This window comes from Pimephales promelas, chromosome 4, assembly GCF_988280905.1.
Source record: "Pimephales promelas chromosome 4, fPimPro1.hap1.1, whole genome shotgun sequence".
NCBI lineage: Eukaryota > Metazoa > Chordata > Actinopteri > Cypriniformes > Leuciscidae > Pimephales > Pimephales promelas.
This window is the reverse complement of record NC_142772.1, coordinates 27,767,474-27,883,787: the sequence shown is the minus strand read 5'-3', so window position 1 is coordinate 27,883,787 and position 116,314 is coordinate 27,767,474. Positions and strand designations below refer to the sequence as shown.

The 116,314-nt window shown below is 38.3% G+C and overlaps 3 protein-coding genes and 1 long non-coding RNA gene across 4 annotated transcripts; 3 read left to right on the top strand and 1 right to left on the bottom strand.

Moving 5' to 3' along the window:
- The first annotated feature begins 24,659 nt into the window (after positions 1–24,659).
- On the top strand, positions 24,660–29,562 carry prdm8b (PR domain containing 8b). The gene is made up of 4 exons (XM_039650148.2): positions 24,660–24,837; positions 26,706–26,930; positions 27,166–27,397; positions 27,701–29,562. Exons 1-4 carry the CDS (start codon positions 24,835–24,837, stop codon positions 28,951–28,953), a joined length of 1,713 nt encoding a protein of 570 aa, XP_039506082.2. The 5' UTR covers positions 24,660–24,834; the 3' UTR covers positions 28,954–29,562.
- A 3,427-nt stretch (positions 29,563–32,989) lies between these two features.
- LOC148981716 (uncharacterized) lies at positions 32,990–51,806 on the bottom strand. The gene is made up of 3 exons (XR_016168187.1): positions 51,722–51,806; positions 50,687–50,778; positions 32,990–33,899 (listed from the first exon to the last, which is right to left on the bottom strand). It is a non-coding gene; the product is annotated as an uncharacterized LOC148981716 (long non-coding RNA).
- On the top strand, positions 40,512–50,466 carry fgf5 (fibroblast growth factor 5). The gene is made up of 3 exons (XM_039650147.2): positions 40,512–40,830; positions 42,443–42,546; positions 49,251–50,466. The coding sequence occupies exons 1-3, from the start codon at positions 40,614–40,616 to the stop codon at positions 49,611–49,613; spliced, it is 684 nt and encodes a 227-aa protein (XP_039506081.1). The 5' UTR covers positions 40,512–40,613; the 3' UTR covers positions 49,614–50,466.
- A 67-nt stretch (positions 51,807–51,873) lies between the features above and the next one.
- cfap299 (cilia and flagella associated protein 299) lies at positions 51,874–115,559 on the top strand. Its single transcript, XM_039650155.2, has 6 exons — positions 51,874–52,012; positions 54,433–54,557; positions 80,851–80,941; positions 108,402–108,544; positions 113,757–113,886; positions 115,422–115,559. Exons 1-6 carry the CDS (start codon positions 51,905–51,907, stop codon positions 115,542–115,544), a joined length of 720 nt encoding a protein of 239 aa, XP_039506089.2. The 5' UTR covers positions 51,874–51,904; the 3' UTR covers positions 115,545–115,559.
- The last annotated feature ends 755 nt before the right edge of the window (positions 115,560–116,314 follow it).

Sequence of the window (116,314 nt, the reverse complement as noted above, 5' to 3'; positions counted from 1 at the left end):
CCCTACCGTTTTCAGAGATTTCCTGGTCTCGACACTGCCGTCGATCATCAGGTTTTTAAGAGTGCACAGGTCTGCAAACCTCTCACCATTGATCCTTGGGCAGTGGGTTTCCCATCCAGTGAGTGCTCGTAGTGCTGTTCTTGACAACATCAGCACTACTCCTTGTGTGTGGGTGGCGTCATCCTCCTCATGTCCCAAATACAGCAGCATCTTGCCAGTAATCAGCCTCTTCTGACCTGAATTTCGCTGATTCCAAAGAGGGTAAGGTTGTAGCTCTGCATCTTTACTGCCACTTGCGCGGTTGTAATAAAGTTCAGTTAGGGGTGAAGAAGGAGACAGGATCGGCGAATAGAGGAGCTTGTGTGTTTTTATTTTTTTTTGATATCTCTTCCCACGGCGCCTCAGCGCTCTTTACAACCACAACTCAGAAATAAAACAAACAGCAAATCATAAAACTCTTTCCCGCTGTATACAGCTTTTTCAAGTCTCTCGGACACAGTCTCTTCCCGCTGCTCAGACTGCCACACAAGCTCCCAGGTCTCTCTCCCCCTCCTCTCTCCCAGTCTTGCGCCTTTACGGTCTCCCCGCTCCAATCACTGCAAATAGACACAGCTGTTCATCATTTGCACTTGACCGACTTACTCTCCGCGCAGCTCATTGACTCGTCTCTCACTACAGACGCCGCGAAAACCACGCCCCCCTACCACATACCCCCACCGCCCGACTCAGGCCGGGGAACCGTCCGGCCTGCAGCCTCCCCCCCCCTCCTGGAGAGGAAGTCGGCCAGCGCCATCTGCGTCCCCGGCCTGTGGACCACCTGAAACTTAAAAGGTTGTAACGCCAAATACCACCGGGTGATCCGCGCGTTGGTATCTTTCATGCGGTGGAGCCATTGGAGGGGCGCGTGGTCCGAACACAGGGTGAACTCCCGGCCCAGGAGGTAGTAGCGGAGGGTGAGGACAGCCCACCGTATGGCCAAACACTCATTCTCAATGGTGCTGTACATCGTATCTCTCTTCGAAAGCTTCCGACTGATGTACAGCACCGGCCGTTCCTCCCCCCCCCACCTCCTGGGACAGGACCGCGCCCAAACCCCTGTCCGACGCGTCCGTCTGTAGGATGAAAGGGAGAGAAAAGTCAGGAGCATGCAAAAGCGGGCCGCCGCACAGAGCAGCCTTTATCTGGGTAAAAGCCCGCTGGCACTGCTCCGTCCACTGAATCGTATCTGGAGCACCCTTTTTAGTTAGGTCAGTCAGCGGGCTAGCGAGGTCCGAATAGTTAGGTACAAACCGTCTATAATATCCCGCTAGCCCCAGGAACTGCCTAACCTCCTTTTTGGTCTTCGGACTTGGACAGGTTGCAACTGCAGCTGTCTTATCAATTTGGGGACGCACCTGTCCATGTCCCAAGTGGAACCCCAGATACTTTACTTCCACCCGCCCAATTGCACACTTCTTCGGGTTGGCCGTGAGCCCAGCTCTTCTCAGCGTTTTCAGGACAGCACGCAAATACTGCATATGACGCTGCCAATCATTACTATAGATGATGATGTCATCCAAGTAAGCAGCGGCATATGCAGCATGCGGCCGGAGAATTCTGTCCATCAAACGCTGAAAAGTCGCCGGTGCCCCGAACAACCCGAACGGAAGCGTGACAAATTGGTGTAATCCAAACGGCGTGGTAAAAGCTGTTTTTTCTTTGGACATTGGAGATAAGGGGATCTGCCAATATCCCTTTGTTAAATCCAGTGTCGAATAAAATCGAGCGGAACCAAGCCGATCAAGCAATTCGTCAATCCTCGGCATTGGATAAGCATCAAACTTAGACACCGCGTTCACCTTTCTATAATCCACACAGAACCGAACCGAGCCGTCAGGTTTCGGGACTAAAACTATCGGGCTTGCCCAGTCACTGTTGGATTCTTCTATTACCCCCAGGTCCAGCATTGTCTCTAATTCGTCTTGAACCACTTTTTTTTGTGTTCCGGTAAACGATACGGGCGGCAACGTACTACGGCCCCCGGATCAGTCTCAACGTGGTGCTGAATGAGATTCGTTCGGCCAGGTAGGGGCGAGAACACATCCGCAAACTCTGCTTGTAAATTCTTAATGTCAGTGAGCTGCGAGGGTGAGAGGTGGTCGCCAGAGGGAGCCAGAGCGAAGGAATGGTGTTTGATATTCGCTTCTGGCCCGAGGTCCTCCTCTCCTCCTACCACCGTCGCCAGCATCACTGCCTCAGCCTCAACCCATTTTTTAAGCAGGTTGAGGTGGTAAATCTGACGTCCCCCGCCCCTATCTGTTCGCACTACCTCATAGTTGAGATCCCCAACCCGCCGTGTGACCTCAAAGGGCCCTTGCCACTTTGCGAGTAATTTCGAACTGGACGTGGGAAGTAATACAAGGACCTTATCTCCCGGTGCAAATTGACGAAGTCTAGCCCCCCTATTATATTGCTGCCTCTGTCTGTCCTGGGCCTGTAACAAATTCTCCAAAGATAGCCGCCCCAAAGTGTGAAGTTTCGTTCTCAGGTCCAGGACATACTGAATTTCGTTTTTGCTAGCGGATGGTCCGTCCTCCCAAGTCTCCTTCAGTACATCCAACACCCCACGGGGTTGACGACCGAAAAGAAGCTCGAAAGGGGAAAACCCCGTGGAGGCTTGGGGGACCTCGCGTATAGCAAACAACAGGGGTTCTAGCCACTTATCCCAATTTTTGGCGTCTTCGTGAACGAACTTACGAATCATGGCTTTTAACGTCCGATTAAATCGTTCGACCAGACCATCCGTTTGTGGGTGATAGACGCTGGTGCGAATCGATTTAATGCCTAACAACTCGTAAAGTTCGCGTATTGTCTTTGACATAAACGCCGTGCCCTGATCGGTGAGGATCTCTTTCGGGACCCCCACACGGGAGATTAATGAAAACAGCGCGCTTGCGACACTCTTCGCTGAGATATTGCGAAGCGGAACTGCCTCCGGGTATCGTGTTGCGTAGTCCACTAAGACTAACGCAAAACGATGCCCTCGTGCTGACCGTTCTAATGGCCCGATGAGGTCCATGCCAATTCGCTCGAAGGGGACCTGCATCAGTGGAAGGGGGCACAAGGGTGCTTTTGGAGTGGCCGGTGGATTAACCAACTGACATTCGCGACAAGACGCGCACCACCTGCGCATGTTCTCGTGAATGCCCGGCCAAAAGAATCGGGCCATGAGACGGTTTAGTGTCGCCGTTTGCCCTAAATGACCGGCCATCGGATTACAGTGAGCCGCCTGGAAAAGCATTTCCCGACGGCTCTTTGGTACCAATAACTGGGTTGTATCCTCATTTGTCTGGGCGTCTCGGGCCACCCGATACAACCTATCTTTAATTATGCAAAAATAGGGGTAAGAGAGCGGTTGGTGCGGGTGGAGCAGCCGTCCGTCGATGGACTGGACCTTATCAAATGCATGTTTGAGCGTCTCATCCTGGGACTGCTCCAAGGGAAAATCATCGCGCTCAGAGAGAATATTTCCCTCTGACGCGCTCTGTTCCCCCGCTACAGTGTCCCGGTACAGTGTCTCCCACCTGCACCATCGCTGTCTTCCCCCGCTGCTTTTTCCCCCGAGCGGCACCCGCACATAAAAATTTCAACAAATTCGTAAAGCCCGGCCAATCCGTACCCAAAATTAGCGGATGCCGGAGGTGCGGGTTAACTGCCACCTCCACACTATGCTTTTGACCTCTGAATAAAATTTTTACCGGCATTAAGGGATAACTCACCACGACCCCGTGCACACACCGTACCTTAACCATGCGGCTGTTATCCAATGCCCCAGATCGAATCAGGCTTTGATGAATCGAGGTTTGGTTACATCCTGAATCCACCAAAGCCTGATAAGTACCCCCCTTGATACTCACGGGTATCTGGTACAAGCCAGCTTGATCGGGGGCGGCCCTTGGCGCGTCGGGGACCCGGACCAGCGTCCCCACCTCCATCACCGGACAGCGATCGATAAAGTGTCCCGGATCCCCACAGCGCCAACAGGCCGGCCCGGGCTTTCCCGCTGTCCCAGCGGCGGGAAGTGGGGCAAGGGATTGGTGTGGGGAGAGCGCAACGACCGGAGCCGGGGAGGGGAATCCCCCGCCAGGTGTCCCCCCCTCCGTCATCCTCCCGGCCGACGGGGAGTCCCTCTGGCCGCCGGATCTCCATCGCGGCGCGAGCCTGGGCGCCGGCCCACCCCGAGACCTGGGAGAAGGGATAGTTTTTCCAGAGGGGGACGAGAGAGAGACTGGGGAGGGGGAGAAAAAAGAGTGGGAGAGAGAGGCAGATGGGAGGGGTTCGCCGACCCCCGTGCACGCCACCATGTGATCTTCCGCCAGTTGGATGGCCTGGTCCAGCGACGTCGGACGGTGGCACTGGACCCATTGAGCTGTTTTCTTGGGAAGTCTCGTGATGAACTGCTCCAGAACCACCAGGTCGACGATTGTCCCGACGTCCCTTCCCTCGGCCACCAGCCATTTACGGCAGGAGTCCCGGAGCTGTTGCGCCATCACGAAGGGCCGACCGGCCTCCTCCAGAGTCAGGGAACGGAACCGCTGACGATGTTGTTCCGCCGACCGGCCGACCCGCTGCAGAATGGCGCGCCGTAGATCTTGGTAGACCAGGAGACTGGAGACTGGCAGTTGGTGGGCGGTGAGCTGCGACTCCCCTGATAGGAGTGGGATGAGTCGCAGCGGCCAGTCTGTTTTGGGCCACCCCCGGGCCTCAGCTGTCCTCTCGAACAGGTCCAGGAACGCCTCCGGTTCATCCTGGGGACCCATCCTTGACACCGAGAGTGCCGCGGCCGATGTTGTAGCGGGGGTGGCCGCAGCCCCCTGGTCGAAACAGCTCCGGAACAACTCGCGGTCCTCCTGCTGTCCTTGAAGCAGCGCCTGGAAGCGCTGCTCGTGTTCTTCCTTAAAGGACAGCAGGGCTTGATGTTGTTCCCTCTGCATGGCCGCGAGTGATTGAATAATCTCCGTAAACGGCGAACCTGACGGGCTCGACATGGCGACGGCAGTCTCCTTCTTCCCGGGTTTTCGGCACCAGTGTAATAAAGTTCAGTTAGGGGTGAAGAAGGAGACAGGATCGGCGAATAGAGGAGCTTGTGTGTTTTTATTTTTTTTGATATCTCTTCCCACGGCGCCTCAGCGCTCTTCACAACCACAACTCAGAAATAAAACAAACAGCAAATCATAAAACTCTTTCCCGCTGTATACAGCTTTTTCAAGTCTCTCGGACACAGTCTCTTCCCGCTGCTCAGACTGCCACACAAGCTCCCAGGTCTCTCTCCCCCTCCTCTCTCCCAGTCTGCGGCCTTTACGGTCTCCCCGCTCCAATCACCGCAAATAGACACAGCTGTTCATCATTTGCACTTGACCGACTTACTCTCCGCGCAGCTCATTGACTCGTCTCTCACTACAGACGCCGCGAAAACCACGCCCCCCTACCACAGCGGTCTTCCCTGCTTTGTACATGGTCCTCACGTTCCACGTACCAATGTTGGTTGCCCTGGCTTAGAAATGGGAAATCGGCCCTGCAGCTTCCAATTTAAGCTTTCAGCTTCAAATTTTGCACAGGTCAAGGAATGCCTCAGGGTTCAGCCCAGACTCGTCCAGCACTTGTTCAGGCTGATGGTGAGGAATTACAGTTGCAACATCTCATAATGTATCTCAAACTAAGTAGCACATCACTGAGAAATGTCCTGCTCGAGTTGTCCTTGTGATGGAGGATCAGGTTGAACGACTAATTCTTCCAATGTTTCATCATCACGCTCACTGCAATGGGTGTTTTTGTTTTCGACGCGCTCGCTGTACAACAGACTGAGCTGTCTGTCCAATCAGAGCAGAGTAGCTCGCAAAAAGAAGGGATTTAGAGAGATTGATTCATCTGATGAGTTGTTTGAGAATCATTGAAAATTTGGTGGTGCAAATGTATATTATGAGGAAATGAAACCGTTTCTTAACATTTGATGCATGTTAACCTCTTGTGGGAGACTCCAAAACAACATTAGGAAACTTTAAAATAGCATAATAGAGGCACTTTAAGTTTCATTCACTTTTTTAATTGCCATAATTACCAGCGTCGATGGATTCTTTATTTTAGTTACTTTGTCTTCAAGATTACAACTAATACAATTTAATGATGGAGTTATGAAAAGTGCATATCATACATATCATATCATGCTTTGAGTTCCAGAAACCATCATAAACCACGCATTTTTAACAAGGCCATGAATCAAACACGGTCAAATCTTCATAATTAATTTGGATTATATTGATAATTGTAATTTATCCAGATGATGGATCTGAAGTGGTATGGTAGTGTAAACACTGTTTGTGTTTTACATGCTTGATTATGGTGATGTACAGAACATTTCATAAAAGTTCTATTCCGTTGGTTTGTCATGGACATTTTAGTGGTAAGAATAATTGGAAATGACAGGGAAAACAATTCAACTAATTGTGAAATGCACTGAGGTGTTGAAACTCATTATCACAGGAGTCCATAACACACACACACAAAAAAAACAGTATCCAAAATTTCAGGCAATTTTCTTCTCTCCTGAAAAAGTAAACAACAGCCAAAAACGATAGGTAAATATGCACACACACACAAAAGAAACATCTTTTTGGTATGAACCCCTGTTTCTTTGCTATGAGCATGATGGATATGTATTTATTAATATTAATATTTAGTCATTTAAATGTAATTTAACAATTTTAAACAGTTGTGCAAGAGTTGTGCAATGTATAGTGCAATATGATCATATACGTTTAAATAATTCATAATTAGGATTTTCAATAAATAGGTATTGAGAGTACATTTTAATTATTCACTTTGACCCGTACAGTATGGGACTGCACTGATGAGATCTTTATCTTCCCTTAAAATCTTTAAAATCTATCATTTGTACTTTGTATATAATTTGTTTTGGCAACACCTAAGTTGAACGGACCACCAGGAAGTCCCAGTGCACCCCATGGGCAGTTCATCCCAGAAACGGGATATCCTGTTGGATATGCTCCAGACAGACCTCCATTGTCATTCATACCGTCAGTACCTCTCAGATAATCTTTCCCAGAGTGAGTCTAACACTCAGCCAAGTCTGGCCTGCATGTCTCCTCTCATCTCTTCTCTGCACCCTGAAAAGAGGGATGAATTGTGGCTGAATGGAGTTAATTGTTACCATGGTTGGGCCTGTCATCTTAATGAGAGGATTCTGCAGAGTGCCTGCTTGTCCTTCCTCTTCTACGTGGAGCAGGCGTCCATGAACGTGCCCAAGTAGGACTGAACAGGGGAAAATCAAAGCAGACAGGGCTGGGTTCATGAGGATTGACCTGTAAAAAAGACTCAATCAGAGCAGGTAAAAGATGTCGGAAGAGGAGAACGCTCGGACGTGAATGACAAGAGTGAGATACCACAACACATTCTGATCTGGCTATAGCATTTTATTGATTTTCTCTGTTAAAATGCTGGATAAATTGCAGTGTAAACAAATTATTTACATGATGTAGGTAGAGGGTGTTGTTTACAATGTCCTGTAGTAATGGGAGAGGGTAGCAAATGATGTTCTGTGCTGTGTCTAAGACTCTCTGTGTTTTTGTCATTGCCTGAGCAGCCCCCATACCACACTGTGAGGCAGTATATTAAGACACTCTCTATGGAAGAGCATTAGAAGGCCACCAGTAGCTTTGAACACAGGAGGTTTTTCTTTAGGACTTGCAGGAAGTGTCCGCTGCTATGCCTTTTTAACAGCAGCTGTTGTGTTTGTGGACCAGGAGAGACTAGATAAATGGATTTTCATGAATTTAAAACTGTAAACTCTTTCCACAGTCTCCATTTACACAGATGGAAAGGTGTGGGGGGGGGGGGGCTGTTCACTTCCTGAAGTCCAAGATGAGTTCAGAGCACCACAACATCAGCTTTCTGACCACGTCATGATAGCCAGTCTCATCGCCTCCAGAAATGAGTCCAATCACTTTTCTACTCATTTTATAATGTGATTGGAGGAGTGTGTGGGGATACACTCATATGAATAGAGGCAGTAGAGTAGTGGATTTTGCACACATCCCTGTGGAGAAACCGGTGCTGAGAGTGAGGGTGAATGAGAGTTGGAGATTGAGCCTGACAAACTGAGGGCGGTTAGTGAGAAAATCCATAATCCAGGTGCATAGGTGAGAGGAGAAACCCAGGTGGAGGAGTTTGCTGATGACTATGTCCAGTATGATGGTATTGAATGCAGAACTATAAACAATGAAGAGTATCCGGACATATGTCCCAATGTGTTCAAGGTGATCCAGAGCCTTGTGGACGGCAGTGGCAATTGCATCCTCTGTAGACCCGTTGGCCCAGAAAGTGGTGGGGGTCAAAAGTGGGAGGAAGGCTCGCTTTAATGTGCCTCAATACTAGTCTATTTAGACACTTTGAGACAACGTGAGGGAAGTTGGTCTGTAGTCATTTAAACCATCTACAACAGGCTTCTTTGGGACGGGGATGATAACTACACATTCTCATCCTAGGGCGTCATATAGGTGACGCTTTTTTTTTGACATTGCGTCTAAATCCGACGCACATGGCACCCTTTAGCATCAATATAACACACTTCGGTTATTTATATTTACATTTATTCATTTAGCTGACGCTTTTATCCAAAGCGACTTACAATAGCTATATATGTCAGAGGTCGCACGCCTCTGGAGCAACTGGGTTTAAGTGTCTTGCTCAGGGATACATTGGTGTCTCACAGCGGATTCGAACCCGGGTCTCTCACACCCAAGGCATGTGTCTTATCCACTGCGCATCACTGCGCCATCACCACCTCTTGTGGTTATGGGTAGGTTTAGGTCTGGGATAGTGTTAGGGTTAGACCACTAGGAGGCGCCTTCTGGCCCATATATATATCTGCATCTCATATTGATGCTAAAGTGTGCCATGTGCGTCGGATGTAGAAGCAATGTCAAAAACCTATATGAGGCCATGGGGATGAGACCGGGCTGATGATAATGGCTAATTTAAGGCATGGGTGGAATAATTGCTTGTGACAGGGACAGATTAAAAATGTTTGTAAAGACAGCAGTAAGTTCATAGGCACAAGCCCTGAGTACCTTTCCACACACTCCATCAGGGTCTGCACAGTCTTCCTCGGACTCACTGACATGAACACCCATCTCACATCGTGCATGTTCCTGTACAGTCGGTGTCTTGGTGCCTGCATCAGGAGGAGATGTATGTTTGAGTGGAGACATTCAAAACGAGCAAAGAAACAGTTTAGCTCTTCTGCCAGTGGTGGCGCTTCCCTTGAAGTTTGTAATATGCTGAACTCCATGCCACATCCACCTTGTGTTGTTGCCAGTAAAGAGTTCCTCTATCTTCCTCTTGTAGACCAGTTTATCTTTGATGGTTCTTTTTAGGATTGCTCTCGTGGTACTTTAAAGAGCCCTGCCACCTGATTTGAAGGCCATTTCACAAGCTTCAAGGAGAGTATTTTGACGTCATCCAGGGTTTCTGGTTTGGAAAGACCCAGTGAAAACCTAGTCTGGAGCTTTCAGAACTTCAGACAGGGCAGAAGGTTCAAAGTGGCTTATGACCAACTCTTTTGAATGTCCTTGAGTGGCCCAGCCAGAACTCAAACCCAATCAAACATCTAAGAAGCAAAGCTGGTTGCATCACACAATACTTTGGATGTAAAGGTGCTTCAATTAAGTAGTTATGTGTACAAATACTTATGTAGTACAGAAATGTACTTATGAAATAATTTGGTGAACCATACCAACACCAGATTTGTCACCTCTCTCCACACCAACACAAGATTTGTCACCAGGAGTCAGGAACAAGCGAATTAAAATCTGTCTCTCAGCACAATTTGAATATGTCATCTCTTCTTTCTCTGTCTCTCTCTTTGTTTACTCTCTTGACATGCAGCCTGTGCTGACAGCTTTGTCCATCAAATGACACCTGCTACTCTCAATATTAGTGAGGATACATCAATAAAGATAGAGAGAATTCAGTAATTTCCTGATGCACAAAGATGTGTATTATACAAACACCCAGAATAAATATACATCTTTCTTCACATGAACAAAGTCCATCTTATCATAACTTAAGAGTTCCTATAGTCTTTGCACAAACAGATGAACCACATATCTCTTACCGCTCATTTAGTTAGTCCCAGCCCCCAATGTACCCCAATACTTCATCATTACATCAAAAAGTCCAATCAGTCATGAAACACTCCAAAAAGACACAAGTAAATCATGACAGTAGGTGTTTCTCAATGTCAAGGATACTTCCTTGGCAGGACGGGTCCTTCCAAGTCATTTCCTTCAGAGGCTAGGCAAGGGTCCTCTTTAGCGTTCGGAGAACATGTAAATGGAACAGGCTAGCAAGTGCACGTCATTGCGTCATTACATCAGTGAAAGGTCCGCTTCGGCGCTGCAAAAATCATTGTGCTGGTGTACTGCACTGTTTAAATACACTTGACAGTCCTTATTTTGTCTTGTCAGTCCTTATAGAAATAAATAAATAAAGGGATAATGTATAACCAGGCGGTTGTTATAGAATACAACCCCGCAAACTCTAAAGCAGAGGGGTCTTGATCAGCCGGTTGTATTCGCTGTAACAACCGCCTCGCTATACATTTTCCCACTTATAACATGGCTAACGTTACCTACCAAATAAATCAATAATTTGACACAAAATATTGATTTAAAAAGGAGTTTATTCATTCAAAAACGATTATATTACCGGAGTTAACAGAACAACATGATCTAGCTGTTAAAACACATGCAATTGTAAAATATGTGACCAACAAAAAAGGCTATGAAGTAAAAATTAAAAAGTTAATCACCAGTAAAAGGGAACAGCTTTAAATCCCCTCAGCAAATTTGAGCCGATATGTTAAATAGTTTAACAAACATTAAATAAATGGCTAAACTGAAATTATACTTGCTTACATTTGAAAGCATATTTGCCGTTATCACTCCGACTCCGCTAACGGTCGACATTTTTTATTTTTTGAACAAGATAGCAAAGCTGCGCATAGGATTGTGGGTGATTTAAGAGCGCGAAGGCTACACATATGCATCCTTTCCTGTGTATGGGATATTTTCCGAACGAAGGACTCAGTCCTTGGTTGAAATTCTGAGGATCCTCGACATTGGAACAGTCCTTCGACGGACGTCGATGACGTAGCATCCTCGAAATTCCGGCTTCCGAGGATCCTTCCTTGACATTGAGAAACGCCTAGTGAGGCATTTGCTGCAACAAGGATATCCACCTGGTAACTAAGAGAGCCGTTAATTGGAAATGTTCCCGGGAAACAACTACCACAACACATTGGTTCCTACCGCTTATACATCTGAAATCGTCATTCCTGAAAAAAAAAGAAAAGAAAAAGAAAACAGGACATAATACAAGAGTCCAGCACAGCATTATCAAAAGAACTTCATAGTATTAGAAATCAAGATATACCACTTGACAACCTTAATACAATTTCCACCCATACAAACTGACATAAATTAAGCATATACATATGTAGAAGTGCTACAAGCTCATACAGTAGATAAAAGTCAGTGTTTTACTCCAGCTATATCTTTACTTTTTCGGTAACACTTTACAATAAGGTTAATTTGTTAACATTAGTTGGTTACCTTAGTTAACATAACTAAGAATGAACAATTCTTCTACAGCATTTATTAATCTTAGTTGATATTAATTTCAACATTTACTAATAACGTTGATTCACGGTGTTCCGGGCGGCTGAAAATTTCTACTCACTTTGTTTCAGACAGGTACAAAAGGAGTCATTTCTAATATATAACGCATACATTGTAACAACTATAAACTGGGTTGGTCGGAAGTGAAAGAGGATGAGGCAAAGATGACACAGATATATATAGATGCAATGACCGTGAAGTGTTTATTTATAGAATTTGCAGGAAATGGTCTATTGTCCAGAATACCGTAATGTCCGGAATACTGTGAGTATACGTTACATTATTAAAATCAAAGGTTGTGTTAGTTAATATATATAACTATATATATATATATATATAACTATATATATATATATATATATATATATATATATATATATATATACTGTATATATATTATAATAATTAAGGAACCTTATTGTAAATTGTCACCACTTTTTCCATCTCCATCACAACAGGCACTAGTGGATAAACAACAGCAATGAAAACAATTTCTTTTTACTTCCTTTCCTTCACAAGGCACTTGAATATAAATCTGTTCTTGCAAAAAATATAGCCTGCATGATTAAATATGTAACACTATATCCTTTGGATGGCCAATCAATAAACAATAAATAAAATCCAATTAATAATTCAGCTTCAGTCACACCAATAAGTCATTTGAAGGGGGTTAAAAAGGGTGAAAAAGAGAATTCTCTGTCATATGTAAATGGCAATATATTGATATGTCCCTTTATGGAAATACACTTGCAAAGAAATAAGTTTGTGACAGACTTCCTGACGTAATACAAAAACAAACTGCCATTTAATTGTATTCTTACAGTACATGTTCCAGTTACATTTGCCCTGGGCACTTTTCCACATTCTGAAATGTATAGTGCTGTCAGGTCTTTGCAATCAGTTGTGTTAAATGGTATAGTATTAAAGCCTCGTTTGAGTGCATAAATAGCAATGTACTGTTCGTTGCTATCAGTTTTCAACTGATTAAGCAATCAAGCATTTTTGGTACACTGCGAGACACTTTTGTCCCTAATTCAACTCCATTCATTTGTAAGTTCTACAGGGCATCTGAACTTCTATGTAATACACATACACGAATATACTGTATATAATATGTATAACAGTATATAAATGCAATTTTAAAAACACTGCAAAACAATGCAAACAAAGATTCCCTTAACAATAGCACAAACAAGAAAATAAATTCCTCCTTTAAATGCAATTACTTAGGTGGTCACACATGAGTTCACATGTTGGAGAAATATCTCCATAATAAATATGACAAGCTTGCCACCTCACATCTCCTCTAAACTCTTTGAGGTTTCTACTGCAATGTGACAAAGTCTTCAGACAGCAAGGGCCTGCGCTAGTTCCTCTCCCTGTCAGCTTGCCTTGACAGCTGCCATTTTCAGTGGCCCAGCTTTGCTCCCACCGCCTGCACAATCACACGCGGCGTTTGTTATTTTTTTCCCACCTCATCCTTCTCAGGAGTGCAGAACAGAGATTACAACAGCCAGAAAAACAGCAGCGTCACTTTCGATTAGTGGAAAGTTGAAAGAGAGTTTCTGAAAGCCGCATCTAACTTTATGACATGCTTGAGATGGTACATTTTCTGTTGTGAATGTTGGGACCTCCCAGTCGGATCACAGGGAAGGCCTTCTTTATCTTCTTTTAAGCTCATCTCTCAGATGATTTGTGGATGGAAAAAGGCAAGCTTTTTTAGCTTTGAACTTGTGGATATTAGGAAATAAAAACAGGCAAACAAAATGTTCTGCTTTCATTTAGCACACCTAGACAACCTGAGTGATTCTGAACCAGCATGAGCAACTCATCACCTGCCATTATGGCTCGACGCGAGGCTCTCTCATTCTCTCATTCATTGGAGAGAGCTGTCTGCCATGTCAGTGCACATCGCAGATGATTATATCAGTCATTTCAGCCAAGCAGAACACAAATGGCCAAAACAAGTGAGAGGCAGTCGCAGCTGCAATGGTCACTGTTCTAGCACATCCTTCTATGTGGAGTCTGGACTGACACCCAGTGCAGCACATTTTCAGACAGATGGATATGCACACCTTTTTGTTTTCCCTTTTTTGAAATGCCAATGAGATACTGGATATATTTGTATGCACACGCAACCTCTTGTGTTCCATCAATACACAAGAAAGGCATCAAAACACAAACAATTGTTGCCTTGCCAGATGTGCATGTAAACATGAGGCTGGTGTTTTTTAAGCAACAAACTATGTTAGCAATGTACAATGCTTTAATTTTAAACATGTCAACATAAATATTTCTATAAATATTATAGAAGTAACTTCTATTTTAGGGATGCACCTATATTGAAATTCTGGCTGAAAATTAATAAGATTCTCACCAATGCTGCATTTAATAGATTTTTTTAAACCTGAGTGAGTATATATATATATATATATATATACTGTATATACACACACTCACCTAAAGGATTATTAGGAACACCATACTAATACTACTGTGTTTGACCCCCTTTCGCCTTCAGAACTGCCTTAATTCTATCTGGCATTGATTCAACAAGGGGCTAAAAGCATTCTTTAGAAATGTTGGCCCATATTGATAGGATAGCATCTTGCAGTTGATGGAGATTTGTGGGATGCACATCCAGGGCACCAAGCTCCTGTTCCACCACATCCCAGATACTCTATTGGGTAGAGATCTGGTGACTGTGGGGGCCACTTTAGTACAGTGAACTTATTGTCATGTTCAAGCTTTGTGACATGGTGTATTATCCTGCCATAAAGCCATAAAGGGATGGACATGGTCAGAAACAATGCTCAGGTAGCCCGTGGCATTTAAACGAGGCCCAATTGGCACTAAGAGCCCTAAAGTGTGTCCCTTAAACATCCCCCACACCATTAAACCACCACCACCACCAGCCAGCACAGTGGTAATAAGGCATGATGAATCCATGTTCTCAATCTATTTACGCCAAATTCTGACTCTACCATCTGAATGTCTCAACAGAAATCGAGACACATCAGACCAGATAAAACATTTTTCCATTATTAACTGTCCAATTTCGGTGAGCTCTTGCAAATTGTTGTCTCTTTCTCCTATACCACACCCCTAAATGCATTGAAGCAACTGTCATGTGATTGGTTGATTAGATAATTGCATTAATGAGAAATTGAACACGTGTTCCTAATATACACACACACACACACACACACACACACACACACACACACACAATTTCTGTGATGCAAACAAAGCTGAATTTTCAGCAGCCATATTCTTCAGTCTTCAGTCTCACATCATTTAGAGATCATTATAGTATGCTAATTTGATGGTCAAGAAACAATTATTATCAGAAATCAAATGGTTGTGGAATGGTGATACATAGTTTTTGTGGTAACTGTGATGCATGTTTTCAGGGAAAAAAAGAAAACATGATTAAACTGCATGACATCCTACAATTATCAAATTCTGGATTATTATTTGTCTTTAAGTCATAAGTATAATGACTTAAGTATATTAAGTATAATGTCAGTCATCCTGTTTCTATGGCAGAACACCAAAAAGAGAGGTTGTTTTAAAATTATTTCACAAAGAGCCAAAAAACAAAGCATTGAACATCTAAATTCCAAAGCAAGCAGAGATAGACTACATACTGTAGATATTGTCTATCTAAAGGTCTAATTTTAAACCAGCTTTTTAGAACACGTGTCTCCCCTCTATGAGGTCACTTATCATTCATTAAACGACTGACTAATAGACACCACAGATGTGTGTTCCAGAGTACCTAAACAAGATTAAATATGAACACTTATGATACCAGTATAAGCTCAGGCCAATCTCTGCAATATTTAGCAGGACATTGAGCTACACAGCCTCAACCCAAATTAACCTAATATAAAGCGCCACACTCTCTTCCTCCCTCTCATAGATGGATGTCATGCTTCAGTTGAACTTTTATAAGGCTCAAGACCAATCATTGACAAACACTGCAGTCGGTTACAGCTCAAGGAGTCTGGCAAGACTGTGCCCCATAATTGTTAAATCAAGCTTCTTCTCTCAGGCTAAATTCATAGGAATAATTATTAGAGGTTGAGAGTTGGATATGCAAAAGATTCTACATGTTCTGGCCCTTAAACCTAAAATAAAAATTGGGAGGGTTTTTTATAATGTGTGTGTGTGTGTATATATATATATATATATATATATATATATATATAACCCCCCTTGCATGTCCTCTGCTCTTTGATATTTCGCCAGTTTTATTAACTTGTTTAATAAAACTGGAAATACATAAATACTGAACACTGCCTCAGTGCTGTAAAACTCCCTCATAAACAATGGTGATCTGGGAGCCAGCCCATAGAGACCCACCATTCTGTGGGTTTGCTGATGGTCTTTGATTCACTCTGCCACGGTCGGCTCAGGCCACCAGGGTTTCAGAGGTAACCGGCTGTGCTGACAGCTTCTCCTCAAGGCATTTGCCATCAACTTACCATCTCACCCCTCTTCTGCAACATCAAACACACCTTCCTAAAATACACACACACACACACACACACACACTCAACAACAACAACAACATCAAATGTCAATGCTCGTGAGTGCGCTGCTGTTATCATGGCAGAGTTTAATTTATGGAGAACAACAGCTGCATTCTAGCCTTTAGGAAAATAGAAAAACAGTCCAAAATCACACAGCAATTAAGTAATATCACATGAGCTATAGTACTATTGTTTTAAATACACCTCCCTGAAAATGTCTTCGATATAGGAACATGCTATACATGATATAGGCCCATATGTGTGTGTGTATATGTATGTGTGGATGAATGGATGTCTCACACACACCATTAAAGGAACCATGTAAGAAATGTATTTCAGTTAATTATAAAAAGGCCCTGATATGTCACTTGATATTAAAGCTACACTGTGTAACTCTTTTAGTTTATTCTTAGCTAAAAACACGTAGTTCTTTCAAAAATATGCATGCTCATTAATGTATATTTACTTTGTTCAAGTAATAAAGTATTCTCGTGAGTGTATAATATGCCATTGAACATACATATGGGTAAGGGTTTCTAATGTCGGTCGCCATGTTGCCCCTCCATCTTAAAAGTACATTAGCCAAAGAGGAACATACCCGTTCATTCAAGCTTCGCCTTTCGCGTTTATGTTTGAGTTAACACTCATGGACAAGGTCGAACTGGAAGCCATGTTAATCTTGGACTACATTGGCCACGGTAGGAGTTAAAACGAAATCGGAATTGAGAGAAACAGAAACTAATATTCACTGGATGGTCATATACCTTTTCACCGCTAGATGGGGATAAAAATCACACAGTGTAGCTTTAAGAAATCATGTTAATTTCAAATACTTATTAACAACAGTAGTCCGGCCAGGATATTGTCATTTAAAAAGTGAAGTTGCAGCCCTGCTGTGTTTGTGTTTTGGTCTGATGCGCCACCCTCCAACTATCTACCAATCACAAAGTCAGTAGTGTTGTAGCATCCGGGTTGCCAGCTACAGCTACAAACGTGTAGGCTAAAAACTAAATGTGCATAGTTTATTCTTTTGATATTTCATTAAATGTAACCTTTCATTGAAGTAAAAGAATTGAAAGTTTTACATTGATTTTTTTTTTTTTTTTTTTTAGGAGAAGGCCAAATTCCCTTATTCATCCATCTCAATGAATATAGAATAAGAATATAGTTCTGATGTGCAGCAAAAGATGGTTGAACTCAAAATACAAAGTGACTGTAGGAGTTGAAAATCCTAATTTGAACCATCAGGGCAATAATTAAGAAGGTCCAATCAACTAAAGATGAATCTGCCTGGAGGAGGACAGGAGGAATACACGGTGAGGAGAACAGTGAAACAGAGAACAGTTTGGCCAAAGACTCTCCAAAGATCACAGATGGAGAATTGCAGAGATTAGTTGAGTCTTGAAAAAAAAAAAAGAAAAAAGAACCCCTACATCACCACATGTTTGGGAGGGTTTCAAGAAAAATCCTCCTCGCTTGTCCAAACCCAAGCATATTCAGTTGTCAGACACGACTGGATCTTCAAAAGGAACCTGGTTCTATGGTGAAACTTTAAAGTCGGCGTGAAATGGAAGTTGAGATTGTCATTGTTTTCCTTGTCGTGACGTATATGCGAGGGAAACGGCTTCTGAAATTAGAAAAAATTTAGATTTTTGATTTCATTCTTCGGGAATTGATTGGATCTTTGGAGGTTGGGCGTTGCAAACAAAATGGAGGCAGATTTGAATACGATTCTCTGAGAGGCGGTGCACCGATAGCAGCACCCTTTCGCCATTCCACGTGACCGAAATATAAGAGAGGTCGTTTTGATGGGGGAGGGAAGGGTAATATATTTGATTATAGATTATAAGGGTACATGGTTTTTTTTTTAAATAATGAAGTGCACAGATAAATCGTTTATATTAAACACTACAATATTACATATAAAAAGAAAATTTGTCAAATTTGATTTCATGCCAACTTTAAAAAAGAGCTTTTTGGCAGCAAACCCACCAGGTGGGTTTGGAGTGAGCAGGGATAAAAAGTACCCCATACCAATGGTTAAATATGCCGTTGGATTTCTTTGCTGGAGGTCCTGGATTTTCTTGTCCAGATACATGGTATCATGGATTCTATCAAATACCAACAGATAAAAAAACATCAAAACCTGACTGCCTGTGCTGGAAATCTTATAATGGGTTGTGGTTGGATCTTCCATCTGGACCCTGATCCAAAAACAAACATCAAAATCAACACAAACATGTGTCACTGAGCACAAAATGAAGCTTCTGCCATGGCTGTCCCAGTCCCTGACCTGATGAGCTGAGTTGAGTGAACTTAACTGAAAAAGCGCCAACATGGAGCTGTGAATCTGAAGGATCTGGAGAGATTCTGTATGGAAGAATGGTCTCTGATCTCTTGTCAGGTGTTCTCCAAACTCATCAGGCATTATAGGAGAAAGCTCAGAGCTGTAATCTTGGCAAAAGGTTTTTAATAAAAGGGTGCCTGCCAATAATTATAGCCAGCGTGTTTTGGAGAAAACATTTATTTCATGATGTAATTCCCCACAAAGCCACAACTGTGTTCCTGAATTAATTAGTGTATTTGAATGAATCGTGTAACTGAATGATTCAATAGCTAACTCAAGAAGGCACTTTCCTACTGTACTAACCTGCGGAAAGAAAGAGTCTTTAAAAAGTCTGTACTGCTGACAATGAAAAAACATTGAAAACTTCTAGCGCTGTTGGAGAACTCTTGGAACACAATATGCTAGTACATTTTTGAGGAATATATATGCTGATCACTCTGTTATCCTGTCCCATGATGGAGTGGCATGTGAAAGGCCTGAGTAAAAGAGAATCTGAAGGAGTGCTGGGGCCAGGCCCAGTCCTTCGTTGCCAGACGTGAGCTTTCCTCTTAGCGAAGGAAGGGTGAGCATATGCCCTGGGGCCGTCCAAAACCTGGAACATTAAAACTTGCCATGGTGGCTCAGCTCAGCCGTGAACCCTGAGCTAGTCTGGCAGCTTGGCTGCAAGGAAGGATCTGAGGACGACTGGGCCTGCAGTCAGAGCCAGGGCTGGACTCACTGTCTTCTTGCACTATGAGCAGGTATCATGGATTACAAAAAGAATGTCCAAATCTCTATGAATTCTGAAGTGGCTATAGACAAAGGTTTTTAACAGGGGCCACGGTGCAGATAATTTCAGCATGCGAACACACACATTAGAGGGACATAGTAAACTAATTTCTTTTTTTTTTTTTATTGAGAAAATAGAAAAAAAATTTAAAATAGAAAGAATATTTTAAGAATATTAAAAATATGGATATAAAAAAAAAATTATTGATGTCAAAATTTCATGTTCAATTGTGCATGTTCATTTTCATTATTTTTCTGTATCAGCATCATCAACAGTAACTCAGCAAGATACATTTTAAAAACACTAATTTTAATAACAGTTAAATGTAATCTTTAGCAGATCTTAAAAAAAAGTATTTTTCAAACTTTTTCAAAATTGTGATGCATAAATGCACTTGTAGCATTTCAAACAATCGATTTCAGTCGTTTGTCATTGTCAATTTATGTTGACAAAAAAACAACAACAACAAAAATTACTGTCTGCGTGCCATTTATCAGTTATGGACATAAAAAAAATATTGGTTTATCAATTTCTGAAAGTATTTAATTGTCAATAAATCTTTATTTTTAATTGAAATAATTCCAACTTTCTGTACATGGAAAAGCTCAACCCGATCCCACGACCAAGTCGTACGAATTTGACGAATGATTAGTGTTGCAATCATAATTTATATGCACATTTCTCCTTTGATTATCAGAGCAAAACAGTCTAAAGTCATAAAAAAAAGTAATTTGTTCAAGCCATATGATTTTGCCATCTCATACAAATTATTACAAGTAGTAACAAGAGTGTTGGACTACATACTATAACAAATGTCATGCTCTGAATGCCAAAGCAATGTTTTCCCCTCAATTTCTCCTCCACTTCACAGCGAAGTTGAATGAACAAACAGCCAGAGCGGTCTAAACATTGAAAGGGAGGGTGAGTAAAAATATGATTCCCCACTAGTTTCTCCTCTTGCCCAAATCTTCTCTCCTCTAACACTTGCTAACTCACTCTTGATTGTGCTGTTGGAGATGCAGGAGGACATCAGTGCACTTGTCTGAGGAAATGAAGCCCCCCCTCCCCTCCCCTCCCCCTCTTCATCTCGCTCTCTCTGCACAGCCCTCGCTGTGTTTTTGGCAGTCACAACTGACCATCATGAGCTGTGGTGCCAATTTCAGTGAAAACTGGCACATATGGCAGCTGAAGTGCCATATGCCATAACAGAATATTTTTGGCGGTTTCCTCCATTTGTACAATCACTGGATCCGATATAAAAGTGGCTCATTATTAATTATTCCTTTTACCATTTTGTACCCCTTTAAAAGAACCATTTTATGCAAGTGCAGCTCTGAGAGGTCATATAAATTGGAGTATTTGGTCATTTACAAAGAGATTAAAGAAGATGGGTTTGGGATTGTACATGTGAGTCTTCTGTAAGCCCTGGAAAAGCACCTGTGTGAGCATGATAATGAGAAAGTGCTCAGATCTTTTTTCTCCACACTGCTCTAAACACTCAGAGTACCAAGACCACTGTTTTGACTTCCTCTTTGCAGGGTTTAGACTCCTTCCTTTTCCTCTTCTGCCCTCCATTGGAAATACCATGTTAAGTCTTCAGCTCAGTGCACTGGCCCAATAAACTTTCTTTACTTACCTACCCATCTATGTTTTGATCTATATGTTTCCATCCATCTATGTATGTATATGTATGTATGTATGTATGTATGTATGTATGTATGTATGTATGTATGTATGTATGTATGTATGTATGTATGTATGTATGTATCTATCTATCTATCTATCTATCTATCTATCTATCTATCTATCTATCTATCTATCTATCTATCTATCTATCTATCTATCTATCTATCTATCTATCTATCTATCTATCTGTAAGTAACAACCCCCAATTTTTGCATTCATTTTTGATAATACCTGCATTAAACATACTTTCACTGCTGCAGAAATGAACAGTCGGGAGCTTTGTGTTGTAAAATATTATGTAATATAGTTTAAATCCATGTCCTCTTGCCAATATGACAGTGTCACTAGATAAATATGAGTATTGTCCTTCAATCAGCTGATTGTTACCATGATGCATACAGTATGTTGTCATCCTTAATCTTCTGCACGAAAGGCAGCACAGCAGTTGAATTGTTAAATAAAAAACAGACCCCTGTACATTTTAATTATGCTCTGACTTACATCTGTTTGTATGTTAATATTTCTCCTTCTAATAAAATCATATCGTTCTAGCGTACGGCTTGTCTGAATGTCCAGAATAGAGTTTTTCTTTATCCCTCAGGAGCTTATAGTTCAAGACCACAATCTTTCCTTTCTCCTTCTTAAACACTGGATTATTTTCTTATAATCAGATTGACTGTTAATACAAAAGAATATCTGAAACTCTTTCAAGTCCCTGTTAATATTTAATATAAAGTCTTTGTGACAAAAACCTTTTTTTAACATCAGGGTCATGTTGTGCTGACAAATGGCATCAAAGTGCTACAATGAGCCTCCGTACGAGCACACCACAGAGAAATCTGCGGCACGTTGTACTTATGTTGAGACGGTAAAGCAACTAAAGCTATGCTGTTAACAAGGGCTATATGTTTTAGGACAATAAAGGATGAGAAGGGGAGATTAATTTTGTCCACCAAACAGCCCCAGCCAGCCTCCATGAACCTGCAGTTCATGAACTAAGCAGATGGCTACTGATTGTGCAAGCTTTCAGAACAATCTATGGGAAAAAAAAGTCCTTATCATGCTTGGCTGGACAAGTGTTTGGGGCAAGAACAGATTTAAGGTTAATACTGTGTAAATCTCTATATGTCAAAGGCCTCCGCATAAAATACAATTTGCACAGGGAAGGGTGGGACAAAGTCCCATCATTTGAAATGTATAATGTAAATTGCTCTAAATATCTAATCTGTGGTAGAGCCGGGAAAAGAATCATATATGTGGAAGAAATACAAAGTAATTATTATGGGGAAAAAAACATTTACAAGAATAACTGCTTTGTGCAATGCAAAACAATTTACCATATCAATCTGAATTGGATACACTTGATGCACTGTTGATATTTGAGTTATTCTTTTGTAATTTACCATGAAGATCTCTAAATTGGGAGAGAATGGTGTTACAATAACATTTTATTTCAGTTTAGTCCTCTCTTTATCAGTGAAAAGGACAAAATATGTTAAAAAGAATAATAACAATAATAATAATAATTCACGCAGTTGTACGAGATTTATTTGAAATAACTTACTTGTTCTTTCAAGTAAACAAAACAATATTTGTTGATGGGCCAAAAACAGATAGACATCTTCAGTTAAAGATGTTAAATGCTAATGCATTGAGATTATTTAAAGCTCCAGCCTTCTGGACCCAAAACAAGCTGAAGAATCAGTTAAATCAGTTACACTTTCTTGATTCTGTCATGCACTTCAGCAGCCCACAACTGAAAGATTGTATGTTAATTATTAGTAATTGCACTTTAGTGGTTATTTGCCATTGTATTTCACAAAGACCTCCAAAAGGGTCTTCCATGTGGCAGCAACACATGCATTTATCTTCTGATACAGAGATTTAGAGGTAGGCTACAAACCACAAGAATGATGAATAAGTCAGCAGGAAGTAGTTCAAATCTGTTTTACGTGACAATTTATTAATTCTCTCAATCAATGTTTTAAGCTGGACGCCATCCAATGTCAAAAATAAGACAAATCTATTGATTCGTTGAGCTTTTTAAATCTTCAGACTGATTAATGTTATATCGCCATATCGGTTAAAAACATCGTGTCTGTACAGCATACCGACTCAATGTGTTGACAGAAACTCTAGTGTGTGCACTTGGCTGGCTGAAATACTCACTGCTGTCTCCCACAGATGTTAATACAGACATCAGAATCCAGTCGTGCTGGGGTCAGGTTGAGCACGCGGAGCTCTCGCGCTGCTCGCCTTCAGATGGAGCGCCACAGCAGGTGTGCACGCGACAAGCCTCCGCGCTCATGAGCCGTATCTATCTCGGGTTGCAGCCGCAAAGCGTGAGCACCACAGATGCCGTTGAGTATCATCACCGAGAATCATCACTGAGAAAAGTAATAGTAGTTAGCCTAAAACAACGGCATAATTTAGAGCTGGATCACGTTGCAAGTGGTGACATGCTGCATGGCTGTCCCAGCATATTAAGGAAGCTATGTGACAAAATAGGCTACTCAATGAACATCAACAGCAACGCAGAGTTACACGGAGAAACTTTTTCTTGGCCATTTTGATATTGGCATGTTCATGAAATCAGTAAAGCAGAGCAAACGAATTTAGGCTATTTATTCTAACCTTCTTTAAAAAGTATTTTAACAGAAAAAAAAATGCAACATAAAGTGTTAATAGGATAAGTTAAGATATAATGTTTTCCAAGAAATACACTTTTTGACAATATAAAAGACAAAGGCTACATTTACAATGACATTTGGGGCTAATGTTACTAAAATACAATTGTATTTTGCTTAGGAGACAAATTATATTTATTAAAGCAATGCATAGCCTATATTTTTAAAGTAAAATTTGGTTTAAACTGTATCTTATAATTTATGGAAAGTTCTCGAACCATAACATTTGTTTTGGATTTTATTTGAAAACTTACTGGAGTTGAAGCGTTTTATCTGTTGTTTAGTTAATCTGCTTTATTTTACCCTGATGGTGTTTGTGTGGGTATAGTCCAATTGGGCTCTGTCTTTGTTATTAGTGGCTAGCCTAGAAGTCATCATGTGACCTTCCTTAACAGTAAGAGAAAGATAGCCCACATAGGTTGGTATATCATTTAATTTAACGACTTATAGCTACTGTTGACTCTAGGCTCAATTACAATCATCGAAATGCCATCAGCGTACTGCACTAGCCTACTGTACTTTTACAGGAAAGGTCTGAAACAACAACTTCCATTTTTTACCATAAATTAGGCTAAGCAACATTTTACAATGTATGCCTACATGTAAAAACAGCATAATAAACATTATCTATTGAATATTATTCTTACATTAAAATTCATTTTAAATATGTGAGTGTTCTTTGCTTGAAAATCTAACAGAATTATGAAGAATTCGGCAAATTTGCATCTGACAGTAGTGCACTTGACAACGTTAAAGCGTTTAAGCTCTCTGCATCTACTAACTGTCGGCGACCGAAGAGTTAAAGGGAGGAGACGAAGCGTGTCACGCCTCATTGGGCAGATTATGTGCAGCAAACAAAAAGTGTGTATGTGGGTGCCACTCAGTCAGTCTATCGGCCCCATCTGCACGCCTCTCTGCGCTCGCGAATCATAAGACGGTCGGCAACACTGTCACTTTCACCCGACGGGGAAATGTACTGACTGCACGGACTTCACTGGACACGCCGAATAGCCGATTTGAAGATATATTGACGGCAATTTCAAAACCTTGTGGATTATTTTACCCTAGAACCATGGTGAGTAATGACAGTTTTACAATAAAAACAACCGGAGGCTAGCAGCTTAATACATGGGGGCTATGCAGAGCCCAGACAGCATCCTCGCAACCGAAAGCTCGCAGATGGTAGACGGAAAGTCATTGAATCGGGGAAACTGGTTACACATCATAAAGTCGTAAAGTTGGAATAACAACAAGACCGTAGATAAAAAGCGCAATAAATTTCAGCCTGAAACATGAGGTCAATGGGTTCCGTCTCCTCTATTTTAGAAATGCGCATATATTCGTGGGTCTATTATAGCTAGTATTTAGTTGAAATGCATATTCAGTGGATCCTTTGTGTGATTCTCAGGAGTGAGAGTGGGACCTCACAGCTACAAAAGGAGAGAATCGTGAAAGGAAGGGCAAAATTCACACTAAGGCTTTTTATGGATGAAGGGAACTTTTAGCAATTGTGTCCTGATAATACAATCGAGCTGGACGTGACCGTTTTAAAAAGCCTAGCATCTTCATAATAAATAAAAAATGGTAATTTAAACGTTTTACAGAAATATAGCGTATAGGCTACACATTTCATATTGGCTAACGTTTTTATACTATTTTTGTATTACGCGCGCCATGATCGGCTTATTTGCGCTATAGACTCAAATGTAGCCTATATGTAAAATAAAAGAAAAAGAAACCCGGCACCCTGTACCTCTCAGCTGAAAATCTGTATACGAATTTGTAAATTGTGAATTATAAAGATGTTTTGTTTTTTTTAATAAACGTGTCTGGAATAGTTTACATAATATTTGACACATTTCGGGCTCACAGTAGTTATTTTACCTTCAGCTTTACCGCAGCAACAACATTTTCCTTCACATGTCGTTATAAATAATTTTTTATTGTATTTTAAAATATATATTTTTAATGAATCATTGAAAATCACAGAAATATGCCGCAATGTTAAAATTATAATAAACGATTCAAAAAGACACGAACAATATAGAAATGGAATATAGACTACAATATTTACAAACTTAAAAAAATACTCCCTAAAAACAATTCACGAGTAAAATACTGTATGATTTACCTCATTTGTAAATGTGCATTAAGGGTTTGGAGAAGAAAAATAATTAATTCCGCGTGCTGCCTTAATTAAAGCCTCAGAAGGAAAGTGGTGGATTATGGTAATAAGGAGACATACGTTCCTTCTTGTAAAAAGGAGCTAAAGGTTAGCTGACATGAAAACAGTGATTTTGAAAGTGCTACTGAATCCATTCGATATGGTCCCCGATTGTTCATTGACCAACCGGTCTCATAAGGCCAGATTTTCCTTGTCAAGGCAATGCAAAATATTTTCGAATACGCATTGAGAGTTATTAATGTAGGCTAATACGGTCACATGCGTTTGAATCGAATTAATGCATTTTAAAAAATATACACATCCTCTCCATTTTCTTGGATTAGCTATTTTCTGTCTTCAGAATTAATTAAAACTCCTTTAATTTTACATACTTACATTTTATAAAATAGATTAGGCTAAATAACACAATGTATCATATCAACAAAATATAGGCCTATACTTTATTATATTTTTTTTCCAGACATACAGGTCCATATCAGACACATTTATACTTATTTATCAATCGAATAGAATTGTTAGCTTTTTTTTTTTTTTTTTTTTTAAAGAAAGTAAAAAGACACTGGCTTAAATGTAAAGTAAAGCCTACTGCGTGTTGAAAGGTTTTGTTATTCACTTTCTGTTTGGATTCACTTGGGACTCCAAATCAGAAATGGAAAATAAAATAGGCCTATTTAAAACATTTCACTTAACTTATATAATACAAATATTATATCTGTTGTATTTATTCCCATTTAATTCACTGACATTGTGTCTTACAGCAAATGATGGAGGAATCCAGTTCGCACAGACTGGCCTGGGATGGAGACGCGAAAGCGATGCAGCAGTGTTTAACGGATATATTTACCAGCGTCTACACAACCTGTGACATTCCGGAAAATGCCATTTTTGGCCCATGTGTTCTGAGTCACACTTCACTGTATGACAGCATCGCCTTTATCGCTCTGAAGTCCACAGACAAACGAACGGCGCCTTACATCTTCAGGGTATAGTCACTGTTTATATCAATTCTAACAAGTCAAGTGTTTGAAATCACAATTTATTGAAGCCATATATATAGTAGGTTTAATAACTTTCGCTATATTACTACTACAAAATTTCTTTTGACTTTACAAAATTGGGAAAGAAGAATTGTATTCTTTGTAATGAATTACTGATTGGCTATAGCCTATTTGAACGATTGGTCCGATGTTCTAAGCGTTTTACTGGTACCGGACACAGGTTGACACGTCAGCTGCCAACAGCTCCTCAGAAGGCCTGATGTGGCTGAGGCTGGTCCAGTCGGCGAGAGACAGAGATGAACAAAACCTAGAGGCCTATGTGAAGAACGGCCAACTATTCTACAGGTCACTGAGGAGAATAGAGAAAGATGAAGAGCTGCTGGTGTGGTATGGCAAGGATCTCATTGAGCTGCTCCTCCTGAGCTCAGGCAGAAATCAAGTGAAAAATAAAGGTACACTTTGAAGATCAATATGTGCTATATTTTGGTCAAAAGTTGGTTGTGTTTCGTAAATTAATATAGTTTGCTGTGTTCGGATAATTAATATAGAGTTATTAAAGGTTTTTAAACAATGTATAAATTCCAATCATTTATACATAAATAAAAACATACAATAAAATATGAGATTTTTTTTTTCTAAATTATGTCTTAATAAAATGATGCATTACAAAATTCATATAATCATTATGTACCTTTTTCTAAAGATGTCTCTTTTCTCTTTTTCTCTTCTCCTCCCACCAATTATGTGTGTTTCAGGAACGTCACCCTTTTTGTGCCCAGACTGTAGCCAGCGTTTCCAGTTCGAATTTCCCTTTTTGGCTCATCTGAGATTCCGCTGCACTAAGAGACTACAAGGCACGGCCAGCCCAGAAGAGGAGGCCAAGGATGCCAGTGACCAGGCTAGTCTACCCCCTGCCAGGTCCAGTCCCAAACTGGGCCGTTCTGAGGGCTTCTCAAATCCACAGGACGGAAAGCCATCCACAGACTTCCATAATCTGGCCCGGGACATGGAGAAAAACAGAACCAGTCCGCCGAGTGACAAAGAGGCCGAGATCCTGAGTGAGAACTCTGGAAAGCGCAAGTTCTCTGACATGGAGGACAGCAGGAAAAGTGGATTATCTCAGCCTCTCAAATCCAAAGAGGAGTTGGCCAACTCGGCTCAGCAGTACCGTGGAGCGTACGGTCTAGACGAGAGCAGACGGGCTTTTTCTCCCTCGGTTTCAGAGTCAACGGAAACCAAGAGGAGCGCCTTTACAGAGGTCAAGAAGTCACCTCAGGGCTTGAAGCACAACGGCAAAAACTCCAGCTCCAACTCCGAGAACAAGGAGGCTGGAAGGCCCAGCAGCAACCCGGCTGAAAAGCACCTGAACATCAGACAGGTTCTCAGCGAGACTCAGCCCCCACAGTCCCGAATGGAGACCACGTCAATTGGCAGTGCTTTCACTTCGGTGCCCCAGCAGGGTGGTGGAGGCGCGGAGAGAAAGAGTGCCTTTAGCCAGCCGTCTCGCACCTTCTCGCAGATATCACCTCTTGTCATGGCACCCAAGCTTCTGCCGGCAGTGGACTGCCATCCTGTAGTGGGCGACACCGTCTCCTCCAGTAGACTCTACCAGGCGGACCACCTTGCCGCGAAGCTCCATGGCTCAGAACTAGGCAGCAACTGCCCCGTGCCGGGTGGCATTGCAAAACAGAACCCTTTCCTGTACACCACAGCTTTCTGGCCCAAGACCTCAGGCCCCATCCAGCTGCAAATGCCCTCTGCTCTCACACTCCTGCCCCCTTCATTCACTTCCCTTTGTCTGCCTGCCCAGAACTGGTGTGCCAAATGCAATGCCTCCTTCCGCATGACCTCTGACCTGGTCTACCACATGCGCTCGCACCACAAAAAGGAGTTTGCCATGGAACCTCTTATTAAAAGAAGGAGAGAAGAGAAGTTAAAGTGCCCAATCTGTAATGAGTCTTTCAGGGAGCGGCACCACCTTTCCCGGCACATGACCTCTCACAACTGAATTTGAGGATTTATTATTTTCTTTCTTTCTTTCCTCTATTTATTTTTTCCTTGCAACTTTGAAATCAAAATGGGAATATGGTTAATCTGGAGGAATAATGCCAACACGTTTGCTCTCATTTAAAAAAAAGACATTACTGTTTTGATTTCTCCAAATGTCATGTTTTTGTGTATGACGATGCATTTTCACTTAAAAACCTAAAATCTATTTATTATATGAAGCACTTATTTGAAAAAAGGGACCGTAATAATGTAAGTGTACTTTGAATTTTGTATATATTTAATGTATAATGTATATAAATTAATTAAGATGCAGATCATTTCATTGAGATTTATTCAATGACATGTTATGTCTATATGCATAAGGATATTGAACATTGGGAACATGATGTTGAAGTATTTAAGAGTGCATGTAAATTATAGTTATTGGTTTAAGATGCAGTCTATTCGAAACTATGTAAATACTTGTTTTGTTTGAATACAAAGTGTAATATTTTGTGTCTGTGAGGAATAGATTCAGTGTTTCTTCCTTTTGCTGAAATTTACTATTTGATAGTTTATCTAATCATGTTGAATGCTTTGACAATAAAATAGCTTTATTTTCACCTGACTATGTGATCAATTCTGCCTGTCTGTAAAATAACAAAAAAAAAAACAAAAAAAAAAATATGTTAAACATTGCAAATACATAAAAGAATAGGCTGACCGTGTAAAAAAAGAGTGCAAAGGGATGCTGTTTACATTTGTGGGTTTCCTTTCAAACCAGCCATAATTCACACAGACACACACGCACACAAGCCAATAATATCGCGTATATATATATATATATATATATATATATATATATATATATATATATATATATATATATATATATATATATATATATATATGTCATAGGCTTCTACTGTTTCGACACTCATCCTAGAGAGTTGGGATAACTTTGTAGAATAGGCGGAATTATAATGTTTAAATCGTGGGCCTATCACCTGTAATACGTGCTAAAGGAATTAGTGTAGGCCGCCTATTTGATTCGACACTCAAAATATTTGTGAGGAAATCTCCCCATAATATATTAGCCCATGTTGTATAAAACATAAAATAGGCCTACATTAAAAAAAAAAAACACTGCGAGTAGCCTATAAGGTAGGCTAAACCAAACTTTGATAGTTTATTAAAATAATACCACAACAGTGATGATGATATTGCTGAAATAATAATAATTATTATTAGGCATGTTGTTGTTATTATAATTTAAAACAAGTAATATAACGCATTGAATTAAAATCTAAAATAGTGACACCTCCGAGAAACTCGATCTTCGTGTTATTATAATTCTTATACAATAGGCTACATAGCAAACTAAATAAATAAACAAACAAACAAATAAACGAAAACCGGCGCGCTCTTTGTTTTCAAACGACTTGCGGTTTGTGACCGCGACAATAGCAGAAATATGTTAATTGTTTCGCAATTCATCAAGTGCGCGCTTCGGGAAATTACAGTAAGATAGGCTAAACAGTACTTGATTACATTAGCTCATATTTCAAGGAAGAACTAGTCTTAAGAAACTACAGAAATACACTCAGCTCAACAAATAGCAATTAAACAATAGCCTGAATGCAATTTTACATAGGCCTAATGTATAAAAGAAAAAAATACAAACGCCCTCTAATGAAAACATAATCTCGATTTAGAAATGTATAAGGCCATCTATCAAATGGGCCATTAGTATGACAATTTAAAACATAAGAATTACAAAGCAATGGCAATTTATAGTCTACCTGTTACAATCAACTTGATTTGCAATTATTGTTTTCCTTAATAGACAACAAAAACACCATGTGATTGATTCTTAGCCTTATAAGTAGGCTATATATGTCTTTGTCAAATATATATTAATACCAGAACTTGTGTTGTGGGGCTTAAAACCAAGGAGCTAAGAGGGAAATACAAGCTTTTAAAATAGCTCAACAGTGACACCAAGCTCTTATAATGAAAAATTCAACCAAATCAGGATTTTTTACAAATGAATTGTGCATTGCAGAGTCTTAGTCTGCCACCTAATGGTCGACATAGTTCAATCATGTCCAAATCAAACTTATTTTAAAATAGCAAATTATATAATATGACATAAACTTTATGTAAATAAAGAGAGACCTTCAGATTAAACAAAGAAACACACACAAATAAATAAACTATTAGCAGGCTCTGAACTTTGATTCAGTGTGATTGCAATTTAATAGGTGGACCTAAAAAAAACAACCTTACCCAATCATAAAACAAAATCAAATAATAAAGTCCAGGAGATGAGGTAATGGCCTGGGAGATGATGATAGTCACTTATATTTGGTGAAGATATTTATTGCCTGACCCATGTTTTGTGACTGGAGTCATCCGTACCATCATAATCTCCAGTTACATTTGTCACGGTGTCACTCAGCACCTCTCGGTCAGGCTCAGTTTATACCCCTCTCACATGTGGCCAATGTGGTCACCCTTGGCTAACCTAGCTGGCCCGCTTCTCATACTTGACGTGTGATTGTGTCCTATGCTGAACTGCTCTTTTCTGCATCTGTCTCTTCCCTTCATCTTCCTGTTGTTCTGTAACATCTTGGCAAAGGGGCCCTTGCATCAAAATAGATCTGTGTGAAACACCAATCTCAAACAGTATGTACGAGTGATGTATTTATAGATTATTCACACTAACGATGCAGTGATATCTGAGATCATGACGAGAAAACAAAATGCATGCTTTGGAACTGTTGATTTACTGTTTGCATTCCTCCAAAGAATAACCGATAAGCCACCCTGTGTAATTTTGCTAATCTTACCAAATAAATATCTTTTTATATAAAATTATCTTACCGCAAAAAAGATTAGTCTACAAAATAATCAGCCTAACAACAAGAACACTGCAACAATATTAAAGTCACTATGAAATAAAAACAATACAAACAATTGCTAGTAAATTTCACAAATAATTAGAAAGAAAGAAAAAGAAATAGCAAGTATCTAATTAAATTAACCTTGAAAAGTAGAAAGACTTAAACAGTATGTTTGTTTAATTTACATATAGCTAGTTTACTCGGATGTATAGGCCAAAATAGCGAAGCAAGGTTGATTGCATCATCTGTTTCATGCAGACTTTTAATACTTTCATAAATAAGTCAGTGGTTTGACACGAGAAGTATGAAAGTTCACGAGTGATCTGATACTGAATGTTGCCATAGAAGACTGAATATTAGGAAATATTAAACTGTAGAATGCCACGATAAATGCAAGAGTAAAATATTCCATATACATATATTTGTTTGTTTGAACATCTAATTTGTCTTTAACAGTTTATTCTATTTTATAAAATAGTCCATGGATTAGCTATTGTGTCATAGGCCTACACCGTTGTTGAATCTATCTATATGAACAAGCACAGCAAAACAACCTGCTTAAGTTATTTTGAAGCAGCACACATTCAATCTTCCTCCGCGTCGACATGGACAAATTTACACTTAGCGTTCACTTCAAAGATGAACGGATTCATTTTATAGACATGCTTTTGCACTTAGCAGGATCTCTGTCCTCCTCAACTGTTTGTACCTGTCTTCTGTGTGTCTGCCTTAAAAATTCTATGCATTGCTGAGAATATTAGACAGATCTGAGAGCTGGCGAGTATTTAAACTACACCTGTCTCTCCTTTTCAAATTTCTGTCCTTCATGGGTCATAATAAATCTACAAGTAAAGAGAAACAGATTATCAATTGATTTAAGGCATCTCGAGATTTTCTGCTGATTCTTTTTTCTCGCTTATATAGCTTAAATATTTTGTTTTAAGGTATTTTAACCAACAATCGTACAATATCAAACACAGGTTTTGGTATTTATGGATGATTCGCTCACAAATATAATTCATGAAAAAAAAAAATCATTGTAATACTTTTCAATAAAGTTAAATGGGATTAGTGCATGCATTAACTAGGATTAGGATTAGGACAAATTCATTTCATTTGTCACACTTTAGATTCAGATTCTCACTATTAACTATGACTTTTTCCTCAATAAACCCCTAATTACTGCTGGTTAATAGTTAGTAAGGTAGTTGTTAAGTTTAGGTAATGGGTAAGGTTAAGGGATAACATGGTCATTCAGATAAAGGCATTATTATGCGTTTTATAAGTACTAATAAACAGCCAATATCCTAGTAATATAATATGCATGTTAATAAGCAACTTTATTAGCGAAAATTGGACTCTAATATAAAGTGTCACCCATTTTTGCCTTGCTCAGAAAAAGAAAGTCATACAAGTGGTAGTTTACATGTCTTGTAAAATAGTGATTGTAATGTGCTGAAAAATTCCGCGAATGCATTGCTTATGTCATGGGCCATAAACTTTTTTTTTAGAAGTAGATTTTGCATGCATATGAAATCAAAGCAAACCGCTCTTGTTCACATTCCATACACAGGTGTCAGTAGCCCAGTCGCTAACAATGTCAGACACAGCTGTTGTTCACTTTGCTAAGGCTTCGGGGTGAACCGCAATTGAACATAAATTATGCAACCGGACAAAAGATGTACCAGTCATTCATGCACTGTTAATACAGACACCAGGACAATCACGTTGTCATTGTTGGGTCATGCCAGGTCATTAACTGGAACAGGCTGTATGCTTTACTAAAGCAGTGTACAGGTCACACATTTTATCTTGACTACCACCAGGTTTGTTGTTGTTTCTTGCTCTGGACCATTCGTCACAATGAGTGCACATGGACGCTGTTCTCAGAGAGGTAAAACATACGCCTTCGGAAAGCCACTGTAAAACTATACGGAACTAATCTTTCAACGCTGTGCAGACATTTTGAGTGTCCAGCTCTGATTACTGTGCCTTGAGCCCGAGCAGTCAGGTAGGCCTGAAGGTGGATTGATGCCACGGGAAGTGCACAGGAAACTCCCTGTTGATTGGTGAGAGAGAGAAAATGGTTACTGTTTGTTGGTTTTACTAGATAGGAATAAGAACGACAGAGAGAAAAGAAGGGGGGAGTATGGGAAGACTTCAAAAGATGCATTTCTCTAGTCCACAAGAGGGATATGAAGCTACATCAGAGACTCCAGCAATTTCCGTAGCCCCAACTATGACCTGCGGAATGGAGGCAGGAGAAAAAGCCTGGCACTCAAAGGTAGACGCAGAGTCCAAAGAGAAGCAAATTGTATTAGTAAGTGTAATATACACACATATATATATATATATATATATATATATATATATATATATATATATATATATATATATATATACATACAGTCTGATACTGCATCAACAAAAGACACTTAAATCTCTAAGAGAAAGCTATAATTCAGTTCTATGCAGAGATGCTGCCAAGTTCTCTGTGCCCAAGCTCATCTCAGATGGTCTAAAAGACAGTGTAAATGTGTAATGTGGCCTAGTCACAATGGCCATGTTTCAGTTTTTTTGGGGGAAAAACAGACATCGAGGTCTAGGTCCCAAAGACTAAAGGGACCATGCAGAATTTTATCTGCAACAGGTGCAAAAGCAAACATCTGCCCTGGTATTGCAGTGCATCAGTGCCAAACGGCATGGGTGACTTGCATATGTGTAAAGGTGCCATCGATGTGGAGGCATATATTGGGATTCTACTGAGAGAGCAGACTGATCTTATGAAATGGTGTATGTATGACACGCCAATTCATATTTCCATTTTTGGCGTGCGATCAACACGCATAATCACTTTTCAGCGTGTTTATGAACGCCGTTGACTTGAACGTTACATTACATATATAAATATAGGACCTACCCCAACCCCATCCCTAAACCTACCCATCACTGGGGTTAATAACATTTATGAGTCTTCCCTATACCATCTTAGAAAATCTCAGACATTTAACGGCGTAGACATACATAGCTCAAAATGCGTATAGATAGCACGCCACTTGACTTGAAAGTGGCGTGTATGTTTAAGCAAAAGTCATGATGTCATGTTGGAGAGAGACTGACATCAAAATTATCTTTTCTGAAAAGCAAGACAATGCCAGGCTTTATTCTGCACATGCTACAAGGTTTCTCTACACCAGAGTGGATGTCCTTGACTGCCGGCCTGTAGTCCAGATCTGTCTCTTATTGAAAATGTGGCCCATCAGGAAAAAGGAGAATCAGAAAACTATACTACAGACTGTTGAGATGTTGTCTTATATCAGGTGAGATTGGGTAAAAAAATTCCACTTGCAAAACTGCAAAAATTAGCATCCTCAATTCCCAAATGATTAAAAAAGTGTAATTAAAAGGAAAGGTGATGTGCACAGTGGTACACATGCCTCTGTCCTAACTTTTTTGGAGTGTGTTACATTTGTCAGATAAATAAAGGTTCAAGAGAATTAACATATAGGGGGGATTACCCTGCTAGCTTTTATCTTGCCAAATCTGTCAGTAGTCACTGATCGCTCTCCACTGACAGCGTCACGTCAGCAATTTCAGTGCACTGACAAGCAGCTCTGTCTGTAACAAGTGAACAGGTGCTTCTTTGTTCCACACCAAATGCCCTCGGACAGTTTGCAAAAACACAGCGCTGGCTTTCTCATAAATGAATGAGGACATACTTTGTCCAAAGCAAATGTTTAGATCTATTACAGATTAAATGATTGGCTGATCTGTGTATGTTTTAAAAGGATGTGTTTGAAATGTGTGGCCATTTTCACGTCACCTCATGCTCCAAGTCTCAGGAATGGGAGTAGGGGAAAGGGTGAAAATCTTTGACCCTTAGTGTGCAGCTTAAAAATATGTCTTTGGTTTGAGGAAACCTCAAGACGGAGAGTAAAAACCTTCTCCCCTGTTCTGCCTTGCTGAGGTGGAATGTTTCAGCAGACTGTGGGGATGTTTAAGGACTAAGGTTGAGAAAGTGGTTCTGAGGTCACAACACATACTCAACTTGATTGTTATTTCAATAGAAATCTCCATAAATCATCAGAGAAACAACCTCAAGCAAATGGAAATTCCCTTGTCACATTTTGACTTAAAAATAATAGTAATTCCCAAATCAGCGGGCAGTCAAAGAGCTTGTAAAACACAAATCACACATAGCAGGAAATTAGGAAACAACTTTCTCTTTTAGGAAGTTTTCATCTCTAAACGTTAATACTGTTAATGCATTATAAAAAAGATGTTCCCTTTCAGTCGAGAACATCAGATGTAGAGGGCGTCGACTAAATGGGATCATGCAGGAAGCCAAACATCTGAGTACCATTGAACGAGCCAATGGAATTGCCGTGCGTGGCTCGAATCACACACTCCGCCCCTGCGGCACATTATCGCTCAACGCCTACTATTTTCAAGATGTCATTCCACCCGTGCGTTTCTGTATGCAGTCGTTCCCTGTTCCTCTCTGATGATCACAATTGTTGCATCACGTGTTAGGACACAGCTTTTGTAGACGGTTTATGTTCCCATTGCGGGAATATGACTGTTGCGGTGTTGAGATCGAGACTCGCCTTTGTCTGCTAAGCGCAAGTACCCATTACCATGCCCCACCTTCAGGGTGCCGCATGGGGTGGGAGATAGGAGGATACCGTTGGATGTCTCGTCTGGTAACCATTCCCTGTGGGCTCCTCACTCCTCCCTTCCACCATAGGGGGATCCTCGTGGGGGAGCCTTGTCTCTCCTCGCAGGCCTGTGAGATCGGTCAGAGCTTACGGGCAAGCTGCCGCCTCTTTGCATGCCATGGTTGCAGGTCTATTAGGCCAAGACACTCATGGACATGCATGAGGGTAGTCTAGACCTGACTGAGCTCCACACTGCTGCTGACCTCACCCTCACGGGCATGAGCATCGCAGCATGCGCGGTCGGTCTAGCGATGTCCATCCTAGTGGTCCAGGAGCGCCCTTGTTGGCTCAGCCTGGTCGAGATGGCGGATGCGGACAAGGTTCGGTTCCCGGTCTCCCCAATTTCCCTGGTTGGATTGTTCGGCGATGTTGGGTGCAGCTCTCCACTGCCCAGGAGCAGCAGCAGCATGCAGGCCGCCCGGTCTGTCTCAGGCACTGCCAAGACAGGGGGCAAGTGTCAGATGTAGTGTCCCTGAGACAGGACACCCAGGGATGGGGGGACGAGCTCTTCAGATGGTTACTGTTGCGCCACTGGCTCCCCAAAGTTTAGTGGTACCTCAATTGTCAAGAGAACTAATTCCATACATAATACATGCCTGCGCACATATATTCAAACGCGCATACCTATAGAATGTATGTTTATACCTATAAACTCTTAATGCGCATGTGACCCGGTCATCCGCCTTCACACACATCTCCTGTTGCCCCGTGGAGACAGGTAAGTGTTGCACTTCACACTCAGGCCACCCCAACTCCACTTCGCTGCCCTCCCTCGGATACGTCTGTGGTCTTCTGGACCTGGGCCTGATTCGTAGAAGCAGACAGAGCTTTCCAACCGGTCCGTACCAGACTGTGACCAACAGACCATCATCGGCTATTTGATTCGTTATCGCTCAACGCCAACTCAAGTTCAGTGATATTCATCCCACCTAGTGTTGAGCAGTGCTCCTGTCTTGTGCGCGCATGTCGCTGTCTTACTGGCGAAGGACGCGATATAGCTGCCCTTCAGCCGATTTGAAGGTTAGCTTTTATAAACTCGTTCTTTGTGTACCTAGTATGTGGTGGGTCCTGACCATCTTGGCCCTGTGTCATTTGAAATGGGCTCTTTCCTGCTACACAGACATATCAGTTGGCATATCAGTCAAGATCAAGAAAATAAGAGATTCAGTGGGGCTCTCTATATAACCCTAGAGACCCCACTGAATCTCTTATTTTCTAGTGTACAACCAACATTGAAACATGTGACCTAACCACCATCAGCCAACATACAAAATCATTGAGTATCAATCTTTAAATGGGTCAGACAGTCTTAATATTGTCCAGATGCTGTCATTTGTGGCAGTACCTGAAAACGAATTTCCTCCCCTGTTACTCAAAAGCTTAATTCACAGATAATGATCGCTTGTGTCAAAACAATAACAAATGACAGGACAAAAAACCTGCATGATACTACAAAGTTTTTAAAAGCCAGGATCATTGATGAATCAATCAGGATCATTGGTGTTTATACTCATCTGGGGTAATTCCTCATTCCAGTTACTGGAGGGTCCAACACAAACAAATGGCCTTTACAATTTGGGAGGTAAACAGTTCTGCGCTGTTTACATTAAAGTGATCAATCCATGTTGTGCAGCAAGTGAAACAAAGAGGAGACTACATTACAGACCTCCATGTCTCAGTCATTTATCTAGTGATTAAGTTTGTAATGTTTTCAGAACACATTCCTTTCAAATTACTGAAGACTGCCATCACATATTAAAGGTAACTTAAGATTCTGTGAGCAAAATCTACAAATGCTCTAGGCCTAGGGAATTTATAAGAGAACAAGATCATATATCATGCATATTTATATGAGCCTTGCTGTCTGCAACAAATTGCTCGACTAGTTCAGAACAAACTGCAAGTATAATATCTCAATAGCTTCAATTGCCACGATATTAATAAAAAATGCAACATTTTACCATATAACAGTATTTGAATGAGTAATTCTATACCTTAAAACCTCAGTGATCTTGTATTTTGATGGTTTGCTCTCACTTTTAAATAGGCATAAGGGGCCACATTTTGAATTGTGCTATTTATAGTGCTTCATTAAAGGTGCAAACATTTTGTTTGTTTTTTTTAGGTTGGAATGTGAATCTTGGAATTATACTAATGCCTACCAGCAGAAATGAAGAATCATGAAAACCAAATGTTTTTGGTTACTGATAAAACTGCAAAGACGAACTTTCCAGGTTTTGAACAGGCATGTCTGTTGAAATTAAACTCATATTTAACTATCTAACACAATATTGTATATAGATGATTACAATGCATTTTTTCAGACATGAACAATAAAATTCCCACTGTGTGGTACTTTAAACAGAAAATGTCTGCTGCTTTTCTCTCAGCAGGTATAGCAGTATTAAAACAACTGGCCTCGACATCACTATTGTTTAATTATTAGAGGGCCAATGAAAAGAAACTGAGAGGCTTTCAAAGGCTCCAATGAATTTGTAACATACTGTTAATTTAAATAATACATTTTGATTAATTCTGAGTTGTCATTAACATGTGCTACATGAAATTAATCCATGTAACAGCTTGGCATTGTGCCAATTAGCAAAGAGCACAAACATACAGAGATTCTGAAAAATCTATTTCTTTATATGAATTTTAAGAGATGCTGACAATTTTACCTGCCATTCATTTTTAAAATATCAAGATTTTCACTTTGAAAACGAATTGCCCAAGTTTACGATGACAGGCCTGAGGTCCTCTCTACATATTTCACCTGCACTTACTAGGCTACAGCATGAATTTCATAGTTTTATATTTTAAGTTTTGTTGCTTGCTTGTCTTAGTAAGAATCAGTGCTCAGAATTTCCAAATTATAATAATAATAATAATAATGTGTGTGACATGTCTGTGTGACAGACACGTTCACGTGGCTTGTGTGCAAAATTACGGAGCTGTAAACATTCTGGATAGACAGCTTCGACAATTGCTTCTCATCCAGTAATAAATGAGTTGCTTGTACACCCAAATACATGTTCCCTTGTTCTTAAAATGCAGGAGTAGGCTGCATATATATATATATATATATATATATGTGAAGAGTTCAGATGCAAAAGCCTCTAAATGCCATTTGAAATTTTCTTCTTTAATGATGATTTTTATCAAAGTTATATATTTAAGTTCAGTAATTTCACTTAAATAACAATTAATAGGTAATTATTATTGCCATTTAAGTGAAATCACTGAACTTAAATATACAAGCTTGATAAAAATGATCATTCTAGAAGAAAATTTCAAATGGCACTTAGAGGCTTTTGCATCTGATCTCTTCATATATATATATATATATATATATATATATATATATATATATATTATGAGGTTAAATGAAGAAACCTTGTAAAAAAAAAAACTGAAAAAAAAAAACAACTATTTGTATATATAAATTCTTACCTTGAAAAAAATATGTGAAAAAGCTTGCTTGAAAAGTTATATAGTACACTCATGTGTATACTGTGGTTGGCTAATTTTTACTTCATGGTTACACCACTTGACATTAAATACATTTATGTGGAGCTATAAACTATATTTCAAAATCATAAATAATTACAAAACACGAACACACATTTCTCAAAACTTGTCAAGTATTTTAAACAAGATTTCTAACAGATGTAGCTTATATTTTTTATCATCGCGAATAAATTTCATTTTCATTGAAACACTAATTAAAGTATAGTATGTATGTCAATATCCTGTTCTTGGTCACAGACGCGCTATTGAATCTACATCTCCAACAAACAATGTAAAGATTTCAGGGCGGTTTGAATGTTTCGTCCGATATAAATTGAGGATGAGAGAGAGCGTCCCGCACATCTCAGGCACGCATCAAGCAGTGAGATCATTTGTGATATAAATATCTCTTTGCCAGCAGATCTGCTCCAGCTCCTGCAGCCGAGGGTAATGCCCACCAGTGAAACAGCGAGTTACCTCAGAGCGCAGGAACAACAGCAAAATGCTGGAAGTGGCCTAGCACTCGCACAGACAGCTCTCTGGAAAGAATGAACGTTCCTCTCCTGCTTTTACTCCTCTTTCAGTTGCCTCGCTCTGCAGTGCTGAAGGGATCTGAACGCGCGTATTTGGAGAACCAACTTGTCGAGGAAGGGCGCGTATCAGGGCGCAGGACTGGCAGACTGTACTGTAGAGTTGGAATAGGTTTCCACCTTCAGATTCACCTCGACGGAAGAGTCAACGGGAGTCACGAGCCTAATCCGTTAAGTATGTTTTCATTTACCATATCTTTACAGACTTATAAACGTTATTTGGTTATATATGGAGAGCAAAGTTCAAATTAGTGGCTGATTTATTTAATTCAGATATAAATAAACTTACCAATATTCAATGCTAATGACAAAACACTGACGCATTATTACAATGACCCAATGTAATTATAGGCTTGCAATGTTTAAACAGTTTTGCATACAGCCAGACTCATAGCAGGTTATTTTGATGAGCTGTTCAAAAATACTTTTTAGGCACATCAGGACACAAGTACAGTAACTGTTATTGCAGATTGATCTGGCTGAATGGATGATACACTCTAGTGCTTCCTCTTTGGAGTATCTTGTTTTGGAGCGGCTTGTTTATTTACAGGTATGGGGAACAGGTGCAGTGGCTGAGATCAGAATGCTAGTGAGTTGAAAGCTGGAGTGAGTGGCATCATTAACATGCCATGCACTAGATTTCTGTTAATGGTTGAATACCTTGGTGCACATGCCATAGTATGGTCTATTTAGAGGGTCTACTGTAAAACAGATGATGAAAATTAGATTAAAGCAAAATTGTTATAAAGTTTGGCGGTGGGTGTTAAGCCCATATGGCAGACAGAATATTATGAAAGCAAACATCATTGACCTGAAACATCTCTCTGAATCTATCAATCTAGTTTCCAATAAGGACTGGAAGTCACATCTTTTGGGTGCTTGTTTTTATGATGTCAGTGTGTTTTACAGTGTTGTGTTTTTTTCTATTCTTTACTTACTCTATAAAGACGCAATATCCTTTCAAAATAAAACATATAAATCTTAATTGAATTAAAATGGAACTGACTTGAGCTGAATAATGACACTATAATCTTGCTAACAGTTGCTTTAAAGCAGAACTTGTAGTTTGCATGATTGATTCTGTTACTTTCCTGTTTATTATTGTGAAGCATTAGTGAAGAATTTCCATTGTATAAAGGGCTACATGAGTAAATGTGACTTGACCTCACACAGTCAGTGTTTGGAATTAAATGCATTTACTAACTGATGTGACTCAATTTGTTGTGTACATCCAGCAGCAGACAGGAGTGTATAGAATAATGTCTGTGTATGAACCCTCAATCCTCTTCTTTAACCTGTGATAGCCTTGAATGATGACATAATACAGTATAAACAGTTCATATTGTCTTTAAGATTTTAGAAATTTTCTTGCTTTTGTCTTTCCAGATATACAGCTAAAACCTGTAGTTAATTATTTTCTTTCTTCTCTGCTCAAAAATGTATCAAGACTTAACTTTGCCATTTTTTATTGCATGAGAGAGGTTGATAGACCTAACGTAGTGATGACAGCAAATAATAACAGTGCTCGCCTTATGCCATTCAATGACACAACAACCTGCACATATCACATCAACTCATGACACTTGAGAATTGGTTATGACACTTGATAATTGAAGGGAGGCAGTTTGGTTATAACGCGTTTGTCACTCTTTCATAATTATAAACTGTGTATGAACGGAGCATGTATTCTGCTGCTGTGTGAACATGGCTATTGTTTGACCTTTGACTTTTAGGACATAAAGGTCATCAGTCATCACTGCAATCAATGTGTTTTTCTCAATCTGTAGGTGTGCTGGAGCTTTTTGCCGTGTCTCAAGGGGTTATAGGGATCCGAGGGGTTTCCAGCAACCGATTTCTAGCCATGAACAAGAGGGGGAGGCTTCATGCAACTGTGAGTCTTATCCAACACTATATTAACACAGTATAAACTCCTACATCCATACAAATAAATAAAGTGGATGTAAACCAACCAAAATGGGCTGAACAAACTCCCCATACACGCTTTTGAGAGAAATCTCGGCTTACTGTGATGTTTGTGAGCCTCTGCAAATTCTGTCTGCAAAGACTTGCAGCACAAAGCAGTGGATAGAGACACTGCAGTTTCAGAGCAATCTGGATTTGCAGGGGTCTGGGCTGTCTGATAGAAGGCAGAGCTTATTAGCATGTGTTAATGGGAAGAGCAGATTAAAACAAGTCTGGGGTAGTTGATAATCTTGTAAGAAAGAGGAAGGGAATCAATATGTGCGTAAACAAAGTTGGGACAAAGTAAGGACACTTTGTATGCACACAGCAAGAATAGGGATTTACGCAGACAATATGAAATAATCTATATTCCTTTTTAGCTTTAAAACTCTTACATAAGAGGAACTGCCTTTTTGTCTTGAATTTCAGAGAGAGAAAAAAAATATTCATTCTGAAAAAATATCATTATGCAGCTTTCACCTTCACATGTTGTATATTTTTTATTAGCAGTAGGCTAATACTTGGTCAGTTGGAAAGTATCTGTCACAACTACACAGAATTATACATATACCCCACGCTGCCGTTCAAAACCTTGCGCTCTTGTTTCATCAAAACTACAGTTAAACAGTAATATCAGTGACACCATACCTGCCTGCGTTGATATATTATATGCATTATTAGACATCTGTTTGGATAAATTTATAGACAGAAAACTGCTGTAATGATTGTTATTTAGCTCAAAACTGTTAGTCTTATTGTTCGAATCACTTGTTTTCCATTTTTTTTTATTCTTTGAGGAACCGAAAGTTTAAAAGAATAGTATTTATTAGAAATAGATTTTTTTTGTAACATTATAAATGTCTTTACTGTCAAAAAAAATAATTGAATGAAATTATATTTTTTTGTAATAAGAAGTTATTTTTTTTTTTATCTGTATTTATGTGTACCCTATCACTGTAAAAAAATATCGATGGTTTAACTTAAAAAAGTAAGTAACCTTGTTGCCTTAAAATTTTAAGTTCATTGAACTGGAAAGAGTGAGTTAATACAATGAAGGAGAATCATTTAATCATCAGAAACTCAAAATTATATGTTATCTGAACTAAATAAATTATTGTTGGTTTAACTTAAAAAAGTAAGTAACCTGGGTTGCCTTAAAATTTTAAGCTGAAAATGTGAGTTAATACAATGAAGGAGATTAATTTAATCATCAGAAACTCAAAATAATAAGTTATCTCAACTAAATGAATTATTATAAAGTTGATTTGACAAAAGAAAATATGTTGTGATAACAAATCTTGAAAATGTTTTTTTACAGTGTACTTTAAATAAATGTTTTTACAATTTTAAGAAAAATCTCGTAAGGGATGGATAATAAAGTAGTCTTATAAATCTGAGGATTAGCCTCCAAACTGCTGCAGACATCATCTGTAATTAAAGCAGCTGCAGCGGCTCCGTCAGACTTGAATTGGGTTTCATTTCCTCAGACCAGCTACAGTTGCACAGGCTTATTTAATAGCTGTCAGCTTGGGTTTTAAACCCCAAGCACTTCACTCCGTAGACAAGTCGGCCTAACCAAAGGAGTATCAAATGACTTAGCGTCTGATTTTTGTTGCACTGTCCGTCATATTTAATATTTAGATGTTTTCATAGTGGCAATTTATTGCTGTGATAATGGCAAGGAAGACAGATGTCCATTATGCCGTGTGACCTACCCAGCAAGCCATTACTAACATAATCTTTGCAAAGCTTAAGAGGTCACTGCATTCATTGAGAAAACAAGATGGAAACGGAGATGCATTCCATGAAAATCAATTGGTTTAGAATGAGAGGCGTGTCTCAAATTTGATTTTGCTCACATGATCTAAAGGGAAAAAAACAAACTGTTGTCTGTGTCTACAACAGTATAACACTGCCGTATGGGAAATCTTGAGAGAGGATTTTTTTCTGGATAATATTCGGAAAGAAAGCTGTCAGAAAACAGGCACAGCTCAAGCAGCTGTAAAGTTCATGACTTGACAATAAAATGTCTTCTACTCGCAGACACCGAACAACAGACAAATGGGATGTCTTCTATCTCCTGAAACATAGATTGAAAATAACCCCCTTGTACACCCACCCCCCCCCCAAAACAAAAAATGTCATAAAAGGATGTGTCCTCAACAGCTGGGTGCTGTTTAAAAGGAAGACCATAAGCCACTTCCAGAAGACAAAAACCATGTACCCTAATCAAACAAACATTCAAACGTTTTGGGGGCAAATGACCTCATTTAGGGGAGAGAGCCCCTGTGAAGCTATGGTGGGTCAAGTTATGACTGGCATGTTTAGAAAATATTGTAATGGCACCATTTTCTGCTTTGCTGCACTCTTCAGCAAACCAGAACAGTTTTATTATTTCAGAGTTTGGGAATTATGCAAGACCTCTTACTTTGGACTGACCCTCATTAAAGTCATAATATAGTTTCCCACCACATTTATTTTTAGAGAGTGAGGCCACAATTCTTAATATTGTACAGTTGTTGGGATAAGCTGCTGTTTACAAAATACTAAACGCGCATATTGCAGGTAAAAAAAGGAAGATTTAAAATATTTTAACACGGGCACTAATTTAGTAGATAAAGTGATAGTTATTTGGACTGCTCGTAAAAACGACTTTTTTTTCAACGTCGCGTCATTTTACGTCACGTCAGGGAGCCTCAGCCTCGGCCCAGTGCAGAGGAGGCTGGTATTCAGTGAGAGTGGTCGTCAGTCAGTGTGTTTTCGGTAGGTTTTGTATTTTATTTTAACGCCATGGTAAACGTCATGGTATTATTGTGTTTGTGGAGGTTGCAAAAACTCCAGCCTGTCAGGACATCGAGTCCACAGGTTTCTATAACAAGAAAAGGAAAAGCGCTATCTATCTTTCTTATAGATGTTTGTGCAGGTGCAAGAGACGGGATTTCTCTTCCGCATCGGCTTCGAGAAACGCAGTCGTATGTAGCGTTCACTTCAAATCGAAGGATTATCATCCCGCCGATATGATGGAGTTCAACATGGGATGCATACTATACCAATGGCATCAAATAGTGTGATATACAGTAGGTAGTCATGCCCTATATAGAGGCAACTTGTAATTGAAAAACAAAATTGGTTGTTTAAGTATTCAAATCTTTAATTTTGTGTTTATGTTATAACCCATGTGAAAAATATGTATTAAAAATGTATCTGAGTATGTTTTAGTACAATAGAAATATACTCAAGTATAGTTTTTACAGATTTAATAGTTTAAATCTACCCTAAACATACTAATGTTTACTGGCCTGATATACAATGTTAATAATCTGTACAATATTGTGAGCACAGTGTGCAAACGTGTATCTATAAGCACGTCTCTCACCAAAAGACACCTGTCCTGTCTGCTCTCCCGCCCTTTACGTCACGCCCATTTTCAGACGCAGAAGTAAAATTCTCACAAAAACGGCTCCAGAAGCTTCTGTAGCTTATTTATAAGTATATTTTAAAGAACATCTAGTTCCTACATTATTTTTCTATACATTGACTTGTTGGGTCCTCGAACCTGCAATATGCCCTTTAAAGGGTTAGTTCAACCAAAAATGACAATTATGTCATCAACGAATCACCCTCATGTCGTCCCAAGCCCACAAGACCTCCGTTCATCTTTGGAACACAGTTTAAGACATTTTAGATTTAGTCCGAGAGCTTTCTGTCCCTCCACTGAAAATGTACAGTATGTACGGTATACTGTCCTTGACCAGAAATAAAAACATCAAAGTAATCCATGTGTATTTGCCTGAAAGAAGAATGTCATAGGCTACACCTAGGATGACTTCATGGTGAGTAAATCATGGGCTAATTTTCATTCTTGGGTGAACTATCCCTTTCAGAAATGCTTTCAATGATTGCTATTTTATGATGATTATTTTTTGGATGCATGAAGTCATGCAGTTTCCCTTCTTTAAAGAGGTGTCCTAGCAGAATAACTAATGGTGTCATCCATCACAATAACTACAAATATATATGATCAACAAACACTGATAACGAGAAAGTGACCAAATTCTGTCTTGATTTTGAACAATATTTCTAACAATATGCTTAAATTTCCTTTTGTGAAATGTTGTTCTTGAAAGAAGTTTGTGTCAATAAAGACCATTTGATTTAATGTAATTCAAACACATTCACACAATTTTATGTAAGGCTTACAGTATATGTCCTAATACTTTTCGGCACACACAAGTATAGGTATTCAGTGTGACAGACCAGAAGAAAGTCAAGTCCGAGTCAAGTTCATGTCCTTATGGTCTCAGACTTAAATTAGCTGGGTATCAGATATACCTACAGAGAAGTCTGAAGTCACATTCGACAAAGAGCCTTCAGCTTGAAGGAACAATTAGAAAAAAAAGACAAAAAAATAAAAATAAATTCACACAGACCAAATTAGTGATGCACGATATATCGGCCACCATATCGGTATTGGCCGATATTTGTTCATTTTTATGTTATCGTTATCGGCCCGATAATGAAATTTGGCTGATATAGTAAAGCTGATAAATAATGAATTATTTCCTTCAACACTTGACACTTGAGACACTTAAGATGCGCACTGTTCAACAGAATTGATCTTAATTGCTTGAAATATGATCGGAATCAAAAAGGAAAATATAGTTTCCTATAAAGCGCAAGTGCAAAATGTCCTATCATATCGGCTTCATGAAATTATAATGAGAACATTATAATTTCTAAAATTAATAAAAATGATTAAAAAAAATTGGATTTAGATTTATCGGCCGATATATCGGTTATTGGCTTTCAAATATAAAGAATTATCGGTTATCGGTATCGGCCAAAATATTCATATCGGTGCATCCCTAGACCAAATGCTTCATGTCTGTGCTCTATGCTTGTGCTTCATGCCTGCTATCAGTGTAGATTTGGTCAAATTCCTGTTATTAAACATCTGACCAAAGCTCAGATAGTTCAAAAACATTTACAGATCTAATGGATGTCTGGTCATGTCAGGCCATGGCTGCATTTCTGAAACCTCTATGCAAATTTGCACAGTATACATTTAGATTGCCTATGAAAAAGCATGTGTTCTGCTTTCCTCTGCCTTGGAAGGATAAATTTATTTCATAGCCTAATGAGTTTTCAGCCCACACAAACAAAGCTCTGCTTCTGTCAGTCACTAACAGTCTTTGATTGGAAAGTTGGTTTTGATGACTTTGAGCTGGGAGATAAAAGCAAGACTTGCAATTATTGTGTAACCCCCTCATTGCTTCTTTCTGGGGCTCAGTGTCTAATCTGCTTGGTGCTTTTTATTAGCTCTCTTTATGAGGGGCTAACTCAATCAGGCCACAACATTTTCTCTCTCCAGCAGCTGCAAATGTGGCATCCTACAAAGTGTGTGCTCAATAATTACTTATTGTGTGCCCAAAGTGTTAAAGCTGTATTTGTGTGTCTATTGCTGTGGTAAAATTGAAGCATGAGTATAAGTAAGCTGATCAGTCTGCGCATAAGTGTATACCGGGATCCCCTTTGCTGAATCTGTTAAATATGTGTCATTACTGCCTTGAAGAAGCTAAAGTATTTGAGATATTAACATATTAACATATATTCAACAAGACAATGCATGAATGTGGCTGTTGTCATGTCACCACAAACATCGATGACTGTTTGTTGCCTGTTGTGATAGCTGCGCGTTAGTCTCTGATCCTGTAATTTCTTTGATTTCCCAGCATTCTCTGCACACATGTGTTTTTTTCCCCCACAATGTCTACAGTATTGTAAATGATGTTGACATATAGCTTGCACTCAGGACAATAGGGAGACTCATACACAAATACATAAGTCATTAATGCTCAGAGAGGATATATTCAGTAATTAAATACATTTCTTAGAATAATTTAGTAAATTATTATATCAAATATTTTTGTGGGATATTTGACAGAAAGAAAAAACCTCTTGTGCAGCTTCTTCAGCACAGTAATAAAATGTATACGATCTTATTTTTAAAATTATTTGATTATTTGTTGATACCCCTTCTATATCTCTATCCTTGCAATACAGAAAAACAAAGTACAGAAATATTAAATACTAGAATATGCATTCATTTTTTCCTCGTTTCTCAGAACTTATGATGACAGTCGAAATGGAGAAGAACTATGCCTGGTACACTGAACATGTCCTCTGGTGTTTTGTTGTATCTACTATAATACAAACTGCTAGTCTGAATTAAGAAGAGAGATTATTTCCTTGGTGAATTATGCAATCATATACTTGATTTTATTTTAACTGTTTGCACACACTCAAAAATATACTGGAAAAGAATATACAGAAAAAGGGTAGTAAAGGCAGTAAAATTGGAAAAGTTATCTAATTTGAAAGTAAGATCTACACGTATTAGAGGAAACTTTACACTAAATAAACACCATTGCAGCTGGGCTCCAGCTGAAGTACAAACAAAGATCATCAGAGGGATCTAGTATCACTCACTGTCCATGTTAAATGCCAAGATTCAAGATAAATTCACATAGCCATTAGCATGCACAGGCGTATCAGTATCAGTCCGAACAACTTGTTGATTTTCTATCTTTGTATCACCCCCCTCCCCTTCCCTCTTCCTGTCCTTTTCCCCAGGAGAGCTTTACAGATGACTGTAAGTTCAGGGAGCGGTTTCAGGAGAACAGCTACAACACATACGCCTCAGTGATGCACAGGAACCATCGCACTGGCAGAGAGTGGTTTGTGGCACTTAATAAGAGAGGGAAAGCAAAAATGGGGTCCAGTCCGAGAGTGAAGTCACAACACGTGTCTACACATTTTCTGCCGAGGATGAACCTACATGAAAAGACTGAACAAGGATTCTCAATAACAGACAAAGAGCAGGAAAAACCACCACCTCCACTTCCATCAAAGCCCTCTATACCAAAAGTGGCAGTCAACACTGGAAAGAAGAATCGACCAATAGTCAAGTACTGGCCGAAGTTTCGATTCGGATAGACCAGTACCGTCTTAAATCTGGACTAATCTTGCAAAAAAGAAAAGCTGGGAAAAAGCTGATTTGCTAAAATATTTTTTCTCTTTGAGTTTGACAAGCATTCCAGTCATCATGTACATCACATGGGCTGAATGAGCCAATCACTAGACATTTTCAGGACGTCTGAAGTCTGGTGTGGATTTCATAAATATATTTGTACTAAAATTGCTTCTCAAAAGGATTTGCATAGTAATCCTCAGTGGTTTTACAAAATAGCTACATTTTCTATATTATACCTCACAGTATTTATACAACATATTTATGTGTCTATGTACAAGCTTTTTTTGCACAAACAGTTAACCAGCTCCTAAGATTATAATGTTTGTGATGGTAATTTGCAAATTATATTTTTTAAAAAGGTGAACAACAATACGCAAAAGAATGAATATTTTGAATGCTTCTGGATTTAGTTTTGTACATCCACATTTCTATACTTTGAACAACTAGATGTCTGTCCATCAAAACTCTAAGTCTAACTGGTGACTGTCATGGAAATTATATCCTTTAATGACCAGTGCATTCCACAGAAGAGCCATGTCTCACAAGGATAAACATATCTTGAGACTATTCTGTGTTTTATGAGCTCTGCTCATAGGTGTATCAAATGGCAGACAGTCGTGGTATGACCCTTTCCAAAATATCCCTATAACTGTCAAGCAGGACACACTGAAATGGTGTGAAACTCATCTTTGGTGTTTACATGTGACAGCAACCATTATTAATGAATTTCTACAAACATTTCACAATAATTCATTTCTAATAAACATTTCACCATAGTGTCATTAAAAAACACCCTGTTTACAATTCTCACATTTATTCTGATCCATTGTTTTTTACTTTTTTTTTTTTTTACTTTTTATGTGGAATGGGGAATTTATTTGGAAATTACAAAATAATAGAAATCCTAAAGAACATTCTGTGTACTTTAATAACAACAATCGTTATTGCACACTTTGTTATTTCTGCATTAGATGCTCCTGTGGCCAAAACCCATATTGCATACAGCATGCAAGGTGGTGGTAGTCTGAAGACTTACCCGTTACAATTGACATAACAGCTGTCTTGTGCCATTATCCGGTTGGGCTGACCAAGGGGAAAGCCAGGGTTTGGTGGAGGTCAGACATTCCACTGGAAAATGGTTTACAACAGTGTCTCATTAAATAGGTTGAAATACAGGGGTCAAGAAGACATCAAGGAATCCACATCAAATGGTGTCTGCTATGAAGGATAAATGCCAAGACTATGAACATTGTCTGGGGATAGCCTATAAATCTTTGCCATTCAAATTCCTTAAGACAATGATGGCAAAATGCACATAACATTTCAACCACTGAGAATGGTTTGATAAAAGTTTAATGAGCTCTTCTGCCATATTCATATTGCCAAGTTCATAAACATATTGGTATTTTTTCAACATATTAATTACATCTTATACAACCTTTCAAATAAATGTATTTATTGGATCATTAGACATACAGTATGATTTTAAAAAAAGCAGAAGATTTAAGCTCTTCCCTAGAAAAAAAGATAACAGATTACGTAAATTAACTCTTAAAAAATGAATAATTTATGTTCGCTGTTAATAATGAATCAGTCACTCACCGTCTCTATACATAACAATGACTAGATAAATTTGCATGAAAAATCTGAATGATTTCATATCTGAGCGAGCATCTTTTAGAGTAACAAAGTGGTGCGGTTTCTCTAAATAATAATAATATGCAAACTATATATATGATATAAATTAGATTATGTTTAGCTTAGAAGCTAAGCAACTAACAGTTGCTTACAACTAGAAGAAATTATTACGTTATACCTACTTAGGCCTATTTAAATAATTGTAATATAGATCAGTGTATGGCATACATCAGCTGATACAACAAGGAAGTAATATAAACATGCATTCACCAACCTCTTAGAATGTTTTCACATAAATAATTTGAATACAGCACTTTGCATAGTCTACTAATAAACCTCTCTGCTACTCTCATCCTAGCAGGATTTAGTAGTTTGTTATTGTTTTGTGCAGCTCTGAGAAATAGCAAAAGTAGACAAACTTAAACAAACTTACACTGATGATAAGTTGTTGTTGCTTGAAATCGTTTAGTGATTGTTTGATTGGGCGGAGCTTGCGAATTTTCATTGGTTCATGATTGGTTTAACGTTACTACCGGAAAACACCATAACATCTACGTTATCCCAGTAGGACCAAAAGCTCTAACAGTTGCCATGGGGATAGTTCAAGTTAAACAACATGGAGGACGACATCGGCGCATTTGCTGGTGAAACCGTAGAGAAGTTTCGCACCTACGAGGACTTCTTAGATTCTCAGATAAAACCTTTGGATCTATTTTACCTTCAGGTGACGTATTCAAATTCACGCTGTTCGGAACTGTTACCAGGGCGCAAATCAGGTGGTTGATCGAAATACAACTGACGTTAATCATTTTTAATGTACCATATTATGAGCCGTGATGTTGTGAAACTCACAAACACTGTGTGATCGGAAGCATCTAGAAAACAATTGCCTTTTGTTCAAGTTGTAATTCACCTTTTAATGAGTCCATAATAGCCTGGAAGCGTATCCCAGTTAACTTACTTCTCAGTATAGCCTGTGAAATTTTAGCAGTTTGACGATAGATGGCGACATGGTATTTCTGCATCATGCCTTGTGTTTTTGTGCAATGGACAATCGTCTTTCCAAACTTAATTAACTGTATGGTCTTCAAAAATATTGCACTTGATAATTATTGTTGTTGTAATTTAAGTCTGATTTAAAGAGCTCCTCGATATTTAAGTAACGTTATGCACTGTGGGCTAAACACAATGTGGCACTTCAAAACACAGTTTAACATGGTTGATCAGATCAAAGATGAAATGTGATATTTTATAATTGATCACTTTGGGTTGTTACTTTCATTTAAATTTCTTGCTTTTTTTTAGCCAAATCAAGGAATGTAGAGATAATTTTACACTATTTGGCTTACAGAACATTACATGTGATATAATGTTAACAATTAAGACAGCTTAACGTTAATTGTTTTTAATTAATATTTGGCTCTTAAAATGGGCCTCTCCATTTAACCATTTTTAGAACTTTGTCAAAATGGATTTGGTATTAAGACTGTATTTATTAAATTAGTGTTATTTAGTGAGGTAAAGTTACTGAATACTACACATTTGACACTTAATGTAAGCTTACAGAAAACGACTTTTGACCCCACATGGACTGAAGTTAACATTTTTCCATCTGATTTACTTGATTTAAAGTGCTTGTTAGGTGATGTTTACAAATAATTCACACTTAAGAACTGTGGGAATTGTCAGTCACAGTCTATAAATGCAAATGTGTGATTTTCTTAACAATCATTTTATTTGTATTTATTATTATTATTAGAATGAGGACTCTAGGGATAGCCTAAGTTATATTCAGAAAAATAATGGCTTGGTTTCACAGACAGGTCTTAGATTAAGACAGGATTGGGCCTTTGTTCAATTTGTCCATTTAAGTAGCCTTCGTAATATATATATATATATATATATATATATATATATATATATATATATATATATATATATACTGTATATATATATATATATATATATATATCACTTTTGAAATCCGCTGCTCTCACCCTCCCAATTTACTCCTCCCAATCTCCTTCATGAGAAATGGAAACAAACCAAATTTCGCTGAGATTGGACTACATTTAGGATGTGCTCAAAGAAATTGAAATTCCGTCTTAATGTTGCATAGAGAAACAGTTATATTAACAGAATCTTCCCGAAGAACCCTTTATATCATGTAATGTTCTTCCTGTTAATAGTTTAGGGTTCTTTATTCCCGCCTTTATGTTTTTCAAATCTGTAACTGACAAAGCCACCTCATACTGATTTTCTTGATTTATACAAATGAAGAGTTCAGATGCAAAAGCCTCTAAGTGCCATTTGAAATTTTCTTCTAGAATGATAATTTTTATCAAGCTTGTATATTTAAATTCAGTAATTTCACTTAAATGACTTCATAAGTAATCTTCATCCCCATTTAAGTAAAAGTAATTAACTAAAATATACAAGCTTGATAAAAATGATCATTCTAGAAGAACATTTCAAATGGCACTTAGAGGCTTTTGCATCTGAACTCTTCAAATACACTGTCAACATACTCTCAACAGGTTAATTATTTCTTTCTTAAAATGTCTATAAATTATAACTTTGAAAATTGTAACTGGTTTCCGACCAATCATGCCTCTTTCTCTTTTTAGTTTAACAGAACATGCAATTATTTAGCAGCTCCGCCTCCGTTCATCTCATATTCATCTTCTCCACTGTCATTTTTTTGCTACATTGCCATATAAACAAAAAATAAAAGTACCTATTTGACACCACTTGCTGTGTTTTGTTTGTTTGTTCATGTAAAACCCAAATAGAGGCAACATGACAGTCAGATAAAGAGTGAATTAAAAAAAGACTTAAAAACAATATTAATTAATAATATATAATATTAATTATATAAATATGTTAATATTAATGAAAATAAATTATTATTTAAAAGGTACGAAAGCTTTGCCTTGGGGTCTGGATCACTTTCCTGGAGGGTTATTTATGTTTATAACACCATTAAGGCCCTTTAACGCTTTAAAAGCATGTTCTTTTTACTAGTAATTTATTGTAATTTCACACAATTACTGTTATTTTATTTTTTTATTAAATAAATGCAAAGTAAACCTCAAACTTTTAAATGATAATGTATAAAATGTCTGTGTTTTTGCTCCTCTATAGGATCAGGAACGGGCCCGCCAGCTGGTGGAGCTAGGCCTCAAGGGTAGCAATTTGACAAGGGAGGAATTTGAGACAAGGAAAGCAGCTGCCGAGGCCTCCAGGCTTGCTTCAGGGAGCCAACAGAAGTAAGGTTTTTTGTGTAGTGACCATGAAAAGGGGACAAATTTCACACCAGTATGTGACCTTGATGAAAATATATTTTCCAGTGAATGTATTGGGTTTCATTCATAAAACACAAGCAGAATGAATTTCTGTGTAAATCATTCGTTAAACCATTCTGACGTAAATTGTCACATTCAATTTAATGTTGCCTTTTTACGTACGAATGGCTTTACGAACGATTCATTCTGCTCAAGTTTCATGAATGAGGCCCATTGACTTTGGAGAATGAATGAATTAATGACGCACATTCATTGTAAATATCAAAGACATCAAATGACAGAAAGATGGTAACAAATAATCTTGGATTATAGGATCTAAAAGTCCAAGGACACAACAGCAATTTTGGCTAAAAGCACTATGGACTGACGTCGAATGCTCTTTATAGATACACCTGACGGCTCATGTGTTTCTTAAATGCAGATCTTTCACCCCTTCACTGTAAGAGAGTCAAAAGTTGTGTGTTTATGTATGTTTGTGGGGTTTTTTGGGATGCTGTAAACTCAGACTCTGACTTGGACAAGGATTGCATAGTTGGTGTGGTGGTGAGGCTTGAGGAAACATTTTTGGAGAACTATATTTGTGTTTTCTCTGGCTGCTTGTGGCAGACGTGTCTTTGTGGCATTCAATGCTTGTCAAAATGCTTAGAAATTCTGCGTCTCAGTTTAAGTAAAATAAAATGTCAAAAGAAAGAAATGACTATTTCAGATGAAATTGCAGTCGAATAAGAAAATATTTGATACAGACTTTTGTAATGTAATTTTGCAATGCTGGAGGCTATTGTGTTTACGCGAAGCCAATGAACTTTCTCGGCAAGAAGCTCGTATAACCAGTGAATGTCTGGACTAACAGGCCTCAAAGATTTAAAAGATTAATTGACTCTTAACGTAACATAACTGCAATACTAAATACATGAAAACAGTCAAATAGTGTATAAGTGTCATTGCTCTTGTGCAGTTAACTGTTAGCCTGGTAATACCAGACTCCGCTACTTCACTTTGCTTCGTAGACAGGAGCGAAATGAAATTAGCGGAAGTAGGAAGTCTGACGTAGTCAGGCTAGTTAACTGTAGCTCTTGGTTAACAAGTTGATGCTAGTAAAGAGTAATGTTAATGTGGTCGACATTAAGGTTTTTTCACTGCCTATGTCCTCCACACGAGGGCCCCATCACTTCATTTCCTTGTTAAGTTTCCATGTTAAGCTTACCACAGCTATGCCTATCAAGTCCAGTTCTCTTAGGTTTAGTTGTATACTGCAAAGTTACTTTACTTGAATTCTGAATAGTCTCCTATGGTTAGAATAGATGTTGTATTAGTGACTAGGATCATGCACGTGACCTATTACTCTGATTGGCAAGATTCTCTTCCACTGTGTTGTTGTTAGTGTACAGAAAATAGTCTTTTAAGGAAATAATTTAACACATGACCCTGGATAGCAGTTAGCTATTACGCCATGATCAGGTGTTTTGCCTCTAGGTTATGCGTCATGAAAAGGTACATGACTATATTATTAACATTTAGCCTAGTTGTCGTTGCATTTAGTTTTTGGTACGTACATTTTTTTTTAAAAAATCCAGTCAAAAGTTTGGGGATAATCTTGTACTCAAGAACAATTGTATACATTTTTGCTGGTTAATGCTTGGGTATAAAAAATAGGATTCTCTAATAAATAGAGAGTGCAAAAGAAAAACATTTATTTGAAATAGGATTTTTTTGTAACATGCACCTTTGATCAATGTGATGCATCCTAGCTAAATAAAACAATCAATTTATTTTTAATGGTAATGTAACATACATAAGTAAATGATAAGTGTTTATTATTATTATTATTATTAAAAATGTATTGTGAGTACCTGTAACTCTTTAATTCTCTTTAGTCTAAAAATTCTTTAGTCTAAAAAACTTGATTCTTTTGTGACTCCTTCTCAATTGCAACCTTCCAGTGTGTTTTTTTTCTCTCTCTCTCTCTCTTCCTTCCACTCTTTCTAACTGCCTTTTCAGGCCTCTTTTTGCTCTTGGAGACCTTTAGTGCCTGCAGGTGTATAAATAGAGATGTTTTCAATTAAGACGTGCTTTTTGCCTGTAGCGTGCATCTGATCAATGAATGCCCCTGCACCTGTGGTAATAAAATACCAACGGACGAGGGAGACTGTGCTATGAATGCTAATCAGATGTTGCCCTTTTGTTGCCCTCTTATAGGCTAGTACATAACATGCTTCATTTGACAGATAGGCATTGTGGTGTCCTGCCAACAAATCACAATTGAACAAACGAAGGGATTTCGCCCTCAGAAACTCAATACTTGACGCAATGAGAAAAGCTTGAATGGTTGACTGAAAGATGGCTATTGTGGTGAAAAGGTTCCACAATAGCTTATGACTGCATTGAAATAATGGACAACAGTGAACGCAAGTCTCTTTATGTGATTAAAAGTAGACAAGGGGTTGACTGAGTGCTTGACTCAGTCACCGTCTCTCATGCTCTTTCTTTCTCTCTGCATCTGTGACTTTTTCGAGATGAATGTGAAATAAGCAGATGAGTGAAAGCATTACTTTTTTTCCACTTATAAATCAGGTCCATACGGGGAATGGGAGCGATTGTGAGTTTGGCTCAGATCTGAGCAAATGGATCATGCAAAAAAAAAAAAAAAAAAAAACGCATTAGTCGCATAATCCATTTCCCTGTACTGGCATTTAGCGCAGAGACTATGTTGAAAACCAGCTCATGCCCTCTCAGCAAGTTTACAATTCACAGTGTCCTCATAAATGCTGCACCACTAGGTCTGGATCAAAAGCGTAAGGTCACGCAGGTTTCGAGCATTCTGGTGCGAGTTTCAGAGGCGAGGGAGCATGGTGGTTTTACGCAGGCCTGATATGAGGCCCTGGCAGGAGCCCTGAAACCTGCAGCCTGGCCCGGACCCAGCAGTAAATGTCAGCAGATGTCCTGACCTCGCGTGCTCATGACAGGGTATGGAGACTCGAGCTCGAACCCTCCCCCAAACCCCCAGCACAACCACAGCCATGCTCTTTGTCCATTGTTTGGCTTCTTCGAAAAAGTCACTCTACACAAATTCACCCCTTTCGAAATTGATGGTTGGAGCCATCGCTTACTAGCCAAGTAAAACCCTGCTGCGAACACAGACTGTACGTATGCACCGCAGTGTTAATCCCTCACACACATAGGCTGAAATAAGACCTTCAGCCCTGTTTTTCAGGGCACGGCCAGGAGGATAGCTTGGCCTGTGCTGGTTGTCCCACAACGACCCAGCATATGAGGTGCTAAATGAAGCTGATTGGGAAGTTCTTCCAAGTCGTGCCAGACACGACAGAATACAGTATATAAAACTATAAGACTATCACAGTACCTAAGGTTTATAAATTGAGATTTGCATCAGCATAAGAAAAGTGAACATTAATTTTAAAGGAGATGGTTTGCATAAGACTATGTCAACACCAGTTTTTCCCATGGTACTAACGTTTTGGAAAGAGAATAGCTTGCAGCAGTGATATCTAATACAGAAGAATTGTAAAGCGGATCTCTTTTCTATTCTCTGCTCTCTCTATTCAAGTGCTTCAATTGATTGATTGTATCCACAAATCACTATCCTATATGTAAAGAAAATTTATGCTGTAATTTAAAAAGTAGAAACATATCATACGCTTTCCAAGGGTCGAGCATTCCCCGTCATTTATTAATACTCACATTATCACCTTTTGTGTTGTGTAGAACATAGAAATGCACACAGGTCTGCAACAACATGAGGGAGAGTATTCTGGGGATGATTAATAATAATATTATTTGGGAGGATAATAATAAGGTTGTTTGCAGCTATTTAATTTCTGCATCTACACAGCGTTCAACACTGCATTTATTTCTACTTTGTTTCCTGCAGACTTCCTTCAGCAGTGACTTAAAACAGATGTTTATTAGGGTCTGTCTTCTCCATGGAGGACTTACCCTTTCCTAAGGTCTTTGTGGCAGTAAATGAGACTTAACAACACACCTGATGTGCACTAACATATGAGGCTATTCTTAGGATGTAGTTGCAGTCCCCACTGTTTCCACAATTGCTTTATAGAAATACTTTTCAGACCACAGAAAACCTAAAAGTGATGATCCAGCAATTTCATGTTTGAAATGTTTGCTGAGAGTGAATTTGACCTGTGTGTGTTCCAGCAATCTGTCATAGCTGATCATTCATCTACATGAGAGTCCAGTAGAGCAACAAATAGACCTAACTGTTAAAGGGATAGTTCACCCAAAAAACTGTTGACAGTAGCCATTGACTTCCATGGTAGGGAAAAAATAGTCATTGGCTACCGTCAACTATCTGGTTACCAGCATTCTTTAAAATATCTTTGTGTTCAGCAGAAGAAAGAAACACATACAGGCTTGGTACAACTTGAGGGTGAGTATGTGAACGGGCGTATATGTTTGCGTAAGATTGTGGTTACACTCCTCTCACCGCCTGATTTATGAAACTGTGCGTACATTTGAAATCAAGGTGTATGCAATGCCTGCCCTTGATAAATCCCGCGGCTGAAAACAATCATCATTAGAATAACATGCCCCTATATATTCAAGTCTCCGCTCCCCCCATGCCCTCATTTTACACCATGGACACACGGAAGAAGGCAAAGAAGAGAAACTTCTCTGACGTGGAGCCGTCAGTTCGAATTTTGAATCACGTCACATAAAGGCTATAATAGTGAGATGATGATGATGTGATGTGAAGTACCATTCATTCACATTAATAATTGTATGACAGTTTGTAATATTATTATTATTATGATTTGTATTAATGACACTTATTGTTATTTAGAAGAAGGATGTCGTTATTATTATTTGTATTATTATTAATATAATTTTAAAAAAGAAGAATGTATTTTTTATTATTTTGTCTGTCTGAATTATTTTTTGGTCATTGAAAGCCATTCATTACCGAACCCAGTCCGTGCGCACCTGTCGGGGATAATCCTGAAACGTCAGGGTAAAGCGCACAGGCTCTCAACTGAAGGAATAATATACTTACAAACAGTGGTGGAGGAAGTACTGAATCTCAGTACTTAAGTAAAAGTACAAATACCCAGATAAATATTTACTTTAGTAAAAGTAGAAGTAACACAATGACAACCATACTTAAGTAAAAAGTAAAAAGTACTTTATTTTAAATGTACTTTAAGTATTAAAAGTAAAAGTACTTGCATAACAATTTATTATCTTAATGTCTATTTTCTAATGATTAATAAAACATTTAATTCTAACTCATTCAACCTAATAGCCTACTCCTATAATGATGTTCAATAATGATGGAAAAAAAATGTCACCATTTCTGAAACAAGCTTGCAATTAGGCAATATCCTTAGTACTATATGTTAATAACTATGTTTGGCAGTAAACGCGATTCATTTATGGTGTAATTCTGAACCTCTTGGCTTGCCATAATCCTAACCAAACCAAACATATATTACACACGGTGTGTTTCCTATGCACGTAAAAACAAATTTTCGCGTATGAGTTGCATGATAAACTATGGAAGCTTGTTTCCGCCATTGAATAAAAAATATAATAAAGAATTGTGACTTTTTATCTTACAATTCTGACTTTTTTTCTCACAATTCTGACTTTTTTTCTCACAATTGCGAGTTTATATCTCACAATTCTGACTTTATTTCTCAGAATTGCGTGATATAAAGTCGCAATTGCGAGTTATAAAGTCAGAATTGTGTGATATAAAGTCGCAATTCTGAGAAAAAAAGACAGAATTGTGACTTTTTTTCTCACAATTGCGAGTTTACATCTCACAATTCTGACTTTATTTCTCAAAATTGCGTGATATAAAGTCGCAATTGCGAGTTATAAAGTCAGAATTGTGTGATATAAAGTCGCAATTCTGAGAAAAAAAGACAGAATTGTGACTTTTTTTCTCACAATTGCGAGTTTACATCTCACAATTCTGACTTTATAACACATAATTGCGAGTTTATATGTCGAAATTCTGACATCTTTTCTCAGAATTGTGAGATATAAACTCGCAATTGCGACTTATTAGGCCAATTTTTTTCCCCCCATCAGAATAGTTTAAATCTCACAATTCTGACTTTATATCATGCAATTCTGACTTTATAACTCGCAATTGCGACTTTACATCACGCAATTCTGACTTTATAACTCGCTTTGCGACTTTATATCACGCAATTCTGACTTTATGTCTCGCAATTCTGACTTTATAACTCGCAATTGCGACTTTATATCACGCAATTCTGACTTTTTATCTCGCAATTCTGACTTTATAACTCGCAATTGCGACTTTATATCTCGCAATTCTGACTTTTTATCTCGCAATTGCGACTTTATATCACGCAATTCTGACTTTATATCTCGCAATTCTGACTTTATATCTCGCAATTCTGACTTTATAACTCGCAATTGCGACTTTATATCACGCAATTCGGACTTTTTATCTCGCAATTGTGAGAAAAAAAGTCAGAATTGTGAGATAAAAAGTCGCAATTATTTATTTTATTTTTTTTATTCAGTGGCGGAAACAAGCTTCCATAATAAACACACTGCGTGTGAGACGCATTTAGTGTGACCGGTTTGATATACTGTATCTATGGCAACCAAACGTCACCGGTGAGACAAACGTGCAACGAACGGACGGTCAGATTACGTTTTGGCAGGGGAAAAACTGATCAGAAAATGTAACGAAAATGTAACAGAAGTTGTAGAAATGTAGTGGAGTAGAAAGTAGAATAATTGCTGCAAAATGTAACGAAGTAAAAGTAAAAAGTAAGCACTATTTATTCTACTTAAGTAAAGTAAAGATACGTGAAAAATGTACTTAAGTAAAGTAACGAAGTATTTGTACTTCGTTACATTCCACCACTGCTTACAAATCAAATGCTTTGGTAAAGTCACACAAATTAAACATTACACAAAAATAAATACTGAAGTTAATAATTATTTTTTTACAATGGGTATAATATATAATATCTTTTAGATTGTCAGTGCATCTTGTGGTGTTAGGAATTTTTCTGCGCATTTCTGCGCTAGCTCAAAACGTGCGTACACCACCTCCTGAGCTGGTGTAGGATTTGAGCGTGACGTACGCCAACGTCCATGTTGATAAATCTCAAAGTCACCGTGGTTTTGAGTGTACGCCAGGTGTACGCTGGAAATTTGGTGTACGCACTTTTGATAAATGAGGGCCAATGTGAGTCTGATACTGCTCCATAGGGTTTTGATTATGAGGCATGTCTTAACCGAACAAGGCCCATAGGCTTGTTTGAGATGCACCTTGCCTCGCCTCGCCTGAAATGTATGCCAGAGTAGGCGGCTGGCAAGTAAGCTAATGTGTATTTTAAATGTCAGTCCTGAAATGGTTTAAAGGCTGAAATATGTCAGGTATTTGTATAAAACCTTTTTTATTAAAACTTTATTTGAACTTGTAGATAACACTCCTTTAAAATATGGCCATCATTTTTAAAGTTATTATTTTATTTTAGTTTATGTAAACAAAAAGTGCATATTGCCATCAAAAACACGTTTGGGTCTAAAACAGCTTGGATAGTTGTTAATATGAAAGTTATTAGACATTATTTAAGATATTTAAGTATTGTATAACATGAGAAGCTCTCTGTCACTTTCATTTTAAAAAGTAGCTCTCAAATGAAAAAAGGTGAAAAAGACCCCTGCGCTATACAAATAAATGTGAAATGATTTGAATTGAACTATCCTACAGTTATGTGTTGCTCTTCTGGAGTCTCTTGAGGGAGATGGATGAACAACATGAGGGTGAGTAAATGACAATTTTTACTTTTGTTCACCATCCCTTCAATGACACAATATATACCATCATAATTTTAGGGAGAAATAGAGGGTTTATTGACATAGATAGGTTTTTGTTCCCATTATCCATTCCAAAATCTAAGCTTAGATTAGTTGATTTTAACTTGTTCTAACTGAATTTTGGGTTATATTCAAATCAACTGAGCAAATATTCTAACTCACCAGAATTAAGTAAACTTCCTTGCTCAGCATGCTAGCATTGAAAAGAAATGGGATTTGTCAGGAATAACAAGATCTTATTTCAGTTCCCTTTAAAGAGCTTTGCGATGGATTTATTCAATCTGGAATTAATGTTCTATTTCACCGACTTGTCACGTTACTTTTTCACATCTTTATTACTTGTCTTAAAGCAGGCAAACTTTTGGATTTGCTACGGATGTTGTTTTGAGTAAAATAAGGTTTTTAAAAAATTAGTCGGGCACATGTGGAGTCAATTTAATAGTGTGGATCTTGTTACAAAGCTGGTGTTGAATTGTGCTCTGAATGATTGAGACCAGGGTAGACTATTGCACATAATATACAGTGCTGATATGGATTAGGACTCAGTTACAGCACTAAAAACTAAAAAACAATGAACACAGTCACAGTCAGTCTATTACCAAAAGACTTTCTTTCATTTCAAGTGTCTATGTGGTTATTGGTTATTTTTAAAGTATTTTTTTTAACTATGTTTATTTTTTGTGGCCTTTTATTGTGGCCAGCCTAAGGCACACCTGTGCAATAACCATGCTGTTATCGCACAGCCATGCAGCATATTGATATGCCACACCTGTGAGGTGGATGGATTATCTCGGGAAAGGAGAAGTGCTCACTAACACAGATTTAGACAGATTTGTGAACAATATTTGAGAGAAATAGGCCTTTTGTGTGCATAAAAAAGTCTTAGATATTTGAGTTCAGCTCATGAAAAATGGGGACAAAAACAGTGTGTTGCAAAAGTGTTGCATTTATAATTTTGTTCAGTGTAATTCACCCCCTTTATTACTAAATGTACCCCATTTTTCATATCAACAGAAAAATATAGCGGGATAAACTGGCTTCTCTTGAGACTCCTCCGCTTTAGAGCATAGTCAGTGTTTCTCTCAAACTACCTTACCTTTCTTACATCACAAACTGCAACCAATCACGTCAACGTGTGGGGGACGTGATTGGTTGCAGTTTGTGATGTAAGAAAGGTAAGGTAGTTTGAGACGTAAGAAACACTGACGATTTCAAACCAATTTTCAAGTCATTTCCTCACTGCAGTTTCAAGGGGAAAATACTCAGGAATGGTGTTGAACTATGAATTTTGCACATGGTTTGTATTAAAGTTTATTATAAACACCACGTAGACATAAATTACACTTAAAAACTTGATTTTCACCACAGGATGTCTTTAAATTTCACAACATAGCCTACCACAGAGGTATTTTTCTACAAAGGGCAAATCATGTACCTTGATTGAGGCCAGCAGGCTGCATTATATCCAACTCCTTTTTAAAATCAAATTCATTTATATTCTCTACATTTACAACTGTTTTCCCCTATTTTTTCCACCCATTTTTTCCACCCTCTTGTGTTATGGCATGGTGGGCTAAATCAAACGTCATCTCTTGGTTTGAGAATCAAAACAGATTCCAATTCTGAAAACAGAGACTTAAGGGTCAGGAATAGGATACTTTTTAAACCATTCAAAAGCAAGAAGACTCGAAAGACAATGTCTCGGTTATGTAAGTAACCCTCGTTCCATGAAGGAGACAATGGAGACGTTACGTCAGACGTGATCTGACGAATTGGGATCTTGCCTGAGAGCCCAATGACCTTTGAGTGTAAACTAAATGAGCCAATGCACATTGGCATGTGATATCCCGCCCCGAATGGAAGTGCGCTTCCATTGCACATTTAGGTTTTCGCTGAGGAGCCGATCTGGTGATCTGGTTGCTCTGGTGATCTGGCCACTCAGCGGTGGTACAGTAATTTTAGAGACAGGACATAACATCTCTATTTCCTCCTTCAGGGAATGAGGGTTACATACATGAGCTAGATGTTCCCTATCAGTCAGTCACATTCAATGTTACGTCAGACGTGATCTGACGAATTGGGATCCCTACCTAAATGCCACTATTGCTGCCTCTTCCAGCGCTCCGAGTAAGCTACCTGATCCCCACCTACTGGGGCAGAAGATGGAACAGGGCTTTACGCCAAGATAGCTGATCACTGCTGTTCCGCATGACCCATACAGAGATTATTGGATAACACTGGGGAAGCATGCCTTTTCTAGGTGGAAAAGAGTGCTATAGAATCCACGTCCTACCTGTAGTGAGGTTTTGTGTGAAAATTGCACATATGGACTGGCCGTTAGGGCAGTGGAACATATGGAATATCCCTGAGGTAGCCTAGTTAGGGGGGAGTCAACACCGGCAGGGACCACAGAGCGGACTCTGCCAAGGGAAAGACACAGGATCGGCAACAGGGGAATCGTACCATAGAAGAATACACATATGGGATCACCGTAAGGAGCACAACATATGGCGCCTAGCACAGGGGTCAACCATTGGGCGTACTTACGAGTGTTAGGTCTGGCTTTGGACGCTCTGCCACGTATGACTGCTGAGGGTGGTGCAGGAACTCAACAGGGTTTGTCAACTGGGGTACTCAAATGAGGAGCAACCTAAGCACACAAATCCGGTCCATAGGCGGGTCCCCGGCTTTCACTGGCCACTTGGGGCGAGTACACGGGAGGACACTGGCTCTACAGGAAGCCTATAAAACCTGGCAAAGGTGCTGGGTGGTGCCCATCCCACAGCTCTACATATATTGTACCATGTGCCAGCACCCAGGAGGAAGCAACACTTCTGATTGACTGAACTCTCAACCCGAGGGGGCATGGCACACCTTGGGTCTGGTATGCCAAAACGATGGCAACTATTATCAAGTGAGCCATCCTCTGCTTAGAGACAGGCTTTCCCTTCTGCTGGCCTCGATTACAGACAAAGAGCTGGTCTGAGGTCCCAAACCTCTGCATTCGGTCAACGTACAGGTGCAAAGCTAAGGCTGGGTCTGCCTCCTCCAGGGGCATTGCTTGCGTGTTCACCACCTGGTCCTTGAAAGGAGTGGTGGGAACCTTTGGCATGTATCTGGGCCAGGATCTCAGGATAACATGAAAGTTGGCCGGTTCGAATTCCAGACATCATGCCTGATCCCTGAACACACTCTTGATAGAAGCCAGCACAATCAGGAGCACTGTCTTCATTGACAGAATTCTCAGCTCAATTGACTTCAGCGTCCTGGATTGGTTTAGCGGATGACCGCAAACTCCATCTGGGGAATCACCATGAACCCCTGATCCCACCCCACCATCGAGGGTAGCGAGATAGGTTGTATAGTGCTATTGCTAATTTGTTTATTTGTTCTTATTTAATTGACTGATTACTGACTGTTTATGATATTTTTGTTTAAACCATAGCCAAAAGTTACATGTGGCATTCAGCTGCAACTAAATGTTTTGCTAAGAACAAAGAATCATTATGTTTGATATCAAACTTGATATGATATCCAAATCTAAATGTTCGTTATCAGTCTTTCCTTGCCTATGTATTGATATTTAATACACATGAGCAGCAGTATATTTTGAGCAGCAGCACTGGGCAGACAACACTGTAAAAATAGAAACCAAGCATCCATTCTAAATGTTGTGCAGCTTAATTGTTGCAGTGGCGGTTAGGCAAAAACTTTGACTTAACATGAACGATATACTTTCCCTGGCTTGTTGCTTGCTTTATCACATAGCATCTTGTTGTATGGCATGATTAGCCTAGAAATCTAGATGCACTCTAGCAGCAGCAAAAATTATTTTGCAGCCAGTGTGGTCTAGCAACTCTACGTTGGCTTGCGAGTTGTAAAAACCAAACTCTGGTCAGGCCAATCACATCGTGTATAGAGTTGATGGGCAGGCTTAACATAATGACAGCAGAGTTCTGACGGTTCCACGTGAATAATTTCCCTGCTACTTGAAAACAAAGATGATGTTGCTGGCGAACAGCGGTCTTTCGAATCGGCTTTGGGCGCGACTCTGGAGGATTTGGAGTTAAGAGAACATCACTTAAGTCATTCTTAAAAAAGGAAGATGTGTTCGGAATTGTCGACCAGATACGGCAAAAGTTTAATATATCAACTAGCTCTGCTGGTGGGAAAACGCATGGGACTCACTCATGAGTCCACAGCCGCTCGTTGCTCTGGTTGGTTGTAGCGCTATCCTATTGCGTGCAGAGGGAAGACCACTGGAAAGACAACTGTTTATCCCGCCCCTTGGATTGAGGCATGCCAATTGTGAGTTCCCTGACCTAACACCTTGATGTAGGTTTGGCTTGCCAGGCTATGGCCTGATGGTAATCTGACTGATTTTTTTATAAATGACTGCAAATGTTAGGTTTGGTCATGCAATCACTAATGTTTATACTCTTGTGATTATTCTAACCACCACATGATTCGACTGTGTGGTCAAACTTAAGTAGATACGCATGAATTGGATGATTTAGTCTTCTTTGTATCTGATTTATATTGATACCAGTAGCAAATTATACGATTTATCAGAATTAAAGTCACACCAGATATTTCCGGATAATCAACAACAGTGGAATATCAAATAAATCTTTGTTTACAGGGCTCAGTTTTGATCTTAACGAAACCAGTGTTTTGTTATGTTATACTTTTAGCCATTTCCTCTCTGTATGATGTTTGTCATGCAAGTAGCATTTTTAGTCGAGAGGACCTCTTTGTTCAGTCCGGCTCTGTTCTTCTTTGAAAAACACTTTTATTATGAGCTGTTACAGTGGTTAGTGACTTTGCGGAGGTACGTATGAGTTCACCTTTTCCCCCTACATCCTTTACCTTGGGCTCAAAGGCCTGTGATGTTTCATGTCTCGTGATGTGGCTTCCAGTATCCCAGTGCAGGGGTGGAAGTGTTTTTCACATTAAATAGCCTTTTGCCATAAAGATACTAGACAATCATCTGCTTTGTAGTTTGGCCTCCTCACAAATGCCGGATGTATATGATGGATTCTGCAGTGACCTGGAGGTATTATGTTAAACACATGTTAATAGCTTTGTCAATGCAGAGACATTGAACAGGACCAACTTTTAATGTGTAGAGGATTTACCAAAATACTCCCAAATTAGTGGTGGAACAAGATGGGAACAAATGAGAAATGACTTCTGCGTTACTGAAAACAATATGAAGGTACATTACAAAGTATTTGTAAAAATTATTTCAATTTCAATGTTTAACAATCTTCACTGCTCTTTTTTAAACAGATGTGTCACTACAGTATATAAACGCACAAGGGGATCTTTAGAATAAAAGCAATAATCGTGAATATCACAAACTTCAATAATGACACATACTCAATGCTTTCTTAAACAGATAAACATGCCCAAGAACAGGTGTATGGGAGTCAATAAGGCACACAGCAATAAACTAATATTCAGATGGCGCTGAACAACATTCAACAAAAGACGCATCAGTTCAATTGACTGACGCGCATAGCGCGTTATTACAAAGGACTCTATCCCATGCACCCTCACAATTGACCCCTTTCATTGTCCCAGTCCACAAAATAAACCAAAAGTAAACTTCTGGCTGACTTGAGAGCTCTCCAGGCTTTCCAACCAGAAAACAGTTAGTCTGTGAGAATAATCCACTGTTCGGAACGTGACGAAAAAACGTAATCCACACCTGATGCAGTGGTATACCACTTCAAAAAAATTAAAAAATAGAACTGATCTCACCAGATTCGTAGATCGTCGGGCAATTTTAACCCACACAGTTAGAAAGTTTGGGTCTGGGCATTGGGCACGTCCTCTTGCCAGAGACGCGCACACAAGTAAACAGTCCAGGTGGTTCAGTAAGTTTCTGTCCTTCTGTCCCCCCTTAACGTATCGTTTAAAAAAAAAATACTATCAAACCATATGGAACAAGCCTTAAATCTCTATACAGTAGCTGCAGCAAACAATACCATGCACCATGTATTCAAAACACACCTGCCTTCTTTTTGATTCTCACCACACCCCTAAGTAAGCTTTGGCCCACCTTGAATTAAGGGCGACCGAGGCCTTAAAGAGATATCACCCAGTCTCACCAAATATACAGTGGAAACTAGGTATATTACTCAGGAATATATGCAAGTATCATTCATCATACATAAACATACATCCAATGTAATATGTTCTATGCCACCATAAGAATTACTGTTTCAAAGGAACACTTAAAATTAATGTGACAAGGTCACAAACGTTTGATACTGGTCTATGTTTGGCAATGGAAAAAAACAAAACGTATTTAGATTTGTAAGTAACTGCTTTACAAAGACTGTGGACAATTACACACTGCATAAAAAGACATACGGAAGTCAGCTTAATTCCACTGGTCAGAACACTTTGTAATGTACAGTCCTTATGTTTTCTTAGTCTGTCTGTGGTTAATAGCCACTTCAACTTGCTGTATGATTAGAAGGTCTTGCAGACTGATGAGGTTAGAACCACAAGCCTAACATGTGCAAAGCAGATTAATCTAATAGACCACAGTGCTTGTGATGGAGGAATCCTGGTCAATGTCAAAAGTAAGATGAAACAACTCATTCCATGCTGCACAAATGTATTTAAATTTTCTTGAAGTACCTTTTCCTACATTTTGGCATTTAAAAGTTTTAACAAAAAATGCTTTAGTTGATTAAACCAGTTCAGCTTGGGTAAAACATAAGTCAATAAATTTCATATGATGTTAATGTCTAATTCATTTATTGTTCGATGTCTTGACAGCACAGGTTAAAATGTAACATTCTGACAGAACCCCAATCATATTAAATATATCCTGAGTGTAATTTAATGACACAGCATGTTTCATTTACAGACCTTGCTCCACCACAAACGTCAATGGTTAACAATGAGAGGCCTCTTTAAAATAAAGAGTATGTGTAACGGATACATTTGTCTCAATATAATCAGAGGTGACAGAGAATTTCTTTTAAAAAAAGGAGTTAAGTAAATTGTCAAGCTGGGTGGAATTTCCCTTGACGTTCAACAGCCCAAAATAATATTTTCCATAAGAATCTTTTTCTCCAAGTGCCTGCAGGAAAATCTGTACTGCTGATTTTTAGAAATCACTGTACTATTGAAAGCTGCCATCTGCCAGGCCAGTAAGAATATAATGTTTATTTTGTTCTTCTTTTTCAAGAAAACATTTAAGCAACCAAAGGACTAAATTCTCCACACAAGATCTGTTGTTCTTAGATATATATATAAAAAAAAAATTGTCAGGGATCCTTTTGAGGATAATTCGGCCAGTTGCTGAGTTGGTAAAATGTTATAAGGCCAAGAAGGTTTTGATAATTAGAAGTTGGTATAGATCAGATTTATCTGGCATAGAAATGGCCAGAGGTTAGAGCTCACGGCAGTGTTTAGTATTGAATTTCTTTTTATTATAATCCAAGCGTAGCCTGTCTCTCCTGTCAGCTGTACAAACAGATAGTAAAATTGAGCTCGAGAGCAGCTAGAAGATAAATCATTATTTGTAGTGTTGGTCAGTGCATAGCAGAAAGAGCACCACTGGGAACACTTTGTGTCCTGTGGTTGATAAAAAGCTTGTTATTTTCCTGGTCGTCCATAGGTCTTTAGTGTATGAGAATGGTAAGCACATTCTTTTTTTTTTTTTATAGATTGGACATTAAAATTTAGAAAATGTATGCAGTAAGCTGTGCAGGCAGATATATTGCTGCCATATTAAACAATTTAGTTGCTTCTTTATTTATTATTATTGACTCGCATTGTTGTTGATGAGTGGAACATGAGCTTTAAGCCATGTTTCTCTTTAGTAGGAGAGGATTTGAAAGGGGTGAATGTTTTCATCTGCTTGTGGTAGAAACACTTATTAGAAACTTAGGCCCACTCATGCCAGTGGTCATTTGTCCAACACTCCAAGTGAAAAACAATATCAAAATGTATTTAAAATATATTAATTTCATACTAAAGTATACTACAAAACATATTTACTGAGATATTGCTCGAGACTTACTGATTTAAATATTATAATAAAAAATGTTGGAGTACTTTATTGCACAATGCATATTTAGTAATATTAAGCCTAAAATGTGTTTTAATATCACTATTTGTAAGGATAGTATGATCAAATATAGGCCGCTAAGTCTGTAAATGCAAGATATTAAAGAGTTCCACTGTAGCACAATCAAACATACTTAAGTATTTCTTTAGTTGGACCTCAGCACTATTTCCGGATAACTAAAGTGCATTAAGTACAAAATTACAGTAGTTGTTCCAATTTAGTATTGAAGTATTTAGTCCTTTAAGTATACCAATTTAGTATACCAAAAGTACAATTGCAGGGTATTTATATTAAGTACATAAATATGTATTTGTAGTATACTTGGCATAAAATAAAGGCATTTCAAAAACATTTTGGTATTTATTTATTACTAGGGCAAAGCAAGCAGCTCCCTCTGAATATTGTTTACCTTGTGCTTTCATGCAAGTGCTAGAGAGAAAGAGATAAATAAATGACCAAGAATGAACTGCACATTTTTGTTCTTGCTGTTTTTTCTGCTGTTATGGAAAATTATAAAATTCCTTATATTTATTAAAGTTAATATTTTTTTTAAACTAAACTTGACAAAAAAAATATATATAAAATATGTCTCTAACAATAATTTATGACTCAATATTTGGCTTGATTTATTATTATAAATAGACCAAACTCACTTCCCTCTGGTTCCTCAAGATATATTTTCTAAATACTGGAAAAATATATAGAACCAATTTTTCCTCAATTATAAATCTGTGGGTCATTAAAGCACATTAATTCAGTACTGGGACCAAGACAAACATTGCCACACATAAGAAGATGAATAAATGATTCAAAAACACTCAAGTTTCACGTCTTGCTGCACCTGATCACTAGCTACAGCAGTTGCTGTGTGAAAGCAGAGGCCACATTAATTCTACCAAATGAGGCCTAATAAAGTGTCATGTCAGATTGATGGGGAATGTTCCATTTGGCATCGTTTTTAGGGGTAGTTCTCACCCACCAAGCGTGACTTCTGCTGTTTCCCTAGCTACTGGATTGGGGTAACCCCTTTTTCTTGCCTCCTTAACACCTGTGTTTACATTGGGGCCTCGGCCCCCATGACCTAACAGAGGTCCTTCACTCACACCGAAGATGAGGTGCTCTCCCAGCTCTCAAATATATGCTGCTCCTGCACTTTCACCACTATGCAATTCCTCTAAGAGTTTAATTGTGGGCATCGGCAAAAGAAAGGTATAGGTTACATTCCTCCTTCATATTGAAGTTTATTTGAACACTGAGGGGGTGAAAACAAAGACAAGCTTCACCATATTATTGCAATGTGTGTGTGGGAAAAGGCTTCTTTATTTTGCCTTTATGTGTGACCAGCACTGAAGTCTGCTAACACATAAATCATCTTTGCAACTTGCATTTTGCTGGACAAGAATCTGTCTGTAATGGTGGTGATTAAAACAGAAAGCATAAATTAATACGAGTAGCTTCAATTTCAGTTGATTTAATTTCTATTTAAGATACTTCTCTTCAGCTTGTTTTCTGTTTTTTTTTTTTGTGGTTCTCCCTTCATGTGGCCTCAAGATAGTAACTCGTGGCCTCAAGATACTAACTCGTGGCCTCAAGATAGTAACTCGTGGCCTCAAGATACTAACTCGTGGCCTCAAGATAGTAACTCGTCGTGGCCTCAAGATACTAACTCGTGGCCTCAAGATACTAACACGAGTTACTATCTTGAGGCCACGAGTTACTATCTTGAGGCCACGAGTTACTATCTTGAGACCACGGGATAGTATCTTGAGGCCACGAGTTACTATCTTGAGGCCACGAATTACAATCTTGAGGGCACGAGTTACAATCTTGAGGCCACGAGATAGTATCTTGAGGCCACGAGTTACTATCTTGAGGCCATGAGTTACAATCTTGAGGCCACGAGTTACTATCTTGAGGCCACGAGTTACTATCTTGAGGTCACGAGTTACTATCTTGAGGCCACGAGTTACTATCTTGAGGCCAAGAGTTACTATCTTGAGGCCTCGAGTTACTATCTTGAGGCCATGAGTTACAATCTTGAGGCCACGAGTTACTATCTTGAGACCACATGATAGTATCAAATTTTTTTTTTTTTTGCCTAAGTGGGACTAGGGGGGCTCCGTAGTTTTGTTTCTAGAGTCAATATTTTATTTTAAGTTCATCTTTGATTATGTGAAATAAGTTGTCATTTAATTTCATTAATCAAATTGTAATTAAAATGTAAATATCTGCATTACATCCATCACCCTAACAAAAGTTAAATTAGATAACCACTAGTGAGAAGATGTTGAAGGGTTCCTTGTTATCACAGAATCTTATTGGAGAAAGATGCTAAGCATTTGATTTCAGTCTTTTACCATATTCCCAGTCTCATAGGTAAGATGGTGATACATCCTGTTCCTTAATAAATTGATCAGGCTTGATGAGGTAAAGATTCTTCCATGGAGATTAAGCATGGTTGAGTTGGAAACTTTCACCATATGTGCTGCTTGTGTGTGTTCTTCTTGTACCATCAAACATCACTAAACACGTAAGAACTCGGCCAAAAATCTGTGCAAAGCTTACAATGTCGACAATACAACATCTTTAGTGGCTAAGGCAGATAAATATTTTTTTTTATGAATCAAAATAATCTTAGAGGGACTGCCTGTATGTAGTCAAATAATTCACATGCGATTTTCTAATTCAACTCAAATCTTGTCAAAGTACAGTATCTGTCCTGATCATTTGCATGTACAGCATTGTTCAGAGCCTTTAGAAACCTAAACCAAAAAGTTGCATTGTATGAAAGAAGACTTAAACATTTATTCTATGTGTGGAAACTTAAAACATCTGGAGTACCATACATTTGAGCTAAGGGCTTTTGACGTGGCTAATAAATTTCAAGACGGGGTTTGGATACCGGTATTAAACTGTAACATACACTTTTGGAGTCAGCTTACACTAGGAACCTTTCAATTTACAGTTATTAACTACATGTCTCTATTCTGCAAATTTGTGATTTAAAACTAAGGGAGACTTACAGATTCTCTTGCCATTTAATTATTTTTAGACTATTTCATGGTGATGATAAAGCAGTTATGTGTGCTTTTCTTCTCCTTAACTTGCCTTATTATTGACACAGTTACACTCAGGGGCTATATATCAAGAATAAAGACCATCTGTACTCCATTTTGGGAAAGAATCTCTCTTATTATCCTACTCTATGATTAATTACTTCTGTGGGCGCATGGCTAGTCCAAATGATTCCCGTCTTTTGTGGTCACAAATTGAAGTTGACCAATTCACATGCATTCATTAACACACACAACCTTAAGTTTGCTTTGTGGACAAAAAGAACACCAATAATATTGAATTCATTTAAGTGTAAACAGTTGATTACTATATACATAACTAGTTTTGATGCCTCAGAAATGTTCAGTGGAGCAAACACACCACAATAAATGTACCTTTCTCACTCCTAGGCTCAAACACGCACACACACATATTTGACACACATTGTGCCCTCTGTCTTTGACTTGATCTGGAACAGCTGACTGTCATGCCTTATGTCCGAAACACCCTTAAATTGAAGGTAAATAACCAAACCCTCTGTGCGCATCAACACCATATTTCAAGGGCACTTAGGCTTGTTCTCTAAGGGCCATTTATCATAGTCCAATAAAAATGGGGGCTTGGTTTCTTTGCAACTGTGTGTCTAGGCTGCTGAAGCCAAAAGAAACCATTCTCCCCCCAAAACCTAAATTCTGGCAGTCCGTCTATGCTCAATATAAAGACACATGCTATCTTGTATTTGGACTATGCAGTAATACTTGACATTACTATTATTTTAACTTTGCACATAAATCTGTCCTGACAACCTTGCACAGATTGAGTTGGAAATACAATTAGACGCAGAGACACAGGCCTCTGTCCTCACCACACATGTTACTGCCAGAAATGTGTGAATATTAAAAGTATGCAGGATGTAAGGAACCCAGTGTGGTAAATTTGGTTGGACATAATTTATGTTTTCCCTGAAAAAAAAAAAAAATGTATGTGTGGCATCTGGCAAATGAATAAATGTGTACTTTTCAATTAGCTAAGTAAAAATGTTATTGAGACACATCTGTTAGACACACAGATTAAATCCAAATATTGCAGAGCTTTGAGTATCTTCATCATAAGTAGCCTAACAAATGTAAACCTCTAAATTCTTCTAGAAAGTAGTTTGCTTGCATTTAGGAAATATAGACTTAAAGTTTAATAGCCATCAGCAACAGTGATATGGTTGTCATTGTTTATATGCAGTATATATTTTTTATGGTTTTTTTTTTTACAGTATACGTATATATTTTAGTTTTAGTTGTTCAACATTTATTTTAGCTATTTGCCAACTAAGACAACATTCTAATTTCCTTTATCCTAATTTCCAGGGATACTGCACCCAAAAATGGAAATTCTGTCATCAATTAAATACTCAAGTTGTTTCAAACCTGTATGAGTTTCTTTCTTCTGCTGAACACAAAGGAAGATATTTTGAAGAACGATTGGAACTTTGGCACCATTGACTTCAGTATTTTTTTATTTTATTTTTTTCTAATATGGAAGTCAATCGTGCCGAACAACTGTTTGGTTCCAATCGTTCTTCAAAAAATCGTCCTTTGTGTTCAGCAGAAGAAAGAAACTCATACAGGTTTGCAACAACTTGAGGGTGAGTAAATGATGACAGAATATTCATTTTTGGGCGTAATATCCCTTTAGGTTGTCAGTTTATGTTTTTCATCTAATATTTGTATTTTATTTCATCTTATTTCAGTTACTGAACTATTTTGGTAGTTTATATAAGAATAACACTGTTTAGAATAAGTTTGCATTTATTATTATTAGTGCATGTGTGTGCAATGAACAACTTTTTTAAAATGTTACTGCAGGGTTGGGTGAAGGCATGAGTAATGCAGAAGTTAATGGCTTTTTTATTAAAAAAATAAATACAAACAAAAACAAACAAGACAATACAGGGGTGTCTGGGCTCTGTCATAAATCTAAGAAATAAACTAGACCAAAGTGACAGAACCCTGACAGTTAATTCAAATGAAACATGATTTAAAATAATAAATATTGTTAATTGACTTATTTAATTTAACTTTAAATGTTAAAAGTGTATATGTAGAAATTAAATGAACCTAAATGAATGCTTCAATTTTAGTTTTTGATACATAATTCATAAACTGGTGTCAGCAAGTTGAACTTTTTTGTAAAGCATACACTGTAAAGCATACACATTGTCACATTTAGTTTAGGGTCCAATTCTCACTATTAAAGGAGTAGTTCACTTTAAAAAAAAAAAATTGCTGATAATTTACTCACCCCCATGTCATCCAAAATGTCCTTATCTTTCTTTCTTCAGTCGAAAAGAAATTAAGGTTTTTGATGAAAACAGTCCAGATGGTTCAAGGTCCAAAAGATAGTTTCAGTGCAGCTTTAAAAGACACCAGACGATGAATAAGGGTCTTATCTAGCGAAACGATCGCTCATTTAAAAAAAATAATAATTTAAAAAGTTTAAGTTTTATAAGCACAAATGCTCGCCTTGCTCTGTTCTGTGATGAGCGTTTGTGACTCTCCTGTTCAAACTCTTTCATCAAAATGAACAAATCTTTTTTCGATTCATGACTCGAAGGGTCCTAGACTAGACCCTTATTCATCGTCTGGTGTCGTTCAAAGCCCTTTGAACCTGTACTGAAACTTTCATTTGGACCTTGAACCGTTTGGTTCCCAATGAAGTCCATTATATGGAGAAAATCCTGGAATGCTTTCATCAAAAACCTTCATTCCTTTTTGACTGAAGAAAGAAAGACGTGCATCTTGGATGACATCGGGGTGAGTAAATTATCAGCATAAGTTTTTTTAAAAGTGAACTACTCCTTTAACTATGACTTTTGCCACAATAAACTCCTGCTTTTTAATAGTTAGTAAGGTAGTTGTTAAGTTTAGGTATCAGGTACAGATGTAGAATATGATGATGCAGAATAAGGCATTAACATAAGCTGTTTTAGTCCTAATAAACAGCCAATGTCCTAGTAATATGCATGCTAATAAGCAACAAGTTAATAGTGAGAAATGGACCTTAAACCAAAGTGTAATATGTCTGTGAGTGTGAATACATGAATAATAATAGAATAAGTAGACTTTAAATGATGGACATGTCCTTTTAAGCCTGTAAAATTTAACTATCCATTTTACAGTTGTCTGCTAAACGATGCAGGACTAATCCGAAATACTTGTGTTAGGACATTAGTCTACAGTGACCAATGAGATTAGTTTGGCTTGAGTTACACCCTAAAGTGTTCCAAATGACTTCCCATTACCTATTACATAGTGTAATAAGAACACACACAGTTACTCTCATATTGCCGTCTATCACTGATGGTGTTACAGAACGTGGTGGTAGGAAGGATGAATAGGAAACAGGGTTTTAATAAGGAAACTAAACAGGAACCACAACACACGCTAAACTATAAACGAGAACCGACCAAGACTAACTGAACAGAAGGAGGCTAAATACAGATACCAATGAACAATGACAGGGTGAACACATGTGACACAGATGATGATGACGATAAACAGGTGGGTAATGAGGGAGTGAGTTCAGGTGTGGAGACAAGGAGGATTCTGGGAAGTGTGATGAAGAAGAAGACAGGATGGTGCAGACGATGACTGTAACATATGGAGCATTCTGTTTGTGTTATAATTATACTTGCTCATGGTACTGCTGTTACAACCGTTGACTTCTTAATTCAACTCGGCCCTGATTTTTGATGCACAGTGACATGTTAGCGTATACTTGGCAGGTAACGTCATCCATAATGTGTTGAGGAATGGATGTGTGAAAACTTGGATGACCCATGTGGTTTGGTTGTCAATGAAGTTATTCCTAAGATGTACACAAACAGGCTGGTCATATTTTTAACACTTCTGCTTGTTTATACCATATATTATTTTGACAAGAACTCGCTTGGGTGGTCACATAGCTGATCAAGAAATATGCCTCAAGCATTTTGATGGTATGACATATTCAGGCTACATTTCATGTTGCACAAGAAGAATTTTGTGCAACACACTGTGTAAAGAACGACCAGGTAAAACACACTAGCATAATTGAAATAGCTAAACCTTTTTTATTGTTTGAGCATATATGAAGGACAGTAGATTGGACAAGTTTTGCATGGTAGTTAACACAAGCCCCAGATCACTTCAGACAGCATTATGGCCCCTGTCCTGAATACACAGAGGAACTGTAACAAAGGCCTCTCATGATAGTATTACAGTGCCTGGCATCCTGCTGCACGTTTATGAACTACAGGCAACCGAGTAGTTGACCAAAATAAATGTCATGTGTGTGTTCCATTTACTTAGAGCTTTTCCCCCCAGTTTCTTTTCATCATCCTGAATAAACAGAGCAGGGCCCCAAGAGCATCATGGTCTGTTAAATCCTTTCTAAGCAGCACCCACCCCCCCCACCCCACCTGCCACCCTGTAACCTGAGTATGGCAACAGAGCGTGCCCGAAGCGGGGAGGGGAACTAGGAATCATTAGGAATAGGCTATTACGTCTTCAGGCCAATACAGGTGCATGACTTTTTGATTTAACAGCCACTTGACAGATAACAAATAGGCATAATTACAGGTCAAGTGTACTCTCTTAAACTAAAAAGTCAACTAAAAGTATATAGCAAACTAATAGTATACCTAAGGCCGTGTGTCCACCAAAGCGGTTTTCCATGCGCCTGGCATATGTTTTCAATGGGAGCGCTGCATTTTTAAAAGACATGAGCGTAAAGGCCCTTTCACACAGGATGCGGAATGCGCTGCACTATGAACGACATTAATTTCAATGGCTTGTGCCGCGCGATGACGTTTTGTTACTGCGTCGACCAAAGCTCAAGCGCAGCGGTGTGCACGATTGACGTCCTCGCGCACACGCCATGGTCAAAGTTCAAAATAGTTCAACGTAGTGACGATAGTGACGATTACCAGCGCGGCCAATAGAAACGAGGCATCCTCCAAACAAGCACGGAAATCAAAATGGATGAACTGCAAGTAGTGTGTTGGAATTCCCTGAGGTATACGTTACAAGTTTGAGGTTGTATAGGGACAAATAACTAACGTTATTAAAGGGATAGTTCACTTTGAAATTAATTTTTGAAATGTTTTAGCTTACCTCAAGGGCATCCAAGATGTTGGTGTCTTTGTTTTCTCAGCATTTTCAATTTTGACATTTTTTGGTCAAACCGTTGTTGTCTGTCAGTCCTATAACGCAGTTTTAGGGGGTCCACCTCAAAGAGCATGCACAGAGAAGTCAAAATGAAACATGATTTTATGACTCGTGAATGTAAGTACACACTGATGGCCTAAGACACGAAACGAACAGTTTGTGTGAGAAAACGAACAGTATTTATATAGTTTTCACCTCTTGTTAATAGCCATCGAACTGATCTGAATCAGATGTCCAACTGAACCAAATTGAACCGTCCCCAGACGTTACGCCGGAAGTGATCTATCGCGCGTCTACGTCACGCATTGTTTACACGGAGATTTTGGAACTTTTACCTTTCACTAAACATATTTAGATATATTGAAATCGTCTTCCATTGCGATTTCCCGTATATCTAAATATGTTTAGTTGAAGAAAATGCATCCATACATCATAAACGTAATTCGTTTGGCTCCAGGTGTCAATAAAGGAAGTATAGAGGATGGAGTAAAACAAAACACTGGTCACAAAGTCTAAAACGAGAATTTTTAAAGAGAAATGTTGGTTCCGTATTTCGGTATAAAAGAAAAGATGAGCTTGAGTTTGTTGCCCAGCCCAATTAGTTTGAACCGTGAAAGGCATCTAAGCTTACACTACTCCTACATTCTATGCCACGCGTCGGGTCAGAGGTCACTCTTCCGCCATTACCAGAAGCCAGTGATTATAGTTTTTAAAGTTATAAATATTGATATTTTTCTCACAAACACATTGCTCTACCCTGGAGGCATGGGGATTACTTTTATGGTGCATGGATGCACTTTTTTCCCATTATAAACCTTGGAAGAGCCAGGATATGTTTTATGATGACTCCAATTGTGTTTGGCGCTCCAATGGTGGTTTACTGATTACCTAATAGTGAACTAACTCATTCAACTGAGCGATATTATTCACTTATTAATGAATTAGAGTTTCTTGTAGTTTAATAGTAGTTACTAGAGTGTTCATTTTGTGTTACACATTTGTTCCTGTATTATTCATTAATGTCAGAACAGTAGTCTAAAGTGTTACCTATAAAATGTGTTACCTATAAAAGGTCAATGTGAGTAAATGATCACGATTGTCTTTTTTTAATTATTCCTTTAACATTGATTTTTTTTTTTTTTGTAAGGAGCAGACTCGGTTAAATGAGGTGGTGTGTTCTGTTTTACTGTGATATTAGGAGAGGGTAATCTGTTCTGCCCTTTTCACCTGCTTTTGCACTGTGTAAACCTGAGCAAAAAAAGTTGTCAAATACTTGTTTTATTGGCAGGCCGATGATTCTGCAGGTATACTGCAGACATTATGAAAGTTGAGCAAATTTGGGGTGAATGACAAGGCGCTATTGCTGGTACTGCACTGTGAAACGTCTGAGAGATGAATGCCAATGAGTGTTATGTCAGGTGTACAGGCTGGAGCCAAATCTTTGCGTTCATGGAAATGGGCCAAATAGTACAGAGAGAAAAAACCTTCCTGAAATGACAGAGATAATAATTCAAGAGAGCATTTATTTAATAGCAATTCCCAATGTGATTAATTATCAGCAGGTTTAGGGTGGAGGCAGTATGATTTATTTTATAAAGATATAATTTTGTCGGAAATCACTCCATTTTTTCAGGCAACGCATTTCATATTTTTAATGGAACCAGACATATTTTCATAATCTGGATCATTATTACAATGACTATTGTTGGGTTTGGTGTAGTTTACAGTTTAGTTGTAATTTTAGTCAGAGGATGATTTGTTTCTCTCCATTTATTAATATTTCTTAAAGAGAAATATTGTGATCTCACTTTTAAAAGGTGACTTGACTCTTTGAAGTAAACATAAAAAGAAATGCATCCAAATTCACAAGTAATGTTATAATATCGTTCTTTGATACGTACAGCAAATCTCTGAAAGATTACTGCTATGATGCGTCAGTATCAAAAAGAGTATCAATATGCATCAATGTTTGCCTGTGAGTACAAATTAAACTGAGAACATTTAAGCTTGAAAGAGATTTTTAATAGACATTTCAAACTTTAAATGTTGTCTTTTCTAGGAAGCTGGCAAGTACAGGAAAGGAACTCAAAGATAACTTCCTGAGAGCCCTGGCGGAGCGGGAGGAGGCTAACCGCAGTGGGAAAATGACTGTGAGTACATTATTACTGCACTCCATTTGCTACGTAATGGGATTCCCCCAGCATATTTCTGCAATTCCATTAGGACGGGAACACAATCCACACTGTGTCAAATTTAAGAGGAGAACCCCCCTTCGCTCTCACACCTTGCCATATTGCCACCTCAGCCTTCTTTCTCAGAGAGGACAGACCCTGCACAGAAGTATATTCAACATGTGTGTATATGCTGTGTTTGTAGACTACAGAGCTCTACATAATGATCCACACTATGTGTAATAACAAAACATGCGTTTATCTTGAGCTTCTATCATTACACATTAACACTTGGAATTTAGAAATGTGTGTAAACTTTTGGGGATGCTGGTGAAAGTTTAGAAGTTCAGCACCTCTGGACTTGCCTGCTTCCTGTTGATCAATACGTATTTTCTGGTGTGAGGAAATGGGTTTAGATGATCTGGAAGAGATGGTTTTCATATTCCTTAACATCAGGCAAAATCAGATAACTTTCTAGCATGTAGAACATCTAGTGTTCTGCTGTACAACATATGTTATAGTATATTAAAGAACAACAAGTTTGTGGTTTGTGAGCAGAGGTCAGATTTAAACATTTGGGTCTTGAGCTTTGATTCATGACTTCAATTTATTATTATTTGATTAGGCAATCATTACATTTGTTTTATTGGTACAAATTGGAAAAATACAATATTTACCCCCATAAAACCATTTTACTGTGGTAGTTTTTTTATTTATTATTGTTACAGGTCGAAAATTGACTTTGTTTCGAGTTATTGTTTATTTTTAAGTATTCTTCTCACTCATCCAAGCAGCTTCATTGGATAAACAATAACAGTCCAGTTGTTTTTGACTGACACGAAATTAATGAAATGCTCCGGCTGTATTGATTATACCTGTAAGATCTGTTACTATTTAAAAAAAAAAAAACTGACAGTCCATGTACTGCAAACTATGCCCACAGTAACAGTTTGATTTGGAGCCTTTAATATCCCATGTGGACATCCGATCACCATATGTCATGGCCCTGTGTTCTGAATTCCCTAATAGATGAGACTACTGTCCAAAACAGCCTTGTTTTATTTAATAAATCTGGAATGAAAAAACATTGTGTTTGGGCATTTCACCTCCGATACAGAAGAAGTTTATTATAATGGCTTCATGAATCAAATAGTGGAAGTGTTACAGAATTCTAATAAATCTGTGTCAGTGCAACTTAAGACCAGAGAAATAAATGAAAATGGAATGTAAACTCCAGTTATATTTGTTCTGGCCAGCCTGGAGACTAAGGGCCCTATTTTAATGATCTGAAAGGCAAGTATCAAGCACGAAGCACAAGTAACTTTGTGGGCGGGTCTTGGGCGCTGTTGCTATTTTACCGGTGGGATAAATGACTCTTGCGCCTGACGCTAGTTTAAAAGGGGTTGGTCTGAAATAGCTTTATTATTCATATGTGTGGTTTGGGCGTAACATGAAATAAACCAATCAGAGCGTCAATAAAGTTCTGAAAGGTTAAAACGTGTTCGAAAACTCAAAATCTTACAAAAAATTTTTTTGCAAGATCAAAAAATAAGATTTGCAAGCTTGCAAAATGTAACAAAAAATAAAAAACATATCTCTGCAAACATTGTTGTTTTTGAGATTTCCTTCTTCAGAGCTGCAACGTGCCATGGCTAGACGTCCACTAATAACACGTCAGATACGCAAACGGATGACTCCTTTTAACTAACCTATTCACTTTACTGGATAGTTAAAACAACTGACCTGCCCAACACTGAAGTCACGAGTACTCTGAATCGGTGTATAAAAAAATCTGTTACACTTAATTAGATTAGTTAACATTTACTATTAACAAACTGCACTTCTACAGCATTGTTAATGTAATTGTCAATATTTAGACAGTATGTATAGGCCAACTGTGTGTTGTAGCCAAAATAAGTGCATTTACTTTCATTTTTGTTAAAATATTATAATGTTATATATATATATTTTTTTTTTACATTTGAGTACTCCATCTTCGTTTGAGCGAACACTCAGTGGAGATGCAAACGTTTGAGCATTTTTCCGTGAGTTGAGACATGGCCGAGTGGTAGAACTTGCAGTTCGAACATTATAATGACATCGGTACGAAACATGGACTATTGCATTTAATTTGTTTATATTTAGGCTATTAATGCAGAAAGATCTGTCTAGTTCTAAAACTGTTGCACCATTTAGTTTTTTGCTTATATTTATAAAAAAAATTACCATGCATTTCCATTTTATACAAAGGAAAGAACAAATAGTATCCAACAAAATGACTTCTTTACATCTATAATAATACCAATCATAATTTCAAAAGCAGTTCTGTGTATATATATATATATATACTAAAATTGGGTTTTATTCTGGCATGTTGAATTATTCATAAAAAAAAACTTTTTATAACTTTCTTTGCCATTGGCTCGTTAATACTCGAAGTCGATAGGCTTTCTAAGCAAAACCCCATTCGTCGTCATCAGACATAACTCTGAGTGACAACAAAAAGGAACTGTATTATACAATTGTAGAAAATTTTCTTTTTTCTTTTTTTTTGAGTCCACTACAATAATGTCAAAGATCCTCTTCCTAGACATAATTTAAAATAAATTTTCTCTGTGCATTTATGAGGTTTACACAATATTAAGAAATGCTTGCACACCACTGTGCAAATATTTGTATGAGAAAATAGTTTTTTTTTTGAGGAAGCCATTATATAATTACCCCAACTGCATGTTTACTCCGACTCTTTTGATTGTTGTAGTTTTAGTTGATATGCTACACACAAAAAAAAAAAAAAACATTGTTTTTACTCTCCCAAAACTGACTATGTATCCAGTGTGTTTTCGTCTTTTTTTTATTATGTTTCTTTTGTTGGAAACAGACTGCAAGAAAAGTAAAGTTTAGCTTATGTCAGTTGTTTGGACAGTGTCCAGTAAATGTTTCAACCCGTTTTAAATCTGCTGATGTGGCATTTCACTGAAAAAAAAAAGGTGCAATTGGGTTTTAACTTAATTATGGGCTCAGATTTTGTGAAAAAAAACTGTTGCAAAGCAAATGCTACTGTCATTTGAGTTCTTATCAGAACCATTCAACCATTTAGGCATTCTTCAGTCTTGTGTTTTTTTGTTATCTCTTCCATCAGCTGAGCTCATAAAGCACTCAGCTCAGCATACATTGTACTTTTCCTGCTCGTTGGGGTTGCGAAAGTTGCCCTGCTGCCAAAAGTCACACACAAACAAAAGGTGCACCTGGACAGCTTTGGCATTATTTACACTGGGTAAGAAGTTAAGTTTTTTTTTTAGTTTTTTTTTTTTTTTTTATCAAATCCAGGTCACACCTGTGCTGAATGCCCGAGGGGCTCCATTGTTGGGTGGTACACATTTGAAACTGAAGGTGCTCTAACCCCTAACCCCACCCCACCCTCTTGATATTTGTTTTTTCTCTTACGCCAGTGATACAATGATGTCAGCATTCGTGCCCTCTTCAATTTCACAGCCAGTGGAGTTGATTTTTTTACTATTCTTTCTCTTTAGTTTGAATTTCATGATGGAATTAAGTTGTGCAAGTGCATCGTGTGTGGTTCTGAGAACAGTATCTGCAACCTCATATTGTTGCCATTGTGTGAACATGTTTTAGTGGTGATGTGTGGATAAACCGTCACATGAATGGGTGTCGGATTGGTGGAATTCTCCCTCATGCAGTCAGTTATGCAGAGAAAATGTTGCACATGTGAGTCAAAGCATATTTGCTAAGTAAGTTTTAGAGCTGAAATTCTTGATTTATTGACGTTTGTGGTCAATCAAGATTACCCGTTTCGATCTTTTCAGTGCTAATGTCTTCTGATGGCAACATCCAGGTCAGTGGTGAAGCCCTGATGAAGACAAACATCTTTAAGTACCTAGGATCACACTTGCATAGCGATGGTGGTATCAATAATGAGGTGCATGGGAGAGTAAACACGGCCTTGAGGTTCTGGAAAGAATTCACTGGAGTTCTATGTGATAAACGCATACCATTAAGTCAAAAATATAGCGGTAGTATATTTAATATGGTAGTACGTCCAGTTGTGCTGTATGGAGCCGAATGCTGGTCAGTTACCAAAAGCACTGAGCACCCTCTCCACGTTGGAGATGCACATGCTCCACTGGATTACTGTTGTCTCTTTTTAACCACTGCTGAAATTATACAATCCAGCGGCAAATGGACATAGCGGCAATTAGGGAGAAAATGAGGCAAAGGCATCTTCTGTTGTTTGGGCACATCCTACGAGCAGCACCAGGCACTGTTACTGACTCAACCTGCCACTTCACAGACAACCAAAGCAAGATGGCAGGACACAATCAATGCAGATATGAGGATCGTCAAATTACACCCAAACCGTGCTCGACCGTGCAAAATGTCGAGCAAGTATTTGATCAAATCATCCTTTAGTACTTGGTGGAGAGACCCTTGTTGGGAAGCACAGAGGTAAGACGTTTCTTGTTTGCACACGTCTCAGGAGAGATTTTGGTCCATTCCTCTTTACAGATCCTTTCTAAATCCTAAAGGTTTCTTGGCTGTCGCATTGCATCTCGAAGTTTCAGCTCTCTCCACAGATTTTCTATAGCATTAAGGTCTGGAGACTGGCTAGGCCACTTCAAGACCTAATGTGCTTCTTCTTGAGCCATTCCGTTGTTGCCTTGGCGGTATGTTTTGGGTCATTGTCATGCTGGAAGACCCACCCACAACCCATCTTCTGTGTTCTGGCTAAGGGAAGGAGGTTCTCGTCCAAGATTTTACAGTACATGGCCCACGTCCATCAGCCCCTCAATATGTCGTCCTATACCCTTAGCAGAGAAAAGCCCCAGAGCATAATGTTTCCACCTCCGTGCTTGACTGTAGGGATGGTGTTCTTGGGTTCATTGTCAGCATTTCTCTTCCTCCAAACACGACGAGTTGAGTTGATGCCAATGAGCTCAATTTTGGTCTCATCTCACCACAGCACTTTCTCCCAAGCCTTCTTGGAATCATTTAGATGTTCTTTGGCAAAATTCAGACATGCTTGTACATGTGCCTTCTTGAGCAGGGGGACCTTGTGGGTGCTACAGGATTTAAATCCATTGCAGTGTATTGTGTTACCAATGGTGACTGTGGTCCAAACTGCCTTCAGATCATTAACAAACTCCTCCCGTGTAGTTTTGGGCTGATCCCTCACCTTTCTCATGATCATCCTTCCCCATTAGGCGCGATCTTGCATGGATCTCCAGTCCAAGGGCAATTGATGGTTATTTTGTATATTCCAATTCCTAATAATGACACCAACAGTTGTCTACCTCTTGTAGCCCATTCTAGCCTTGTGCAGGTCTCCAATCTTGTCCCTAATGTCCTTTGACAGCTCTGTGGTCTTACCCATGGTGGTGGATAGGTTGGAATGGAAGATACAGATTCTGTGAACAGCTGTCTTTTACATACATAATGACCTGACATTAGGAGTACTTTCCTAAAGTGAGAGGACTAATCTGTGTTTCACAAGGACACATAACCAATCTGTAGGAGGCAGAATTCTTGCTAGTTGGTAGGGGATCAAATACTTATTTCACTCGATCAAATGCTTATCAATTTATAACCTAATATAACGTGTTTCTTCTGGATTTTTTGGTTGATACTCTGCATCTATCCTTTAAAATAAACCTACCATAACAATTATAGACCCTTCATTTCTTTGTAAGTGGGCAAACAAAATTATCTGGGGATCAAATAATCATTTTCTCCTCTGTAAATTATTTTTACTTCTATCCATTCATCTCACCACAGGACTAACCGAGAAAGGGCAAATTAGGAAAAATTATTAAATAAAAAAAGCTATTGCGATTATATCTTAAATGCACATTATTTCAGTAAATTTTCACCTGCTAGTGTCTTAGCAAACATTGCTTAGTTTGCTAAGGCAAGATGGGAGAATAATGACTCCTTTTGAAGGCTGCAATCTCTTAAGATGGGAATTTTACTGATTATTATTGAAAAATTAAGACAAATAATATTAATGTTGTTTTTTTCTTATACAAAGCAGGTGCTTGTCCTTTGTCTACAAAGCCAGTAAGTTATGTATTGATAAGTTGTGTTTATATATAGAAGATACTGTGGTCAGTCATCCAGTTCAAAGATCACATTAAGAAGCATAGAAATGAGTGAATTTCCCAGCCATATACCATTACAGTGAGTGTGTGTGTCCCGGTCAGTCGGCCCTTTGTCCTTGTCATGGCCAGTAAAATAACAATAGCATGTTGGTTTCAAAGCACTTGACCAAAGGTGGAGGTCCCTTAGAAAACAGTCATGCAGAGCTATCATGTGACCTCCCCTTGAAAGCCCCACAAAGACTTTCAAAGGGTTGAGGGTTGGGGTATCTGACCCCCCTAAGTTCGGACTCATTCATAGAATAGACAAAGACTTTCCTTTGTGAAATGAATTTAGATATTCTTGGTATTATGTTAAGGGTCCATCATTTTGTGTGTTGACACAAAATATTTTTACTCACCATTATACTAATAATGCATTAAATGGGTGGTCAGAACGAGAGTAAACCATAACTAATGTGATTCATTTTTGTATAGGAGAGGTAGGCTAAAGATCCAAATGCAAATGGTATGGTATTTTTCCTGCTAACAATGCTGGAAGAACCCATCCTTAATGGTTTCCTGTAGCCTGCCTCTCTAATGAACAGCTGCAAGGGCTTCTGACCATCTTCTCAAATTTTTGCTGGAAGATTTTTAGAGGAGATGAAACTGGATACACTTAAATCTAATTTCTCAAGTCTGTCACAGTCTGGGTTGGAGGAAAGGAGCAAGGACTCAAGTGCATGAACAATGGGTATTAAGTAATAATAAAAAAAATGCAAACAAAATTTACCCTGTGGGGGGAAACCAAGACAGGCATCAAGGAATTCCACCTGGACTATAGCAGGAACAAGAAACACAAGGGAACATGGACAACGAACCAGCACAGAACTGCAAACACAGACTAAATAGGGAAGCAAACAATAGAGGGTAATGAGGAAGGCAGGTGGGGCAAATTAATCAATAATCAGATAACAAGATGGGAGGGCACATAGCATAAGGTAATACATGACAATCCATGTGCTCACAACAAACCAGACTAAAGTGTCAGAGTTCTGTCACCAAACCAAGATATAAACCAGACAGAAGTGACAGAACCCTGACAAAGTCTCTGGGTTTTGTTTGTCTGCTTGGTGCATTCCCTGAAAAACTGGCACTGGTTTAATAACTGTCATCTAGATTCACTCCCTTGAAAATGTACATCACTGATAATTGCTTTGTATTAGAATATCTAACGTTGTAAAAGTGTTTTATTAACAACACGTTTAGGGTCTTGGCCTTGGTAACAATGCATCTTTAGATACAGATTCAACTTTGTTCTGTTTTCTGCAAAAATCAAATGGTAAAGAAAATCCAATTCAACCTCATGTCGTTCCAAACCAGTATGACTTTATTTCGAAGATATTTTAAATGTTTCCAAAGCAACATTTTACCCCATTGACTTTTCATTCTATTGAGACATTTTTCAGAATATCTTCTACAGAAGATAAAAGGTTATACATGACATAATTGACATGACATGAGTAGCTTCCCTCATTTTTAGGTGAACTATCATTTAAATAAGTGAAGCAGAACCAGAGAATTTATGTAAAGTTCTCTGGTTCAGCTGTTTAAATTAATCGCAGTGTCCTGCAGTTTTACTGTGAAACATATAACATAACAGCTTGATCTGATCCTTGCACCATAAATCAGAGGATTCCTTAAGTGTTTCGAAACATTATAGGTGACTCATGCCATGATCAAAAATTGTTTCCATCATTTCTAATGCATTCCTTTTCACGTTCTCTCCTTGCACCTGTTTATCAGCCGTGGCGATGGAATTCTGTCTAGTCCACCTACCGACATTATGATGTTGTTATTCCTGATACTCCTATCCACAGACATCATTTTTCAGCATGACACATGACATGTGCTCTCTTACTTGTAAGGAACCATTTAACCTCCTTGTGCTGAAGGGTTCTTGGCTCTTCTTTCTGAGGAATGTACACCTGCTCCATTAAGGCCTTCTTTTTCCTTTCCGGAGCTTTAAAACCTATGCCTGTAGATTGCTCACGTCAAAAATGAGCTCAACATAAGCTAGACATTGTTTCAACAGATCAAGACGTCTAAGCAATAAACACATTAAATAGATGATGTGTGGAATTACTTGGGTGAGATACTTGGCCTGATAGCAATCAATTATTTCATTGGGAGTACTTTGTGTTGAAGCACATCCCAATGACTGCAGACATGTGTCTGGGGTTTTGCGTGGACCTCTGTTGTTGGTAATGTCTGCCCATCCAACTGGGAAATGCAATTATACTCGAGCAGGCTCAGGAGCTCACAAAGCACATTCTTTGGAATCCTCTTTGTTTTATCAATACATACTTGCCTGCTTGGATGTGTATTATTCCACCTGAGTAAATACTGCACACCATTTCACCCACAAAGCCCTCTCGTTCTCTCTCTCTCTCTCTCCTTCTCTAATCATATGCTAATGTGATTAAACATTTGTCATTTTTGACTTAAAAGTTATTAGGAACAGTGAGTGATGACCTCCCAATTAATTATTGGCATACATGTGCGCAACAATGAATTTGGTTTATTGACTTGGCATTTCAAAACACTTGACATTCTTCCCATATTTTCATTTTGTTGTACTCTATAATAGCAGGTGCACAGATGGATTGTCATCTTGGTTTATAAAAGAGTTGTTTCCCCTGCCAGAAACCTGAAGGGTTTTAAATTCATGCATTTAACCTAATATTTGTTGTGGAACATTGAATTTGGATACATCAAAGACTGGATCTAATATAGCCAGCTGCCTTGTTAGGAAAATGCTTATAATGTCTGTTGAACTATCCATTTAATTACACATTTTTTCTCTTTCCTTTTTTTGCAATTGTATTTTTGAGGATCATCAGCCATCCACAAAAAAACGATGGTGTTATATAAGTCTCTCTTTACTCATATATTCCCCAGAGTGAAAATGTCATCATTGCCCTCTTGAATTTCACCTATCAACTTCCTACTTCCAGCCACCATCTGGCGATGTTGATATCACCATGCATTCCATGTCTTTGCTCCCTGACAAACCCGAATCTGTTCATCTTCTTCAGACAGCGGAAGACCTGTAATCTTTTGCAGGAGACTGACAGGCGGGCTAAAATAAACATATTCTAACTGCCGTCAGTCTGTGGTGCTCATTCAACAGGGATGACACTGCTGTGAGCACGGCACTAGAAACCCATTTCTTATGCACCATACACACTCAAAGTACTTTGTTTTTTGCAGCCATTAAGATTTTACTTTGTCTAGCATTGAGAACAATGAGTAAAAGACCAGGATTAAAGGGGAAATATAGCTTTATAGCTAATGTAGGAACAACATGTCCAACTTACAGTGTGAATATGTTGTGTTGCTTGCCACTGAAGTATTTGACATTGGTTCAGAAAGTGCAGAGAAAACACTGAACCCTCTTTCCCATAATGCATCAGAAAAACTGCTTTTGGGTCATATGGACAATCTGGAGGGAGCTTCATAGTAAATTCTCAGGCCAATGCAAACAGTGTAATGTTTGTACACCTATTTCCCCTGGGAGACTGAAAAGGGCTGCAGGACTTTAATCCGAATCTTAAAACAGCCGGGCCTTTGATAAGAAACCTCACTGAACATTTATCTTACTTCTCTAAAGGGTGTAATGGCTTATGTCATCCACTTTGACCCTGCCTTGGAAACATGATTTTGGAGTGTTGCTACAGATAACAGTCGTCAGCCTGTAAAGTTGGTGTCAGTTAAATTGCGTCTTTTCATTTCATTTTGAATAATTTTCCAGCATGTAGGAATGCAGCGTGCAATTCATTTTCCAACTTCTTGTCATAATCTTCTTGGCCCCCCCTGGCTAAAGAGGTGCACGGATGGATACATACAGTAGAGTCCTGCAAAGTGGTGGGGCAATAATATTTGTCTTGGAGAAGCTTCTAGCAATGAGTCCAACAACAGCAAAAGGTCTCTTGACAGGTGTCATGGATGAGAGTTCTTAGAATAACACAGTTGCAAAGTTTTGCACCAGCGTAGGAAGAGGGAAACTTGAGAGTTTACCATGCAAAGCAGCTCAAATCCTGCTTACTTAGACATAAATTACTATTCAAGTGTAATGTGAGGATAATTTAACATGAGTGAAATGTGTCTTAAGTATTTAAAGCTGCAATAGTATTTAACTCACTATTAGCTAAATTAGACATTCCACATCAGAGGTAGACATGATTTTGCTTCCATAAATTGTACAGCAATTATTAAAACGTATTCTATACTCTGACACCCTTGACCGGAAAGAAGTGAAGAGTGATTTGCCGAAAAAGCTGACCCTGCACCAGTACTGGACAAACGCCGGACAGAGAGATTATACACTCTGAATATATATTATATTATATTATATTATATTATATTATAAATTAAAGGTGTTTATGAAGACAGTGAACGTCATTTGCATTTTGTTTGCTGTGACTTGATTTATTTGATGGGAGTTAGCTGCTACTTCCCGTTTAGCATGATCAACACAAGTACGATTGTAATATTTACATTAGAGTTGCTCTTGATTCTTCGGAAAGAAACTTACACAAGCAGCCTTTAGAGCATGTTTTCTTTGCCTTGTCACATACAGCTGCTACTTATTCAGACTGACTCCAGTGCAGACTTTTAAAAAAAAAGTGAAAAGAGAGATTGCAAAGGGCAATTCATGTGTTCATGTGTTGTAAAACAGCGTTCAGGTAACTATCGTTCCAGGGTTACAGATTTTCAGCCCTCAGAGGCTGCAGGTGTGATTTTTTTTTTTTTTTTTGGATAAAACATATAATTGCTATGGGATATTTCTCATTTGTGGTCCATCATTATGTGCAGCTACTTCATCTTGTATTTCAATTTCAGCCTCTGTATATAAATGTGAAGCCAGCAAGTAAATAACCTGAGGCTAAACATTATGTCCTAAGTGAAGCCAGAAAGCCCATCACTTTATTTTGAGTACGTTCAGCAGCAACCATCAGCCCAGTGTGCTTTGATACTTTTAGCATCCATTATAAATGGGATTAGTAAGATGAACAATGATATCATCAGCAAATCTTCAGACACAGAACGGACCACATCACATCACAACCACATCACAGAACGCAAATATGATATTTCTGATAATAGTAAAGAACTAATTTACATTTCTTTAGTTTTAATAACAGTGCATGACACCTGCTCTTATTCATAGCTTTTTTCAGTGAATGTGATTATGTATTACCTATAATCCCACAGAAACTCAATGTATACATCTTGTCTAGATGTTACAAACAAAAACTAATGGACATTGTTTATGATACCAATCAACAGGAAAACACTTCAGGATACTAAGACATCCTCAAGAAAGAATGTTCCTGTGCTGTGTTAGTGGAGAGGAAAGTCTATAGATAACAATTTACATTTGTTTTGGTAATTTATAGTCACCATACCATCTACAAAACACATTAAGCAAATGTTGCTTTATCAACTCCAAAAGTACAGACAAAATGTCTACCATATAGCAAACATAAAAAGTGACAAACTTAGGCCAATTGATTGCATATCAAACAAATCAGTGTGAATTAAAATGATTTTGCATATTTCTTCTAAAGAAATATGTCATTGTAAATATTCTTGGAATCGCATATTGCATACATATGCATCATAAAGTTATTGCTCTTAATTCAGTTAAGCCCAATATTATTTTGTAAATCATCACTTTAGATTCAATAGTCTGTCCTTTTCAGTGGGTGGTGGTGGTAAAGCTCAGCTGTGGTTGTGGTTGGTGAGGTTTAGTCTGGTTTACACATTAGTCATATTGCTAATAAAGTTATTTATGTATTCAACATACGCTACATCATACAAACTCTTATTCTGCTATATGGCTCATTATCATTGCATGCAGTTGTGTCTTATATATTCATTAGAAAGTGATTTTCACTCTAGAAAGAAGCCAAGTTGGATGGAGTAATGGATTCGGTCTTAAATATAGGGCAAACTTGTCTTCCTTCTTAGGCCTATCATGCTTTTCAAAGGTCTAATCATAACCTTGTTTCTCTACTGTTTATTTTTGTATTCATAACCTTTAATTACCAAGCTAAGAATCAATCTTTAACAGGTCTTTCATTTGTTAAATTGTTTTTGGCCACTGAAATTATTATCTGTATTTAGCCTCCAATAAAATGTTACCACATTTGCAAGAATCTTTGCAGACAAATAAGATTATTTTTACTCATTTTATTTTCTCTAAGAAGCTTGCAGATGTTTTAGGATTCAGATTCTCACAGTATGGGAAATAAATAATCAGTAAAATTCATGATTACTTACTTACATATTCATGCCAGTTTTGAAACGTCTCGGTTACTATTTTAACCCTCGTTCCTTGTAGGAGGGAACGGGAGACTTTGCGTTGATGGGACGATGTAATTGGGATCACTTCAGGGAGCCTTATCAACTTCGAGTATCTACAGAATGAGCCAATGAATGTTGTTGTGCATGAAATGCGTCATGCAACCCGCCCCGCAGTGCGGGTATAAACAGGAAGTGGGTGCACGCACATTGTTTTTCGCCGAGGAGCCGAGATTGAGACGGCCGTGCAGCAATGGTCAGCAACCGTGGAGACAGAAAGTTACGTCTCCCATTTCCTCCTTCAGGGAACGAGGGTTACAATTGTAACCGAGACTATCCCTTTCAGTCGTAATTGGGATCCCATGGAAAACGCCACAGTTGCTGCCTACGCAAGACTCTCAGTGCCAGATGTTTTGTACATTTGCGAACGCAGCGTTAATAGCGCCATGGCCAAGACGCTTAAAGCTTGATGTGAAACCACATTGTGCGTGTTATGTACCAAACCTGCAGTTCATCAGGTAATCAGCGCCTGTCCCCACCCACTAGGAGGCATATGCCAGGAAACCTGCTTTCTAAGTTACTCCTGCTTTAAGAGGCAGAGAATTTTCAGCGCAAAATAGAGGCGCGCTTGTACTGCCTTTTTCTGTACGTAACGCAGAATACATAATTAGGGGCAGTTTACGCTTCCCCTCCCATCTGTTTTGTGACACTCCCACTTTCCCCTTGACCATCCCATGAATGCAAATGCACAAAAAGCGCATTTTGCCATTTTCAGTTGCCGCTTTCATCTCAGTGCGTCCCGTGCCACACCATGGTTTTATGCGCAGTTTGCGAAACAAATACGCCTGAAGTTGGCGCAAAAGCGTTAGTACATCTGGCCCTCAGACCCCCAACTGGCTGGGGCGGAAGGCCTGCGTAGAAGGAGTTCGGACTGCTTTTCCGTTATAACCGACACACTTTAAATCTTGGATAAGACAAGGATAACAATAATCAGCACGACGTTCGTGGTTTGACTTGTCGTGACTGTTTTCCAAAGATGGCTCCTGTCTGTATACACGAAGTGAACTATCTTCTTATTAAACGGTCTGTACACTTACAACGTTCTCAATGCTTCATTTTGCATGTAGGGACCATTCATTATGTTACGCTGTTAGTGTGGGGCTATTTTGAGCCTTGCTAGGGGTATAAACTAGCGATTTATTTTTACTTAGTAAATGCCCCCAGTACTAGCATTATACGCTAAACAGTTTTTAGAGATAAAACTCTTTACATTCGATTATCATGAAAACAAATCTCAGAGAACGATTGACTAGGTACCAATGTGTTATTAGACCAAAGGTTCATTTTGCGCCAGAGTTCCCCTTTTAATATGAAATTCTGCTGTTGATTATATCTATCTTTTCTGCTCTTTCGTTGATAACTTATACTTTATAAGACTATTGCTAAATATGTACCACCTGTAAAGAGATCTTTTCAAAGCATGGATTTAAACTGATAGTTTGTGTGCAGATTGTACCCTTTTTACAGTCTATTATTGTACCACACAAGTAGATATGGGAATTTGTCATCAAGAGCCCTGCCAGGCTCACGCTGTTATGCCACTTGCTCTGTCACACCAAGTAAATATAAATAGCACCACTAACCACATGCAGTCCAGTGAAAGTAACGCTATGCTTAACTGCATGCATTTGAGTTTTATGGAAAACTGTAAAGGTGTGTACAGATGTGTGGCAACAACACGCATTATTAATGCACGATATGGTTAAATCGTGTATTAATACATGTGTTTATTACGCCAAGCACTTTCAAATAGCAACATAACAACGTGAACTTTTATAAAGATCCGTTTGGCCATTAACTTTCAAATGCATCATTATGTATTAAAATGAGGAGAGTCTCCGCATGAAAGACCCACAACTGCAGATCAACCTGCTTCTGCATTTCTCTCCGATAAGGTAGGAAATTAAATAAATGAAATTGAGGATTTTAACTGTGACAAGATGATTGACAGGCCAGTTTAGTGTGACAGGATGCAACAGTGGCTTTAAGTACTATGTACTTACATTTAAAAATAAGTACAATGTACTTATTGTTCTCATTTTGTATTGTAAATCACTTTTGCTGCCTTTGAGGTGGGATACGGGTAGAGTTAGGGACAGGTGTGGTGGTATGGGTCGGTTTAAGTGTAAGTTAAAGTGTAAGGGATGGGTCAGCTGTGTAATTACAGATGTAATTACATAAATTAATTACAGCTGTAATTACATGCTGGTATTTTTAAAATATAAGTACAATGTAAAAACATGTACTGTATGTACACAATAGGTCCACTGTATCAAATTATTCATTTCAATGTAAGTACATGGTACTTAAAGCCACTTAATATAAAGCGGGACCAAAGAAGCAATTGTATGACGTAAATAATATGTCCAAAGCTTGTCCACTTTTTGCTACACACTCAAAAGTATCTACTTTTTCTTCACAAAAAGAGAACATATTTTTAGGGTGTAATATAAGTTGGCGAATTGTGTAGGAAGCCTGAATCCGAAATTGCTCCCTAAACCCTCATTCACTATTCCCTACATTAGTCCACTAATACTGTTCACTTGAAGGAGTGAATGAAAAGGAGTGAGTGAATTCAGACAGTCATTGAGCGTACATCGATTGTACATGCGTTATTGCAGTGCAATGTGGGATTGAATGAGTGTGTTGTCCACTATGGTTTCGGACACCACTTAAAAATGGCTGTCCCCTCAAATAGCACCTTATTTGATTGGCGATTTCGGATTTGTGATAATGACATATATAAACACAATTTGATACCTGTTCTCAAGCCATATTAGCTTGACCATTGGACAATCTTGAAATGTTATTTAGTTTTAGTTAGTTTAGAACAATAGCAACACTTAGACCATTTTGATATAGAATAATAAACAGTGATGTGTTTGATGATGTTTATTACGTTAATTAAAATAGATTTTAATAATAGATTTAAAAACAATTAGCTCTTTTAAGTAGTTTTACCTCAAGTTCCAATGTGTGTTTTACTCTTTCAGATCTTCATGTCTTATCAAGACTCCTTATCAGAATTGTTAATGATGCTTGACAAAAGAGAAATATTTTTTTAAACCTTGTTAAGATCACAAAGATATAAACATTTTAGGGTGGAAACACTCCGCCCTAACACTCCATTACACTCCACCCAGTGCTTTGAAGCTGTGCATCATTTGTTTTGCATGCATCAACAAATCTGTCTTTCTTTCTGTCTGTCTTTCTTTTATACTACGCAAAACATCAAATAATGTGACCTTTAGTGTGAGCTTAGATATACTGCCTGATGCTACTTATGTCAAAAGTTTAGCTGACAATTTTTTATGAATGTGTTGTTGTTCTGCTCTTTATATCCCACAACAGATAAATGAAAATGTTACTGAAGATTTCCATATAGTTTCCCTGTGGCCATAGTCTACGATTAGGGAAATCACACAGGGCTTAAACCATGCCATAGCTTGTAATAATCTTTGCTTGCAGCTAAATTACTTGACCACTCTGAATGGAGTCCTAGCATTCCCCAAATGAATCCCCCAGGCCCAAATGGGCAGATGAAAAGCATTCCTTAACCTCTAACTGTACAGTAAATATCACAACACCCAACCCCATTTCATCATATTGTGTAATTTACGGTCAAGAACATCAAAGATGACTTTAACCATATTGGAAAAAAAAAACTAGTATGTGGCTTATTTTCAAACCAGTATGACCATCGCAAAAATTATTTCATGGCAGACAGTTATGCATCACTGAGCTGTACAGTAATTAAGTTAAGACTGGATATATATATATATATATATATATATATATATATATATATATATATATATATATATATATATATTGTATTTTTAATACATTTTTTTAGATTCTTTTTCAGGATTATGGTATGATATTTAACTAATATTTTCTTAAGTTTGTAGAATTGAGCTCTGTTTTCTTAATTAAAATGTATAATGAATTGCTCATGAAACTTGTTTTCTTAACCAGATATTATTTCCTTTTCCTCTTCAGCTTTGCTATGACTTTATATCTCTTAAAACAAATAAAATACTCCATTGGGTTGTTCCGAGCAGCCGTGCAGTAAATTAAAATGTGGGATTTTGAGGAATATGTTAAACCCTTTACAGGGTGCTGTAGTGAAAAGCCAAGAATTTTCCAAGAAAAAGAGGAAGGGAAAATAATTGCTTCTCAGGGGTTTTTGACAGAGGCAGAGCGGACAACACCCTACCCCTTACTGTTTCTTTCTTTCTTTCTTTCTTTCTTTCTTTCTTTCTTTCTTTCTTTCTTTCTTTCTTTCTTTCTTTCTTTCTTTCTTTCTTTCTTTCTTTCTTTCTTTCTTTCTTTCTTTCTCACCCTCTTTTCCTCTCTCTCCTAAGAAAAAAAGCTGCCTGCACTTGTGTGGGGTCTTTTAACACCTCCCAATGTTATTTATGTAATGACAGTGTCCAAGAACTGTCTTGAGCAGAGATATTAGATCTCATCTGTGATGAAGAGAGTTTGTGTTTTCTTTTTTCAGACTCACTGAGATTGAAAATTATAAGCCACTGTTATAATAGACAGTTGAAGTGGCCAGGAGTGATGATGATGATGAGCAGCAGCTTGCCCCTCGGTGCTGCTGGGAGTTCACTGTGTCTGACCACCTATGTGTGGCATATGTAAACAGTCAAATGCAGAAAAAAAAACCATGCAAACCTGCTTGTGCATTGAAAACAGAATTTGAGTCCGTAGTCTGCAGTGCAGAAGACCGTCTTGTGTGAGGCAGGAATGTTATCACGGTGCATTTGGGACTGGTCCTCCTAATTACAGGAGGGTAAGTTTGGTTAGGCCAGAGGCACTGTGTAATTACTATGATTGCAATGCTTTAGACATAAGTCTATCTTGGCCTACAGTTCCTTTTGAAGAATGAGGCCCAGAAAAGACACTTTGTGTTAACTATATTAAATGTGTACCTTGTATTGTTAAAGCAACACCAAGTAACTTTTCCTCTGCGGCCGCCCTACAGGTTGGAAGCAGAATTGTCCATTACTGCTGTCGTAAATACTTTAGCCTACCGCAGCTTACTGTCTGTTGTTGTTTATCCACTACTGGCTTTGGAATGAACAATGTCCACAGATAAGTTAGAGTATGTTGCATGATTTCATGAAAGTATGATGTATTGCGACATCAGAAATGAAGAAAAACAAAATAAAGCTTGACATAAAGCAAGTCAAATTTGTAGTTTTCTTGTCTCATTAGAATTACAGAAACTCGACCCGATCTGGCAATCGTACATAGCGTGGTTATAGCAGATGTAGGACCACAAAGCAAAGACATAAGTGCCTTTCACCCTGTTATGACTTGATGAACCACTGAAACAACTTTGGAAACATTGATTTAAAGTAAAAAAAAAAAAGGTTGGATGGTAGACCTCCTGAGATAACCAGGTTGCTGCTGGAAGAGGTGTTAGTGAGGCCAGTAGGGGTGCTCACCCTGTGGTCTGTTGTGGGCCCTAACGCCTCAGTGTAGTGATGGGGACACTATAGCCTACAGTCAAAGAGCACCGACCTTCGGATGACACGTTAAACCATTAAAAATCCCAGGATATCCTTCGAAAAAGAGTATGGGGTGTAACCCCGGCATCCTGGCCAAATTTGCCCCTCGGCCTCTGTCCATCATGGCCTCCTAATCATCCCCATGTCTCCTCTCCACCATTAAGCTGGTGTGTGGTGGGCATTTTGGTGCAATATGGCTGCCGTCGCATCATCCAGGTGCTGCACATTGGTGGTGGTTGAGGAGATACCCCCTTCCATATGTGAAGTGCTTTGAGGTCCCTGGAAAAGCACTATTAAAATGTAATTAATTAATTATTAATGGATTTTACAGTGAGATACACAAATTGGATATATGTTTTTAAAATCTTCCTAATGTGCTATGAAATATCAACAGATTCTGTATATATTCTGCATATACTGTGTGGAAATGAAAGTAACTATCAATTTCCGCATATCCCCAGCAGCCTGGTTATTATACTGTCCCTGAGTACTGTCATTGCAAGGCTGCAAAGAAGTTCTTCATTTCTTTCTCATTCTTTCTTTTTAGGGTGTAACTTTATTGGTAATACTTTACAATAATTTTCCATTAGTTAAATAATTAACTAACAATAATGTTCCATTAGTTAAATATTTAACTTACAATAAACAATACATTTGTTATGATATATGATAATATTTGTTAATGTTAGATAATACAAATACAACTGTTCATTGCTATCTCAACTTATCTTTTGATTGAAATAATCTTTTAGGAAATGTCGAAATTCCCATCTTCATTGTTAGTTCAAATTAAGTTAATTAATGTTAACAAAATAGAACCTTGTTATAAAGTGTTACCACGTTGCCTGATGTCAGGTAGAAATACATTGACAGGTAGAAAACTGAACTTTATAAGACAGAGAGTTCAAAACGTTTGAACTTACATCCAACAACCCACTATGTGCGTCTTTTTTCTACTGCTCTCAGTTTAACACATCCTTCTTAAATAACAGGAAGGGAGTGCATTCCAAAATAAAGTTGTTTGTGGCCACCTTTTATGTCCAGCCGAAGAATTCAACAAACTTAATTTTTACACAGAAGTTCCTGTTGCATTCAGGCAGGGAACAGATGGCAGCTGTGAGTTTGGTTTCAACCCTTGAACATTAAGTTTTAGTAACGTGACTCATTTATCATTCTACTCCATTCATAGAAATCTTGAGGTCGATTGCATCAGACTTTCCTCCCAGTTCTTTGATTCCACAGTAGTAGAAACCTTGTAATATTGTACCAAGTTGAAATCATAGCAACGACCCTGCAGATGTCTAGGACAAAAAGATTAGATTTTAACTCATTGTTAAACACGGCTACTGTTTGCATACCCTTGTTTAACAAAAGTGATTTGTTAAGTAAATGTTCGACAAAGGTCTGGTTACCTAGCTGCAATCCAGTGAAATACAGAGCCCAGTATGTAGCATCATCCTCTGAAAAATCAAGAGGGAGGACATAAAGAAAACACTCTCATTCGGGGAACAAAAAATGTAATTCTCTTGTAAATTAACTGTAAAGTGCATTTGTGGGCGTGTTGTTCACTCAGATGCCTCAAATCTGAAGCCCTGTAGTTTTTGAATGAGGAATATGCAGATCATGTTTATTTGCCTATTGTGAAATACATTTTGTTAATGAGACTCTCTATGAAAAGTGTGTTGTTTTTTCATGCATATGAACTTAAAGTTGGTAAAGGTTTAGCATTTTTTGCATGTGTTCAATCACCTCTGGTTCACCTCTGCTTTGCTTCACTTCATGCCATTGTGCAGGTGGTGTCCTTCAGTAATAAAGACAGGCTCTACACACAATATTGTTTTCCTCTGTAGCCAAAAGAGAATTCTTCATTAGTTTGCAAAAGGGAACCAGGTTCACACAAGCAAGCCGGCCTGATTCTGGCCATTTTCAATGCCTGCTCAAATAGGGTGTGTTAAGTTAAACACTGTGATTGAGGAAGCTTTTGTAAACCCATCGAATCGTAAGTTCTATAAATTCAAGGTGCCAAACACTGTGAAAATGTAAGTAGTCCGTGATTTATTTTTCCTATCTTCGTTTTGTACTATCCCAATGTGTAAGAAACATAAAATGTTATGATTTAGGAAAGGGAAAGTGATTAAATTGAGGAGCACTTAATCCGTAAATGTCAGTCTTTGGAAAGGTTTCTCACAGATTCACATAAATGGACGTCCATGTCCCAGAGGGCAGTGCTTCTTTGCACATGTTTCAGATAAACTTCAATTTTCCCAAAAGTAACATTGAAGCCAAAAGAATGTGGAAAATAGTTGTAGTAGTAACACTGCTGGGGAAAGCTGTCTGTGTGGAGTCACTTTGGTGTAGGAAATCTCAAAAGAGACCTAAACTCAACTGATTTGTGTGCTGCCACTTTTGTTGACCCCAGGTGCTAGTTTTTGAAGCTGTAATTCTCGACGAAACTTAGCTGTGCTCTTAATTTAAGACACGTTTTCCTTGACAGTATACAATGACTTTCCTCATCAAAATAAACGTCTGATGCATATTACTCAATCTGAAACGTTTGCCACCTGTTGCACAGTCATTAGGTATTTAAAAGATGCGGCTCCTGCAATTTATTTAAACAATGCCTCTTTTTTTGTTGTTTTTGTTTTTTACCATAAAGCTTAAAAAGCCCATGTCAATCTTTTAAGAGCCCCCCAAAAATGGTCACTGGCAAAACATTCAACTTCATTAAATAAAATATTTGCAATTTAAATGTTGCCTGGAAAAAATCTGGTTAATTTCAAAAGGCCGCAAATGAGAAAGTTGATTTTTGCCACCATAATGTAGTGTAGTTACGGCATTTACCACCAGGGGCTATCTTAACAACCATGCATAACCATCCAAATCTTGAATCCTTGTTTAAAGCCACATTTTTTTGTGGTTTGGTCTCTGCTGGATCAAATTCTGGTCCAACACAATCTTTTTACTCATCTTCCTGCCCGACTGATTGCCCACTTCACTTCCTCCACCGTTGACAGTGTCCACAGTTGGCGAGCTCCATCTCAGTCCTCAGAGTGGAACACTAGCTCTTCTAGGGTGTTTTGTAGATGGCCAGAGGACACCTGTGCAGACTGTTTATTTTCTTGCACAAACACCCAAGCAATGCGTTTATGATTGGAAAAGCCAAGCACATGAGTAAACATTTGCTTAAATCCCTTCTCCCCTTCAACCTTTGTATAAACAACCTTATTTAGTCCTTTCCTCCTTTTTTTGACACATTCTGATCTTCGCACGACCACATAACTCGACACAATCTATTTTAAATTTCACAAAACGTTGTCATAGTTCCACCACCTGCTTTGAATTTGCTGTTCCACAGTAACAAGTCTTGATTACTTTCTTTTCTTTCTCTCAGTTTCTTCTTTTGAATATATATCAAACTATTTTAAAATTCTCAAAGTAAATCCAGATTTAAATGTGCAGCTGCCAAAATGAGCTACCCGTCTTACGGTATGGTTAAGTTGTACATTTTTGTTTCCCGTGCCAGGACATCTGTCTTCTGACACACCCTGTCATTAAAAGAAAAAGGAAGCAGCATCTTTTGATTATTTTCCTTCGTATTGAATACATTTAAATAAAAATAGAGCCTGTCAAAGACATTAAAAAAAGACATTTTAAAATAACCTCCAGGTTCAGAAAACCTTAAAACGCTCTAAACACTAAACAAGCAAACACGTTATACGTTTTTACTTCATTAACTACAGTTCAAAGTGTCATGCAAATGTAAAGTTTTACATTTACAGAATTGCTGGCTACACTCCATGCAGGTTTGAAAAATTTGCAGGAACTTCATATTTAAAACATTTTAGGGGTTCCCAACATGAGATCATTTTATGGATAGTTTTAATTCATTTTTTTTTAAATAAAGTGTATTAGCCTAATTAAAACGTTTCCAAACATACTTTATCAGAAATAATTGAAATAGCCCATTAAATATGAAAGTATTTTGCAATCAATTAAAGCTGCTGTAACTTTTTTAAGTTAAAAATAATCTAAAATAATTATATATATATATATAAAAAAAAATGCATATTCTGCCAGTGGTTAAAACTATCTACTTGCCATAGCTAGATTCAAAATGGTTAGCTTGTAATTATGATTTTAACTCCAGTGGTACTGGTGGGTTTCCGCGGGAAATTCGAGTATGTCTTTGCATCATTACGTCACACCTGTACACATAAAGAAGAAGTGTTGGCTAGCTGTGCATGAGGAGATGTAGAGATGTATAGGCTTTTCTCGCAGCACTTTACATAATTTAACTTATGGCATCCACAAAGATCCAAACAACAATCATCAGTGTCAACTGGAGATTCAGCAGTTATAAAACCCAAAAGACTTCGTACTTCGGATTTAAGGTGGCTAGAGAAAGAGAAAGAAACCTTCTCGTGCACAATGATTTGATCATCGGCGGCCTGGGCATTTGAAAAGTGTGTGAACTCCGAGACGGCTTTTTTCTGCTGAACAACATAAAGACATTTCGTGAAACAGTACGTTTTCTTAATTCACACCGTTATGAAGTTTACTTTGTTGTGCCGTTCTTGTTTTGCTATTATGGAGAATATGAATTCTGAACTACACAGGGAACCATAAAACACATTAAATTTAACATTAGTCACGCAATGCTGATGTTGTTGACATGAACAATTTTGTGAACAAAGTAGACTATAATTTGCACGGTTGCTGTAAATCGCGTTGATTAAAGGATAATTCCGGTATTTAACACCTTGAGTCTATTTTGTAGTTTGTTTTGAATGAAATAGAGTGGTGGACTGAATTTTGACAATGGGTCCTGTCTCGACTTTTTTAGAATCGCCTGTGACAGCTTTAGACTGGCTGCACAAACAACCCTTAACGTTCATTTTCAAAACTGTGCAACTCTCTGAGTGGTTGGTGGTGTTCGTTGATGTTCTGAAACAAGTAGCGTAGCGAAATACAGTTTCTGTCGTGTTTTATTTGTCATTTTTTAAAATCGCATTGATGTCTGCTGGAGGACTCAGTGCTGGTTGATATTACTGCGCTAGCTACCGGAAAAGAAAAGGGGTCTGTTTACATTTGGTTGTAGTCTTTTCGCTCGGTTCTCCATCTCTCAGACGGCTAGCGTGAGCAGAGCAACTGTGCTCCCGGACTTTTTTTTTACGGTGCGCTAGACACCGTGTTCCGTGCAGCGTCCTGGTTTTCGCCATCAAGTGGTCGGGAGTGTGCTAACGCTTCAGACTCAAATATCGAGCGTAAGTTTATACGCGGTTGTGAGGTATCTGAATAAATAGTTCCACAATAGCAAACAACACGTATTGAAAGCATTGCGCCGATATATTTGTTTTTAATCATTAACGAACACCACCAACCACTCTGTGAGTTGCACAGTTTTGAAAACGTTAAGGGTTGTTTTAAGGACATGTTTGTGCATGCCCATAGACACCCAGTCTAAAGCTGTCACACAGGCAATTCTAAAAAAAGTCAAAAAGTCGAGATAGGACCCATTGTCGAAATTTCTAAGTCCACCACTCTATTTCATTCAAAACAAACTACAAAATAGACTCAAGGTGTTAAATACCGGAATTATCCTTTAAATCTATCGAAGCTTATCATGTCGAATGTTTTTTCCCCCTTAGTTGATCAGAACAAAAGTGGATGTTACTTGTTCAGAAGACATTTTCCGGTTTAAATTCTTATGTTGGTCAAACTTTCAAAAAGTGAATCTGTGATTCTGTATGACAGTATCCACACAGCGCAGTGATGGACAGCAGCACTTGGCTCAAAACACTGTGTTCATCTTCGCTGTTTCATGCCGATTTACAACCCCCGTAAAGATGATAATTCCGCGAATAACTCCAATTGCAGAGTTCGAACAGAAATGGTGACAAAGAGGAAAAGTTGTGGACTGCCGCTTTAAGACATTTCTCTGCATATCGAAGGAATTTTAGGGCATTTTAGGGAAAGTTATATATACATTCAGTTTACTGTTCATATAATATGTGTTTGTTTGTTTTTTTCTCACAATTTATTTGTGCATTTTAGCCCTAGGATAATGGCAGGTGGGTCAAAGATGAGGAATATCTATGTTGAAAAGAAAAAAAATGCATCGTGTTGCCAAATTTAGAGGATTTTTGTTTGAAGTCCTGTGAAGTCCTGTAGAGTACTTCCAGGCCCTCTTAGTTTTCTAGAGGCCAAATGCAATTCTGGCTGATCCCAACAGAAGCAGAACACCTCAGCACATCTGGACTCACCACTGCATCTATTACACAACCCCACTATGTGAAGTCACGTCCAAGTCAAATAAGCAACCCCCCCCCAAAAGAACACCTAAAGAGGGACATGGGTAAGCCTGCCAAAAAAAAGGACTCCGACCTCAAGCATTCCTCTCATCCAGGTCATGTTTTCATTACCCCGACAAATTTACACAGTTGTTAGTGATGGCCTGGGATTCCTCCTAAAGCACAACCCACCAATAATAAACAGAGGCCAGCTGACACCCTCCGACACCTGCAAGCCTCCCTGACAGTACAGGATTGTTCCCAGGCCGGAGAGCACCAAGAGGCCCTGCTTTCCACTCAAAGTGTTATCCATTCAAGAGGATGCCACCATACCACCCAGACACACACACACACACTTCTGAACCCTGAAAGAAATGCGTCATTGGTAAATCCTACCAGAGAAAACACCCTCACGAACCAGCCAGACTGCTGATAAAGCCACTCAGTTTGTTCTCTTCATTTAAAGCCACACTATTCAAGAGTGGGTATGTGAGATTATATCATCAAATGTGCTGTTCAGAAAGCTTTCTTGTCAGTGTGTCTTCAAACCTTTGACACTGTCAAACCAGAACTTTTCTGGAGATGCAGCACACTTTATGGATATTTTTCAGATGTATTGAAAAATTGTTGATTTTAACTTGTGGCAGTTTGCGCCAGCGCACAAAGACATGCAATGAAAAATTTGCACAGAAAAGCCGCATACACGGTTATTTGCGGCTGTAGGAGTTTCCCTTTCGGGCGCAATAGCCTCAATGCACTATCGCTTCCGGGTTTGTCTCAGCACGCCCAGTTACATCCGGTGCTGCGTCAGTTTATGGTCAGAAGCCGGTTTTGCGTTAGGTGGAGATAGTGTCAAATTACACTTGCTGTTTACAAAAACTTTCTGCGGTTAACGTGAATGATGTTAACAACACTGTGAGGCAGTTAGCTGTCACACATTAGAGTAAAAAAGAGAAGTTATTTAAATTATATATTTCGAGCTATATCAACAACTTTGAGGGTGATTATTCTCTCATATCGTGCGAAATCCGACTAGCAAATCAGTAAATAAAATCGTTGTCTCCGTTTCTGAGAAAATGAATTTTATTAAAGAGTTGCCACTATATACTAACGCGCTAGCGGAAGTTAAGAAGCTGGTTGAGATTCTTTCTGACATACGTCAGCAAGGTTCGTGCATAGAGCGCATTCATGGGAGGAGAGTATTTAAACGAATCACGCAAATTTTCGCTCATCCATGTACTTGCGTGTTTGCGTCATTATTTTCTGGCCAAAAAAAGCACGGCTTAAATGCACAGATCACGCACAGAACTTTCCACTCCCATCGGCGCTGTTTTGGAATTGCGCTCTCACGCTAATTTGCTGTTTAGTAAATCTGCCCCATAGACTACAAAAAAACATTACAAAACGTTTTGACTGACATGATAAGATGCTAAATATTTTCATTTAAAGTAACGTTTACTATTTCCGCTACCGTTCAAGAGTTTGGAATCAGCGATATTTAAAAAAAGAGAGAGAGAGAAATTCCGATAACTTTTATTCAGAAGGGATATTGATCAAAAGGGAAAGTAAAGATGTTTATAATGTTACAAAAGATTTATTTTGCTGTTATTTTGAACTTTCTGTTCATAAAAGAATCCTGAAAAAATGTATCATGGTTTCCACAGAAATAATTAAGTAACACTTCTATTTTTAACATTGTCAATGAACTAATTGTTTTTTTTTTGTATCCCTAATAAAATTCATGAACATTCACAAGAGGACTCATGATTCTGAAATGTAAGATTATTTTGTTTACCATAAAAATAACCTAAAATTATGCCTGAAAGTAATCAAAATTTGCCTAAATAAATCAAAATATGCAATAAAATTAGCTCTTTGAAATCTGAAAATGTCAGAAATGAAATCAGCATCCTCTAAAACCTTTAAAACCACTCACATATTGTAGAAATTGGGCATAGAGTGCAAAATATTTGGTCAAAATGGACGATTAAGCTAATTTTGCTAATTATGCAAATTGCTCAACATATGCAAAGTAGCATCCGGCAGTTTCTGTATGCTGGGGACCCATACTTCACATTTCTGCAATAAAACTTTGGTGTACTCAACATTTCCAGGTTCACCTAGTTAGCTACTAGACTTTAATGTTGGGAGAATATTGGGAAAATGCAGATACTTTCGGTCCTTTTTAGTTCATTCATAACTGACATAAGTTATGTTTGCTTATAAGTCACTGTTTCTTCTATATCAGATACAGTAAGTGAGGAAACTTGTTGAAGGTACAACACCTGTTCTGTTAAACTACGGGAAACTGATGGAAACAGTCAGATCTGTTTTATCACTTGGCCTGTGGACTTATGAGGGCGAGAGGAAACCTTTCTGCCATTGTATTACTGTGGGCTGGGTTTTGATCCCTCTTCTGCAATCGAAAGATGATCTCCAATCCTTGTTCTGCCCACTGTAATTCCTGGCCTTTGCCTGATGATTTCTTTTCAAGACTGACGGGGGAGCGCAAAAGCCACAGATAAGCTGGATCAGCCCCTGGCCAGCTGTGAACCCGATAGCATCTGTTTAAATCATCTAAAGGAGGACCGTTCCTTTTCAAGTCTGTACAGCTAGTTATCTCACTTTTATCCTGCACATGTAAGGGAAATCCACAGATGGCCAGGGTTCTGATAGAAATGCAGTCAACGTGATATCATTGACTATGCTATCAAAAAAGGATGATTTCACAAAAGAAGTGTGACTCTGTCTCTTGCTGTCTCATGAGGTAAACAGATAAGCCAAAACAAAGACCCTCTTCACAGGGGATGTGGTTGGAAGTTATTCTTTCATCATTACCATCCAGACAAAACAACTGCTGACTGAAATGTGCAGTGTTTCTGTCCTTTATTCTGAAATGCACACCAGCAATGCTTTTTTTATTAGTATTATTTTTAATTCATGTTATGGACTGTTACACAATTTTCTTAAGGGTATATTTGTAACATAATCTTCCCTATTGCAATGATTTATATATCTCCTTTGTCTAAGGATGTCTAAGGATTTCCAAGGATAGCATATTGCACTCCAGATTATTTATACAGTATGTCCTCCTTTTTTCTTGCAGTCCATCATTTTCATTAGGGACCGAAATTCCCGCGGACAGGAAATATCTGCGTATATAGACTACTCCCACCGACTAAAATCTGAAGACTTTGAACCATATTTCAGTGGAAAGAAAAGGTTTTTGCCAAAAACAACTGACTTAAGGTAAGCCTACTTATATTATGACCCATCTATGATGATTTCCGGTGACTACTGTTTTAATAGATGTGCTACTGAACATCTCAAAGGTTAGATTTTCTCAGATTAATGTGCATGAAAGCAGTATCCATCTGATCCCTGTAGCATTTGTCTTTGTGAAAAGGATATCCTCTACAAAAAAGTGCACAAAATATCATGGTAACAAAAAAAGACTTCCTCTCCAAAATGGAGGAAGAGCAGGCAGCCATTATGAATAAAGGCTCTAATATTAATATTGGTCAAATGGTGATAAACCAAGTCATAACCATCCAAAAAGAGTCTTCATAGAGGTTTCCTTCAAGAGCACTTACAGTCCCTGTAAAGTCAAAATTAAGTATGTGTTCTGAGTTTGTCACACCACAGAAAAATGTGTTATTAGCCACCAAGCCAAATTTGTATGATAAAAAAACGGCAAGCACATCAAATAATCCATCAAATCTTGAAAAAATGAGCAGTATTCTCTGCTCTCAAACGCTGGGGGCGTGTCTGCGCTGAAACCACGCCCCCTCACAGGAAAGCTGCCGACGGTGATATTAGGTGATACTGCTTTCGGGACGGGAGGATGAAGGCCAAGGCGGGAGATAGTCGGTCCAGTAACAGCGGATTATCAGTGAATCCCAGTTGTCTCTGACGAAAGTTTATTAGTCTATCCTTCCTGTGTTAAATGATCACTACAGAGGCGGGTGTTGGCGTTGATCCTCGGCTCTCCGTCAAGGTGGCTCTTCACAAAATTAATCCACCTCTTCTTGATGTGATCGTTTTTAGCAAATTTAAATAAAGACACCGATCTGTTATGTACATGATCGCATCCAGGTAGTAGCCTACGCATACTACAGTATGTCGAAGGCATAGCTAGCCAGCAAACTGTAGGCTGTAGTAACTAATTGTACTGACAGTAACTCGCGATTGAGCGGCGAACGGATGCGAATGTGCTCTATTGTTTGGGGAGGGGCCAGCCTCAGTGGCCTCAGTGCATCATCAAGTAGGGGTGTGTCCAGGAGCTCAGGGGCCCCAGTGCGTCATCGAACCCCGTTTTAGCCCCGCCCAAAAAATCTGGAAAATAGAAATGGTGAAAAAATGTTTAACGGTCTAACTCCACAATTCAGTACTTCACAGTTCACAGTCTTTGTAATATGTTTTAGCAATACATTTCTAACATTTATAATTTGTTTAGAAATTTTTTGTTGAATTGCCTTTACAGGGACTTTAAGATCCATTTAAGATGATTAAAAACAGGAAATATATTTTAGTTTAGTTTGTTAGCTTTACGTTAGAAGGATGCATTCAAATGATAAAATATTAGAATAAAGTTATTTTTGAAAATGCGAAAAATAATTAAAAAATGATCAATAAATATTCAAACTTTCTATTCATTAAAGGGAGAAAACACTATATTGTGTTTTCTACTCTTTATTAAGCAAGACAACTGTTTTCAACATTGATAGTAAGAAATGTGTCTTGAGCATCAAATCAGCATATTAAAATTATTTTTGAAGGATCATGTGAACCTGAAGACTTGACTGCATAAATTTGACTATTAGGGACAAGAGTAAAAACAACAAATGTCAAGCAATACAATAAATAGGATGCTCCACAGAGGCCGAGCCGAGCGGCCTTCCATTACCGCTCCCCAGCCCAACTGCAGTCTATGTTTAATACATACAGGCATGTTTGTGTTTGTATATCCACATCCTAACTGCCACAGCACATTATCTAATCAAAGGAAGTAAAGGAAGTACACTACAGCATAAGCATTCTCATTTCCTGTATACTCTCCGCCCCATCTCTCTTTCACTCCCTATTTCTCTTTTAGTCACGTTTGTCTCTCTTTCCTCCACCATCCGTCTCATGGGAACAATAAAAGGCAGTGCTTGTGGTTGCCACTAAGATGGAGCAGATGCTGTGTTCTTCCCGTACAGATGCATAAATCCACACTACAGCTGACAGACTTTGACTGCCTCACCACAAAAATATAGAGTACAAAAGTCATGGCCACCAGCTGAGGACAATCACATTCTTGTCAACGTACAGAATTTTTAGACCGGCTGACAAAGGTGAAATTAACTAAAAAAGAAGATAGATACATTTACAGATTTCTCACTAATTCTAGGTTACAAACTGGACTATTGACTTTCTCATTGATCCATAGAGTTACAGCTGATGGAGTTTAAAAACATCAGGCATTAGTTTGGTAACCATGGAGCACTGCCGTACACAAACATCCTTTTCTCTCTGTGTGTTTTATAGTGTAATGGTAAAGATGCAGACCTATCATTAACAGAATGATAATTGTTTCCACAAAGCCCTGGCTTTTCACACGTTGGTAAGTTAGTGTGGGTGGGGTACCATCTGCACTATGCATATTAAGCATTTCATTAAACAAACATTCATCACCTCGTGATGTCTGTAGAGACAATATGGGACCAAAATTGCCAAAGAACATGAGGCAGGTTGCTGCACTCGTACTTTTTTCAATCACAAAACAAATAGACTAAATGCTCAGACCCAAATACTCCCAAGCCCAAGTCGGTCTTCCCGCTTCCTGTGACTCGAAAATTGAAAGGCTCTGGAGCATTTTTCTGCCCATCTTTTCATGTTCTCCGTTAAAATATCTCACATCTGTCCTGTTTCTTCGACCAAAAGTAAGTGGTTTACCATTGCATAAAAGTGGTCAACCCAAAAATGCTAATTGCTATATGGCGTTTCAGTATAAATAGACACAGAAAATGCTGTCAAACCTTATTTTAAAAAGGAGGAAGTGAATATGCATCCTTGCTTCTAAGTCCCTCACAAAGTTTTACATTTTGTTAATGTCACAAACCATATGGAAAGAAGAAAAGTGAAGACTTTCCGTTTTTTGTTGTGAAGAAAAATCCACGTAGGACTAGAAAGTTTGATCCAAAAGGCAAACAGAAAAAGGGCTAAACTTGTAATTTCATGCATCACAGTATTTCTCCACAGAATCTTTGTCTTTGTGTGGGTCTGCCATGTTTACCGTGACGGTAGTCACTCCGATGGTAACCGAAGGAAGTCTTTCCTGTGATGCAAAATGCCAAGCGGAGACCCTGCGAGGATGTTTGATTCAGACCATTACATTTTATTTACATCTTATTAGTCAGTCTTTTCATTTCAAGCACAATTTTGTTTGCTTTGGTGACTAGCACCATGGTTTCTGGTCACCTTGACAGGAAATGGCGGACAGAGAAGTTTGAGCTGTCTTTCCATCATGCGTTCATATGTAATAAATGATTATAAACTGGAGATATTTCAAGATGGTACAACCATAGAATGGGCCTACTGAGCACTGGAAAAATGGACTTTAATCGTGTTCTTTTTTGGGTGTGTAAAGAAGAACTGATCCAGGGAGACCGGCAACTATCTGAAAAACTGAAAAATGTATTTTCAGTTCTATAAATACTTAACTCCACAATGACATTAATCCCTGATTAATCTAGACTTAATATGGATTTATTCGATAATCCTAGTATCCATTACATATTTACTCTCATGCAAAAATCTAAGTGTCTTTATACTGACTTTATACTGATCCATGGATTGCTACTGAACAAATCGTCCCTAGCTTGAAATCAAATTAGGATCATAATATCACATTTAAGATCGTTTAATGATTTATATTAGGTTAAGGTCATAAACATTTTACAGCTGAAGTTCTGGACTGTTATGTAGCATTGCAGCTATACTAAACGTACTGTATAGGGCGCTGGCTTACGTCCACAGTGTTATCGCAACGGAGTTTAAAATGCTCTTGCATCCATGTGCCTCTCCCTCGGATTCATAAAGTGCCTCTCCCCAAAGTCCAGCTTTGTTCTTGGACCACAAACTACTGCCTGGGAAAAGCTGAGGTCCATTGGAGCAACCCTCACTGCCTCAAAGTGTGACATTTAGATTTCTTTTTCTGCAAAGCAGCTGTCTTCCAGCAGTTGAGCTTATTATGAGAACCACTAACACAGGCCAGACAGTCTCTTTTTTCGCTATTTCTCATTGCATTAAATACATTTATATCTATTCTCACTGCCATTTTGAGTGGCCTGCTGGTTCTCAATCTTTACATTGATCAGTGTGGACAGAGGAATTTTTGGTTGTAGCTTTGAGAAAGTTTTTCTTTAGCGCTGGAATGTCTTGCAAGTTTAGTAGAAGCTCAAGTGTGAATGCAGATTTTTGAAGTTGGACATCTATTATTGAACATATTCAAATAAATGTCCCAAAGTCTCTGTATTCAGTTAGAGGGAAACTGATATGTCATTGAAACGTCTGTCCAACAAGTATGCCAAAGGCTAAAATAGTAAAATGGCTAACTTTAAAAGTAACAAGCCTTCCCTTTAAGACTTTCACATGGAAAAATTGAGAGAAAATTTGTAGAAAGACCCTAGAAAGCAATGCGATGTGTAGCCTAATTCAAAATATGAGTAAAACACCTGTGAAAAATCTATTTGGAAAATTAAAAAATTCCTTCAAATTAACACAGTACATGTGCCCTGTTTTACAGACTGTACTAGTGTATATTTGCCTATGCAAAGAAACTGACAAAACTGTAATATATATACTGTGTGTGTGTGTGTGTGTGTGTGTGTGTATATATATATATATATATATACTGTATATATATTATAATTGTTTACATGCATAAACCTGCTTTTCTGACAGTTCCCTACACCATAAAGTCCTTGTCTTGCGATTTGTGCTTGACTCATTTAATAGCTGTCAGTTAAACTTTGCCAATTGAGTTAGACTTAGAAGGCATATAGAAAACTAATAGTGTATTATTTCCATTTTTTTTTTCCGGATCCATAGTTTGCTTTCAGTCATTTGACATTTTTTTTAGAAACGTGTAAAAAGATCTTCTGAATTACATGCAAAGAGGTATGTAAGGCCACTATTAATATAATTCTAAATGTCAAGAAGAGCATGATTGTTCTTGTAATTCCTTATATACAACTTAACACCTGGCATTCTAAGTGCATGTTTTATCAAACTGGAATAGCACACAAGACACATCCTGACATTTTGTGAACTTTTAATACTTTATAGTTTATATTTTTCACTATATATTCAGCAAAGCATTTCATCTATACTGCAGTGTTTTTCTGTCAAAACTTTTAAGTCATGCATTTTAATATCCCGAAACTATTCTAAACATATTAACCCTAACTTTTTTCAGCTTCTACAACTGGAGAACACAGGTGGCCAAATGTAATGCCAGCTCAAACTATGAGGTAATCACAGAGAATCCAAGCGGACTGCTCTTCCAGTGCAGGAACAACATGAAAATCTTGAATGTTGACCCAGAGGTGAGCATGTTTGATATGAACAGAGAGCACTGACCTCTCTCAGTCACGTTTTAGCTCTCATTTAACATCCATGAGTAAATAACTAAGTTAAATTGAGTACTGGTTCAATGAATAACTTGAGACTGAAAACAGGAACATTGACTTGTGTCTGTACTACTATTAGATGACAATTTTATGATCTTGCACACATAAAAAAGCAATGATCAAGAGTCATCCCATGTTCAAAATTTTGTGAAACCGTTCTTTCGTGATATCAAATAGCCTCCTTGTGAAGCGGAGAGATTGTATTGTTGCACCTGGGTAGCATTTTTGGTCCAATCTCTCGAAATATCCGTCAGAGTGGGTTAGAACGAACCGCGAAATTCAGTCCTGGAACCTGTGCCACAATTTTTTTTTTGCCTTTGTGCCCAGGAGCTATGAGTGCATGCTATTTTAGAAAAGAGGCAACGCTGCAGACCGACCTCTTTGAACACAAACTCGCCCAGGCTGCCTCGTTGAGGGCGAGATGGCAGAGGCGAGTATTGCCTGTGGTCGAGCACACCCCGACCAGGCCGGCTATTAAAAACGAGGGGAGGCTAAGGAACCCAGACACTGAAACCGCCTGTGCACCCAGAATCCAACCTCAGGCCCCCACCAGGCATGACCTCATTGCCCATGTGGATGCATTCCTTCATACAAACTGGCATTTTAAAGCCTAGATTTGATTTGTTTGTTTGTTTGTTTGTTTCATTGCCCTTGATAGATATAGCCGGTGTCATTTCAAAATTCTAAACCTGAATTCTTCATTTTGGGGTTTTGTTTGCTTTTGATGGAAATTGTTATCCCTCCAAAGAAGCTGTTGGTGGTGTAGCTTGATAACCAATCCTTTAAACAGCTAATGCTTTTCGTTTGCTTTTTTTCATGTTCAGCATATGTCTGCATTTATCTTAGCTCTAAACAAAATTGGTATGTTAGCAAGTTTGATGAACAGTAAATACATAGAATGAATGTAAATCTAAATCTTCTAAAACAGTTAGCCTACTCTTTAATAATGGATCCCAGCTGGGTTAAAATCATATTTATTCTTGGTGGAGGCACCCTATGGAGTCCATATATTAAAGTCACACCCAGACTCATGTTTAAACATCAAATCACACTTATACTGCAAGATATATGTTTGTCTCTACTTCAGTGATATAAATAGGCATTCAGATGGCATTTAATATTGAAATTCTATGTTGTGGGTTCTTTTGAAAATGTATATACTGTATATATTAATTGAATAATATTGAATTAAATTGGTAACATGTCTGTTAAAGATCAATGTGAAAAAACTTAATCGAGCAGTAAATAATGTTTTCTCGAATATAACTTGTGAGATTTATTCTTCCAAGTTTGGCCACCATTTGAACTTATTAGAAGATCCAGTTGTGGTCTTCTACTGAATTAGATTTGAACTGATGTAGCAAGAATTCTTTAATAATTAAAATTTTTCAAATTTCTATATCTTAAAAATAATCAGTTTAATCCTAATTACTATTTCTTTAACCCAACAGGCAATACCTGGTGACGGCTTCACCCGAACTCCTGTCCGATCTGACCTATATGAGCATGTTGTAATTTTTGACCACATCATCAGAAAACTTGTGACCAGTTCCTGTGCACCACTCTCCAATTAAATGTATTATAAAAATTTCAAAAAATATAAACTGTTTTAATCTGTAAGTATTTCATATTTTATGACTTCATATTATGCACAGCATCTGTATGTGTTCAGTAGCTGTGTGTTTTGATCTTTTGATCCCACTATTATTTTTATTTTTTTAATAATAATAATCTTTGCTATCTTGATAAACTGACTTGTTCATTATATTAAACATTTAAAGTTATTTAAAGACATTTGTTGTTGTTATAGTTATTTCTATTAACCACATTATCGTCTGAAATCACACATTTGAGGCACTTATGACATAGCTTTCAGAGAATGTCTGATGCTGCAGTCTCTTACTTGGGAACCTGAGCTTTGTATTGTATTCTTATCTAAAACAACTCCTCTGTTTGTCTGAACAAATCAAAGATAAAGCCCTTTAGAAACATGGGGGTTCTCTCATGTCCCCTCGACTGCTTTTGACTAAAAGCTGCCAAACACTCCATGAAATAGACAAGGACACCCATTCCACAAGATTTCAGATCCTAAGATACTGCAGAGAGTTCCGGCATTAGATATCCATCGTCAGCGATTCTGTCTTTGAGAATTTACAAAAAAGAGACAAGACAACAAGATATTGCTAGTGTGGTGGCTCACCACACATCAGAAAATGCCAATTAACAAATAGGAATGTCACACTACAAAGTTAAACAAAACCTAACCCATGCTAGAATATATATATATATATATATATATATATATATATATATATTCTGTTTAATCACCAGGATGAGGGCTCAA

Coding starts and splice junctions, on each gene's coding strand:
- fgf5 (XM_039650147.2), top strand. CDS start 40,614: ATGAACGTTCCTCTCCTGCTTTTACTCCTCTTTCAGTTGCCTCGCTCT. Junction 40,831..42,442: donor TCACGAGCCTAATCCGTTAA/GTATGTTTTCAT, acceptor CTCAATCTGTAG/GTGTGCTGGAGCTTTTTGCC. Junction 42,547..49,250: donor GGGGGAGGCTTCATGCAACT/GTGAGTCTTATC, acceptor CCTTTTCCCCAG/GAGAGCTTTACAGATGACTG.
- cfap299 (XM_039650155.2), top strand. CDS start 51,905: ATGGAGGACGACATCGGCGCATTTGCTGGTGAAACCGTAGAGAAGTTT. Junction 52,013..54,432: donor TGGATCTATTTTACCTTCAG/GTGACGTATTCA, acceptor GCTCCTCTATAG/GATCAGGAACGGGCCCGCCA. Junction 113,887..115,421: donor TCTTGAATGTTGACCCAGAG/GTGAGCATGTTT, acceptor TTAACCCAACAG/GCAATACCTGGTGACGGCTT.
- prdm8b (XM_039650148.2), top strand. Junction 26,931..27,165: donor CGGCGCCTTACATCTTCAGG/GTATAGTCACTG, acceptor TACCGGACACAG/GTTGACACGTCAGCTGCCAA. Junction 27,398..27,700: donor AAATCAAGTGAAAAATAAAG/GTACACTTTGAA, acceptor TGTGTGTTTCAG/GAACGTCACCCTTTTTGTGC.